The sequence below is a fragment of the Triplophysa rosa genome, linkage group LG16 (genome assembly GCF_024868665.1).
Source record: "Triplophysa rosa linkage group LG16, Trosa_1v2, whole genome shotgun sequence".
NCBI classification, from domain to species: domain Eukaryota; kingdom Metazoa; phylum Chordata; class Actinopteri; order Cypriniformes; family Nemacheilidae; genus Triplophysa; species Triplophysa rosa.
In genome coordinates, this window is record NC_079905.1 from 15,024,170 (window position 1) to 15,129,133 (window position 104,964).

The 104,964-nt window shown below is 39.4% G+C and overlaps 3 protein-coding genes across 5 annotated transcripts in view; 2 read left to right on the forward strand and 1 right to left on the reverse strand.

Annotated features, from left to right (window-relative positions):
• The first annotated feature begins 21,013 nt into the window (after positions 1 to 21,013).
• myclb (MYCL proto-oncogene, bHLH transcription factor b) lies at positions 21,014 to 25,544 on the forward strand. Its single transcript, XM_057354661.1, has 3 exons — positions 21,014 to 21,427; positions 21,855 to 22,440; positions 23,485 to 25,544. Exons 2-3 carry the CDS (start codon positions 21,879 to 21,881, stop codon positions 24,120 to 24,122), a joined length of 1,200 nt encoding a protein of 399 aa, XP_057210644.1. The 5' UTR covers positions 21,014 to 21,427; positions 21,855 to 21,878; the 3' UTR covers positions 24,123 to 25,544.
• Positions 25,545 to 26,487: 943 nt separating this feature from the next.
• On the forward strand, positions 26,488 to 86,027 carry trit1 (tRNA isopentenyltransferase 1). Its single transcript, XM_057354425.1, has 11 exons — positions 26,488 to 26,653; positions 47,643 to 47,783; positions 51,562 to 51,660; positions 51,972 to 52,123; positions 57,997 to 58,139; positions 58,226 to 58,337; positions 61,352 to 61,464; positions 70,036 to 70,113; positions 84,484 to 84,593; positions 84,679 to 84,796; positions 84,882 to 86,027. The coding sequence occupies exons 1-11, from the start codon at positions 26,495 to 26,497 to the stop codon at positions 85,019 to 85,021; spliced, it is 1,365 nt and encodes a 454-aa protein (XP_057210408.1). The 5' UTR covers positions 26,488 to 26,494; the 3' UTR covers positions 85,022 to 86,027.
• A 16,736-nt stretch (positions 86,028 to 102,763) lies between these two features.
• Positions 102,764 to 104,964, reverse strand: part of fam49al (family with sequence similarity 49 member A, like) — a 25,749-nt gene continuing 23,548 nt past the window's right edge. For all 3 annotated transcript variants that reach the window (XM_057354665.1, XM_057354664.1, XM_057354663.1), the window contains 2 exons: positions 104,784 to 104,854; positions 102,764 to 104,544 (listed from right to left, as the gene is read on the reverse strand). In XM_057354665.1, the coding sequence (XP_057210648.1) occupies positions 104,481 to 104,544; positions 104,784 to 104,854 (135 nt within the window). In that variant the 3' untranslated portion in view covers positions 102,764 to 104,480. The remainder of the gene's footprint in view (positions 104,545 to 104,783; positions 104,855 to 104,964) is intronic.

Here is a 104,964-nt window from a genome sequence, read left to right on the forward strand (position 1 = left end):
ACACACAGTCCCATGCCGCCCACTCCAGACCCTTCACACATCTCAGTGTTGGAGAAATCAGAGCTTTGTTGCCGGAGAACGACAGCACAGATGGATCTTACACAACATATCCAAGAAATAAACTTTCAACAGATTTCTGTGTGAAACTCCAAAATCTGAGCTTGTCAGGCTTCTATATTGATTGTATTATACAACATATTCCCAAGAAAGGCTGTATTTTATCAATGTTACATTAATGTTTAATTAAATTTGGGTAAGTGATCATCCTGGACCCCACACAGTCTAAAAGCTTTAGGCTGAACATAAGGAACTCCCTGGGGCTTAAGGCAGAAACAGCAGTTCTTTGAACAAAGCTGATAGACAGATGAGCGAGTCCAGCTGTCCATGTTCCCCCTCAAGACCACCGGTCACCCCCCGCATCAACTTACAACAGCGTAAGTGCCTCCCCAAGAGCTCCCAGCGCAAATGAACCCTTTACCATATGATATGGCATATACTCATGTCAGCCGTCTGTATATGCAGTCACACACATATCTCAGCACAAGCTGTTCTTTTTCCATTGAGGACAACTTTTTTTAACTCGTTTTTTTAGTGTTTCGCGTGGCTGTAAAAGCGTATGCCTTCCTCACACAGCCAAACACACGCATGCATGCTGAAACAGCTGATCGTCTCTTCTCCTCAGGGGTTTCTGTCTGGTGCCAGACCTGAAAGCTCAATGGTGTAATACTGTTATTCTGCAGCACTTAAATGCCTCAGCTGCTGGAAAAATTCAACTCGCCTGCCAAACATTCTGGGCACTGTTACAAACTTCAGGGAAGTTTTGCATGGGTTTGTTCTGCCTTCTGCTGGCAAGTTGTCACCGCTCTCTAGACGTCTGTATTTAAACAAAAGTCTGTTTGTTCTGTTTGTCTGCGTGCGGACCAAACCAAGAACACACACAAAAAAAGTGAATCGTAAACAAGATTAATTGCTTATGATAGATTGCAATGAGAAGGAGAACAATTGAGACATTCACTTTATGGGATATTTCACCCCAAAATTCTGTCATCGTTTACTCAAACCTGTTTGACTTTCCTTCTTCTGCAAAACACAAAAGTAGATATTTTGAAGAATTTTGGTAACCAAACAATGGCGGTACCCATTCACATGTCCATGCAATAGAAGTACCGCCATTGTTCTTCAAAATATCTTCTTTTGTGTTTTGCAGAAGAAAGATACAAGGTTAAAACACGAAACCTTTGAAAACTCCATTAAGGCTCTTGGGCATGAAGAGCAATCGTCGGTCTGTTCGTCAAGCCATTCATTACTCAACATCCTCAGACTCTTAAGGAACTAGGACGTAACATCATAAATGGAAATCATTTGTCATTTGACACACCACTACCGGTGTAGGTACGACCGTTCAAGCTGTAAGAGTTGAGGGTGTGTAGTGACTACTGCAGTTTAATGGTTTTATAACTGGACAGAAGGTTCACTTCCCCATCTCTCAACCCCCCTCCAGCCCACTTCCTGTTCTAGACGAATAATGCTTTGATCAGCTGGAGAGTAATTTAGTCTGTGTTTGTACGTGAGGGGTGGAAAAGCGCAGGGAGATCCATCACGTACATTGACGGTTCTTATCTGAGGGTGAGGGCACGCCCGGGGATTCCCAAGGGTCTCATACAGTGGTCCATCATGCTGTTGGCAGAAGGGCTGATGGGATGCACTGACCATCCCATCTGCTGGGACGTGGACATGACATCAGCACTTTACTGTCCTAGTCACACAAACATTAAAAAAAAATGTCGTCGTCATTTATTCACCCTCATGTCATTTAAAACCTGTATGTGACTCTTTTATTCCGTGGATCACAAAAGAAAATATTTAGTGAAATATCATACAATAGAAGTCAATGGGGGTCAGAGTTGTTTGGTTACCAACATTCTTCAAAATATCTTCTTATGTGATCTGCGGAAGAAAGTCATAAAGGTTTGAAATGACACGAGGGTGAATAAACAATGAAAGAATTTTCATTGCACAATAAGTTTGTCTAGTGCATATACAGTGAGGGAAATAAGTATTTGATCCCCTGCTGATTTTGTAAGTTTGCCTACTTACAAACAAATGAAGGGTCTATAATTTTTATGGTGGGTTTATTTTAACTGATAGACACAGAATATTAAAAAAAATCAGGGGAAAAAATGTTATATAAAGGTTATAAATTGATTTGCATTTCAGTCAGTGAAATAAGTATTTGATCCCCAAGCAAAACATAACTTTGTACTTTGTGGAGAAACCCTTGTTGGCAAGCACAGAGGTCAGACATTTCTGATAGTTGGTCACCAGGTTTGCACATGTGTCAGGATACATTTAGTCCACTCCTCTGTCAATCTTTAAGGTTTCTTGGCTGTCGCTCAGCAAATTGGAGTTTTAGCCTCCTTCACAGAGGTTCTATAGGACTAGGGTCTAGAGACTGGCTAGGACATTTAATGTGCTTCTCCTTAAGCCACTATTTGGTTGTCTTGGCAATATGTTTTGCGTCTTTGTCATGTTAAAGGCTCATCCATGACCCATCTTCAGTGACCTAGTTAAGGGGAGGAGGTTCTCGTCCAAGATTTTACGGTACATGGGCCCGTCCCTCAGCCCCTCAATGAGGTGAAGTCATCCTGTATACCTGTAGCAGAGAAAAAGCCCTAAAGCAGAATGTTTCCAACACTGTGCTTCTCTGTAGACATGATGTTCTTGGTCTCATAGTCAGCATTTCTCTCCCTCCAAACACAGGAGTCCATTTTGGTCTCACAGCAGTGCCAGCACTTTCGCCAAAGCCTTTTCTGAATCATTTTGATGTTCATTGTCAAACTTAAGACGAGCCAGGCGGGCCTTCTTGGGCAGGAGGACCTTGCGGGTGCTTCAGGATTTCAGTCTACTGTGGCATAGCGTGTTACCAATGTGTTACCAATGTTTTGCTTGCTAACTGTGTTCCCAACTGTCTTGAAATCATTAACAGGCTTCTTCCGTGTAGTTCTGGGCTGATCTTTAACATTTCTCATGATCATCTTTACCCCATTGGGGAAATATTGCAGGGAGCTCCAGAACAAGGGCATTTGATAGTTATTTTGTATATCTTCTATTTCCAAATAATCACACCAACAGTTGTCTCCTTCTCACCAAGCTTCTGTCTGTAGCCTATTCAAGGTTTGTGCAGGTCTCCAATCTTGTCGCTGACATCCTTTGAAACCTATTTGGTCTGGACCATGGTGTTGGAGAGGTTGAACTGGAAGATACAGATTCTGTTGGCAGGCATCTTTTATATACATAACAAGCTGATTTAGGAGTACTTTCTTAAAGTGACAGGACTAATCTGTGGTCCATATAGGCACATAACCAATCTGTGGAGCCAGAATTCTTGCTAGTTGGTAGGGGATCAAATACTTATTTCACTGACTGAAATGCAAATCAATTTATAACCTTTATATAACATTTTTTCCCCTGATTTTTTTTAATATTCTGTGTCTATCAGTTAAAATAAACCCACCATAAAAATTATAGACCCTTCATTTGTTTGTAAGTAGGCAAACTTACAAAATCAGCAGGGGATCAAATACTTATTTCCCTCATTGTACGTATCATTTGAATGGAGACTATAACAGTAATGGTGGACCGTGGAGGTGTCTTGAAATACATTATATTTACATATATTTTGTGAAAGCTGTAACATTAAAGGGATAGTCCACCCAAAAATGAAAATTCTGTCATGAATTACTCAAACACAAGTAGTTCCAAACTTGTATAAATTTTGAAGAAAGATATTTAGAAGAATGTTAGCAACTGAGATTTCTGGGGTAGTCAAAAATGGTAGTCAAAGTTGCCCCAGAACCGTTTGTTTTCTTAAATTCTTCAGAAAATGTTCTTTTGTGTTTAAGAGAACAAAAAAATACAATAATATACAATAAAAAATTCTACCAAGCTTGTATCAGTTGCATTCATGCATTCATCCTTTAATATTGTTTCTGGGTGTCTGGGTAAATGTGTAAACACAAACATACACACATTACAATAAAACATACACTGATAACCTTTTTCAAACCAAACTTGATTTCTTCAAATATGAATCAAGTAAGACCAAACCATTACTTTTAAAAGGTTAAAATGTCACAGCATGGGGAGGTTGAACAGAAATGTAAAGGTTAAAAAAGAAAAATGATTTGCATCTAGAGGCAAGCGACTCACCAGAGACCCATTTGTTAGTTTATTTACACAAATCCATTGTTTTAACGTTAAATTAAGGACAATCTTACAAAATGGAAAACATGGAAAGCATTTTCATAATGTATTTTCTTAATTTTAAACAACAATATTTTTGTTACCTTTCAAGATATTTAAGCCTCTCTTGACTATATTACTTGCATTGGTCAGCAAATACCCAAGTAGACATTTCTATAGAGATCAAGATTATGTATGTAAACCTTTATAAAATATGTTTGCCTCTTTTGGCTTAAAGGGAAAGTTCATCTAAAAATGAAAATTCTGCATGACTTTCTTCTGAAGAACACAAAAGAAGATATTTTGAAGAATGGTACCCATTCACTTCTATTGTATGGACACAAAACCAATGCAAGTGAATGGGTGCCGTTGCTGTTTGGTTCCCAACATTTTTCAAAGAAAGAAAGTCATACAGGTTTGAAATGACGAGAGTAAATGATGACAGATTTTTGGGTGACCTATCACTTCTTTAACACCATATCTTTAATTATAAAACTGTCAGTTCTGGTCCTTGATTCTGATTGGCTGAGCGGAGTTCTAAGCCATTATAAAATACTCTAATATATAACGGCTGACTGCACCACATAGCCTAAATATCATTTTATTTACTTTATTTTATGAAACCTTGCTAAGCATATGGAATAACCGTTTTATAAAAGCAATAAGCCCCGCGAAGCAGTGGGTTACAGTGCATTTTATAACAGCTACGGGGTTTTAGGCACTCCGCTTCGCGTCGTGCCACAACGCCCTTAGCTGTTATAAAATGCACTGTAACCCACTGCTTCTTGGGGCTTATTGCTTTATTCTACAGCTATAGAAAGAATGATATACTCTCTTTGTGGTGATGACTATTTCCATACAGGTGCTTGCTCAGCATCTGTTCATTTTTTCCTCATTCAACACTCTGCTGCTGTGTATGGATATTCATTAAAGATCATTGACTGATATCGATACTGGATTAAGTCAGTAAGCCTTCAGGACTGTGATTTATTGGTTCTTATTAGAGTCTATCGATTAGTATTGAGTTGAGATTTGGTGGAGGCATGTAGCTGATTGATCCCAGCAGTCGCTCTCTATAGCGGTCTGGGAATCATTAGCAGTGCAGTAATAATTCGCATTTAATGAACCTCTGTCTGAATCACGGTCTTTTCGTGTCAAAGACGGTCTTGTGTAAAACTCTTTCTTTGTGCTCTGATTCATGAACACACAGTTTGATGAATTGCGTTATAGAGTTTTTCCATATCTTTACTAACAGACATGTAACTGAACATAATATTTTCACATTTTCTGACGATAAGTGGTCAATGGTGCTTGCTTGGGCATGACAAAATTGAAGGCACGATGCATGGGTATTGTAATGTGCTTCACTGTAAAAAAAACTGCGGCGCCATAAACCATTAAATATTTTTTTACTGTTAAATGACATTTTCTCGGTTTTTATTGTAAATTTGTGGCCTTTCTCTGTAATTTTAAGTTTTTAAAAAAATTCAATCCTGTAAAAAAATTCTGTAAAAAACTGTAAAATAACAGTTGTTTTACATGTTTTCCTCATTTTTTCTGTAAATTTGCGGTCTTTTCTATCACTTTAAATTTTCACCTTATTTCAAAAATACACAAAAATCTGTAAAAACAATTAAATTCCGTACAATTACAGTTTTTTACATTATACGTGGATAATCTGTAAAAAATAAAAATTCTCTAAAATTACAGGGTTTTTTACAGTGTTGCAATGTTTACCAAGTGCCCTCACCCTCATGTCATTGAAAACCTATATGACTCTTTCTTCTGTGGCGCACAAAAGAAGATATTTTGAGAAATGTATCAGTGGTTTTGTGTCTATTCAAAGGACGTCAAAGTGGGCACTTCATTGTAAGTGATTGTGGGTATACCATAAAGATGAGAAAGTAAAAAAGGATGACCTGCTACCATCCAGCAAACGTTTTCACAAAGTCCAACTCAGTACACTAATTCCAAACTCTACTGGAGTAACCTGAGGTTGAAGGGCCATACTCACTTATTCACTCACTCAAGTGCTGACAGAGAGATCATGCCTTCAACATCTTTCTAGTTCCTGGGTCGGCGCTATTTGAGGTCATATCACCAGCATTTAAACCCTAGATCAGCTAACGCTTTAGAAGGTTTTCATCCATCTGCTTTTTTACAACCCCTTGTGCATTTCCTGAATTATCAGGCTATTACAGAGTGATTGATTGGTGTCCCACAAGATGAATGACATCATTCCCCTTGCATCATTGGCGTGAGTTTTGGAGGTAGAGCAGGCCTGAGTGCTTTACTGTGGGTCAAGAGGCTATTGGCTATTGCAATGGCTGAGATCGATAGATCAATGCAGGGAATTGTCTGAATGTCTTGAATTCCTCTAGAGTGGTCTTCTCTGGAGCCCCACCCTCTTTTGCTGCTTTTTTAGCGATGGCCCAATTCTCTAGGGTGACTGGCTGCTAATGTGCCTTGCTTGACTTCTCTCTAAAGCCAACATTGCCCTCTGCTCCTCACTGTTTTGCAAACATATGCTAGCGAGACAATGGAGAGGGTGTGTGTCGATGTTTGGGAGGAGGAGGAGGAGTCGAGGTATCCCCAGCTTTAGTTAACCTGGAGGGCTCTTGGGTGGGAAAGATGGTGTCGTCAGTGTTAACCATTGTTGTGACGAAAACGTGGATGTTGGGACACAATCACGAGGGTTCTGAAAGAGAGGCGGGCTATGGGAGGAGAAGAGGATGGTTCTATGGTTGTGCAAGAGGCCAAAGGGCCTGTCATTCTCTCGGGCTGTAATGAATATCACATAAGCGCAACAGATTGCGGTGTGTCCCAAATCAGTGAGATGGTCACAGAAGAGAACAATAGACATTGCGGAAAGCTTCAGTGATTCTGACACGCTCAGAAGATTTGAAGTGCCATTCTACTAAGAGTTTTATTCATTGCCTTTGGAGAACCTCACGCTGCAAAACATCTATCTATCTATCTATCTATCTATCTATCTATCTATCTATCTATCTATCTATCTATCTATCTATCTATCTATCTATCTATCTATCTATCTATCTATCTATCTATCTATCTATCTATCTATCTATCTATCTATCTATCTATCTATCTATCTATCTTGCACCAAAATACCCCAAGATCACATGCTTTTCTTAGTAATTTAGAAGATAAGCCATTTTTCTCAATCTGAACTTCCCGTCAGACCTCCTGTGCGGCCGATGCTCTTTTTAGCACAGTAATTTGCAACAATTTTAGTGCAATGTAAATGATTGTCCCGTCTTTGATCCTCCTTGTTGAATTGCAAACACACACACTCACTCACAGAGATTTCCCTGTCTAAACAGTTGTGTCTGGCAGCCAAACAGTTGTTTCTTCCCACTGTGTGCGCAGACAGAGGAAGCAATAGTCTTTTGGCAACACAACAGCTGTTTCCTTTGGCCCAGCTGTGCTTGGATGCTGCATTACAATGAATGAAGGCAAGCCACAAGCTCATTCGCATGACGGGGGTCAATTGGAAAGTTTCTTATTTACATTAGAAAGAACAACCAGAGCAATGCATCAGACTGCAACAGAAACTTGTGAAATCATTTGTAAAAATGTTTATGATTATTATTACTGTAAAGATAGAATGGAATTACTGTAAATATCTTTTCTACCGCACCACTTTCTTTTTATTTTAATTCACAAATGTACAGAATAAGGAGCCTCCTCCTTAGCAAGTTGGTAACAGGTGTAAAGTTTAGAAACTATTGCGTCTTTGTTCACAAACAAAATAGTCAAAATGCTTCATTTTGTCGATATAAATGTGGTTATGATTTTGATGACGATTAAAAATGAGTGCACTTTTATTGCATGGCATATATCAGTTTCAAAGAAATGTTGGTTAAAAAATAAGTTACCTGGTTGCCTTAAATTTTTGAGTTAATTCAAATGAGTTAGTCAACACAACAAGTTTGCATCAAATTCATTGAGGTAAGGGCCTGATGTGTAATTTTTTTGGAGGATCTTGTGAAAGAAATGCAATATAATATGTGACCCTGCATCACAAAACCAGTCTTAAGTAGCATGGGAACATTTGTAGTAAAAGCCAAAAATACATTGTATGGGTCAAATGATAGATTTTTCTTTTATGCCAAAAATCATAGGATATTAAGTAAAGATCATGTTCCATGAAGATATTTTGTAAATTTCCTACCCTAAATATATAAAAACTTTATGTTTGTGAGTGGATGGCATGCTACAGTGCCTATGATTAACAACTTCAAAGGATTTTTTGCACCCTCAGATTGCAGAGTTTTAAATGGTTGTATCTCTGCCAGATATTGTCCTATCCTAAACAAACCATACATCAATAGAAAGCTTGTTTATTAGGCTGATGTAAAAATTTCAATTTCGAAAAATTGACCCATAAGACTGGTTTCCCCGGTCACATTACATAACTATGTCTTCATTGGTGTATAAAGATCTTACATAATGAAGCGTTGTGTTTTTATTACCTTTGTAATTGGCCATGTTGTTTCTACAGTAGCCCTAAACGGACAAACTGCTCAGATAAATATGTTATCTCCTCCTGCAAAGAAGCTAGTTAGTCCTTTGTCAGCCTCCGTAGTGTTTCGAAAGGTGGGGGGGGGGTGAGCTCCACTAAGATGCCACTAAATTTCATACACTGGACCTTTAACTAATATTTTTAAGTTAGATAAGCTCAAAATTTGTTGGCAAATTTTTTAAGTTGGACCAACAAAAAGATATCAAATAATTTTTTGCAGTGAACACTTTACCGGGATAATTATTGCAACACTGTAAAATCAAATTTTTATTTTTGCTTTTAACTTTTTCAATTGGCTTGGTTGAGGTTCCAATATGTTTCTGTTATTTTTACAACAGACTTCCTTAAATTTACAGAACGTTGAGTTTTGAGTTTACTGGACTCAAAAGAAACTGTACATATTTCGCTCAACATGACACGTGAAACACACCAAAGTGTCTGAGAAAAAATATCACTGAAAATATAATATCGATTTGAATATCAGTATTTTTTTATTGTCAAATCTTCAAACTGCGGTATGTGCATATGCATCTAAATATTTCTAAAACTGTCGCTTTTATTTTGCAATCAGAGGTCAGATTCCTCTTGCCATTATGTGAAAAATGTTGATATATGGAGGTCCAAATGGGCATCTCTTTCCAGGGGTCATGTCAGGTCATCTGGACCGTCCCGGCTCAACGCCGCTCTTTGTGAAGGCCTGCTTATCTTGATTTTGAGCATATTGCCGGCCAGGATGAGCTGCCTTTTTGTGAAGAGCCGCTACATTCCAACATGTAACCCTGCTAAAAGAGACTGTTTCACTGGTGGAATAGAGACTGTTTATCCAGTCAGCTGTAAAAAGCAGATGAGCTTGAGCAGGGAAAACAGATATATAACTACAGATATACTGTATGAAATTGTGAGGTCATGAGCACCAGTTTTATGTTCTATAATTGTGTCCATGACCTTCACATCATTCTTGACTCATATTACCAATGTAATCTTTTTGCACGCAAAATCTAGGCTCATTCTGACATTTGTGGTTTTGTTTTGCTGCCGTTTTGATTCATTTTGTCAAGTGATGACAAGGACGTCTGCAATCCACGTGATAAACAGACAGTGTGACTGTGTGATCAAGTAAAGATGGCCTGAAATCAATGACGTGATCATGGTTTTTGTGTGGTTGGTGGATTTTCAGGAATGTGGAGGAGGTGACCAGAAGGAGAGAGATCATACTCACATACTCACTATAGAGCCAGAGGACATCATTTAACCCAAACTCTCTCTCTCTCTCTCTCTTTCTCTCAATTTTTCAATTTTCATGACAAAGTGTACATTCGTATTGCCAAAGCATTTGCAGCTGGGCTGCGTACAAATAGTGCAAGTATGTAATACAAACAAAAAGAAAGATAATAATAGTAATAAAATAAAATAAAAAAGTGTGATGTATGTAGTGCACTTAAGGTGGTTTATAATATAATATATGTAAATATAAAAACAGAAATAGAGTATAGTTTAGACAAGATTTACAAAATCAAAATATACATTTAAGTAGCAGAATAAAGGGATATAATAATATAATGTTATGAACATGTATTGGAAACATCAGGTCAGGGCAGACTCATTGTTTTCTCTTGTGTTGTGATAGACAGACATATTGTGCAGCTAACACACAGCAGTTCTTGTGTTCTCCTAACAGACACGCCAGTTTCTCATCGTTTGACAGACTTTCAAGCGTCTAGTGTATGGACTTGATTTCTTGTGTATGTCTAGTGTATGGACTTGATTTCTTGTGTATGTCTAGTGTATGGACTTGATTTCTCTCTCTCTCTCTCTCTCTCTCTGTCTGTCTGTCTTATTCCATATACTTGACCACATATAAAATAAAAAAACTCTCTTACTGTAAATAGATTTATACATATTGATCTTGCAGTTACTGTCTTGTACACATATTTAATTGTGATATTGATAAATTATGTTGTGCTTTACATTTTGGAGTTATCCTCAATTGGATTTTGGTCAGATTTCTATACTTTTATTAAAGATTACATCATGTCCAGCTTTCAATTGTTTTTTGAAAATGCGTCTTTTTCTCTTATGACGTGTCTTTACATTAGGGATATTATTTTATTATTTGCTACTTTTTTAGCTACATTTTAGTCTCCATAAATGTAGTGTAGTGAGGAAGGCGGGACGAGAGCCGTGGGGCAGGAAGGCGGGGCCGGTGGTGTGAGTGATAATGAGTATCAGCTGTGCGCGCACCAGTCCCGCATGCCTCACGGCAAAGCTCGGGAGCATAAGAGGACGAGCGACGGGACTGCCGACGAGGGAGGACCGGGCCCGGAAGGTGTTAAGTTTAGTTTACGGTCGTGTGGCCGGCAGTCGTCCGTGAGGGGCTGCCGGCCTGTTTTAATGCTGTTTATTGTTTATTTATTTTTGATTAAATATGTTTAAATGTTCGCCGCTTCCCGCCTCCTTCCTTACCTTCTATTGAACTGTATTACATGTAGATTTCGTTGAGATAAGCCAGTAGTATTTTTAATTTTAGGGAGAAATTTAACAAAACGTAAAAATACCATGGCCGTTTCTCAATATGTATTCAGAGGTCTTGTGTCCTCGTGTTCTCGCTCTACGTCATCAATAACCGTCAAAGTTTGGCTCCAATACTCAAGAACAGAGAACTCATGAAAGTACACGGATGTGTTCTTGATATCAAGGATGCATTGCATGCAGACTTGCGCGTACCGAACCCGCTTAAGTCCCATAAGTCATTGCAGCGCGTCCATCCGAGTTTGTTTTTCTGAGGCTGCCTCACGAGACCGGTCTCCGCGAGAACACAAGTCCGTTTTTTGTGTTCTTGGAATTGAGAAACGGCCAACGTTAAAAAAACAAGAAAGCTGTAAAAGGTATCTTTATATGTAAACATTTCAATATTTTTATTTAATAATATATTATCTAAAATTATTTAAAATTTTTGATTTTTTTTGGACTGTGTGTGTGTGTAACCCCCTGTACCCCCTGATTGCATCTGTACATCTTTAATATTAATTAAAAAAGCTTTTGTTTAATTTTGAAGACAATCACAAATACTATTTCCGTATTTCGATAATGTTTCAAAGCCTCAGAAAGAAGAAATTCATATAAGTGATTTCCATTTCAGTTGAAATTTGAACTCCAATATCAATTGGTTCCTCATCATACACCAAAAGACCTCAAATATAGCACAGCGGTGTGAACTCCTTCTACTGTGCTTTTATGGCTGTTTTTATAGCAGTGAGTGTGTACGGGTGCTTAATTTGTGCATGTAAATCTGTATGTGTAAGCAGGTGGGTGGGCAGGTGTCTGCCAGAGATTGCAGAGCTATCACAAGCTCATGGAGTTGAGTGGGTGGGAATAAGCAAGAGCCAGGTTGAACCAGGATAAAGCAGAGAGGTTTTGGAATCGCTCCCTACTGTACTATTTCATCTTAACATACAAGCACAATCACTGTGATTTTTTACCTGGCAACCAAAATACAAATAATGTTAACAAGTGATGTACAACCCAACCCAAGTCTCTCGGTCAGTGAAAGTATTCCAAGTGTGGGGTGTGAAAAGTGGATAGTGTTAAAATGCAAAAGCACAGGAGCGTTGCATTTCCTATACAGGTACTAAATATAAATCTATACAAAGATAAAATCTAGTAGGCTATAAGAACTAAATGCATGTTGAAATACAACATAGAATGTGCCCGTTTTGAATCAATGAATCTTTTTTTTCATGTAAAATCAAGGTTAAAGACTATGATATGCAATCTTTTCATAGCCCCGTGAAATCTCATGTAATATACATATGCCATAGGGTGTTTTTACCATGGTATTGCTGTGGTTAATAAGATGTTTTAAGCCGTTTATGGGGATTGCCTTGGGGGTCGCTTAGGTGTGGGTGGTTGGTTACTGGCACGGTGTGAATAAAGCCCACCTTTACGTCTCTAAGTGGCAAAGGTGAAATCAGGTAAAAGTGAAGTAGTTAACACATATATAATGCTCAGTTTCCTCTTTTACACCTTTATACAGTGGAAAAGAGAAGTATAGATCTGAAATAGATATCTGCATGCAAATTCTGCCTTATCTGATGTTTAAAAAAAGACAACAGAGTAAACTGCAACAGGAAGATCTAAATGGCATGTTGAGTTGCATCCTAATGATTTTGCACCGGATTCAGAGCTTGAGTTTAACTGTAGTCGTAGTAATCATTGGATTTCAATGGAAAATGTGTTTAACAAGTAGATTTAAACAGATGAATGCTATTACCTTTTTATAATCTCCACAGGCTTAAACATGCAAATAGTCACACTGAAATAACATTTCAAACGGCGAGGAACTGTCAACCAACTGCTTACTTTGTTTATTCTGAAGCCTTCGCATTTCTCAGATAGTGGTTATGAAATTCACTCTGTGGCTGTTGTTGTGAAACGCACCACCTCTCTCTCCATCTCATCTATCTCTCTCTCTCTCTCATTCGGTCTCTCTCTCACCCCATTTCTGCTGCCAATATGCAGTTTGCAACAAGTACAAGCCGTACCCAGAACCGAGCTGACAGCCGGCTTTCTCCCAGGGCTGAGTCTCATAAGAATGCAGTAAAAAAACACACACCCTTTTCGATTAATGAGCACCTATCAATCACCGGGGCCACGTGACCCTCCCACTTACATTCAGTCGTGCTGGTCAATAGTTGCCGCTTTGAAACCCACTGGACAAAACCTCTATGCCTGGACCTCTTGTTGGTTTGCTTATATATTCATGAGAAGCAGTGTGAAAAAGAGCATCTCTGGATTTCATTCTGTCAATTCAGACCAGAAAAATCACATATTCAAAAGATACCAATGCCAAAATGGACATTTTAAAAGGAGTGGCGTTACAATTGTGATTTACATACAGATGCTACTGCATACATTGTTTTTACAGGGTCACAGCATAAACATGAATGGTGTCTATCATGGTGATAAATGTATTTCTGTGACTATTTCAGAAGTGAATGATCAGTAGATGCTTCATTTGCGAAGATACTTTTATACATACAGGCATTAAAAACATAAAAAAACGAACAATATTTTTTAATATATTTAAACATATTATCACAACTAATTTATACCAAATTATTTTCCAATTTTTCTTTTTTTAAACTTCTGTTTTAAATGTGGCCTTTCATTTAAAAACTAAAAGAAAACTTGAACTACTTTAATTAAAAGACAATTTATTTGCATACTGCACACGACTAATAAGAATCATTACCCATTTCCCCCCAGAGAACTGCTCTCACACAGAGAATTTCAGCTTGTTGGCTCTCTTGCCCTCTTCATCTATCTCACACATACATATCAAAGTGATGTCAACCCACCCACGAACAACCTTCATTTGCATATGCACACAGCAGGCAATGGTTGGGTCAGGATTGGCTTGTGCATCTTTTAAAATCCAGCCAATAGGAAACAACAGAGACACGGGGAGCACTTTATGCCCCCAAATCCCATTTCACGCACTCTCCTGTGGCCTCAGCTGGGGGAGGGATTTAGATGTATACTCCCTGATAGCACACATACATCTGGTTTACGTCTATTTGACGTCTGCATTTACATCTGCAAGACATCTACAATACATCGTTTGCTCATCTGCAATACGTCTCAGAGATGTCTGCTGTCAGACATCATATAGACATCTAGAAGATGTCTGTAAGATGTTTATGATTTAGAATGGATGTACAACAGCTCTTTCTAAGATGTTTAGCAGATGTTTTTAAGCAGCAGATCTCCAGATCTTTAGCAGACGTATTACAGACGTTCAGACATCTCCGAGACGTATTGCAGATGAGCAAACTATGTATTTAAGATGTCTTGCAGATGTAAATGCAGACGTCAAATAGACGTAAACCAGATGGATTGTGCTATCTGGGCTGTCATCCATATGCAATTACTGTCCATCTAGTTATTAACACATGTTCCCTCTAATTTGATAAGTACAGTTTTTACATTTTAGCCAAATAAATCCAATTTATAAATGCTATTAATTTAAATGCATTAATGCATTCACTGAAAAAAATGATACTTTAAACTAATTAAATTATGAACAGAAATATGTTCAAATACTTAATGTATGATGAACTAAACCGAACTGAGTAAACTTAAACAACCATGTCCAAATAATGTCCAAATAACTTGAATCAAATAGGTTCATCCTACTAAAAATACTTAAGTAGATATGTTTCCATTATGTGGAACCACTGTCCATAACTGAATTAACTTAGTTTAAGGTACTAAAACTGTTTTTAGTCTGTTTAACACAATTACGTCTTACATGGTATCATTTGAAAGATTAGAGTCTCTGAGAAGTGCACCTTTTGGCATTTATCGTACATAAAATAACTTATTTAGGCTGAAATTCATATCCCCATGTCATAGCCCCTTTAAAATCATGTATGTTTATACATGCTACAGTATATATCAAATGAAAGCTCTTATTCTACAGAATATAGATCTCCAGTTGGATTTAATTGATATTTTACCACAGATCGAATGCAAGTTGAATTAATTATGATGTATGAAATTGATATTTGTAAACAAACAACACATCCATCGAATATCTAGGCTAATAACTGCATCCCACCATTACACTTAGCCACAAATGCTAAATGCACAAATATTTTATGTTAGGTTGTTTAAGTACATCCCTATCTTTTCGTGGTTTTAAAAGTTAAATATCTGCTTCCAATGTCTCCCATCAACATGCTGCGTCAGCAACGTGACATAAAAGCTTGGATAGTTAAAAAAAACTCAACACCATGTTTCACTTGTTACATGCACTTTCAGCTGTGTTACATGCCATTTTGAGAGGTTTACTGTGAAATTACACAAAAATATTCCATTTTTTATACCACTGTATGTGGTTATGGGGTCTGTTTAAAATTGGGTATGCCACATTCAAGCGGAAAAAAGGACACTTGAGTTGCTTTAGAATAATAATTGAATACCACATGATAGAGAGAAAATTCATTTTTCCTCTATTTGTTGAGACCTGTTGGAATCAAGAAGAATTGTCTGCAGGTTCAGGCTCAAAGTAATACACTTTCAAAAACAGACTTTAGAGAAAAATAAGCACCTTTATTTACGTGTCTTTTTCATAGGACTGACAACACATACAATCATATTTATCACTTTCAGCAGTGTTTTATTACATTTTTATGGGTTTCCTGGAATATGACAGCAAAATTTTGCACGTGCGCACCCGGTGCCAACAAAACACAGACATATGACTCACTTACCGCGTGCGGTTCATGTCCGCCATCTTTCAGTTTCAAACGATCTCCAAATCCAGCGTTATATCCACCGTTTGTATACAAACAAACACACCTCAACTTCTCTAACTATCGCAAGCTGCAGGCCCACATCGCAGCCAATCTTGATGGTAAGCGGGTCTTCTTATCGCTCGTCGGTTGATGTGTGTGCAGGCTATTTCTTTCGCCTTACCGTGGAGCGTGCTTGGGAGGACTCCCCAATAAGGGACTAAGAAAAGTTGTTACGTAACGGTTTTTCATGTTCGAAAAAAACTTGCCGAAACCTAAACGAACCTCGGGGGAGTGTATCTAGCACAGAAATACTGCGTAATACTTCCAACTCATTTTTTGACAAGTTGACCATGTCAAGCATGAGAAGACAGCACGTTTAACATTGTAAGTCAGAATGCATGAAACACGTCGCACATCCTCTTTAAAAATAAGCTTTTAAGTATGAATTACAGATTCTTAGAGTTTGTATTTACAAAGATAATACATGTACTTTAATGACTCAATATGTTACGTATTGTTACAGGATTTTTACAATGTGTTACATCATGTACAAAGTATGAATCACCTTGCATTTAGAAATATATGTCTCCAAAAGTCTCTGTGTGACCTCATAGTCTTGCGTGGCTTTGTTTTAATTCAATATAGATACTCATGTAGCTATGCTTTTTATTTTCGCATGCATTTGATGTTTAATTTTTTGCCGACTGATGCTGCCAGTTCAGATTTAATCTGAGGATTCTGGGAGGTGCAGAGCAGGCAAGATCCTAATAGATCAAAAGGACAGGTCTCAGCCCTGTTTTGTGCGTAATGGTCAACAACATCACAAGACCTTGACCTTTCATTACACATTTAGTGTTTAAACTATTGCGTTTTCCTTTAAAAAGGCATAACTCTAGCTACGGTTATGCCTGGCGTTTACACTACTCCGGAGTTTTCGACCCCCGAAAACGGAGACTTTTGGAAACGCTGCAGACCCCGTTTTAGTTTGAAAACTCCGGGGTTGAGTTTCTGTGTGAACGGACGAAAACGGAGACTTTAGAACAGGGGTCTCCAACCTTTTTGTAAGCGAGGGCTACCTGAAGATATAAAATCATCTAGAGGGCTACTTGTTGATAAAATACTTTCAAACTTGAAACACGTGATGCATTATTTTTAGGCTCACAGGACCAAATTCTGTTTTCTTTCACATATTTTTCCACTTGAATATATTAAAGCTTACAACACGTGCTAATAACATTTCATGATGATGTAGCACTTGGCTGATACGTATAGTCACAGATTCGTCAACTGTCCTGAGCATTATTGTTGAGCCCTGTGTTTGGCGGGCACCTTACAGAGTTTATGCGGGCTACCAGGTGCCCGCGGGCACCACGTTGGAGACCACTGCTTTAGAATATGCAGGCATGCTTGCCCACATTTGCTTACCGATTGGGTCATCTGTATCATTGCGTTTGCTTCCCTGATTCGTTAAACCTCTGTCATCTGAGCCATCACGCTGCCTGAAGGCGACAATGACCAGCCTCGCAAGGACCGTGTGAATAACAGGCTTGTTTAACTTCAAGCTGCCTTAACTGCGCACACGGATCGACACGTGACATTACAGCATCGTGAGAGAGAATCGAGAGCCGTATGGTTATAAATCGTGCTCTCAGTACTGCGATGTCATCCGTCGATCGGTCTGCGTGGCGCCGGATGAAATCAAACAAGCCTAATAACATGGATTACCTCATAATGTTATCCACGAAGACGTCCTTGCTTTTCCTCGCCATCATGTTCATTTTGTACTGGTCAGTCTGTGACTAGTAACCAACTGTCATCAACAACCATCTTATGTGTGCCCATACAACTCTTCTTGACATTTGTGTGCGCATGCCCAGCGTGTCTGAATGGTCATGTGACATGCGTTTTCAGTAGTGTAGTGTAAACGCAGATTTGTTCTAAAATGTGGAAACGGCAGTAAACGAGGATCGTTTTCGTTTTAAAACGTCGTTTTTGTACGACAACGAGCTAATGTAAACCCCACCTTAGTGACAACACTCTGCTCTTGTCCTCTTCTGATTTAAAAGACATCAGGTGGTATTGAATCTGTGTAACCGGTCCCACTTGCACCTGCTCTGCGCGGGCCTCGAACCGGCGACGGTCCGAATGGGAGACGGGCGCTCTAACGAGGAGGCTAAAGACCGCAGTCTCTAGCGTCTGTCGCTAGAGCGTCTCTGTTGGTCGGGGAGTGAGGTTTACACACTGCACAGCTCTTCACTAGCTGGCCTCCGTTACACTCACCCCCCTAAACCTCACTCCCATCGGGGTCACGGCACCAATGTAACCGGTCCCACTTGCACCTGCTCTGCGCGGGCCTCGAACCGGCGACGGTCCGAATGGGAGACGGGCGCTCTAACGAGGAGGCTAAAGACCGCAGTCTCTAGCGTCTGTCGCTAGAGCGTCTCTGTTGGTCGGGGAGTGAGGTTTACACACTGCACAGCTCTTCACTAGCTGGCCTCCGTTACATCTGCTTAGTCAACCTTTTCACTCAGGCATCAAGCTCCTGGGAATTCATGATGCCAGTCAGATGTACCTCAGTAAGCAATGAGAGTTTGAAGAATGTTATGGGAGAAGTTATCATAGGATTACATTTTTGTCACTGTAAAATTTTTTTACAGCTTTCCTCTTAAATTAGATGTTTTTCTTGTAAATTTGCAATCTTTTTTTCTGTAATTTGAAGGTTTTTGACCGTATTTAAAAAATACATGAAATATATTTTAATAAAACAGCTGGGGCACCAGAAAAATGCAGTAAAAATGTTTTTTTTTCTTCGTAAAATTACATGTTCTTCCTGTTTTTCTTGTAAATTTGCATGCAGTCTTTTTCTGTAATTTGACATTTTTGACCGCATTTAAATAATACATGAAATATATTTTAATAAAACAGTAAAATTCTGTAAACCAAGCACATCCTTGCACTTCTCGCACAATGTTTCTATCGCAGCATAATTTCTAATCTCATGTCTTAATTTGGTTTTTCTAACGAGTCGTTCTCTCAGGGATTCCTAACGTGAAATCACCAAAAAAAGACTGGATTTTTCACATCAATCTTGCAAAAGACGTTGATCATGGCTCATAAGTTTTAAACACTAGGGTTGTAATTTTACTGTTTTATTTTACAGAATTTTTATGTAGTTTTGAAAAATGTTAAAAATACATAAAAAGAAGGAAAATTAACATGTTAGTTCATGTTTTACAGTGTTTCTGGATTTATAGAGCCAAATATAAAAGAGCAGGAATGGTCACTGCAACATCCCAGGTTGCTTAGGACCAATCCAGCCAAATGAGCCTTTCAGTCTGCATCTGTGGGATGCTTTTGTGCATTCTATTTTCCACCAGGTGAAAACTTTAAATCTGATTGCTTCGAAAAGTAGCACCCTTATGGGCTTCCTGTAGCAGGAGCATTCGTCATCTTAGAAATTTCTTTCTTTCTTTCTTTCTTTCTTTCTTTCTTTCTTTCTTTCTTTCTTTCTTTCTTTCTTTCTTTCTTTCTCTTTCTTTCTTTCTTTCTTTCTTTCTTTCTTTCTTTCTTTCCAGTGCACAGCTTTATGAACAGAATTCTTAATTAGCACCTCTTGCATATGATAACAGCATGCTAATGTACAACAACCTCCTGCCACTCATTCACACTAACACCACACGTGCATGCGAGCACACACTTCTCTTCAAGTCATTGTCCCCAGAGTGACACATGCACCAGCTCCATCTCACGCATGCTGATCTTTTTCTGCTGTGAAGGAAATAGTGCCAGTTCACAGATTTGCAGTGCGGACATGCATGTACCTGCAGGGGTTCCACTTTGCACCCTACATACATTCCTTTAGAGATTTTCTTTAAATTACTTAAGTCACATGCAAATATTTTTGCAACCAGGGCAGCTTGGTAAAGAAACAAGGTGAAAAAACAGAATTAGTTGATACAATTGTAAACAAACCTATTAAACTCACCCAGCCTGGTGTCATTGATCTACCTCCCACAAACATTTCCAAATGAGGGGGGTACATCTCTCCGGGGACATTTGTCAATCACTGTGGGAAGTGTCTTTGTTCTGCATGTGGTCAAGGTCTTAATTATGATTTAAAGAAAGGAAAGGACAGACACTGAATTGAGAGAGACTATAGTCCACAATTATTTGCTTCCTAATGCATCAGATTTGCCATATGGGACATTGGCAAAAAAAGGACACATGGTCATGAGCATAAAGCAATAAAAACGCATGATTGAGCAGTGCAAGGGATTCATTAAGCTGTCTTGCACTAATTATCATCTTGAGTTAAATTAATTTATACGTGACGCACAAGACTGAGAATTACTCTTTCATTAATAATACAATAATGTACAATGTCATCAAAATCATGTTGCCAAATGTTTCACTTCACTTGATAAAAATCACATGCACATCCATGCAAATATGTACAAAAGGGTTTCATATTTAGTTTTCGCTCAAAACACCAAATAGCAACAAACAAAATCACTTCACTTTTCTAAACACTTGTTTATTTCTATCACCTTTTTAAGATCATTCTGTACAAAACACGGGAATAATATTGAGGTAATTTGATTTACACATTAATTTGCATCGAATTCCTGTAGTTAATAAAAACACTCTCGTTCGCTTCATTACCGTTCTTACTTATCAGGGTCATGGATGACAAAAATGTTAAATGCTTTGAATAAAAAGTGTCTGCTAAATTAATACATGTAAATGTACACGTCCTATTTAAAGACAAAAGAGTTTCTGATGTTATGTTTTGTTTTGTAAGCGCGTAAATTAACCTTTTCAGTAACTTTTAAATAAGTAAAATTATGACAACATCAAACAGTCTCCTCAACCCGACACATCAGACGCTGCGCCTGCAATGCACGTCTAAACAGCAGACTGTCTCTTTAAACGATGGGTGTGGCTAACGGACTACACACGCCTTTTATGCAAATCTACCCACTATTTTGGCTCATAATATAGTGCGGTACTCGTTTCAGGTGTCCATAGTGAGCTGTGGCCTGGGAAGGGATTATACACTTGCTGTAAAGAGTCAAGCGAAGTTCTCATGAAGAACCGGAGAGCAACATCATCAAAAACAACAACAGCCACATTAAAAACAGTCCATCTGGAAAAAACGACAGGATTATTCAGCAAACGGCTGTGGACGCCTTCTTAACTTGTTGACATGAAAGCTTTTATTGTGTAAATACTGAAGTGCGGGACTAATTTCTGTTGCTGTATTTTACCGGTGAACTGCAAGCCTTTATTTTCGCCTTTCAAATGACGTGCACTACACCGCGTCTATTGGCACTACACTACGGTAAGTGTTTTCTAGTTAATATGCTTTCATTTTAGCGGGTTGTGGGTGATAAAATGCGTTTTGCAGAAGTATAAACGAACTATGGAGGAGTAGTGTAGATGGTAACGTTAGTGCATACATAAACTAATGCGTTACACCGTATAGTGTTATGTAATAGAGTTGCGAAACTTCAAGTTTTGTAACATAAAACGTTTCATAGAGACGCAATATTGTAGCATCGCATTGTGTGTGTTCATTGGTGAATAAATGACACAAATCCTTTCGGATTAAACGCAGTGTTTACAAATGACTGCAGAATAACCTCATAACATTTCCTCACCAAATTCGTTAAAAAATAAAAGAGTGCGTTAAATTAACTTCCTGTCGTAGATTAAGAACACCACAGCAGTATGGGATTATTTATTAATGTCTAAATCTCTTTTTGTAGCTCTCGATCTTTGAGAAGACGCAAATGCCAGTAATCAGTACAAACGGATCGCGCAATAAGAAGTGGGAGATGGAGGAATACGACCAATATCAGCATTATTTCTACGACGACCACAATTTGGATGAGGACTTTTTCAAATCGACCGCACCGAGCGAAGACATTTGGAAGAAATTCGAGCTCGTGCCAACCCCGCCCATGTCTCCTGTTAGGATACTGGAAGGCACCGGCCCATCTCCTGGGGACAGACTGGAGTGGGTGTCCCAATTCCTGGGGCAGGACGACGAGCAGGAGGGACAGTGCAGACTCAATGCGGAGGACACTTTCGAGAACTTGAGCTCCATCATTATTCAGGACTGCATGTGGAGCAGCTTCTCTGCCAGTCAGCGGCTGGAGAAAGTTGTCAACGAGAGACTGTCGGCGCAGTCGAAACTCGCCAGCAAGGCGCAGTGCGTCCCCGTGGACGCGCCGGGACTCAACAGCTTGGCGACAGATTGCGTGGATCCAGCAGCTGTCCTTACCTTTCCTATGAGCGGCAGCTGCAAGAAACAGGTGTCGTCCGGGTCAGAATCTCGCACCGACTCATCTGGTAAGCTAAGACCTTGACTTTGAAAGTGAACAAAACGCAATGGGTGACTCCTTGTCTAATGGAGACCGAGGCTTTACCCCTCCCTCTTTTGACGCTGACAGATCTCTCTGATCATCCTGTACAGCTGTTCATGTGTATACTCAGATCTAATTGTATATGAATGATTGGTATTTTAAGCAGATTAAGCTAAAACTTGACACACTTGCATAGAAAGGTTTGTAATGCTTAGGAATTAAGGTCGGCATGTCATGTTGATTATTACTTGACATGTGTGGAATGTAGTAGTGTAGACTTGTTGCAGTGCTTAGCATTCTCTTCAGTTTAACAAAAGGAGAAATTGTTTTATTTGTGGGTGGTGCCTAGTACATGATCAGCAGAAACCATTGATATGGTTGCTTGAATTCTGAAGTATTCCATGCAGTTCATCAGTATCTTATGCTGCTATTTGGGTGTTGAACAATAATTGTTTGTTTTTATTTTTCTACTTTTATTATTGTTATTCTAGGCCTTAAAGAATGGGTTAAATGCCATCATTTATTTACCCCAATGTCGTTCAAAACCTGTATATGACTCTTTCTTCAGTTAAACACAAAAGAAGATATTTTGAGAAATGTCTCGTTGGTTTTGTGTCCGTACAATGGAAGTCAATGGTGTCCAATGTTGTTTGGTTGCCAACATTCTTCAAAATATCTCTTATGATGTTTCTCTTATGAAACAATAATAGTAGTGACTGAAAGTTCTTTTTTTTACAAATGATATTAGTGTATATAGTATCTTTTTAAGTATTTAATTAGCTGAGAATAGGGAACAAATATAATCTTTAATTTCATGTTGATACAGTTTTGAAACGCAGCAAATTAGAGCTTGCATTCCAAATGAAGTTAAAATAAGAATCCATAATAGTCGAATAGCATACATGCTAAAGTTTGGTAAAGTTTAGCTGTGTAGTTAATATTCTGTCCACACTAAATGCTATACAAGATATGCACACGGCATGACACGTGCAGAACTGATGTTTTTCATATCCTTTTGTTGTTTCTGCAGATGATGAAGAGATTGATGTAGTGACCGTGGAACACAAGCAAAACAAGTCACGATTGGTAAATGCCCGTAAACCTGTGACCATCACAGTTCGGGCAGACCCCTATGACCCATGCATGAAGCGTTTCCACATCTCCATCCACCAGCAACAACACAACTACGCCGCTCGCTCGCCAGACAGTTATCCTGAAGAGGAACCTCCCCTCAAAAAGATCCGGCAGGAGATCCAGCCACGGCTGGGGTCCACACCTCAAATCTTCGAATGCAAAAGCCAGTTACCCTCCCCATCCGTTCCAGCCCCGTGTCAGATTGCCTCTCCGACCCATGCGTCTTACCACCCTAGGTCCCAACCATCCAGCCCTCAGAGTTCAGACTGTGAAGACACGGACAAGCGCAAGACGCACAATTTCTTGGAGAGAAAGAGACGTAATGATCTGCGTTCCCGCTTCCTGGCGCTTCGGGATGAGATCCCGGGCCTGGTTGATTGTCCAAAGACGCCTAAAGTAGTGATCCTGACCAAGGCCACAGAATACCTGCGCACGCTGCATGCCAGCGACAAAAAAAAGGCCCAAGAGAAGAAGCAGTTGAGAAGCAGGCAACAGCAGTTACTGCGGAAACTAGCTGAACTGAAACGTGCATAAAATATCGAACCCTTACAGCCAGTCCAGCTATTTTCAATAGGAACTGTGTAGAGCTGCGTGTTTCGTTAAAATATGGATATTTAATGGAACGGACTCTGTTTTGAGTTTAGATCTTCTGTTTTTGTTCTTTGCACATTTGCCTTTTGTAGCTGGAGATACAGTATACTTTAAAAATCAGATATGAAGCCGGTGTACCGGTGTCCAGTAGACCCCACAAAGCTTCAGACATTTTCCCAAAGAGATTCCAAACATCATTCTTTTGAGATTGAAAGATCTAACCGTGAATTAATTGAATGTGCTCTCTAAAATTCTCTTGCAAAAGGTGAAGATATATTATTTCATTAACTTAGCATGCGAAATTAGGCTTTATTTGAAAGGTGGCAATTTATATGCATGTGTAATTGATCTTATAAAAGGTTTTTGCAGCAGAATGTCGAGAAAATTATCTGGTTAAATATATCTAAGGGTATTTTGATCAATCTGTTTTCTCCGTTAATAGTGCTTTGTTACTTTTACACGAAAGGAGAGCTGTGTGCCCCTATTGCCACTTGATGACGGTGTGAGTTTTATCAGGCAGGAAGTTGCATCACTGTTATTTTGTTACATTATGTGTTCCATGTTTTTTTGTTATTCTTAACATTCAGGACAGCATCCAGCACAGCCTTGCAGTGTATATAAACTGTGGCATATTCTTTGGACATATGTATATAATTGTAGTGTTGTACAGATCGTTGTGTAAAAAACATACTTTGTGTTTGAATACGAAAATCAGCACTGTTAATAGACTTTATTTTCTATTTTTCTGTCATTTGTCCTAAAACTTGGTTGGCCTACCTGCCTTCCCTAAGAGTATCTCAAAGTTTCTATTTTTGTTAAAAAAGGTAAAAAAATAAAAAATGTAAATAAAACAACACTATCAACATTTCATTTTTAACACTAGCCACTTTGTTATGCTGTTTTCGGTGCCTATTCCCTTATGTTCTGAAATTTCTTTACTGTAATATCTCTTGTGGTGGGGAAAAACAAATTGCTAAAAGAGTTTTGTACTAATTATATTTTCTTACAGAATTCATTGTATCATTGTTTGATTTCAATTTGAATGTGAAGTTATACTGGTGGCATATGCCCTCCCATAATACTGTCGATACTTAAAATCTTTGCACTATCATTTGCCAAGTCGAAATTTAAGAAACTGTATGTCTTACAAGGTTAAAATGCTGTCAGAATAATGTGACACAATTTGACTTCAGTGTGCATATGCCACCAGTAACCTACAGGTTTTTTTTTTCATTTTGTTCCTTGTCGTCAGGTGTCATACTGGGAGATGAATGGCAGCAGCATTGTCTAAGCACTTTGTGTTCTGTACCTCATATGCGTATATACAAAAACTCGAAATTGGATAAATAAATTCAGTTCAAATCATGTCAGTTTCTATCTCTTTTGTTTGCATTCAGCACAAATGCATATATAAACCAATAATTTCTAAGATCAGCTTAGAAAAGAATTAAAACAGGCCAACTGACAATACTTTCTTTATGATGTTAAAGAAATTGTTGTTTGTTATTAAGGATTTTTGACTGGAGTTGTTATATTTTTGTACCTTTATTCATTCAAAACTGTTAATATCGGCACAGATACTACAGATTATAGGGCGAGATTTTACTCAAAAGTGGCATTTCTCCATCAACACCTATCTGATCGTGTGAACTCGATATGATAGTTTCATTAGGGGGAGCCGTTTTTAGTTGACATCACGTAGAGGCCTTCTTTTCCATGGCAACCATCATCTCTCTTCTCCTTGGCGCAGAACGCTCAGTTGCCATGGAGACGGAAGAGAGCTATTCACACCCGTGTCTTCCGGAAGGTGCACAAGTCAAACTGCTGAAGTCAACCGCGTTGTGAAAACTCAAAGCTAAACGATTAAAACGTGACCGATTGCCACATAATTAAATAAATGAGCGACTAAATCAAACATGCTGTCAATAGTACATTTACCCCAGAAAAAACACGTAAAATACGGCATGATGTTACTAGTATCTAATATAACGATATTGTAGCTAACAGAGTAATAGGAAATATGGATGAAAAAGTGATTTCTGATTGCCTGTATTCTCCATTTTGGTATCATCGCTATTTTGCTACACATTACACGCGCAACACATCAGTTTTCAATACTTTTTGTTCTTGGTTTGTATACATTTTTGTCCTATCTATTAATGGAACGCCCTTGCCTTCCTTACCTGCTAAATTAGAATCCTTTAATTTCGTTTCTATGGAAACAGGTTCAGTTGCTCGGATACAGTTCCCGCCTCCAAGTACTCTGAGACAACGCGCATGCGCAGATCCTTCCATAGTTCTGAGAGGTAGCTGTCATGGCGGCCACCACTTTGAGTGTGCAGCGTGCGATTCGGAAAGGTATCAGCCCGTCTTTGGTGGTGATTTTAGGGGCCTCTGGAACTGGCAAGTCTAAACTGGCTATCGAGATTGGAAAAAGACTTCAGGGGGAAATAATAAGCGCCGATTCCATGCAGGTGAGGAACCCGATCTGTTGTATAGTCGCTGTCAATGAAGAAAGCAGGTGAAAGGACATTGCTACTGATAAATGACAGGTCATTTTTATATAGTCGAGTGACAGAATAGCGTGAAAATGGTTACTGTGACATAAATGAAGTTGTCAAAATCTGATTTCGTTTTGGAATTACGTGCAGTCCGTTTTATTTATGCTGTTTTAAGCCGACATGTAAGTTAACGTTAGGCCAAGCATGAAAATAAGTCAAATTAAAATACATACGTATGCTAATAACACGCTTTTACACCATTTTTGGCGTTTGCACAATGAATATTATACGATGATGATTTGTTTGTTATTTCTTTTTTTACACACTTGTTTTTTCCTCGTGTTCTTCACTGGTCGCCATATTTGATAAAACGTTCCACGCGATCTGATTCACAAATTTGTCATAAAGCCAAGAAAAAAGTCCTGCCCAGTGATCCCTGCCATCATCTCCAGACTGAAGACAAACTCACTGCACGAGTTACTGAATGATTGTTTCATGGTTTTAAATGAACCTGTTTTACCCATCTCAGCTTGTGAGTCTGTCATATGCCTGTCCTGTCCTAGTGAGACCGAATTGAAATCAAAAGACCCAATTTGCACGACCATAGAATGCAATGTTGTAATTCTAAAGTTGAGCATACATCAATTTTTCACATTGGTCATCCCTTGAGTTGTTAAGTTTTACGAGCCTTCCAAAATTACAGTCCACCTGATGGTAGTCCCATTGTTGGACCTGTTTTTGTTCACGTGTGGTAGTCTATGGAGATAAAAATTGATCATTTTTTATATTAAAATAAGTAGTTATAATAAACAGTGTTTTTATACAGAAGTAAAATTAAATAAGTTAAAACCCACATATGGACCAGGAGGAATAACAGCTGCATTGAAAGATCTGCACCATGTCATGTGTTGCAGTGGTGTGACATGATCACAGTAAAAACTGTACACCTCCACTAAATCACTGTAGAATAAATTCTTTTTGGTTTAATTTGACCCGTCTGATTGCCGGTCTCTTGCTCAAGTTCACTGTGTCAGTAGCTGTGTTTACATACAAAGACACATTTTGTTTCAGTTGCTATAAAATCATTCAGGACTCGGAGTACATCAACGCTAAATAAAGTGATCTGGCCGATAAATCTGATCTCTTGACAAGTGAACTTCATGAATAGGCCTATATGGTTTTCTGCATATACTTACCATCCTCTCCTACCACTGCGGCTTTTCTATCTTTTAAAGGGGTCATATGACACTGCTAAAACTAATATTATTGTTTGTTTTAGATGTAATGCAATGTGTATACATGATTTAAGGTTCAAAAACGCTGTATTTTTCAAATACCGTGCATGTTTGTATCTCCTCTTTGCCCCGCCTCTCTGAAACGCGCTGATTTTTTACAAAGCTCATCGCACTGAAAAGCGAGGTGTGCTATGATTGGCCAGTTAACCAGTGCGTAGTGATTGGTCGACTACTGCAAGCGTTTCACGGAAATGTAACGCCTCTTACCATATTCGGAACATCATGTTCCCACGCAATTGTACTGACAGGTGATAAAATGTCATCGGTACTTCCTTATATCACTTCGAGCCCGAATCTGATACGGAAAATGAAGATGATCAATCCGATTCATCAACTTTGCCAGCGCAACTTGAGCAGGATGTAAAGGATTGTATTATACAGTATTGATAAGTACCGGTATCGATAAGCAGTATCGATATCGGTATCGATAAAATCTTAACGATACCCATCCCTAGTCGCGACTCAACAAAGACAATAAACCCAAAATAAATACTAAATATAAAAAGACATTATAAACACGACATTTGTTGCCTCTAGTGGGAACATTATTACTGATTATTAGGACTTATGTTGTCTTTTTTCACGTTTGCGCGTGTCTGCATTTGCAGATCACAAACACACGACAAACTCAACTCGCGTTAGTCCGTAACAAAGTCTTACAATAAAAATATACTTTCAGGTTGTGAATCTGAAGCGCCAGCGAAGTTGTAATGGTTGGAATGGCCCCACTTTTTAACCAAAGCTTTCATGCACAGTCGGCCTTGATCTCTCTCAGGTTCATGAAGCAATCATCTGTGAACTGCGCTGCACAAACTTGAACATTCGGATTGTACTTTTCTGGAACAGTGTTGTAAATAAAATGTAACCATTCGTTTTTAGTTGTCTCATCTTTTGGCATGGCAAACAAAGTGTCGTTCTTTTCACAACGGAACACAAAGCGTCTCCGCGACATGGCTGCGGCGGTGATGATACAATGAGATCGTCACTTGCGGTTAGATTTGGGCGGTCTTAAGTCAAATCATGTTACGAAGTGACGTAGATTCGTCGGGGTGTGGTTACACGAGGCGTTTCAGGCAGGTCTGGGTGAGCATTCACTTTTAGATAGAATGCATCTTTTGTTCCGACACTTAAATTTTTAGCAATTTTACGTGTCTAATACATGCATGGGCAACTTATAACACACCAAAGACACAGAAAAACACGTATTTCCGCCATATGACCCCTTTAAAGAGTGGAGTTGATATTTCCGTCTTCATTTGGAGAAGATGAGCACGTGAAGCTTTGTAATGTGCTGATATCATATCATATCAAGCTGTAATTCCTTCAAAAACAACAGAAGAAGAACGTCTCTTGTTCTACCGTGTGGTTGGTGTCATGATCAGGTGAAATAACTAAACATCTGTTTTAGGGATGCACGATAAATTATCGTCCATATCGGTATCTGCCGATAAATGGTCATTTTGAGTGTTATCGGCCGATAATAAAATTTAGGCCGATAAATTATAGCCGATAAATTTTGAATTATTTTCTCTGGTTAAACCACTTCAGCTGCACGCTGCTCAGAGTTAAAACCCAGTACAATACTGTCGTTCTGTCATGATCGTTCACTTACTCATCAAAAACATTGTTAATGTAGGTACAGTATGTAGATATTTATGAATGTGTAAATTATAGGAACAAAAGCATATTTTTTTAAAGCCGATTGCTGTCCGAATGCTTTCTATCAGAATCAGAATCAGAATCAGAATCAGAAGAGCTTTATTGCCAAGTGTGCTTGCACACACAAGGAATTTTCTTTGGTGTTGGAAGCTTCTAGTACAGACATTTAACACAATGACAATACAATATAATACGATTCTTGACACATGTTAGACATGTGGCTATTAAAAACACTTTTCTGGGTTGCTCTGGAAGAACATCTATTATTTGTTTATTAAATAAACATACCAGAAAAGTTTAGAAGTTAAAGAATCTTTAATTAGTGTAAAGTAGGCTTTGGTAATCATGGTACATGATTTTCCGGGAAAAAGAGAACTAATGGTTACCTTGTTTTCTGCAGTGAATGTTTTCAAATAAAAGCAGCTGTCCACTTTTTGCCTTTTTGTTTGTGTCTCAGAAGATGTAATATTAATATTTAGATACCGTATATCGGCCGATATATCGATTATCGGCTTCCAGTGTTAAATAATTATCGGTTATCATCCAAAAATTACATATCGGTGCATCCCTAATCTGTTTTCATGTCTGTGTGAGTAATAGAAAAGATAAAAGGGCCTTGCCTGGATGGACCACTTTTGTGCTCTGGGGACCCTTGGAAAAGGCCTGGGAACTCGGGGGGTGGGCTTAGTGAAGTTTTGATACTTCATTTGCATATTGTCCTGTTTATTATTCTCTGCAGGAAGGAACTTTTCTCCTCTCTTGTATTTGGGTCAATTAAGTGGTGCATTAAAGCCTCGTTTTGAATGTGAAAATATTGGTGTAGTTGGATTTTGTGAGTTTGAATTTTTTGAAAGTATGGTTAAAAAAGTTGGTCATTAGTTGAATAAGCTAGATGTTGTGTGTACATTCATACATAGTGAATGCCTTGCGTGCGCATATATAACAGGCTATAAAGTGAATTGAGATGTAGCTGCACACACTACTGCTCTTTGTTTGCAAAGTTAGTCACGAGGTGAATGACAGAAATAACTTAACCGAAACACACAACAAAAGAAAGTCTTCAATTTGAGATTTTTGTTTTTTTGGGCGGTTCAGGCTACAAAAAATAAATGTTTTTTAGTGAGATACACAAAATAATTGGATTTTTTGAGAGTCAGTGTCAGGGTTTTTCCTGGCTCAAAATGAGGCGGAGGTGGTGCCATCCTGATCTTGTACACACACACACGTAGGCCTACCGTACCTTTAAGTGGCTTAACCAAAGTGACTTTGACATATTAAAAGTTCTAACAAAATTAGATGAAAATGACAGTTATTAAGTTATATAAAACATTACTTTTATTCAACCAAACAGACTTTTCTTAATCAAATAAAGCTTTTTTATAATTTTCAACTAACGTTTCAGCCCACAATAGCCAACTGAATTAACCAGTCTTTCTAAATGAGCAAAGCTCATTCACATCTTGCATTCTCTGTTGTTCACTTTAAATGATTCAATGATCTCTTATATTCGCTAGTGACTGAAAAGTTAAATAGTTTAAATGAATCGCTTCAAATGAGTCATTTGTATGCGAGTCGTTCTGAACGCAATGTGCGTTCATACTAGCGAACTCGCTGTGTACAGTATACGCTGATTCAACGATCCGACTGCACAGCTAAAGACAGTACAATGACGTACGTCATGTTAATTTAATACATTTCAAGAAATGAATCGTACTTGGATGCAAAACAAACAGCCGTCAAACACAGCTAGCTCTTGTTCTGCAACTCTTTTTAGCGCCTCCGTGTGCTGATAACGAAACAGCGCCTCCACTGTGGCGTAATGCAGCAACTGCAGTTACAAATGACAGTTTGTTAAAGGAGTCATTCGCTGGAAGTACGTGTTTTTCTTTGTCTTTTGTGTGTGCCCATGCATGTATTAGACACGTGAATTTGCAAAAATTTAAGTGTCGGAACAAAAGATGTATTTTATCTAGAAGCGAATGCTCACCCAGACCTGCCTGAAACGCCTCGTGTAACCACACCCCCACAACTTGACGCCAGCTCGTGGAGTGATTTGACTAAAACCGCCCAAATCTACACGCAAGTAATGTGGGCGTACCTGTCAGCACAATTGCTTTGAAACCTTATGTTCCGAATATGGTAAGAGGCGTTACATTTCCGTCACACAATTGCAGTATTCCACCATTCACTACGCAGTAGTGAACTGGCCAATCATAGCACACCTCGCTTTTCAGAGTGATGAGCTTTGTAAAATATCCTCGCGTTTCAGAGAGGCGGGGCTAAGAGGAGATACAAACATGCACGGTATGTGAAAAATACAGCGTTTTTAAACCTTAAATCGTGTATACACATTGTAATACATCTAAAGCAAACAATAATATTCGTTTTAGCCGCGTAAAATGACCCCTTTAAATGCACGCAGCATTTCTTGTGAAGACACCCGACATAATTTTGGCGAGAGTTTGAGGCGGCACGACATTTGACAGAGGCGGCCGCCTCCAATTTCTCTATGCACAGGGCTCTAGACTAACTTTTTGCACTGGTTGCACTGGTGCGCCTAACTTTTTTTCTTAGGTGCACCAAAGTTAAGTGCACCCAAATTTTCGACCGCATCGCATTTAACACCGCAGTTTTACCAGTTCACTTTTTTTTAAATCGCTGTCCATATAGGCAAAATTGACTTGTAAATGATTAACTAACAATCTGTCCTACTGGAGCTGGACCACAGAACCATGTCCGGCCGCAGATTGGTCGATGCAATTTCCAAGGGAAAAGTAAGTCTTTGCTTTAAATCAACTCGCATTTCCCAATCCGCATTCCGCTGTCCATATAGGCAAAATTGACTTGTAAATGATTAACTAACAATCTGGTCAACATAATGTTCTTTATTTGTAAAGGTAATTTGTAAAGGTAACTTACTGAAAAAGTGTTGGTGCTTAAAGTGCTTCACTGAACTGAAACTTAAACTTAAAACATCTCAAGATAAATGGACCAGGGCTTGACATAACCTGGGAGGTTGATGGCTCCGTGTCAGAGCATTGCTTATGATTTTCTGACGGATCAGGCCTTAACTTAACATTATTCACGAAAAAGTTGTCAATCGTTCTTTTCATCTTCTCTCATCATCCGCGCCACATCTACTAGGGATGGGCGATATGGCCCTACAACTCTATCACGATAATTCCTGGTATTTGTTGCGATAACGATAAAAATGACCATATATCCATAAAGCCATCCACTGCTATTTTTTGCGTCAAGTGATAGTAGCTGCATGTAGTCTAGACCCTCAGAAAAACAAAAATGATCAAAAAGTAAAACTTACCCCAAATCAAACCGCTCCTAAAATATACCTACAGTATTTTTGTAAATATAAAATATAATAGTGAGATTCGACTTCAAAAGGTTGTAGTAAAGAAAAGTTAAATGAACTAAAGCTCAATAAACACATCATGTCATACCTAAAACTGTATATATTCTATTGTTGGGTGGAAACGATTGATCGCATCACGCTGTCAATCACTCTCTCTTGAACTGTGTGAACCTTCTCTTCTCAGAGCAACATACACTGAATCTGTCTATGACTCGCGCTACAGAAAGTGAACAGAAAAATGCGGATAAAAGAAATCTCATTAAATAATCCATGCTTTTATACGCTCATAAACGTATTTAAAATAACGTAATACAAACTCACATTTGTACTGTATGTAAATAGGCAGCAGTGCTGTGCATGCTGTGTCGCTATGAAAGCACATGTGGGCGCGAGCTGCACACAGGACGCTCCGTTCATCCTGTATATAACAGGCAAGAAATCATATTAAACAATTTGCGCACGCGCGCATAACATCTAACGAATGTTTAAATAAATACTTTTAGCCAAACTAAATGTTGTTGTGTAACGTATTATGACTATCAACAAATACTTAACAAACGAATCAAATAAAACGAAAGTGAAACTAAACATTAACTCGGATGCATCTACAGTGCCAACCTAAACGAGATTTAGAGCTTTTAGTGCAAACTCTTTCTCAGCTTCACGTCCGCCCTCCGCTATACCCGTTTTCGCTTTACATATGAGCTGTGAATGGGTCTCACAAAGAAATACGTCATCAACTAGAATTTATCGTTTATATCGCGGGAAAACTAATTCCTATCGTGTGGGGAATTTCTACCGGTATATCGCCCATCCCTAACATCCACCCTGTTTAACTGACGGGCCTATAGACTCCTCACCTCTCTGTCTGACTGCAGCACACGCATTTTCACACGTACACACCAGAGGTTGCGCTAGATTTTGATGTTATTTTGACTGACAGGCTCGTAAAAAATCCGTCGTAATCTATTATTACCCGTCACTATGGTGCAAGGTGGCTTTACGTGGTAATTAGTATGTTCGTGACGTCATCACGCTGTACTTGCGTCTCGGAACTTGTTGTATTTTAATACAACTGAATGCCCAATAAAGCCGTTGTTGTTTATATTCATCTATATATTTAATGTTTTAATGTTTATGTACATATGTGATTCGATCTGGGAAAACCCAACACATGGTGCAAATTTATATATTACAGTTTTTGATACCATATTCAAGCCCTTTCACACACGTACAGGAAAATCTGGACCACGGTTTAGACCACGATATGGGCCTAATGCGTGTCTGTTGTTGAATCACAGGGAGACTTTCAGAGTCGCAGAGACTTTTTTTCTCCCTCGAACGGCTGGTCGCACCGGTGCGACCTCAGATTTTTCTTAGTCACACCATTGAGAAATAAGGTCACATGTGCGACCAAATTGGTCGCACTCTAGAGCCCTGATGCAGGAAAAACCCTGTGTGTATGTTTTTGCCAGAGTACACTAGCTGGGATAAATGTGTGTATTGTGTGTATATTGATGAGTATTGCATTTGTTCACAGGTCAAAAGCTATTTGTGTGAGTGTGATTTGTACTATAAGATTGTTAGGTTTTGGTTTGGCCATCCGCAAGTCCCTGCGCTTGCTGAATTGGTGCCTACACGCCTATTGTGCCCTGTAGCTTTCAATGAACTCATCTGGTATTCAGCAGCTATGCGGCTTACACAGGACACTGTTTAGATTTTGAATGGCAGTACTGTACAGCGGGACAGAATAGGAATAAGCAGAGAGAGCAGACAGTTGTGAATGTAGTCAGGTTTCCCAGATTCTTGCCATTGGATCAAGTGGTGACATGACAGGTCAGAGTTCAGTAGACCTTGGGTTGACAGACCGCTCATGGGAACCAGGGCTGGGGTCATGAGGGTTGTAACCGCAGTGAGAGAAAAGGCAGAAGGATTGTAGATGCTTAGAGGACCCCACCTTTCACATGAAGTCTTTAAAATCCCAGCAACCTTTTGAATAGCCCATTCACGACAGCGAAGGTCTGGGAAATGTTAACCAAATGGTTATTGATGGACTTTTGCTTGTGTTTGGGCTCACTGATGCAGAACCAGTTTTAATGCTCTGTGCTGGTGTCAACTTTTGATCAACGTAATAAGCAATCCGAAGGGTTTAAGGCTATCGTAACATGGATTAGCATAACATAGGTAACAAGACACCCCGGAAGAGCAGGCAAACACCCACACAGTAGCAGCTGAGTTACAATGAAGTGCTTAATAAATGTAACCCAATTGTTTTTCATGTCAGCTATTTACAAAGGGCACTCAGTAGGTCTCAGTGCAGCAGTGACGTTATTCAGAGTAAAACAGTTGTCAGCCACAAGTGCTAAACAAATGTCTTCTGAGCCTCTAAATTGGTGTACACAGTACTTTACAGATGGTATAGAAGATAACAGTCTACGAGTTATTTTAGGATTGTAAATAATTTTACAGTGTTAATGACTCACAAATAAAAAAGTATTTAACGTGATTTATAACATTTTGTATGCTTTGCAGTATTGTTGGAGAGCTTTATGCAATAGTATAGTGCTTAAAGTTAAACACATGTTTCCTGCATTAGCTTCACACTGCATAAAATACACGTAACACATTTCGTTATCTTTGCTGTTTTTTTACCTTAGCCGGGGAAATACTTGTATTCTGCAGGTAGCAAAACATATTTATTTCAGTTGCAAGATTGAGCGCTTCACTCGTCTGCTCTGTTGGTGCTTCCGCTTCATCATAGCATTAACCTGCGCATTACTCTTTGGGGGCGGTGGCACTGATAGATAAGCGAATGGTTGATGGAGGGGAGATGACAGTGTGTCTGAATGCGCCGCTTGCGCAATATAACATTACCGCTCATTAAATTTATAATGCACAAAAATTATATATTGATCAGTTTGGCAGTCGCACCGGTGCAATTATTAAGAAAAACTGGTTGCACCGGCAGGAAAAATAGTCGCAAAATAAAGTCTAGAGCCCTGGGGGCGTATTACAGAAAGTTTCTTATCTTAGGTCTTAATTTAAGATATGATACGTTAAATTAGGATTTTTCACAAATTCGAATTACAGAAGCAATTCTTAACTTGATTAGGGATTCCTATCTTACAAAATCGTATCTTTTCTCTAGTCTGGAAATCCTAAATTGCACCATCAAGCTTGGCAATCCATTTTCAGGTCTTTTACCAAGCAACCAACACTGCGCGAGCTGCTGATGAGGTAAACAAAATGGAAAAACAAAACCAGCGAGCTTTTAATTTTAGTGCCACGGAAATAGAAACTTTAATAAGTTTGATAGGAAAGGCAAAGCCGATACTATTTGGTAAGTTTTCACCTTCGCTCGCTCACGAAGACAAAGACAGGGAGTGGGCCGATAATGTGTCTGGAGTGTCCGGTGTTACAGCAAATTCTGTGACCGTCGTATTCTGTGACCCTTGGAGACGCTGTTGTCACTGTGAAAATACGGCTCTCACTAAATCCTTGGTGTGTGGCTTTTTGTTTTAGACTAAATCCTTGCTGTTTAGAGCCACACGCCAAGCATTTAGTGAGAGCCGTATTTGCACAGTGAAAACAGCGCCTCCTAGGGTCACAGAATACGACGGTCACAGAATTTGCTGTAACACCGGCATTAACCGTACAGCTGAGACTGAATAAAAGTTTACCACACTCGCAAGGGAAACAAAAAAGAAAGCGGCCTACAGGCAAGAGAGATTTAATTGTGAGCGTTTTTTTCTGTTAGTTTTTGAAAAATTTTGAAGTTAGGACAGCTGTGGGGTTGTCCTAAAGTTAATACCGTTCATAGGATTATTTGTCAAGTTAAGACGCTGTAATACACCTTTCCTATCTGTAGTTAAAATAAGATTATGCACTTAGGAAGTGCTGTTCTGTAATAGCGTAACTGAAATTACCATGGTTACCAAACAGATAGGATAAGATTTTCAAGTTACAACCTTTCTGTAATACGCCCCCTGATGTATTTATATTAAATTAGATTGATTTATATATATATTAATAATTGAAATTAAATGTAAACATTTATTTATTTTTTAATTTTTCTTAAATATATGCATGTATGTGTATGTGTCTATAAATACGAAGTTAATATGCACAGTACACAGACATATTATATAAACACAACTGACAGTCCTATATTAGAACATTTTTAGAGTAAATTACTAAAAATGTAGAATAGTTGTAAACTAAAACTATAAAGTATCATAAATGGATCTACAGTAATTAAAAGGATCCCTGGGTATAGAGCGATGTATAGCTTAATATATGAACAATGGCATTGACTTTATAAGTGTGAAATAAAAAACAGTGTAACTGTCACAGTATTCATAAACTTTGAAAAAATATTTCTACGCTGAGGCGGCCATTTTTTGCATCAGAATCCGTGATGTCAAATGATTGCGACCTAAACCTGTTCTCTTTCGCAACAGCGAAGCACACACGTTTTCCATATATAACAGTAAAATATGACACGTAAAACATAAGATCAGATATACAAACACACAGGGACAGTAGGTGGTGGTATGTCCTCTTGACACAAGCCAGCCTGCCAGCCATAAAAGAAGAACGCGTTCAGTATTAGACGTCTGTTCAAGGTGAGCGTGCATTAAATCATTGCTTTAAACTACCGCCTTTGAGACATTTAAGACTATTTAAGACATCAGCATCCACCATAATCGTATACTTTATACATTATGAGAATATACTGATAAACACAATAATAATGCTTGCGGTTTGGTTATTTATTCTGTATTAGCGCACACGTGAATATTAGCCCCCGTCAGCTAATGACCGAGGGAGAGAAGACAATAGTGTTACGCTACTGATGTTGATAAATCAACATCAAAAAGTCAAAATCTGGATAAAATGCATTGTATAATGGCTAAAACATCGTGTATATGATAAATTCGAAATGATTTTGGTTATTAATATGCATGTTTGTGTTGTTTCTGAAAAGCAATATTAAAATGTAGGAAAATACACCAAATAGCGTCTTTATTTTCTTCTTTTAGCATTATATAAAAGGAGGAGCGACAACAGTAAAGGACGAGAGAGAACCAGGCCTGGACTTTACGTTATGTTTTATTATGTGTGACCGGCAGTTGACCGTGAGGGAGCTGCCGGCATTTTACTTTCGTTTTGTTGTTTGTTTATTTTATTAAAGTTTTGTTGTTCAACGTTCGCTGGTTCCCTCCTCCTTCCTTGCTGTGAACATTGTTACACATATATAGATATATATATATATATTATCCTACAGAACCTTATATTTACTGGAGAACTGATTAGTGTGTCGGTGTTTAGTTTGGCTGCCTAGCTGTGCGTGCAACCAGTTTACGTCATCGAAAAAGAACATGGCGGCCTCCTTAGGTTAAAATGAGTATTACATTTAGAGTTTTTTTAAGAACTGAAAATATTTCATGTGATTCTAATGACAAATGCTAGTAGTGTAAGGCTATTACAACGCATTAAGCCATACATCTCTCTATACACCGGGTTCCCTTTAAAATGAAATACAGTTAATATAGGCTACTACACAACACTAATGTTTTACATGTTTTTAAGAAGAGTGAATAATCAACATGCAGTCAGAAAGAAAACCTTACAGACGGATCTCTCAGGTTGCAGATTATAAATTTGACAGATGTGCTGTAAAGTGATGATGGAGTCTATCTTCACATGCATTCCCAATAGTAGATGTATTTATTTGCTGTTAAATATTTGATAAATTCTACCTGCACGTTAATAAATATGTTTGCGTGAATTTCCTGCATATTCTATTCGGTTGTAGCGGATGTTCGGTGTAAACATGAAAGAATTGGTCGATGACTGTTATTGCCATACCATTATTCATTGTTATATCTCCTGCATCTGCATACATTTCGAGTATCATAAAAATCTCTTGAGGTTTATGCTTTGTCAGCAGATCAGCTGATACGTGTAACATCTGATGAGGGCCGTGTTCTACTATGTGCACACACAGAAAATAGATAAGAATGCTTTGCATTGTTGAGTGCGTAGCTCGGCATGCTGCCTGTTAACTAACCAACAATCCCTGCCGTATGGAACCAATTCCATCACATAATCTCAGACCAGAGAAAGCTCACTGCACTTCATAGAGTTTAATCTCCACTAGATAAACATTATACAATTTTATGGTAATTTTCTGCATCTCTTCTACTCAGCCACATGATAAATGACATGCCTTGAATTCTAGGTGCTCTCCTGTTTCGGGGAATAATGGTAATTCAAAGCGAATTATTTGTCAGCCTGATTTGACTACTCCGCTGGACACAGGCCTTTAAAGCTCTTGTATGATTTCAGCTCATTTTCAGGGTTCTTTGATAAAGCGTCACCTGTTTGAGCACTTGTTCGTACTAACCTCTCTGTGTGAGGTGGATTAATGGATCAGACCTCAATTTAGACAGGACCTGCTGTCCAAAAACTGCATGCAGAATGCTGGAAACCTGCGGGAGCTGTCCCGTGTAAACCGATCCAGTAATTGTTGTGCTTAATCTTTTTTGCAGTTTAAATCTCTTTTTTTAAACCTTAAGATTTTATAACCAAATTTGTGAAAAAACATGTTAAGGATGTATAAGGTGTTTTTAGCCTGTGGTGACTAAGAACTAGGGCTGCACGATTAATCGAAAAGAAACCGCACGCGATTTGGTGGTTGGCTGTGATGTTTTTTTTTCATGCGCATTTTTTTTCTCAATTTTTTTATGTTTCAGTTTGTGAGTGAAGTATGGTTAAATGCATATGCAGCTGCATCTGAAAGCCAGAAGGCGCTTTCGCACAGAAACGCCAATGCTCCACAGAAGAAGAACCAGAAGAAGAGTTTCAAGCCTCCTCAGCTATTTTCATGACAACAAAGTATATTTATAACGATGATGTTTGACGGGTGTTGCTTTTTTAATAACATAATCGCAGTCTTTTTGCGATTTCACAATCGCGATAGCCACATCGATTTAGTAGCGATTTGAATGGGAATTGCAATTAATCGTGCAGCCCTGCGAAGAACTGTATGATTAAGATCAATATGAAGATTTATGTCATCCTTTTGCATTTCTTGGAAAGCAGCATGTTGGACGCATTGTACGGGTGAACTGTTTATATATAACTATAATAAACATGCCTTTTATGCATTAAAAGGCAGAGTCAATTTGTCTGCGTCTGCTCGGGCACTTAATGCTTTTGGAAGAAACCATTTCCCCATTTTGCCAAACACACCAGCAGCTGAATTCAATTGGACTTGAATGAATGGAAATCCAATTGTGTCAGTCTGTCTGACCGTCTAGAACTGGCGGCCTGCTGTGACGTCTGTATTCATCCCGACGTATAAGCAACCTCGCCAGAGCCTGAGATCTGACTGACATCCAGTTCAACTCTTGAGCTGGTCTCTTGGCGCAATCCGAGGCAAGAAATAGACGCGATGCATCTTAGTTTTTTTCTTCGTTGCCCATCTCTTCTGGCGCCCTGTTCTCCACATAACGTCCCCCTTGATATGCCTTCCTAGAAAAGACTGAAAGGAGTTGCTGAAATGGGTTAAGATGTGGGCGGGGTGTTGAGTATAGCACGGCGCGTTTCAGAAGTCGTAGTGCTAAAGTGGTGGGAAAAATGACATTGTGAATGATTTAATAGGCTAGATTTATAGAGACACTTTTAGTGGAAGAAGTTTAGAAATTGATAGTTTCCACACAGCATTAGTTTTAAGATTTTTCTTCCTGACCTTCCCACAATGCACTTCTTTTCACACTTTTGCTTGCAATTTTTTTGTATTATTGTAAACGTCATCAAGATGTGAGTAAAGGTGGGGCTTGAGTAGGGTTGGGCAGATAGACGATGCCATCGTCCATCGCCGATGGCTGATAGTCATCACGATAAGCTGGCATTGTGATTTCAACAAATGTTTCACTTTCGTCACGTGACTCTCGCTGCTCTGTGCTGCAAATCACTTTGTAAACAAATATGAACAAGGCTATGGGGCATATGAGCTTGCACTGTACAGACTGGCCTGACTTTATAACTGTGAAGCTTGCGCTGTATAAAGAGGATGCATAGTTTGCGCAGACACTGCGCTGCCCACGTTGTATAAAGAAGGCGCGTGCATGCGCAGCCTGCATTGTATAAAGCAATGCAGGCTACCTTACTTCATAACGCCACAGGGCGATGTCATCGTCCATCGCGATGTTTCACTGTAGACATCGTCCGATGCCAATTAGATAGACATAGCCCAACCCTAATCTAGAGAGCACAATGACATTGATGTAGGTGTTTTTTACTTGCACTATTTAGCAACCATCTGGCAACGTTCTGGCAACCATCATTGCATCCTGTTGGCATGTTTAGGTTTCGTTTAGGTTTCATGACATACAAACGTCTGTTGTCCTCTAGTGTTTGACGTGTGTCAGTCTTGCTGTCAGTCGCACTGTTACTTCATTGTAAGTTCTTGGTCCTCACCGGCCCTCCCACCGCACCCCCCTCCCTTCATGAATAGTGGGGAGCAGCTGTCTCGTGCGTGGCCTGAGGTACTGTGTGGATCAACACTAAAGCCATTGTCTGGGTACTCGTCTGAGTGGTACAGGGTGGGTCACTGGATTCGCTACCCTCTCTTCTTTTAATACACCCCCTTTTCCCTTTCATTTTCTCTATTTCATACACGCACACCCGTTCACACACTGTCACACAAAGAGAAATTGTCCCCACCCCGTAGGGGCTGTGGTCGATGAGCGCACAGACTTGTGACCATTGTTTTGTTTTGAAACGTCCAAGCGCTTGGATTCTCATGCCCTGCTTCATCTGTAAATCTAGCCACATGAATGCGTTTGTTGTAAATCGCTTTTATGTTGAAAAATTGGAAATTGTGAATGTTGAAACGTGAGTTGGATATGGCTGCATAGGGTATATGAATCTGTAAACGGCCTCTTAAAGTGGTAGTTCACCCAAAAATTACAATTTTGTCATTGTTTACTCACCCTCTTTTCATTTCAAACCTGTATGGCTTGCTTTCTTCTGCACAACACAAAATAAGGTATTTTGAGTAGGGTTGTGACGAGACACTTATCTCAAGAGATGAGACGAGACTAGGGTTAGGCATCGTTTCAAATTTATCGATTCCGATTCCAAATTCGATTCTGCTTATCGATTCCGATTACTAACGATTCCGATTCCAAAGCGGTGAAAAAGCAATGAAAGTCAAGCAAGATCAAAAATATTTATTTTGTGCCATTACTTACAGCTGAACACACAAAAAAGTGTCCTGTGTGAGCCTTCCTTTCGAAGTGTGTAGCATCATGTGCCGGTGTTCTGTCGAATTGTCCTACCCTGTCAGATTTTCCTACCGCAGGGCAAAACTTAATATAATCTAAAACACATCGACAAAATAAACAGGTAGTATGATTTTACAATGCAAAATACCCTGTCAGATAGTCCTACCAGCATAAAATAGACATGTAGGATTCATTTACTGCACGATACCCTATCATATTGTACTACCAGTATGAAATAAATATGCAGAATGATTTAACAACGGAAATACACTCAGATTCCCGTAGCAGTATAAAATAAAAACAGGAAGGATGATTATTGCGCATGGCTCCGGTGTTGTCCCCGCACTAGTGTCATCAGCGGCTAATGAAGTGTGGGCACTCGGGATGCGCAACGCATCAAACACGGTGCATTCTTGTAATTCGATACGATGAACCCACCGCAGATGCTTTGCCATATTGCTGGTGACACCCGTCTTGCAACATAATATTTTGTCACAATAATTACACTTAGCTTTGTCTTTTTGTGATTTCGCAAAATGCAGCCACACTTTTAGTGCGCCTTCCATGGTCCATCATGTGAACTGACTTTTAGTATTCGAGCGGAAGGTCCTCGCAGATGGCTATGTCAGGTCAGGTGACTCAGGTCTTGACAGATGACGTGAAAATTATGTGACCGTGCGATCCGGAATCGTTAAGTGGAATCGATTTTTTTTTTTTTAAAGGATCCGATTCCTTTCTTATGGATCGGATTCCAGAATTGGAATCGAATTTCGATTCCCATACCTAGACGAGACACGAGACTGGGTTCACGAGAACGAGACGAGACGAGATTTTTGTTTCTTTTATTCACCTTCAAACACAAAATGCAAAAAATGTAGTCTTTATAAAACCAACTTGTACTTTATTAAACAAATTAAACTTCTATTTTAATGAATTATATTATGCAGTAATAAACAATATGTAAATACTGCTAAATGTTTTTCACCAACTCAACTGACAGGCAGTAATTGCACAAAAAATATGCTTTGTTTTCTTAACAGGTGCAGCTTTTAGTAAAGAGCTGTGGCTGTTTTCTCTATATGCTTTTGCATAGTGCTCGACTGCTCGTGTTGGCAGAGGTGGGCATATCACAATGTCAATGTGAACCCCCATAGCCTTCGGAGAAACAGTTGAAACTACATAAACGCATCATGTTTTATGCTAACATTGCAAATATGTAAGAGACAAATGATCCGATTTTGAGGAGGTTTGCCTGTGAATGTATTTAAAATAACGTAATGAGAACTTGCAATTGCTATACTGTACTTGTGGTACAGTCAGCTCAGCTGCTGATCAGCCACGTGCTCCCAAAGCGCTGCTGGCAGCGGGAACTGCTGTAAACGCTCGTGCTTTATGCGCGAGGCACTGCGGACGCTAGAGAACATTGAAACCCGTCTGTCTAGCGTGTGTTTGCATAGAAAAACGGTGGGAAAGTAGCGCTGCGAGATGGAAAATCACGTTGTCGAATGGCCGGGCCGGTCACTGTGGCTCTGCTCACAGTATGCACATTTTGCAGTTATAAGCGTGTGCACCCACACAAATGCTCCCAAATATATTTTGAGGTCACACAGGCTATATTTAGGGAGCAAATGCGATTAAAATGCCTGCAATTTCGAGCCCAACACCCCATCATGCCAATTGCGTGAGGATATTGTGTTCTCGTGAGGATATTGTGTTCTCGTGAGGATATTGTGTTCTCGTGAGGATATTGTTTTCTCGCGAGACCAGTCGGATCTCGTCACACCCCTAATTTTGAGGAATGTTGGAAACTGAACAACGACAGTACCCATTGACTTGCATTGGTTTTGTGTCCTTACAATGGAAGTGAATGGGTTTAAAATGACAAGAGGGTGAGTAAATGATGACAGAATTGGGATTTTCGGTTGAGCTATCACTTTAAGTCTACTGAGTAATCCGAGGGATGCAGTTGGTGTTGAGACTGGAAGAGAGAATGTGAAAGGAAATGCTGGAGAACAGAAGGGACGAGCTGACTGCTATAAGCCTGGAGCTCAGGGTGGCCTCGGTATCGGTGAGAGACTGGTACAGAGCTTAAAGAAAGGGGGTAACAAACGGGTGCAGAGAACAAAACCCGCTAATGCCGGCAGCACTTAAGAAACGTGGCCCCAAATAAGAGCCACATGACCGGGCTGTGCATTCACAGGGCCTTCTGTCAGTATGCGCCACACACATTGACGCTTTTTTCATTCTGTATCATTTTAGCTTTATCCTGAAGGGCTGTTCATAGGGGCCCTATACAACTACTCCGAAGAATACATGGAGGCCTGCACACATAGAGGCAGATTCTTTTTGGGGAAATGGATAGAACCACCCTGCGCCCTGAAGTTCCCTAGCTGCGGATCTTCCAGCACTCAGGGCACAGATGTGATTGCCGTATTGATCTCTGATAATGTAACTGGAGCTTGATCGTATCATCTGTAAAAACCTTAGTGCTCTGTCGCTGCTGTTGTGTGGTGTTCCTGGATGTGTCTTTGAGTTCCAGAGTGGTTCAGATGCCCCGAGAGAGATGTTAGAGGGTCATAGAAGATGCATGTTCTGTGCTGCCAACCCACCATTTCTTTCCGGAACCCAAATCTCTCTTTTAATTGATATCTTTGTTGTTGAGGTTTAAGTAAGGGTATATTGGGGTTGTAGTGTATTGTGGTTGAATCGCTGTGTAATGATGATATCTGAGGATCCCGCAATGGTTCTTTGATATGGGTAGCTGACATGTCCTGTGGTGTGCTGTATTTCATCTAAAACTAAATCATATTTGCTCACTCTTTACAGAATTACTGGACACGTTTATGACCCCTTAAAGGTCCGATGTGTCATTTTTTTTGCAGGTTCTATTGACTGAAGTGCAATATAATATACATAACTAAGTCTTCAGAGGTGTATTAAGACCTTACATAATGGAGCGTTATGTTTTTATTACCTTAAGGCTTGTCCACACCGGGACTTATTACCTTAAGGCTTGTCCACACCGGGACGATACTTGCGCGCATTTATCGCGGATGTTTAACGACTCGTGACTAGGGATGGGTATTGTTAAGATTTTAACGATATTAGTACTCCTATCGATCGGTCCGGTACTTTAACGGTATTCTTATAGGTACTTTTTGACATGAAAAGAAACAAATTAGGAACTGAATTAACATTGCTTTATTTAAATTAACATAATAAACAATAAATAAATAATTCTAAATAAATAAAATAAACGATTGACAACAAAAGAAATAATATTTTTTCACAAATTCTTCCTTAATCCTTGGGGCATCAAGAGATGAACTAGATTGGGCTAAGCAGTAAAAAACAGTACATATCTCTGTCTGTACATGATGCACTTTTGACAGGTGCTTTGACAGATTTTCTTGTGTTTCCACACTTACAAGCAAAGGTTTTGTTGCACTAGTGGCAACGAGCATTGTCACTGTTAGCATCAACTTTGGTGAAGTGTAACTAGGGTTGTTCCGATAGACGATACTATCGTGTATCGACGATCCTCAGACCTATCGGCAATAGCTGACTCCCTAGACGATAGTTGGCTGTTTGCCAATATATGTTGCAAATCAATATTACAAAAGCGCATTGCGCATTTCTTCATGCGAGAGAGCTTGCAATGCACACGGCTTAGGCTTTTCCTCGCACCATAGAGAGTTTATAATGTGCAGACTTTGAGTTTTCAGTGCACGAGAGAGCTTGTGATGCGCGCGGCTCGGACTTTTCCTCGCAGGAGTTATGCGCGTGAGGGTTTAAAACCACCGCACAAGTTGTTCCCGTTTGGCAATCAAGTAATGACAGCGCACGCCGGCATCAATGACGCATTTGGGTGAATGATATTGACTTATAGCAATAGTTTACTTTCTCTGGTTTAAAAGGTTGCGGTGGTAAGTAACAATGTTGCCAACTGCACTGAACTTAAACTCTGATAGAATGCTAATTTCAGTCACACATGAGCATTTTCTAGACACGTAAGCCTCTGTTTTTGTCCACAAATCCAGCTTGTCATAGATAAATGCGTAATTGACCCGCCCCTCGATACTATCATGTATCGGCGATCCACAGGCTGGCGATAGAACGATCTGATTATAGAGAATAGTCCCCCCCATAGTCACGATTTAAGAGCGTCTTTCCTCTGTGCGGATGTTTGTGTGTGTGCGTGCTGTGTAGACACAAACTATAAGTTCCACAATAATTAATGTTTATGTGGCTGTTAAAAACTCTTCCTCCTTCTCCAGTTTATGGAAGACTTAAAAGGGATAGTTCATCCAAAATTGAAAAATCTGTCATCATTTACTCACCCTCAGGTTGTTTCAAACCTGTATAAATGTCTTTGTGCCAATGAACACAGAGAAAGATATTTGGAAGAATGTTAGCAATTTTCAGTTCTGGGACATCATCCATTACCATTACCATTATTTTTGTTCTGTTGAACACATAATGAGATATTTTGAAGAATTGAGGCAAACAAAGAGATCTCGGGCACCTTTGACTACCATTTAATTCTTCCTACTATGGTAGTCAATGATGTCCCGGAACTGAAAATTACTAACATTCTTCCAAATATCTTTCTTTGTGTTCATTGGAACAAAGTAATTTATACAGGTATGAAATAACATGAGTGTAAGTAAATGATGACAGAATTTTCATTTTTGCATAAACTATCCCTTTAAAAACCCTTAACATTTATAGCATTTAGTTGTATTTCAGGATCGAAAAAAAGCTGTTATAGATTCCAGGCTTTGAAACATTTAAAAACTATAAAGTCAAGATAGTATGCTGAAAAGACAAGGCTTTAAAAAGCAAACGTTTTACTCGTGCAGTTAGAAAAACAGAGCAGCGTTTGCCAAGTGCTGAGGCGATTGTTGAGGTCCTCAGCATGTTTTTATCGCACATTATTATTAGTGTTTACTGTTGTGTTCTGAAGAGAATGGGGTAAGTGCCTGTCTCTGCACGTGTGCACTCCCTCTTCACCGCACTGAGATTTTGCTGGCAGGGATGTCCTGTAGAGAACTCGGGGAGAGGATCTTAATAATTCAGCAGAGTTTCTTCCTAACTTGCCGAACTTGGCACGCGAGGGCAGAGGACTTTCGGTAAGCTGCTCTGAATTTAGCAGTAGCCAGACATGCATGTGCTTGAAGGTGAAATTTCTCAGACGCTGTGAGAAGTGCGTTGAATGGCCACATTGTAGACATTTATAAATGATGTGACGTAGGATTTATGTATTGATCAGGTCATAACCTTCTATCTGCTTTGTTGTTTCATGTAATATCTTATTGGCTCTGGTTGGTCTCTCACCGCAGGTATACAAAGGCCTGAATATCATCACCAATAAGGTTACAGAAGAGGAACAAGCGCAGTGTCCCCATCACATGATCAGCTTTGTGGATCCGTTGGTCAGTGGATACACGGTGGTGGACTTCAGAAACAAAGCTCTCTCTCTCATATCCTTCCTGTTGCGTCAGTGCTGCACTTCAAAGTTCAGTTCCAGACTGGTGTACGTCGAAGGAAATTATTCAAGGCATTTTTTGCTGTTGTCTCATTAAAGATGTCCCTGTGTGCCTTGTGTGAGTCAGCAGCTCGGTCTTAAAGCCACACTTGCATTCAGGGTTTTAAGTATCTGTCCAAACCACATGCATTTTGAGGTAGTTTTCCACCACACAAGAATGTTTTGTGGTGTCATTCTCCAGATGTGAGAGGACATGCTTTTAAAACCGACTAGTTGTTGGTTTTCTGAATGGCTAGTGGGTCTTAAGGCAGTCTTTCATAGTCAAGTCCACTTGACACAGTGTACCCCAAAATAACAATTCTGTAAATTTGTCGCCCACGTGTCATTTAAAACCTGTAAATGACTCATTCTTCTGTGGAACACTAAAGAAGATATTTTGAGAAATGTCTCTGTGGTTTTGTGTCCATACAATGGAAATGAATGAGGGTCAATGTTGTTTGGTTACCAACATTCTTCAGAATATCTTCTTTTGTGTTCTGCTTAAAAAAGAAAGTCATAGGTTTGGAATGACATGAGGATGAGCAAGTACATTTTTTTTAGGTGAACTATTCCTTTTAAAGGCTATTACATGTTGTGTGTTGTCATAAACGGCTATACAGAAAGCAACATAGTGAAAAAGAGTAGTACACTATTTTTGTAGGCTTGTTTAACTTCAAGCTGCGCTGCGCAGACGGATCGACACGGTGACATTACAGCATCGCGAGAGAGAATCGAGAGCCGTTTGCTTTTTAATAGCTCACTCAGTACTGCGATGTCATCCGTCGATTGGTCTGCGTTGCGCCGGATGAAATCAAACAAGCCTAATAACATGGATTACCTCATCTCACGTTATCCACAAAGACGTCCTTGGTTTTCCCCGCCATCATGTTCATTTTGTACTGTCAGTGACTAGTAACCAACTGTCATCAACAACCATCTTATGTGTGCCCATACAACTGTTTACATTTATGTGCGCATGCCCAGCGTGTCTGAATGGTCATGTGACATGCGTTTTCAGTAGTGTAGTGTAAACGCAGATTTGTTCTAAAACGTATGTGGAAAAGGCAGTTTGAATGAGGATCGTTTTCGTCTTAAAACGCCTTTTTCGTACGACAACGGGCTAATGTAAACCCCACCCTAGACTGCAAGCATGTTAAATCACAGCATGCTAAAACCACTGCAGTGTTGACACGGCTCCAGATTCATTCCCTTTAAAGCACCGCCGCTTAAAATACTCAATAGTCCATCCTACTCTCTAGTCGACCTTATTAACCCGACCCATCTCCGCTTCCCATAATTCACAGCGCTGGGGAATCCATCAAGTTTATGGGATGGCTCCCTCTAAATAGTTTCATTTCGACATCTTTTTTCTTTGTATAGATGAAATGAATGGGCATTAGTCAGCCTTTTAAGATCACAATCTTCTTAATGAACACTCAGAGTAATTGTTCTTCTAAAATGACATCGGCTCCCTGACATCGGTGACACGGCTTTTGTGTGACTACGTACGAATGCAAATCCCAATATTTTAATTTCTCGGCTTTCGTGGAATTTGCCATTTCCCGCCGCGCCACATGAACGGCTGTGGCATTTTATGAGTGGGCGCTGGGTTGTACTCTCTCCAGACGCTTGCGGCACGCTCTTTCTCTAAATTTAAGGGCATAACTGGAAATGCGCGCTTGAAAGAGAGTGAGAGAGCCGTCACTGTCCTCGATTTCCCCGCCCGTCTGCAGCAGATGTTTGCGAGAGATGAGGAGGATATTAATAGCTGAGGGAGATGCTGTGTGTGTGTGTGTGTGTGTGTGTGTGTGTGTGAGGTGGGGCATTGTGTCTGCAGCACCACTCCTCCAGACATCAGTGCACTCGCTCACCTCAGACTCTCGAGCTGATGAGAAACGATGAGGGCGGAGTGATGTGTTCTAGTCAGCATCACTTCCATCCTGCAGAGCGGTGATATCTGCTGCGAAAGACGGTACGGGCTGCTCTGTTAATGGATAAAAATGGATTAGATTTTCTGTGAGGAATTTGTATGCATTTACATTTTACTTATGATAAATTGTATTTTTAATGAAAATGAAGTTTTATTTCTATTACTAGTGGCACAAAACTGGACACTTGGATTGCCAGTTTTGTTGCGTAATGGAATTTGAACATTCCACTACTGTAGCAATTTCCACTTTCGGTGTTTAAAAATTTGTGGTAATAAATATGCATTAATCCTGCACAAAAGTAATGTTTTAACAATATTTAAAATTTTAATTTCAGTAACATCATCAAGAGAAATAATCAGCCAATATAATTTCTACAGCCCTACACCAGAACATCAGTTTTCACATGACTGTCATGGGTCAAAGATGCTCAGCTGTTTTTCTGTGTCTTTATCTTTCTCAGAATCTTGTCCACACCCCTCATGTCTTCCTCTCCCTGCATCTCTTTTTTCCTTTACTATCTCGGTCTGTATCTGACTCGCTCTCCTCTTCTCATTGGTTTCTCCACCTCAATCCTCTGGGAGAACACAGAGTGATGTGGGTGTGGTCAGCGTGTGGCCGGACTGTGTGGATGAATATCATGAAATTTCCAGATTAGATTTTCCCCAAAATCAAAAGAGAAACAATTTATTTTATATTCGTTTTTTTATTGGGCTTTATGATTATTTTGTTATTATTTATTGACTGCACACCTTCCCTGCCTTCTCGATATCATATATATTTAAAATATAAAATATATTTTAATTGTGAAGTGTGTACATTGTGGTATAATAATTATAGTTTTTTAATATAATTGAACATTACCATCACGAAGTAATGAAAATCACAATTGAAAGGGATTTATCAAACATGATAAAACATCACACTGCATCACTTTAGTGTAGTATGTGCTCTACTGTCATGATAATGCGTGATATCTAAAAATAATTATTTCTTGCTTATCAGATGTTTGTCGTTTTGATTTTGGGGTGAAACTTGACCTGGGCGTGTTCATCTTGAGTCAAAGCCAGCGCTGATACACCTTGTATTGAAGCAGTTATATAATTCCTCCAGGGAAGGAGCATCTAATGCTGTTTATTAGACTTTTTTACATCCCAGCAGAACAAGATGTCCTCTCATGGCACCAGGTCTGGATTTATGACATCACATTACAGTCTGCATTAGTGCTAATGTAGACTCTAATGTCTACGTCTATACGTCTGAGAATATGATATGGGGTTTATTTGAGCGCTATGGCAGCAGTGCACGCTTCTGCAGTCTGACCTATCTAAACTAATGTGTTTGCACATGTATGTATTATCATACATAATTTAGCACTGATTATAACTGAGGTCATTAAATGCTTGTTTTGAAACATTCATTCAGTCGGAGTGTTTTAAAGCCAGCGTGAAATGGATGTTGCAATAGTATTTTTCCCGTATTGTGTGGCGTATATCTAAGTGAAATGGCTCCGGGAGTGAGGGAAAAAATGGCGGGACTTTTTGTTCTTCAGGAATTGATTTAATCATTGGAAGTCTGGCCATAGAACAGATCAATATAGTCCCACTCCTCTGCCAAAGCATGCATAATACAGAAAGGAGATGTTGTTTGAAGAGATATTTTGAGTTGGAAAAGGTAAGTGTTTTCCATAAAAGATAGTGAGGGCATATAAAAAATTATAAATCATTTACATTAACCATTGCAATATTCCATAAAAATAATTGTCAGGTTTGATTTCACGGTGACTTACGTTCCTTAATGTGAAACATAGAGGACATGCATCGTCGGAAAAAACTTCCCATCATCGTCGGAGGCACGAACTACTACATTGAGTCGATTTTATGGAAAATACTCATTGACTCTGGGGTAAATATGAACTATCCATCTTCTTTATTTGGGAATGACATCTTTAGCATTATTTGGACACATCCAGTTTTCTCAACCATGTATGAGTTATGATCATTAACAGAAGACGAAAAGCTCTTTAATTATAGTAATCAAGTTTGCAGACATTCCTGTGTAATAAGTTTCACAGAGTAAAAGTAAAAATCAGATTTCCTTCATGGGTACTTCTTCAAATAAGTCTTTGGTGTAATATAACCCATTATTAGTGTCTTTCTCTAAGTCTGTTGGCAGAGATGATCTAAACGAGTTCACCTCTGTCTGGCCTTCCGCAGGGGAGTGACACAGAGTCAGAAAGGGGTGTGGCTTCCGAATCAAGGGAGGATCTTGAGAAATTAGGAGGTCCTGAACTTCACAGACGGCTGAAGGAAGTGGACCCCGACATGGCAGCCTTATTACACCCTCATGATGCCCGCAAGATTGCGAGGTAGATACTGCTATGATACCAAAGAGCATGAGGAAGATGATTGAATACACTTGCAAAAGAGATGAAATTGTAATAAACATACAGAAAATGTTTAATAAATTGACTTTCAAAGGACAGTATGATTTAATACCAGCAGGTCTGGGTCTTGGATTCTTATATAGTGTTCACACCAGACGTGACTTGCGCGAATGAATCGCACTATTCGAGCGTAGTTGGACGCTTGAACATTTTGAGTTTACTCGCTTCATTCGCGCATGAAATTCACTTCACAACAGATGCGAATTCGTGTCATGGGAGGGGCTTCTGCCAGGTGGCTCCAGTCGCATATATATATATATATATATAGAGCTCAAATTGAGTAAAGAGCGTTTTTACAACTTACCAGATTGTCCGACCTCCTCACTCTTTCTTCCAAGCAAGATCCTTTTTATTCCTGTTTCGATAAAAGTAAGATGTATCTTACAACTCCGGGTATCCACATACAGCGACGATGATTTTGTCCTCCATTGTTATTTCGGATTTCTGCCTCCGCTCGCTACATCGTAATCACGTCCCTACTAGAGCAAGCTCCTGATTGGTTAACGCGGCGCGAATATTCGCCAAAGTTCAGATTTTTCAACTTGCGCATTTCGTGTGTCAAACGCCCGAAATGCTCAATTTGCGCGAATCGCGTCATTCGCGCCGCGCCGCAGGATGTCCTATCGTGTCTTTAGATTGACTTAACATGTAAATCACTCGCGCTTAGCGCTTCATTCACGTCTGGTGGGAACGCAGCATTAGCGTCTCTGGTGGTCTTAACTTTGGCTTTTGTTGCTGCATCTGTTTCGTCGCCTGTCTTGTTGAATTTCTACCTTCTGCAGCCTTCAAACCTGTTTTCAGTGTTTGTGCAGTATCAAGGGGCCGATTAGCACCTTTTCTGAGTTTTAGGAGCAATGCACTTGGTTAATTGAACGCCACTGTGTCTGCGATATCGCTGCTTGTGTTTACTGTGGTGAAATAACTATTATAGTTCACATTTTTAATAAGCTTTGTGCTATAAATTCGTGGCAGTCATGGCCTAATGGTTAGAGAGTCAGACACGTGACCAGAAGGTTGTCGGTTTGAATCTTAGGGCTGTCGGGTAACGACTGAGGTGCCCTTGAGCAAGGCACCTTACCCCTACTTGCTCCCCGGGCGCTGCAGTGATAGCTGCCCACTGCTCCGGGTGTACGTGTGTTCACCACTTGCTGTGTGTGTGTTCACTACTCTCTGGATGGGTTAAATGCAGAGGTCACATTTCGGGTAGGGGTCACCATATCTGAGAAATAGGTCACTTTCACTTCACTTTATCCAAAGTGACTTGTAGTACATTTAAAGGTATATTTTATCACTTGTGTTGCTAACGTTGCTTGACATTTGAGCTCCAGAAACTATAAATAGTCGATTTTCATAACTTTTACAAACCACGTCAACTCAACTCAACTCAACTTTATTTATATAGCGCTTTTACAATTTTCATTGTTACAAAGCAGCTGTACATGAGACATATTGACTATAAGCAAAACAATTAAAGTTGTACCTGTAAAAACAAGAAAAAGGTGAAAACAAAGAAGACAGACATACCCACATACAAAACACTCCACACACACAATATGCACACGTACTAACACACATAGACATAGAGACACACACACACACACGTACGTACACAGACAAGTACGCACACACACACACACACACACACACACACACACACACACGCTCAGTGAGAGCACACATTTAGGATAAAGGAGAGAGAAGCACAGGTCAAATATAACAGACTATAAATTCCTATATGCAATATTAATAAAGTAAAACTTTAAGATTCTAAAGCAGCCCCCCCGGTCAGGCAGATGCAAAAACAGTATGCAAACGGTGGCGAGGAACCCAAAACTCTAATCGAGAAAAAAAATCTCAGGAGAACCCAGGCCCAACCAGGGGATTCCAGTTCCCCTCTGGCAAAAGCTGCTGCCTCTGCACAAGCTCCAGAGAGCTTGCACAACAAGGCTAAATAAAATAAATAAACTTAATAATAAAATAAATTATAGTTTAAGATTATCATTAATAATCTAATAGCATTTGAAATTTTGTGGTGAAGACATGTCAAGAGACCGCGTCCTTCTTTATCCAGCTCTATCATCTCAGCTCTTGTCAGGTCCCCACTTCCCATTCTCCGCTCTACCATCAGGTCAGGCCATGAACTGCATCCTGCTCGCTGTGGTAACCTTGGAACAATGAGACAAGACTGGCTGAGAGTAGAGTACTGTTCTGTACTCTTTGATGCAACAAGTACATCAGTTGTGTTTTTGGTTCCGGTTGATCTAACTAATGCAGCCTAAACCCTCTGAAGATTTATATTATGGAAGAGTAGTGTATGCAAGATTAAAAAGATGCGTCTTTAGTCTAGATTTAAACTGACAGAGTGTGTCTGCCTCCCGGACAGTGCAGGGAAGACTATTCCAAAGTTTAGGCGCTAGATAGGAAAAGGATCTACCACCTGCACTTGATTTTGAAATTCTAGGTATTACCAACTGACAGGACGCCTGAGAGCGTAATGCACGTGAAGGACTGTAATACAAAAGGAGTTCATTCAAGTACTGAGGAGCTAAACCATGTAAGGCTTTATAGGTAATAAGCAAGATTTTAAAGTTAACGCGATGCTTTATAGGTAACCAGTGCAAGGTTGACAGAACCGGGCTAATATGTTCATACTTTTTTGTACGTGTAAGAACTCGAGCTGCCGCGTTTTGGACCAATTGGAGTTTTTGTAATAAGCCTGCAGGGCAACCACCTAACAGTGCATTACAGTAGTCTAGTCTTGATGTCATGAATGCATGAATTAACTTCTCTGCATCTGACATTGACAGCATATGACGTAGTTTAGATATATTCTTAAGATGGAAAAACGCAATTTTACAGGTGTTGGCGACGTGGCTCTCAAATGACAGATTACTATCGAATAGAACGCCAAGATTCTTTGCTGACGACGAGGGTTTTATGGAACATCCGTCAATAGTTAAACAGTATTCTTGGTTGTTACTTATAGCAGTTTTCGGTCCAATAAGTAACACTTCCGTTTTGTCCGAGTTCAGTAATAAAAAGTTGTTACTCATCCAGTTTTTTATATCGACTATGCATTCCATTATTCGATGGAACTGCTGTGTTTCATGAGGCTTCGAGGAAATATAAAGTTGAGTATCATCAGCATAACAGTGAAAGCTAACTCCGTGTCGCTTTATTATATCTCCTAGAGGTAGCATGTATAATGCGAAGAGCAGAGGCCCTAAGACTGAGCCCTGTGGTACACCGTACTGGACTTGCGATTTGCGTGACACCTCATTGTTTATTGCTACAAATTGAAAACGGTCGGATAAATAAGATTTAAACCATTTCAAAGCTATTCCCTTAATGCCGACATAATTTTCGAGTCTATGTAGGAGTGTGCTGTGGTCAATGGTATCGAATGCAGCACTAAGGTCTAGCAGCACCAATAACGAGATACAACCTCGGTCAGACGCCAATAGCAGATCATTTGTAACTCTGATCAAAGCAGTCTCTGTACTGTGACATGCTCTAAATCCAGACTGGAATTCTTCATTGATGTCATTCCTTTGGAGGAAGGAGCATAATTGAGTTGAAACTACTTTTTCCAGAACTTTAGATATGAAAGGTAGATTCGATATAGGCCTGTAGTTCCTTAGTTCTCTAGGGTCGAGTTGGGGTTTTTTGACAAGGGGCCTTATAACAGCCACCTTATATGCTTTAGGCACATGTCCTAATGTCAGAGATGAGTTAATAATACCAAGAAGAGGATCTATAATTTCTGGGAGCATCTCTTTCAGTAGATTTGTAGGTATAGGGTCTAGTATGCATGTTGTTGATTTAGATGATCTAATAATTTTAGACAGCTCATCTTGATCTACGGTATAAAATAATTGCATTTTCTCCTTAAGGGCGCTGTAGTTAGTTTGTTCAGCGGGTTTCACTTCTGATTGCATTGTTATAATTTTTTCTCTAATATCTTGGATTTTATATGTGAAGTAGTTCATAAATTCATCACTGCTATGCTGATATACAGGATCAGAAGTCACTGACGATTTATTTTTTGTTAATTTAGCCACCGTGTTAAATAAAAACCTAGGGTTGTGCTGGTTTTCTTCTATTAGTGATGAAAAGTAGGCGGATCTAGAAGTTTTTAGGGCTTTCCTGTATTTTTGAATACTATCCTTCCATGCTGTACGAAATACCTCTAATTTAGTTTTCTTAAAGTTGCGCTCCATTTTTCGGGCCGCTTTCTTTAGAGTTGTACACGTTGCATTTTTGAGTGCTTTAAATGGCGGGAAATCTTTACACAATCTTTGTTGCCAGTGTTTTCACCTGATTTGAACTCCTTTAACTCTAAGCAACTGACAGAAAACAGGTTTTGGTTTTCTACACCGCATTCCTTTCTGGTATGTGGCTTCTTACCGCTGGCTTTTCTGTTTTATTGCAACATAATTTGTCAGGTGTCCCTGAATCTGAAGTATGCATTGTTATGTGAACTGCCTCGAGTCATAGAGCTGCACGATTCTGGATAAATTGAGAATCACGATTCTTTTGTTTCAAATGGAGATCACGATTCTCTTACGATTCTGAATGACAACTAAAAAGTAATACATCATATTCTATAGAGATTCGAAAAAATTGTATAAAAAAAGTTTATTAAGGTTAGGTAATATTTAGGACTTTGCTTCAAAATGATTACATATTTCATGGTTAACCTTAAGTTACTATAGTGAGAATTTTTTTACAACAATTAGCATAGGTAAATTCAGTGTTTCCTACAGGATTTTGAGAGACTTGTGGCGCTCATGATGTCACGCCCTAATTAGCATATCTGTGACACCATCACGTCATGTTTGCGTTTGTACTAGTCTTGGCACTTGAAATCTGCTTCGCTTCTACTCTTTGCTCTGACACAATATACTGTATTTTAATACAACTGATTGCTATTCTCACATATTATCTGTTCTGTTGTCAGGCATGAAACGAATATAAAATAGTGACTAAACATGACCCAATAACACCTCATATTTAATACAACCGGCTGTCACTTTAACTGCAGCTAAAATCCTGATTTATAAAAATTACATCGTCTTGACAAAATCACCATACATCTACATTAAAGAGCGTCTATATGCTGTGAGTTTGGCTATATTACTTATTTGCCTCATGCTGTTGTTGCTCCTCTCATCAATGTGTTGCTGTAATATGAGATGTATTTCATTTTAAATACGAGTGATAGTTTTATTGTAGATCGCGTATTTGAATTCAGAAAAATGGGAAAATACACTGTTACACGGAGTTACATCTACACACCGCACAAAACTCGCTGGTAGAGGGCAAGAAGAGCTCGCACACAGACACACCAAGCACATAGAGAAAGGGTTTGTGGGAGAGAAACACTGCTAACCTTTCGTCAAGTCCTGATTAGCTCGGTCAGCCGTTTACGTGGAAAGGCAAGTACAAGGAGGAACGCATATTGAAAACACCGCCACATTTTAATTCGTTCATTGTCATGTGAGAGAATGGCGCTTTGCGTCGAGTGCGGAGCTGCACACAACATAAGAGAGAGAGGCGCTGAGCGTCAACGCTACTCGCAACTGCAGCATGGTTCAATTGTTTAAAATAGTAAAGTAAAAATTTTAAGGAGAATCATGAAAAATCTATTCGTGGCAGCCAGTGTTTATTGTGTGGCGGGTCGCCACGAATAAATCAATGTATGGGAAACACTGAAATTATAGTGGTTACTTTTTTAAATTAGGGTTAGGATTTGTATTTACTGTGAAAGTGATTATTCGCTGTTTGATTGACAGGAGTCTGCAGGTCTACATGAAGAGTGGAGTTCCACACAGTCAGATTTTGGAGGAGCAGCGAGGGCAGGATGGCGGGGATTGTCTCGGGGGTCCGCTGCGGTTTCGTGAGCCCTGCATCTTCTGGTTGCATTCAAACATGGATGGTATGAAAATCCACCAGTCGTCACAGATTGAACATGACTTTGGTATAATTCAGATTTTCATTTCCTCATTCTTCTCTCTTCTGCAGCTCTGGATGAGAGACTGGACAAGCGTGTGGATGAGATGCTGTCTCTTGGGCTGATTGATGAGCTCAGAGATTTTCACCAGCGCTTCAATGAGAAGAAGATTCAAGACAACAGGTAGATCTTAGTTGTGTGAAACTTGGAATAAGGGCGTAAGCTAAATGATTTCAAATTAGAAATGGCCAAGTTTTGTTCTTTTTTGAGAGTCCTTCATTTGGTGTATGGAACTGGGTCATATGTTCCACAATGACTTTAATTCAGGGCGTCTTGATAATCCTTGCACTGTATTACCTCTGAATGAACTGTGAAATTTAATTCACCCAGGCCATCTGACACAATAACAACACAGCTGTTTTTTTTTAACTGTCAGAGAAATACAAGAAAGCGAAGTTTTGCAGGCTGAACCTGTTCCACACACCAGACTTTCTTTAGTCGACATGTTACAGCAGGTTCATTGCCTAGCCGTCTTTTCATTGATGGTGGGGGAAGATTGTCATTTTATAGAGGTTTTAGCAGGTCTGACTTTGAAGGTTTTAAAAGGGAGTCAACCTTGACTGCTGGTGATTCTTGAAACCACAAACAACGGCTCCATATTTAGCTTTGATGACTCTATCTGTAATGTAATGATGGGAATCCAGGATTTTGATATCCTGAAACGACTCCGATAACAGACGTACATGACAGCTGGATTAGTCGGAGTGACTGAACAAGTTGAATGAGTCATGAATGTTTTAATTAACATCAGATTGCATTCAGTTACATTTGCACGAGGTTTGTTTTGAATTTGCAGGAGATTGATGGGAAGTTGGGCCATTAACATTTAATGTGACTGGGACTACTTGCATGTTAGGCCAGTGTTTCCCAACCCTGGTCCTCGGGGCACACCTTCCAGAATGTTTTAGTTCTCTCCCTATATGAAACACCTGATTGATGAGTTGATTCAGTTGTTTTATATCTGGAGAGATCTAAAACATTCTGGAAGGTGTGCCCCGAGGACCAGGGTTGGTAAGCACTGTGTTAGGTTAAGTTTTGTGCTTTGTCTCCCAACTTAAAAAAACACTAATGTCAAAAAATATCTCGTAACTCATTTTGAAATGATCTAAAATATGAAGTTAATGCTGTTTTATCTTTTGAACAAATCTACGTAATATTAAGAAAGGTGTGCCACACTCTTCCGTTGTAGTTGACCGATAAGGGGTTTTATTGGGCAATGCCGATAATAAGAAAGCACTATACCCATATATTCCTTTTTCGGTTGATAATATTAAGAAAGCACGATAAGAGGCAGATATAAAACAAATGCAATTGAATTGGTAAATAAGAGACATCCAGAAAATTGGCGAAACTAAATAAACAATTGTTGTGTTTTACATGGCTATTTTGTAGCATGTAGGTTAGCATTAAAACAGACTTCAACACGTGAAAAGGTGCGTACATGACATTGCATTAATCATGGGCAGCTAAACATGGCTTAATATTAATAAAATATATAGAAATTGAAACATATTAATACAATTACAATACAGTATTTCTATCTTGTCCACATGAGCCATTTTACTTGGTCAAAGGTCGTGAGTGTGAATTTTAGTGGTGAGATTGCGAATTGCAACCAACGGCTCACTCCACCGCTCTCCCCCTGCTTTCAAAACACAGATGCCATCACGTTTTCCCGAAGGAGATAACGTATTTACGAAACACACTCTGTAGAGCAGTTTATCCGTTTAGGGCTACTGCAGAAACAACATGGTGAATTCTATGTAAAGCGGCGGGTATACTTGACTTTCCGCGTCCGTGTCTGTCTCGCACACAAATGTGTCCGCACAGCTTCTTGAGCATACTCAATCGCGGATAAGCGTGGATAGACGAGTTCGACACATGCACAGTACGTCACCGAGTGGACTCGGCTGATTAAAAATTTTTTGCGTTGCGTCCCGTCCGTGCGGTCTCAAAAAATGGGATGCAACAGACGGGGTGTGCGTTCTAAGATGATAAAAACATAACGCTTGATTATGTAAGGCCTTTATACACCTCTGAAGACATAGTTATGTATATTATATTGCATTTCTGTCAATAGATTCGCCATAATTTCTCACATTGCACCTTTAAATGCCGGCTTTACATCCGAGTGGAGTGGCCTTTTTATGAACTAAATACTAACACTTGCGGCTGGACTGAAAAATGATCGTCCAATTGTGAAAATGTGTTATATTCAGATCTGATCATGTGATGCTGTTTTGCTCTGTCCTGTATTTACCAGTACACTTACAATATTTGTTTGATCGTATGATTAATTATTGATTGTCAGTGCTGTCACATGCTCAGTTGTGGATATTGGCGGTTGAGCTGCACTGCGTCTGTGTGTGTGTGGATGTTGATGACACAGCAGTGTCTAGGGTGTGGCTTCTGCTTGATTGATGAACCAGTGGCCGACTGCCCAGCTCTCTGTCCCTCCGATTGCACCCCCACGTCCCGCTCAGACAGTCTTCCTCTGCAAACTCGCCACCCAAGCACTTTTCTCCCTTCACGTCATCCTTTTTCCCTCCTTTTTGTCTGCATCTGCCGCCCTTCCGCTCAGCTTCTCACCTTACACAAGGAGCTGTCGCAAGGCAGCAAGGTCAGACTCTGCCTGTCTCTCCTTTCCGCTCTCTGTCTTGCTCTCGCGCTCTCTCTCTTGCCTGTCAATAGACCCTCCCTTTGTCCCGTCTGTGTCCCTGTGACCGCTTGATCTCTTTCTGTTCATCTGAGCTGCATTACGACTCTCTTTTTGCCCCAGGGCTGGTGTACTGATGCACCCGGTGACCCCATTTCCATACAAATATTGTATCCGGAGAAACGTTGGATATTCAGTTTTACCTTTCGAGTTTACGAAACATTTGGTCATGATATAGTAATGTTCTTTTTTAATTCTATTTTAGCAAAAAATAAATGAATGAGTAACTCATAATACTGCTCAATGTTGCACAGTGACTAGACTAGACACACAGAAAGCGAGCCGATTTTTAGGTCACACAAAAATCACACACAGCAAATCAGATTTTGTATGTTTTTTTTTTACTATTAATTAACGTTATTAATGTAAAGTTTGTTTTGTGAAAATAAGGATTATAGTTTGTCTGGTTTGTGTGTTGGAGCCAGGACTATCAGCATGGCATATTCCAGTCGATCGGCTTTAAAGAGTTTCACGAGTATCTGACAGCGAGTAAAGACATCAGTCAGGAAGAACATGAAAAACTAAAGATCAAGGGTAAGGATCCAGCAAACCTTTCATTTAGCTGCAGCTATATGCTCGTTTTGTTGTTTTCAGTATAGTCCTTCTGAATGAAAAGTGTTTGAGTGCTCTTGAAATTGCTTTGCGTGAGAACTGTTATGAAACCCTTTTTAAAAGAGAAAATCTCAGTCACGCAGTCTCTAAACACTCTCACAATGTCATGTCTAACAGTGCTTTTTTCCAGGGTCAGTGTTTTTATTAGATTTTTTGTGACAGACAGAGAAACCAGCGCTTTCTGTTTTCAAACTGATGTATTTTACACATTTAATATTTATGTGTTCGGATGCACCCTTATGGAATTTCTTGGCCAACAGAAGAGTCAAAAGCTTCTTGTGGATGATGCTTATTGTTTGGGCAATTTGTGTCCCTTTGATTAGTGTTTTGTGTGATTATTAAATATGATTATTACCCAAACAGGAATAGATAGAAGGTTAGTATAACAAAATGGGTGGGTCTAGGTGGGCTTTCCCCCCAGATCTTCCTTTGGCCTCTCCGAAAATGTCTAGCTGACGATAAAAAACACTTCCATTTTAAATAATTCTTATTTGTATGAACTATTCAATAATGATCTGTCATTTTAATCGCAGAAAAATGTGAAAATTATGCCCGCTATGAACGTATTACTAGAAAAATTGTTGCCCAATCAGAATAGCTGATTGCTCCCAAGTCTGCCAGCTCAGTACCAGGCCTGGCTAATACAAGAATATTTCTGACTTGTAAATTATAGTAATTATTTCTAAAAAGTCTGCAGTTTCACATGTAAGAGTGTTTACTCCAGTTTTTTTCACATGTTGCTTTTCTTATAAACAGCATTTAAAATGGCATGCCATTACTTACAGCTGCATGCATGCCAATTCAAACAAGATCAAACATAAAGTAATAGTGCGTAGATCTTGATAAAAATCCTCCCAGGGCAATATGACTTGCTGACTTGGCTAAACGCATCTTTCTGGGTCATGTTTACACACCATTAGGTCTTATATCAATTGCGCCATCCGATATGCTGTTATGCATCTATATTTGTAGTAACAGATTCCCTTAATAGGACTAGGTGTTATAATCCCACTATTTCAGCACAGTTTAATTGTCCAATAGGACATTTCTCACGCCTTATGCATGACAGGGGGAGCAGTCAAGAATATGAATAGAGGAAAGGAGGTCAGATGTTTCACTGGGTTCATCGGGTAGGTATCCTCTGTGTTTGGGGATATATGATATGATATAGAAATACATATAGATATGTAATATGATATAGAAATACATAGCATATTTATACTTACCTTTCCTTGCTATTATCAGAGAGACATCTCATGAGTTATGTGTCCGATCCCACTTTCATCACATCCATTATCCTGGGTGAAAGATGCCTTTTGGTGAGGTGCTGCTGACAAATGTCCTTTCCATGGTTCCCAACAATGCGACACATCATCAGTTGTGCACTTCACCCTCATTGGGTGTTTCGGCCCTTTATCACAAGACACCCTCAACCAAGGGAGGCCCACCACAGGTTGATCAGTCCTGGGTGTGTGTCGCATTGTTACATGGTCATTTGGCAGCCCGTGCTGTGTCCGTCCACCTCAACCACAGCCAGTGGCTTCTTCTTTCCGCACCACTGGCCAGTTCTTGATTATCCTCCACTGGACCTGTCCTCTGAACCCCACTTCCCGAGTCAATAAGCTCATCCAGATTAGTGGCTGCAGCCTCAACAACACTTGCTTTGCTGGTAGCTCTGTGGCATCACACCTCAACGCAAACATACGCGCCAACTCATTGGCTAAGGCTGTTCTAGCCCCACTGGCACCGTTAAAACATGCTCAGTGCCCCCTGTTCCATATGCCGTAACATAACACACAACACCATTTTATTACGTGGTCATTTGGCAGCCCATATTGTGTCCTTCCGTTTCAACCACAGCCAGTGGCTGCTTCTCTCAGCAACAGTGGCAAGTTCTTTGACTATCCTCCATTGGGCCTGTCCTCTGATCCCTACTTTCTTAAGCAGCCTTGTAGTGGAATTGGAAACAAAGCCCTTGCAGCCCACTTCCACAGCGAACACTTTTGCTGTCCAGCCCCGATCTTCAGCCTCTTCTGCCAAGTTGGCATACCGGAGATTCTTTCTTTCAAATGCTTCATTAATGGCCTCTTCCCAAGGTACAGTCAACTCAACTATGATGACTGTCCTACTGGAGTTGGACCACAGAACCATGTCCGGCCGCAGATTGGTCGATGCGATATCCAAGGGGAAAGTAAGTCTTTGCTTTAAATCAACTCGCATTTCCCAATCCCTGGCTATACTCAGCAGACCTAAATCTGGGGTTAAGGCTTTGGCCCGTTTTTTCTGACCCTCTCGAATAAAGGGTTGCCTTTTTAGCAAGTTAGCCTGGGCATTTTGGTGGATGGCATTTGCTGCCACTCTCTTGGTCTCTAATGCTTTAGCCAAGCACTTTAGTACTAGATTGTGGCGCCATGTGTATCTTCCCTGTGTCAAGCTCTTCTTACAATCTACAAGAATATGTTTAAGATTTGCTGGAGCTGCACATAGCTGCACAACAAATACAACCATCACCTGCTGTTTGTTGATCATTTTGCCATTGGCTGATGATCTGTGTATTGTACACTGAAGTTGTTGTTAATACTGTTGTTGTTTTGGAGCAAACATGGATCTACTACCATGAATCTTGGTTTTACGAAAACTATGTCATATCAAAGTGGCATAATAATAATTTCACTTGGAGCCATAAGTAAACATACTTTACTGGGTTCTTATTGTCGCGATGCGGAAAACGCGGATGGAAGCATGGAGGGCAGGCATAAAACGAAAAAAGTAGATAATGTTCTAAAGCTTCATACAGTTATGTTAACAATTACTTAATAATAAATATCAATATTTTATTTAAAATTCAATGCATGAAAGACGGATTGACGTTATTTGATGGCAGAATGAGCTGTAAATGCGGTGAATGCATCTTGAGCACACAGAAAAAAACTGAGATGAGAATGTCTCGGCTTCTAGATTCACAGAACTTTGAAATTTCTTTGATTATAATGTTTATCACAAAAAAGTGGTTGAATAAATGTGATCGCTTGGCACTGTTACATGTGTGCCCTTTCAGAGTTTGCACAGATTCCTCAGACGGAGTTATTGTTCACAAACATTGAAGCCCCACAGTAGGGATGGGCGATATGGCCCTAAAACTTTATCACGATAATTCCTGGTATTTCTTGCGATAACGATAAAAATGACGATATATCCATAATGTCATCCACCGCTGTTTTTTGCGTCAAGTGATAGTAGCTGCATGTAGTCTAGACCCTCAGAAAAACAAATATTATCAAAAAGTAAAACTTACCCCAAATCAAACAGCTCCTAAAATATACCTACAGTGTTTTTGTAAATATAAAATGTAATAGTGAGATTCGACTTCAAAAGGTTGTAGTAAAGAAAAGTTAAATGAACTAAAGCTCAATAAACACATCATGTCATACCTAAAACTGTATATATTCTATTGTTGGGTGGAAACAATCGATCGCATCACGCTGTCAATCACTCTCTCTTGAACTGTGTGAACCTTCTCTTCTCACAGCAACATACACTGAATCTGTCTATGACTCGCGCTACAGAAAGAGAACAGAAAAATGCGGGTAAAAGAAATCTAATTAAATAATCCATGCTTTTATACGCTCATAAACGTATTTAAAATAACGTAATACAAACTCGCATGTGTACCGTATGTAAACAGGCAGCAGTGCTGTGCAAAGTTGAAGTCTATAAAAATATTGTACAAAACCGTTTGAATAAAACGAAAGTAAGGAAAATGGTGTGGGCACACTTAAAGAACGAGAGCTCTGCCATTATCACTACACAAGGAAACTAGCAAACATTACGGACAACAACTAATAAGCAGTGAAGCAAGTTTTACGTTGTTTATCATGTGCTTAGTGTTTGGACTTTTGATCATCCCTTGTATGTTTTGCGATCGGATAACTCCCGGTGCTGCAGACGGGGAGCTCTGTCATCTCATGAAAACATTGTATAAAAAACTTTGCATGCCGTAGTTTACACAGGACTGGCAGGACATGTGCATTGATACTCCTTCATTCTTCATGTTATGTGGTTTACTTTGATAGGTGAACTGTCTTTCCTGCGTCCCAGCGCGACATCTGACTGGTTTTCCCAGGTCACATCACATATGCCTAGTCGGTAACAATGACAGGTGAAAACACGCAAGTCCCTTCGCGAGCATATCACGCTCTAATGAAGGGAAACGAGGAGTTACAAATTGCCCTCATTGTAATCCGTCAAAATGACAGACGGACGGACGGCATTCAGATTTTTCTGTCACTGGTAAAAAAAATCTGTCAATGACAGAGAATTTTTGATTAACGCGACCTCTGGTACACACATGTACAGGAAAATCTGGACCACGGCCAATCAGAGGGGGGTCCGCCCTTCACTCTCTCTGATTGGTTTAGACCATGATTTGGGCCTAATGTGTGTCTGTTGTTGAATCACAGGAAGACTTTCAGAGTCGCGGAGACTTTTTTTCTCCCTCGAACTGCTGGTCGCACCGGTGCGACCTAGATTTTTTTTAGTCGCACCATTGAGAAATAAGGTCGCACTCTAGAGCCCTGCCCCAGGTATACTTGACTTTCTGCATCCGTGCACAAACATGTCCGCACAGCTTCTTGAGCATACTCATCACAGATTAAGGGCAGACGTCCGAGTTCGACACATGCGCAGTACAAATGAGTATGTGTGCTCTACCAGATCGTTAGAGTGCAGCTCTTGAGTCGCGTCATTCACAGACCCACTGCAAATTAGTGATAGAGGAATTCATTTGCCATTGCAAACAATCTGAGCAAACAGCAAGACAACAAGAACAACCTCCAAACTGTATGGAGAAGGATATGCTTCTCAGCTTGCTGTTCTTGGTTTCTGCGTGTTGGTTTTGTATCGTTCTTCTTCGACAACGGCACCCTGCACACTTTCTATGTGTGTATTGACCCCTAGTGCACTTTTCTCCCGCATGTGCTGTTGTACGCGTCACGTCCGCGCAGTCTCAAAAAATGGGCTGCACGCGGACAGTGTGTGCGGACGAACGCGGACCCTTCTGTTGACGAAAATTACGTCATGCGGACAGACAGACCATACCTGCTCCTTGAGACGACTTTCATACGAGCATAATGCTTGCATTTCCTCAACAAGAAAGTGTAAAATAATATTAACTTCATAATCACATGCGGACTCGAGTGTTTTGCCTATGTGTGTTCTATAAATTCCCTTATATGGGCAGTGTGTTTGATTAGTGGCTTTTTCATTCACTTAGCGCGAGATCAAATGCGTTCTGTTGCTTGTTCTGTACTTTTTGTCCATTGCATTCTATTCGCTTTTTTTGTTTGCACACATTGCTTTGCTTTATCAATTAAAAAAAAACAATATAATTTATGCTATCTTGTTTGTTGATAGGCTATACGCCTACCCTAATTAACTTGTTCTTAAACAATTAAAGAAAAAAGTCAGAGTTTAGGAGAAAATTAAATGGATTTCATAAGGTCGTATAAGCTAGATAATTTAAGTCCAGGCACAGACCCGCCAAAGCAAACAAATTCTGCTAAAACGATCCAGTCAGGGATGGTGCATCAGCAAATACAGAAGTATTAATGATCTTAACGTAAGGAAAGTGGAACACATATGCTACATTTTTTTAGCTATATTAAATATTGAATTTGACAGTTTGACTAATACATTCTTTAGTCTTTGAAATGTATTACATACTGTATAGGCCCTACACAAAGTTTTTGGATCGCCTTATGGGCCATTCTTAGTTTTATCCTCTATAATAATCCTTTCAGCAGTCCTGACTGAGTCCCGATGTAGTCTCTTAATGTCTGATTTAGTAGCTGAACCAAACCAGACAGTTATAAATGAGCACAGGACAGACTCGATGATGGCTGAGTAGAACTGTGTGAGCAGCTCCTGTGGCATGTTGTATTTCCTCAGCTGACAAAAGAAGTACAACCTCTGCTGGGCTTTTTTAGCGATGGAGTCTATGTGAGTGTCCCACTTCAGGTCCTGAGAGATGGTAGTGCCCAGGAACCTGATGACTCTACTGCAGAGTGTTGTTCATGTTGGTGAGTGGGGGGAGTGCAGGGGGGGTTCTCCTGAAGTCCACGATCATCTCTGTTTTGAGCGTGTTGAGCTCCAGGTAGGGATGGGCGATATGGCCCTAAAACTCTTATCACGATAATTCCTGGTATTTGTTGCGATAACGATAAAAATGACGATATATCCATAATGCCATCCACCGCTGTATTTTGCGTCAAGTGATAGTAGCTGCATTTAGTCTAGACCCTCAGAAAAACAAATATTATCAAAAAGTAAAACTCACCCCAAAACTAACAGCTCCTAAAATATACCTACAGTATTTTTGTAAATATAAAATGTAATAGTGAGATTCGACTTCAAAAGGTTGTGGTAAATAAAAGTTAAATGAACTAAAGCTCAATAAACACATCATGTCATACCTAAAACTGTATATATTCTATTGTTGGGCGGAAACGATCGATCGCATCACGCTGTCAATCACTCTCTCTTGAACTGTGTGAACCTTCTCTTCTCACAGCAACATACACTGAATCTGTCTATGACTCGCGCTACAGAAAGAGAACAGAAAAATGCGGATAAAAGAAATCTAATGAAATAATCCATGCTTTTATACGCTCATAAACGTATTTAAAATAACGTAATACAAACTCGCATTTGTACTGTATGTAAACAGGCAGCAGTGCTGTGCGCGCTGTGTCGCTATGAAAGCACATGTGGGCGCGAGCTGCGCACGGGACGCTCCGTTCATCCTGTATATAACAGGCAAGAAATCATACTAAACTATTTGTGCACGCACGCATAACATCTAACGAATGTTTAAATAAATACTTTTAGCCAAACTAAATGTTGTGGTGTAACGCATTATGACTATCAACGAATACTTGACAAATGAATTAAATAAAACGAAAATGAAACTAAACATTAACTCGGATGCATCTACAGTGCCAACCTAAACGAGATTTAGAGCTCGTCTTTTAGTGCAAACTCTTTCTCAGCTTCACGTCCGCCCTCCGCTATACCCGTTTTCGCTTCACATATGAGCTGTGAATGGGTCTCACAAAGAAATACGTCATCAACTAGAATTTATCGTTTATATCGCGGGAAGACTAATTCCTTTCGTGTGGGGAATTTCTACCGGTATATCGCAAACGATATAATATCGCCCATCCCTAGCTCCAGGTTGTTGTGATTGCACCAGACAGCCAGATCTGCAACTTCCTGTCTGTAAGCAGACTCGTCTCCATTGTGGATGAGGCCAATGAGGGTAGTGTCATCTGCAAATTTCAGGAGCTTGACAGAGGAGTCTTTTGCAGTGCAATCGTTTGTATACAGGGAGAAGAGCAGTGGGGAGAGCACGCGTCCCTGAGGGGCACCAGTGCTGATTGTGAGAGTCCTGGATGTGAGTTTACCCAGATTTACTAGTTGCTGCCTGTCTGTTAGGAAGTTAGTGATCCATTGGCAGATTGGGGTGGGCACGGAGAGCTGGGTCAGTTTGTCTGAGAGAAGGTCAGGCATGATGGTATTAAAGGCCGAACTGAAGTCCACAAATAAGATCCTTGCGTAATTCCCAGGTCTGTCAAGGTGTTGTAGAATATAATGCAGCCCCATGTTGACTGCATCATCAACAGACCAGTTTGCTCTGGAGGCAACTGATGAGGATCCAGCAAGGGTCCAGTGATGTTCTTCAGGTAGGCCAGGACCATTCTCTCAAACGACTTCATAACCACAGACGTGAGAGCGACAGGTCTGTAGGTCCATCCAGTGATTTTGGATTTTTTGGGGGAACGGAATGATAGTAGAGTGTTTGAAGCAGTGGGGAACTTCACACAGCTCCAGAGATCTGTTGAAGATCTGTTTGAAGATGGGGGCCAGTTGGTCAGTGCAGACTTTTGAACAGAAAGGTGAAAGACCATCTGGGCCTGGAGCTTTCTTGGTCTTCTGCTTCTTGAAGACCCGGTTCACATCCTCTACACATACCTTAAGTGCATGTAGAATGGTGGGGGAGGCAGGAGGTTGGGTTGCGTGGGGGGTGGGTGAATGTGTGAAGTGCAGATCAGAGCAGGTGTAGAGTGTGAGTCTGGTGTTTTCAAATCGGCAGTAAAACGCATTCAGATCGTCAGCCAGTTGTTGATTCTCCACAGACTGTGGGGGTGGTGTCTTGTACTTCGTGATGTAGCGCACATCCCTAACAATGAGGGAGGTGGGGGGACTGAACCCCTCTGCTTGGTTTAGACACTAAGCACTTTTGTGCCATTATACCCATAATGCATCATTTGCCTTCATCCAATGTAAGAACACCTGCCTACTACTTTGACTATCTTACATTTTAGTTTATACATTTAATGTTGAAACTGTGATGCTGGCATTTATGGGAACATGTTCTAACAGATTATCTACAGACACCTCACATATTAATATCTTCATCTCTTTCTTCCCCTGCAGGGATCGAATGTCTCAAGCAGGTGACCCGACGCTACATCCGGAAGCAGAACAAATGGGTGCGCAACCGGTTTCTTAAGAGTAAGTCTCCCTGTCTCACTGAAAGTTTCCTATATATTATAAGTTTCCTAAATATTTTGAGAAATTAAAATATGAATTGCTCTCTCTCACAAACCTGAAGTGTAGGCAAGCTGTGATGGACAAACTTGTCCAGTGTAATGAGTTTTTACTCTTTCCTGTCCTCTGGGTTGTGTTTGAGTTTTTAATGATCTGTGAGGGCACCAGTCGGGTGCTCTAAAACACCACAGCTGTGGTAGTTCAGAGTGTCAGGTCGCCACTGGCTTTGGTTTATACTTGCTCTAAAGCAGAGGTGGACAGTAACGAATTAAATTTACCTGAGTACTGTACTTAAGTACACTTTTTGAGTATCTGTACTTTACTTGAGAATTATTTTTTCTGAGTACTTGTACTTTAACTTCACTACATTTGAAAGACAAATATCATACTTTTTACTCCACTACATTTATAAAAAGGTCCAAAAGTAGAAAATGGTTTCTATGCAGCGGGATTTCCTGTGTGCGCAATTTATCTGGCTTGCGATCTGCCAGGACCTTTTACTGTTGCCAAGTATTTCAGTTTTTCTATGCTCGCGGTTTTCCGGCAAGCTTTGAATGGCCATTTGGCAGATTTTTTTAACGCAAATCTGGCAACTCTGGGATCTTCCCCGCTAAACTAATGTAAACGTAGGCGCTGATACACCATTGATAGCGCTCTTAAAAGGCAAATAGAAGAATAAAAGAGGAAAAAGGCACATGTTAAAGTGTGGTGTAATCATCTGTGGGTTGCGATCAGTCAAAGATCGTAGAAACATTGTCATGAAAATGATCGGCATAACAGCTAAACGGTAAATAAGCATCACATACACCTTGAGCTACACGTGCGTGTTAACTTCTGATCTGCTGCTATATCATTTAAAGCGATTTGGAAAATTAATGATGTTTTTACTGAAGTAACTGTAGTTGAAGTATTCCTGTTGAAATAAAAACAACAGAACCCTGCCCAAAATACAACATAAAATGTAATGGATTTAATGGTTATAATGGGAATTGTACTATACTTGTTGTCTACTTGTATGGGGTGGATTCTATTGGTGGGATGGTAAATCCTATTGGAATAAAACCCAAACCACACTACAAAGAGGAATTTAATTAAAAAATCTCATTCGAATTGAAATATTCATTGTTTTTTTTCAGCAGGGATGGTATTTGCAGTAAAACCACAGTATCCACAAATTTACCATTTTCTATATGTAGGAACCATACTCCAATTAATAATCTTTAGTAAAACCACAGCAACTAAAAATACCATAGTTTCATTATACTAGCTATAGTTTATGTTTGTAGTTAAAATATGGTAATACAAATGGTAATAAATCCAACAAACACATGGCTTCTACACTTTACTATTTACAAGAACCTTACTACTTACTGGTAAATTGCTGCTAAAACTGGTAAAGGGAATATACAAAATAAAAGAACACTGCTCATAAATACATATAGGCCTAGGGGGCTAATGAGGATAATTAGGCTAAATGATCATACAGGATTATATCTAAACTAAACATATTTGTGCTAAACATACAAAGCTCTTAAAGGAGTTGCTCACTGCAAAATTTGCCCCCATTGACTTTCCATAGTAGGAATAAAAACTACTATGGAAAGTCAATGGGGGCAAATTTTGAAGTGAACTACTCCTTTAATACAACTGATACTGTGAGCTACTCAGTGTATTCAGTAGGTTGCTTCAGAGGCACAAGGTATACGACAATAAAACAATGCACAACTGACATAAAGGAAATTTACTTTTAATACTTGAGTACTTTTAAAAGCATGTACTTCTGTACTTTTACTTAAGTAGGAATCTGTCTTTACAACTTTTACTTGTAGTGGAGTAATATTTGACCAGTAGTATCTGTACTTTCACTCAAGTAAGGAAGTTGTGTACTTCGTCCACCTCTGCTCTAAAGTGAGAATCATCTTTTTCTGTTGTTCAGTCAGCTCATCTCTAAACTCATTAGTGCATATCTCACATATTGCCTGCTTATGAGGAGACGCTCATGACTTGGCTTCAGTCGCATCCAGAAGTCTATTTTTTGTTTTCTGTCAGCACGGTCCAGTAGTCATCGCAGCCGGCTTTAACAAGATGGACCTCACACAGACCATTAAACACACAAACAATAGAGGAAAAATGGAGTCCGTGTTTGTTCGAAGGCCTCCCTCACAGACAGCCTCAGAATTCCAAGCCTCAGTATTTATCGGCCTTGGGTTGATAAAAGATCAAACGGTTGTAACGCATGGGTTTGTCAATACACGGTCAGTCTGAACAATTTGTTCTTACTCCCTGACCGACAACAGCCAAATCTGTGAGCCATTCAGTGGCTAAACAGCTGTGAGTGTACGTGACATCAAAATGTGATGTTTAACCACAGAAAGAAGTTGAAGGATGCTTCGGAAGAATTGAAGCACACAAAATGGTTATGAAGTTGGACAAGTGGGTTATTTGTCTAATCATCGTTGTCCGAGCATTTCCTTTGGATTCTGGTCCTGCTTGTAAAGATCCTGGTCTGGATTACCCCCCCCCACTCCCCATCCCTACACAAGCTACCAGCAATCCTGTTAAACCTAATGAGATTAGCCGGAGACTGTGGCTAGCCATCATTAAGTGTAGTTCTGTCTCCCTGTCTCTCTATACGCATCTGGTCCTTATGCTTGGGAGGATGGCGTTAGGTGGGATACGCAATTGAAGCCATTATTTATGGCTTCTTATTGTGGAAAAAGCAAGTAGCTGGCCCATTTTCCATATTAGAATCAATCAAAAAACTGTCATTTATTCATCCTTTTGTCAAACCCATATTTAACTTTTTATTCTCTGATACACAAAAGATATTTGAAAAAATGTCTCGGGGTTTTGTGTCCATACAATGGAAGTCAATGGCGGCCAATGTTGAAGGGTGAACTATCCCTTTAAGCGCGCTGTTAGCTTACTAAGTACCACTTGAACTTGTACACTTGTAAAACTGGTAACCCATTACCTTACAGGTTCATTAGGCCAGTGATTCTCAAGTCTCAGCTCTAGGTTCTTTCCTGTAGCTCAGTGGTAAGAGCATTGCGTTAGTTGTGGGTTCGATCCCAGGGGATTGCACATACCTATGTGTAAATGTATAGGATAATGCAATGTAAGTCGCTTTGGATAAAAGCGTCTGCCAAATGCATAAATGTAAATGTAAATCTAGGTTGCTTTGTTCTCGTTCAACCGCTTCCATCAATCCCAACATCTCCCACCCTTTATTGGACGCTTGACCTGATTTTAGTCTGGTTAAGCTCATATGGCTGCCTGTCAGTGGACTGATCCGAACCCTCCTGCCACACCCCACGCATTCAGCGCCTCCTGGGGCCCTCAGCTGACCGGCCTAATCCTGCTGGCATTAGCATGCTGCCGGGAATTCAGATAGGTGGCAGGAGGCTGGAGACTTTGGCGGGTGCTTTGTAGGATAAATACTAGGTCATTGAGGGCAAACTTGGACTCATGGTCCTTCTGGCCTCCAGGTAGCGATCAACTGTTCTCCTTTTGGTTTTCTCTGTCGGAACCTGCAGTTGTTTGTGAATCAAGCTGGACTTGGAACCAATATAAATGGAACACAGTATGTAAATCGTGTTGGCCAAGGTTGACCTCAGAACAGCTGTGAAGAGAACATCACCCACAGAAATGCTTTGGAGCCGATGCAAACCCACATGTGCCGTGAAGAACAACAGTTTTTGTTTCACGGTTACATCAGTTCATTCAGTACAGAAGTTTGGAAATTTGGTCAGTGGGTGCCTATATAACTCTTGAATTATGTGCATCTAGTCATTTGTTTTTGTCATTTGGCCATTGTTGCCGCCATTTCGCTGCACTGTTTTAAAGCCCCATGTTGACAGAGCGTCAAAGCTGAATTCAAGATGAAGGTAAACCTGAGCTCTATTTCCTTCTGTGCTTCCCCAGGGAGAGATCGGGCTTGGGGGGGTAACCGTGGCGACAGCTTAGCTGACGATTCGGGGAAGGCCGCATGAGTATTAAATAATAGCCTCCTGCCTTTTGTCAATGATAGGGGAAACCTGAGTGGGATGCGCAACAGGTGCGATCTGGAGAAGTGTCCCCTTACACGCACCACACTTATCTGGATACGCCCCACACTCTACATACTACATTCTTACTAAAAGACTATGGTCGGATGCCTGTGTACAGACCTGTGCATGTGTTTATGTATGTGAACGTGTGTTGAGAACCAAGGATGTATTGTTGAGCCTGTTGGATAGCGTGAGGCTACAGATTGTATTGCGAGGATTGCCGTGTAGTTAATGAATGTGAATGTGATGGAGGGTTGGGTGGAAACAGCTGTTAAAGGGACAGTTCACCCTAAAATGAAAATTCTGTCATCATTTATTCACCCAAATGTGGTTCAAAATCTGTATGTGATTGTTTTGTCTGTGCAACATAAAAAAATTGAGAAATATCTTGGTGGTTTTGAGTCCATACAATAGAAGTCATTGAGGGCCTGTGTTGTTTGGTAATCATGGTTCTTCAACTATTCCTGTGAAGTCATTGAGCAGCTGGGCAGCAACATGTGTTCAACATGTCTAACAATGATTGACAAAATCCTACAGCTGTACAACACCACACCAGGTGCCCTGTGCTGAAATCCATATCCACTCCATCCACCCTTGCCCTCGGCCCTCTTATTGCACAAATAGCGGCAGGTGTGACCGCTCAATGTGTTTTCTGATGTCTGCGGAGACTCTGCAGGGTCCGTCAGTTGGTGAGCGACGGGTCTTTTCAACCCTCAAAGGACGGCAGCTGTACTCTGGAGAGGCGCCACCTCTAAGGCGGATATTTGAGATCTCTGTGGTTTAAATCCCTTGTTCTCTCCTCTTTTGCCCACTCGGGACCGGCAAGATTACTTTACTTGGATTTCACTGAGATTTGAATTTTGGAGGGGTTAAGACCTTCATTCAGCATCTGTTTACCTCCAGATGGCCATCACTGGCCCGTTTCCCCGCAACAGAGAAAGAAGTTAGCTACAATAAAGAAAAGCAAAAGAAAAGTGCTGCTTCATTCCCCACATGGTTCAGGTAGGCCAGGTGTCTCGGCGCAGGCCCACCTGCTCCCTCTTTTTTATTTTTTAAAAGTCACAATAGAGAACATAAAGAGCACAGAATTGTCTTTGATTGGGTGTGATGGCAAGAAAGAGGCAACAAGGTTTCGTGAGGGTAAAGAGATGTTTTTACCAGCCAGGTGGGACTAAAGTCTCTTGTGTAAAGGAGCACCTGTGGATTTGATGCCAATGCGAAACACGTACGGGCATATTTTCACGAATAAAAGGATTTGTACTGAATTTGTCTGGGGCACAGTTATTATTTCAGGGGCTTTGATTATCATTTAATTATTTTGCAGTGCCTCATTGAATATGCAGGAAACATCGTTGTATTTAAGGATTATGTCATTTATATTAGTCTTATCTGGCTTTGCTGTAATTGTAAACAAACAATGGATGATAAGGAAGTAAATGGCGTTTGGCATCGTTCCAGTGGTAAGCTGAGGGACAAAATAGAAACAGTTCCTTTATTGTCTGACACGGGAAACTGTTTGCCAAATAATTTGACACAGTTACGCACAATGTATTTTGTGTGTGTAATTTGCAAGTATTATGCATATTTTTGCATGGTTGACTTTGTTTAAAGTGTAGATGGATTTTTTTATCACAGTGCTAAACTTGCATAATGTACACCTGAGGGGAACAGGTGTTCGATTGATATCAACAGTGTTCTTGGGAATGCTGCTTTCTTTGAATTCTTATTCTTGTGTTGCTGTAACATACGGAGCGATTTTAGTCTCATTAATTATTCATGCGTAAAACAAGATACACACATGCGTAAACAGTTTCACATGAATAAAACCTAATTTACCTGCACGAAGTATAAATATACATTTACAAAAAGCAATTCATGTGCGTAAAACAAAACTATTTTCTCAAAGTACGTTTCGCAAACATACGACTGTGCACAAATATTTCAAAAGTTTAAAATGTACACGTTTATCGTGTTATGTGAATGTGCAAATCGTCACTCACGTGTGAATCGGCTTGGATGTGTGTGTGTGTTTTTTGAGACTCTCCTGGCAATAAAACCCCTCCCATGTGGGTTGTCGTACTCTTTAGCCAATCAGATTCAACCTTACCATTCAACCAATCATAAACGCGGAGAGCACAGGACTCAAGGAAAACGGCTCTGCGCACCTTTTGCGCAGTTTGACTTACTTCCTGTGTTGCCAATTTAGTGATTTTTCAGCCCCCTTTAGCGATATATTTCCCAAAAGGCGGCTAGTTACAAATCTATGCGCCCATACAAAACAATGTTTCCAAGAACTAGTCATTTATTGTCCTTGTTTGCCCTTGTTCATTTAAAACATACATTGTATGGACAATGTAAAACATACATTGTATGGACATTGTATCTCATCTATCAGGCACAGTTTGTTACCCAGACGGATTTTAGCAGTTCAGTGGAAGTGACTGCTGGTTGGGTAGTTTTAAGTGGTCATGTTCACACACTATTTCATACTTTTTTTCTACAAAATAAGTTGATAAAACAGATTTATTGCGTGGCTGTATTATGTTTTAATACAGCATCACAGCTCAGAGAGTAGAGTAGCGAAGCTGTACAAACGAGCCTTTAATGCTAACACTAGTGCTCGTTGAGTTCTGTGCTCTCCACGATTATGATTGGTTGAATGGTAAGGTTGAATCTGATTGGCTAAACAGGATGACAACTCAAATGGGAGTCTCAAAATACACACACACAAATCCAGGGCGATTCACACGTGAGTGACGATTTGCACATTCACATTCAATGATAAACTTGTACATTTGAAACTTTTGAAATACTTGTGCACATTTGTACGTCTGTGAATTGTATTAAGCGTTTGTGAAACATATTTTATGAGAAAATATTTTTTTTTTACGCACGTGATTTGTTTTTTGTGAATGTACATCTATAATTTGTGCACGTAAATTAGGTTTTATGCGTGTGAAACTGGCTACGCAAGTGTACATCGTGTTTTATGTGTGAATAATTAATGAGACTCAAATATCTCCATAGTAACAGACATAGTCCAACATAATATCTTTATAAACATCCAACTCCAAACCTTGTTTTTGTGTTCTATAAAAAAGTTGTGTATAGGAAAATGATCCCTGCTGAAAATAAACTATAGAACCCTGCCCAAAACACAATAGAAAGGTTTATGGATTAAATGGATATAATGGGAATTATATTAGATTTAATGGAAACCGTATATAACTGGGATGCTATCTGGCAGATGAATACTGTTGAAATAATGCCCAAAAAAATACTACAAAAAGGTATTTTGTTGTGATTTTAATGAAAAAAAGCTAATGGTTCATAATGGTATTTTAATGGAAACCATTAGAATTTCTGTAAAGGTTTCTATTGGGTTTCTATAGTTTTTTCAGCAGGGATGAAATCAAAATTTCTGAATGATCACATTTCTGAATCATCTTATTTTTAGTAGACTGAAATTCATTTTGCACATTGTAAGATTTCTTTTACCCTTACACAAATTATCTATGGTTTTACTGCAGTAACAATAGTGTTACCATGGTGTTTTATCCAAAACCCAATCGAAACCATCACAGAAATTATAATGGTTTCCTTTAGAATACCATTACAACCCAATAGCTTTTTCCATTAAAACCATTACAAAATTGTGTAGTAGTAGTAAATTGTGTAGTGTGTTTTGGGCATAGGATTTAACATCCCACCAATAGAATCCATCACATAAAAGTAGACACCATTACAGTTTCCATTAAAACCTATGCAATCCTTTTAAAACCATTACAACTTCTTTAATGGTTTCTATTGTTTTTTGGCAGGGCACAGTTATACAAATGGTAATTAAAATGAATCAGTCATATGTAATACTTAGGAATCTGAATAATTAAGGTATTTCACACACTTTGTCTATTCTACTCACATTTTCATCAAAATATGTAAACAAACGTTTGAAAGTGCCGCATGTCATTTTAACTATTTTGACAGACTGCTCTAATATCTTACTGCATAGATGCTGCTTTGAAAGTGATAATCACAGCAGGGAAATGTCGACTGCTTATGTCTTCGTGGCTTCTTTAAGAGCCACTGCAGTTGATCATAGTGACACATCACTGACCACAATACTTGGACAAAATGAGTTATTAGTAATTGCTGAACAAGTGGTTTTCTCCACTCCAGTGATGAGGAATTCACCATGATAGAAATTGGGGCTGATAAAATTAAGCTCTAATTATGTTATGGCTTGTCACTAGGTTGACCACCCTTCTCGCTTTGCATTGTAGCGCACAGCATTTTCACCCCTTGTCCCGCACGTCGCATATCGAGAAAATGTCCCGCATTTTCCATCAGTCTGTTGGTTTTTAGTCATCACATTAAGAAAACACGTTTTTTTACACGAAAAAGTACATGAGACGCTTGTTTGCGCTATTGTTTATTTAACAATTTAACAGCGCTGTGTCAAAAACAGCAACCCAGTGTCCAACGAGGTCATACAAACGCAACTTTTTAAGCCTGACTTTTATCCGATGGATGAGAAGACGGCAGTGAATTCAGTCATCAAGAGGCTGTGACATCCGCCAATTTAACTGTAGATCGGGTGGCGATCCCTCCCATGTAAACTTGCCGAGTCACTAAAACATTGAAAACTGTCAAAATTTAAAGAGACAGTTAACCTTAAACTGAAATCGCCATTAAATTAGTTTTTTGTTAAATAACATTTTATCTATGCCTTAATTATGTTGTAGTTGGAATGGACTAAATAAATTATTTTTATAGGATGGAAATGTTTTCATTCCGTTATTATACACAGTTTTTTGCTACCTCTCTGTAGTTTCCCACATTGTCCCACACAAACGTATTACCTGCCCTGCATTTGGTTTGTTTTGTGGTGGTCACCCTACTTGTCACTTATAATAATTGTATAAGTAAGGAATAATTGACTCCGGTCCTTTCAAATATCGAAAGTTAATGCACACCCCGAGGTGGTAATGCGGCCACGACGCAAAGCGGATTATACCACGGTCACAACACCACAAGACGTTGTTCAGATACCACAACACGTTGTTCCGATGTTTTATCTCAAGACATTTGTATGGTATTTGTCCCGGAATGCACTTGCTGGTAGGACTAATTTCTTACGCATCTACTCAACTCAACTCAACTTTATTTATATAGCGCTTTTACAATTTTCATTGTTACAAAGCAGCTGTACAGGAGACACATTGACTACAAGCAAAACAATCAAAGTTGTACCTGCAAAAACAAGAAAAGGTTGAAAACACAGAAGACAGACACACCCACACACAAAACACTCCACACACACAACACGCACACACACCAACACACACAGACACACACACACACACACACACACACGTACGTACACAGACAAGTACGCACACACACACACGCTCAGTGAGAGCACACATTTAGGATAAAGGAGAGAGAAGCACAGGTCAAATATAACAGATAATAAATTCCTATATGCAATATTAATTAAGTAAAACTTTAAGATTCTAAAGCAGCCCCCCCGGTCAGGCAGATAGTGCAAAAACAGTATGCAAACGGTGGCGAGGAACCCAAAACTCTAATCGAGAAAAAAAACCTCAGGAGAACCCAGGCCCAACCAGGGGATTCCAGTTCCCCTCTGGCAAAAGCTGCTGCCTCTGCACAAGCTCCAGAGAACTTGCACAACAAGGCTAAATAAAATAAATAAACTTAATAATAAAATAAATTATAGTTTAAGATTATCATTAATAATCTAATAGCATTTGAAATTTTGTGGTGAAGACATGTCAAGAGACCGCGTCCTTCTTTATCCAGCTCTATCATCTCAGCTCTTGTCAGGTCCCCACTTCCCATTCTCCGCTCTACCATCAGGTCAGGCCATGAACTGCATCCTGCTCGCTGTGGTAACCTTGGAACAATGAGACAAGACTGGCTGAGAGTAGAGTACTGTTCTGTACTCTTTGATGCAACAAGTACATCAGTTGTGTTTTTGGTTCCGGTTGATCTAACTAATGCAGCCTAAACCCTCTGAAGATTTATATTATGGAAGAGTAGTGTATGCAAGATTAAAAAGATGCGTCTTTAGTCTAGATTTAAACTGACAGAGTGTGTCTGCCTCCCGGACAGTGCAGGGAAGACTATTCCAAAGTTTAGGCGCTAGATAGGAAAAGGATCTACCACCTGCACTTGATTTTGAAATTCTAGGTATTACCAACTGACAGGACGCCTGAGAGCGTAATGCACGTGAAGGACTGTAATACAAAAGGAGTTCATTCAAGTACTGAGGAGCTAAACCATGTAAGGCTTTATAGGTAATAAGCAAGATTTTAAAGTTAACGCGATGCTTTATAGGTAACCAGTGCAAGGTTGACAGAACCGGGCTAATATGTTCATACTTTTTTGTACGTGTAAGAACTCGAGCTGCCGCGTTTTGGACCAATTGGAGTTTTTGTAATAAGCCTGCAGGGCAACCACCTAACAGTGCATTACAGTAATCTAGTCTTGATGTCATGAATGCATGAATTAACTTCTCTGCATCTGAGATTGACAGCATATGACGTAGTTTAGATATATTCTTAAAATGGAAAAACGCAATTTTACAGGTGTTGGCGACGTGGCTCTCAAATGACAGATTACTATCGAATAGAACGCCAAGATTCTTTGCTGACGACGAGGGTTTTATGGAACATCCGTCAATAGTTAAACAGTATTCTTGGTTGTTACTTATAGCAGTTTTCGGTCCAATAAGTAACACTTCCGTTTTGTCCGAGTTCAGTAATAAAAAGTTGTTACTCATCCAGTTTTTTATATCGACTATGCATTCCATTATTCGATGGAACTGCTGTGTTTCATGAGGCTTCGAGGAAATATAAAGTTGAGTATCATCAGCATAACAGTGAAAGCTAACTCCGTGTCGCTTTATTATATCTCCTAGAGGTAGCATGTATAATGCGAAGAGCAGAGGCCCTAAGACTGAGCCCTGTGGTACACCGTACTGGACTTGCGATTTGCGTGACACCTCATTGTTTATTGCTACAAATTGAAAACGGTCGGATAAATAAGATTTAAACCATTTCAAAGCTATTCCCTTAATGCCGACATAATTTTCGAGTCTATGTAGGAGTGTGCTGTGGTCAATGGTATCGAATGCAGCACTAAGGTCTAGCAGCACCAATAACGAGATACAACCTCGGTCAGACGCCAATAGCAGATCATTTTTAACTCTGATCAAAGCAGTCTCTGTACTGTGACATGCTCTAAATCCAGACTGGAATTCTTCATTGATGTCATTCCTTTGGAGGAAGGAGCATAATAGCATCTCATCTGAAGACGTTGCTTGAGCTGCATCTGCAGTTTTCCGAGAGCGAGAGGAAGACAGACAGTGCACGTGCACACGCGTTTGCTTCACTGAGAGTGAAAGGTCAAGTATCTATATTTGATTTGTTTTCGTCGTATTTAACACCCCTGTCGGATAAGAAAAGTATTAAGAGAAAAAGTGACACGGAGGTTTCTGCGCCAGCTGCGGTTCTCGCAGTGGCATAGAAATCTTCCTGCTGTGTGTTTTAAGTCCCATTTACCCATTCCACAGACGAATTTAAGATGTTATTGTTGTTGTTATTTTTGTGCTTCGTTTTTATCTTTAACCCGCTGATTGTGTCATGTAGTTTGCCGTTACCTTTGATATATGCTTTAGTTTTTCGTCTGAACAGTCCTGTATAGTGCTCTCGTCATTGTTGTTCAAATGTTCATGCTGTCCATAAATATTAATAGTTATTTCTTCTCAGACAATGGAATTTGCCTGTCACTTTGTCTGTTGTTAGATACGTATTCACTGGTGGACAGTAGGCTAAACTTGGCGAAGTGATATGGAACTGTAATGCGGTCAGCAGACCTGGAACACCTTCATAGGTGTGCATTTACCGAAAGTTAATGCATACCCATAGAACATTTGTCAGCCAATCCGATTGAAGCATTCAACAGCCCCGTGGTATAATCACAAATAATATTTATTGTATAGACTGTTTCATTGGACGCACGCGCCAGGACTGCAGTTAACTTCCGGTCTGTGTTTGTTTATCGGTCTGGCTAGTGTCTAATAATATGGCTAGTTTCTAATAATATAACTATTTTATTTAATTTTTGTTCATATTAATTTATATTACTATTTTATTGTATAATAATTTTATTAAAGATCAGGTATCACACGTTGGGTATGGGCAGTAAGACACTCATGTGTGCGTTCGGCCTGCGGGAGAATGGTGGAACTCCCGCAAAATATATTGTATATAAATACAAATAAACTTTTGTTCATCTATTGCAGTGGTTCTCAACCTTTTCATGGCCGCGCCCCCTGTAAACCCATTTAAAAAACTGGCGCCCCCCCAGACTGTACATTGATGATAGATAAGATAATGTGTAAAATATGTTAGATATTGTGTATACATATATAACTATATATAAACTATATATAAAGAAGCAAATAATACCTTTTTTGGGAGAGTTTATTCGCAGTTTATAATACAGACGCGGTGTGGTGTCATTTGCCTGTCGAAAATGGCACTTTACATCTTTAACTCTCTCCCCGCCATTGACAAGTTATCTAGTCATTTAAAAATCAACGGTTCCCTGCCAAAGACGAGTTATTACGGCAATCAATTTTTGTACTGTTGTACAGCAGGTGGCGCTGTTACAAACCTTTGGAAAAGTACAAAATCTCTGAACCTAGAACGTATATATTTTATCAGTTTTTTGGGTAAATATTTCCTAAAATATATCTTGGGAAATATCTAATATATCTGTTTTTAATCATTGTTCTGAGTCTAATCTGGGTGGAGTCTTTGATAAAAATGCTAATTATCAGAAATGTACTGTGAGCCATCAAAGTTTAGTGAAAATTTTAAAAAAATGCTGGCGCTGGCTGGCAACTTGAAAAAAAAAAGGCTGGCGGGGAAAGAGTTAATCACTGTCAACAGCTTTAAACAGCCGTCCAAGTTCAGCTTTAGACGGAACATTGCCCTTCGTCAATGTGCAATCCCATTCCTCCGTGCATTCACGATCAAGTTCCAAAGGTCGGGGTTTCGAGGAACCATCGCGCCCCCCTTGCAGTACCTCTGCGCCCCCCTGGGGGGTCCCTGGTTGAGAACCACTGATCTATTGCACAAGAGCAACAACAACTGAACTAAAAGAAAATTATTTTAAAGCGCTAGGTAGGTGGTAGCTGGGCTATGCAGTAAAAGAGCCGCAGGTGGATCTCTACAGCAGCCTAACGTTCCTTCAGATCTGAAACGTGTGTACAGACCAAACTTCCCTTGCATTGACAACAAGTCACCTGAAAGAGTCATGTGCACTAATAGATGAAACAACAGAAAAATGTGTCGAGTTTGTTTGTGACGGCCTATGACTTTAGAACAACGTCAGTATATTTATTAGCCTAATGCAGCAGACGCTTTATCATAGCGGACTTACAAACGCAGCACCTCAGTGACACAGCAGCCAATATGAGAAACTTCTTATTTATTCTGTTTCTTTCATGTTTTATTAAATGGGGAACAAGTACAAAAATAGCCTTTTAATATCAAAAGATCATAGTAGAAGCTAGCGCACTGAAACGTTGGACTTTACCTGCAAGCTTTTGCAGTGTCAGAACACATCGTGAATGTTGCGGACGAAAACAGGGCACATTGGGAATGATGCGTGGGGAAGCTGGACAAGATGACATATATTATTGCCGGGAGTGTGACAGAATCTCGCTGAAGCGGGTGGGAATGACATCCGTCCCGCGAGCAGGTCTCTCTGATCAGTCAGCGTCTTCTTAAAGCGCGACCCGTGACTAGCTGACATCAAGCTTTAAATGTCGTGTGAGAGCATTAATATCGACTAGTCTGTGGAACCCCTAATCAGAATGCTATTGTAGTTTATCGAGCCGAGTGATTCGGCAGCTTCAAACTGTTGCAGACCCCCTTCTCACACTTCACTCCATACTCATTCACTGCACCATACACTACTGATGCCTGGACCATTAAACCTTTCCTATTCTCTCTCTGTTGCTCTATTGCATGAGATGAACAAGTGGTATGTTGTGTAGGTGTTTTCCCCAGTAAAGTACAGCCGAAAACAATTATTAGCCTTTAGTGAAACATTAACCGCTCTTATTTCGATATTATGAGCACATCAAACTCAGTGTGCTTTGATTCACACACGTTTTATTATGTTGTGCAAATAGTTGAAATACAAACAAATTGACGTTTGTTGATTTTGTGTACTTCTGATTTATCAGGGCCTGCTAGCAACGTGCCACCCGTTTACGGTCTCGATGTGACCGACGTGACCAATTGGGAGACGACTGTGTTGACTCCTGCTTTAGAGATACTCGAATGCCTCCAAAAGGTTTGGCTTTCTCACTTAAGTTTCCCCCTCTCGTCCTTTTTCGTGTATTCTTTACAAGTATAAGCTCATCGCCCCTCTTTTTCAGGGAGAGCAGCCGTCCGTGCAGCCAATCAGAGCAGAGGGGGCGGAGACACGCAACAAGCGTCGTCATCACATGTGTGAACTGTGCGATAAGGTGATCATCGGCGATTTGGAATGGACAGGTGAGTTTCCACATTGGCAGCCTTAAAGAAATAAGACATAATATGTGAAATAAGACAATAATACTTGCCCTCTTTTGACCTCCAGCACATCAGAAGTCCAAGAACCATCTCTACCAAGTCCGCAAGAGGAGAAAAGCGGAGCCGGTCCCAGATCAGCCTCAGGACATTAACACCACTGAACCTGAACCTGTACATGTGAGTGACAGACAGGTCCCAGTGCTCTAGTCTCTACTGTGGCTTATAGGTTCAAGCTCACAGATGGACCGCAGAAATGAAGAGCTCCGGTGTGGATCATGATGTTTTTTTGAGATCAATAATAATCTTTCAAGAAAGTACTTTCTGGCCTCTGTGATGGACCGGAGAGAGCAATAGTGATTCTTCAACTGAACCTGTGGAGTAACCGTTTGGACACCCGGATTTTATGTTTTTCCCATTGATTTTAGACCAAGTTACGGCTAATTTCTGGATTCACATTCTTAAACTGGACACGTGACTTCTCACAGATGTTGAGTGGTGCGTTTTTACACCCAAGCAAGTCAGGTTTCTTTTAATCTTTTTGCCTTTTTCTCACCGGACTGCAGGACACTGTTGTTGGATTATTGGATTACTTATTGTAGACCTAGACTGGAGCATATTTTTATTTTTTTAGATGCAGAACATTTCTCCCCCGTTAGTGCCTTTTTAGTTGGTTCTAGTTTAGTTTTTATTTCAGCTAGACAGAAAAATTGTCACTTACATTCCAAACCTGAATTACTAAATCGTTCAGTTTTTCCTCGTGTGTATGGACAAAAAAGTAATTCAGGTTTAGTGGACGAGTAAATGACATCGTTTCTGTCTGAATGAAACCTGCATTGAATTTTTGGTTTGTGTGTACAGAATGATGTCTATCTTCTAAATTGTGTAATCTAATTAAAGTGATTTTTATGATTTAAAGGTCCAGTGTATGAAATTTAGTGACATCTAGCGGTGAGGTTACGTATTACAACCAATGGCTAACTGCACCCCTCCCATTTTCAAGTACTACGGACAGATGTCGTCACGTTTTCACTTCTTTGCCGAAGGAGATAACGTATTTAGGAAACACGCTCTGTAGAGCAGTTTGTCCGTTTAGGCCTACTGTAGAAACATCATGGCGAGTTCTGTGCAATGGGACCCCCGGTGTATGTAGATAGAAATAGCTCATTCTAAAAAACAACGCTTCGTTATGTAAGGTCTTTAGACACCTCTGAAGACATACAGTATACTGTATATTACACTGCATTTCTGTCAATAGATCCTCCAAAAAATTACACACAGCACCTTTAAATATTATGTCTTTGTGTATAAACTAAAATGGGTTTAAAAGGTTCTTACATGATGTTATCCTGGGCTATAAGTCACCAATACCTTCTCATACCATCCCCCAGTCATTTCTGTCGGTCTTTCTCTCTTCGTGTTGATGTCTGTGCCACAGTGTGGAATTTCAGCAAGATAGCGTACTCTCATTAGCCCCCGTCCAGGCTAAATTTACATCACGCATACAATAGCTGGAAGGGAGTGTGTTTACATAGTGTGCGAGTGACTGGCTGACCCACATTCGCGCTGATTTGGGTCACTGATTTGGACAAGAGCCTGTGCCTGTGATTCCGGTACGAGCGGGGTTGACCGACAGCCTCATCCTTGTGCGAAGCCATTATATTTTTGGCTCGGCGGGAAAGTCTTTGTGGTTCAGCTAAGCTTCCCTTTGACAGATAACGGTTCTTGTAGATCAAACGTTTTCAAGGATGGAAGGAAAGAAAGAAACAAGTCATCTGCCATGTGTTCACCTTGACTGTTTAGGGATGTAGAGGACAACGTGAAGGTTTTATGAAAGCAACCCTTTATATGCTGCCGCAAGTTAAAATTTGCTCAATTGTGTCAGTGTGCTGTGATGTCAGGATCCATTAACCAATGGGAATCCTGATAGACTGGTTCAGTTATGTATTTAGAAATTCGATTTGCAGTGTTTTCAGACTCGCCCGGCTCTTTAAATGCAACTTTACACATTCATACCTGTGAATGGCTCATTCACATCTGAACGTTCTGTAGTCTGAAAGTGCCATTACATGTTTACCTGCTTGGTGTTTTGACCGCTGCCCTTTAAGATCAAATCCATGAAGCTTATTGGGTGTTGACAGGTTTGGACTGAAGAATTCAAGACTTCCCTACAACACTGTCACTCATTGTTGAACGCTTGACTTGCTGTTGTCTACGTGTAATATGAGGCGTGTTTGTGTTGTAAAGGAACGTTTGTTTACCTCATGCTGGGATTATTAGGCGCTTTAATACCACTGTTGGCTCGATGCTTCGCTTTCACCCTCCTGACTGCTGAATCATGCATCAAAACAAAGAGAAACGGCTGATGTAATGTTTGAGTGGCACAAGTTAACCTATGCTGAGAACTGGGTCAAGTTTGTTTGCTTAATATGCCTGTTATGTTCAGTCATGCAGAGAGCTGGGATTGTGCAAGGCTTTTGAGTGTTCTTGTCGACCATTTTCTGTCTACAAATAAAATACAATAATGGGCAAATGTCAACCTTAAAACGTTTTTACCAAAGGTTTTCACCATACTGATAGGTCAGATGTCAATATTTGGTGGTTTAAATACCCCTGTGAAATCTTTCATTAAAATGTTTTAAAGCATAGTTTTCCATAGTCAGGTAAGTGAATGGTCACATGCATAACAGAATTGTCACATGCGTAACAGTCCATATTGCTCATGAATGGGCACATGAAATTACAATTTCTTTTGTGGAGTATAAAGAGAAATCTCTTTTCCATTTGTTGGGTATTATTGCTTCAGGTTTGTGCATTTTAATTCACAGAAATCAAAAGTATGTTGTCTCTCAAACACGTGCGTCCTTTTTGTCACATCCGTAACCCATTAATTTTTCCCTCTTTTAAAATAGAAAACTTTTGCTTAGACTGATATTTTTCATCACGGGTTTGGCAAAATATTAGACAGATGAATCAATATATTGGTAATAAATACATTCTCTGAGAATTTAAATTTCAAGTTTTGACTGACAATGTCACATCCGTAACGCTGGAATTGCACTAATGTCTTCAGTTGTTTGCATGCTATCCACATTACTTTGGGATTTCTTTCTAGGGGTCACAGTCAGTTCCCTCCACTGCCCCCCATCAAGGTCTGGTAACCTCTGAAACCATCATCTCATCTTTCCTTCACTTTCTTTGATATCCCTCAGATTCTCTCTCTTTGTTCCTCTCATCTTACCTTTCCCCTCCATTACCTGAATATCATCTTGAACAGAGAGGTCATTTCTTTCTACTCTCTCTTTCCATCTAAGCTTTTCTCTTTTGCCTCCGCTATCTGTCTCCATCTCTCATTTTCTCTCTGTGTAATGATAGAGTAGAGAATGAATCATGTTGTTCTGGAGTGCTGTGGAACAGTCTGTATGTGCAGTCTTTACCAGAGGTCAGCTTTCTGTCTAAGTAATGGCCGTGCAGCTCACAGTCTTCCCTCGCTGTAGAGAATTAGTGACCCTTGAAGTATAATGCATTGCGTAAACCAGGAACGCTGACAACTGTTTGTGTGCATTGAGGTTTAGTCACATTCAGGAATGTTTACGATTCTGTCAATCTCTACTATGCACTTGTTTCAATGTGTAGTTATGAATGACAGGTGTGTAGAGCTTTCAAAGATTTATTGACTCCATACAAAATGTTAGTACTATATACAGTATAAATGGTTTAAATGCCTCGAAATCAAAGTCTTTTCGTGGTGGCATTGTGGTTGTTTGGTCATCCTGACTAAAGCTGTTTTTATACTTAATGTTCAAATAGTTGTTGTAAAGTACTGAAATATGATTTCAGCGCTGTCCTTCCGAAACCTCGGATGTCCAAATTAGCAGGAAATTGGAGAAATCACTGTTCTTTTTAAATGATTAAATACTGTGTTGTCAAAGTTGATAAGCACTTTTTAATACTTTATTGGTTATATATTTGCAAACCCCAGTGACAAACATTAAGGATGACTAACAACAATGATTTAAAAAAATATGGAGATACAAGGTTTCAGAAGGAAGGCAGCGATGTTCACAGAAGACCACAGTTTTGGACTGAAATTTATAAGGTAGCATTGCGTGCACAGAAAAGACTATCCCAGAATGCATGCAAAAATGTAATGTGGTGGATAAGTTCACAATGCCATAGAAGAGCATTTTGGCTGAATGGTTCCATAAAGAACCTTTAAAGGGATAGTTTACTCAAAAATGAAAATTCTGTCATTAACGCACCTTTACGTTGTTCCAATCCTGTAAAAATGTCTTTTTTCTGTTGAACACAACTGGAGATATTTGGAAGAATGTCACTAACCAAACAGATCTCATCCCCTAATTACTGCCATAGTAGGGAAAATAAATACGTTTTTAAAAAATGTTTTTGGTTATGGTTACTGACATTGTTCCAAATATCTTCCCTTGTGTTTAGCAGAACCGAGAAATTTATACAGGTTTTGAGGGTGAGTGAATGATGACAGAATTTCCTTTATTTTAACATTTGAAAAACCTTTGTTACACAAAAAAGACTACAGAAAGAGAAGTGCACTGATTGATTCCTTGGGGATGTGAAAAAAAAAGAAAACGAACATTGGCATGCTGTGCATTTTTATGTCTATTTTAGAATAGGTTTTCTTGTATGCTTGACATGCAAAAAGCTGTTTGCATGGTCATCAGAGTTGCTGGATGTTTTAAATGTATTTCTTGATGCTTAAAATGCAGCCTATGTTGAGAAGTAAACCGCAAAGCAGCTCATTACATTCAGGAAAAGAGCCTTAGCATCTGTCATTTTGGTCAAGTTCTATGTGCTTAATGTTTGGTCTGAATCTTTGAATACAGAAGCAGCATGATTGCTCTTAAACTCTCATTTCGAGTCTACAAGATAATCTTAATCCCCTTAGACAAAACACCAGGCCATCTGGAGCAAGCTTGACATGCAGCTAATGAACAGCCTTTCACAGCCAGCCAGACACAAACACTGCTACTGTACTAACTAAGCAGCACAACTGCTGTTGACTAACGTTACGGAAACATTTGTTTAATGTATTTTGATTCTAGTTAATTGACTACAACAGCCGTCTATGAAAACACTTACAGTAAATGAAAGTGACGTAATGCTATTGTTTGATAACCAGATGCAGTCCTGACTCCTGACGCTTTGAGCTGTTTGTAAAGGCACCGCCATAAACATCCCTAAAGAGAGAAATCCAGTCAATGTGATTCGATTAAGAGCATCTCCTGTTTCATGTTTACTTAGAAGTGTGAATAATATTTTTCAGCAGTTGGTGTGTGGGTGACAGTAGATGTAGTAATAAATGTTATGAAGAGGTTTTGACACAAACACTGAACGATGTAATCTCGTTTTCACCGTAAACTTGTTTGTGAGGCCGCGATGCGGGATCATGTTGACATTCAAAATATCCATGACTTCAGCATTAGCACTTGTTTTTAACACCACTAACAACAGTGCTGTCAACTGGAAAACACGTTATTTCCTGGCACGTTATCATTTTAGGGCAACCAGCAGCTATCGCAGATTTAGCTCTAACCCAAACACACGGGGCCATAGTTTACCGATGGTCGGGTATGTTATCGGTTCGCATCCAAGGTTATAATTTGTGCCGTTTTTAAATGCACGGTTGAAATTTTTCTCAGCTAAATTCCAAGCATGTTTGATGGGTATTTAGTCTAGAGGAAATGTTTGTTGCGTCGCTGCTTTTGTTGCGGAACAAAGTTTATTTAGCGAGAATCCATAGTTCACCCAAATTCAAATTCATCATGTATTCACCCTCATGTCATTCCAAACTTGTATGACTTTATTTTGCAGAACACAGAAGATATTTTGAAGAATGTTGGTAACCAGACAGCATTGGCCTCCATTGACTCCCATTGTATGGACACAAAGCCACTGAGACATTTCCCAAAATATCTTTGTGTTCACAGAAGAAAGAGTCATACAGGGTGAACTATCCCTTTAAAGCATGAGTGTGGTTGTCTGATAGAGGGAGGCTGGCAGGGTGGTTGGTTGACCCCGTTTCCTTGTTTGCTTTGCCCCGCCAGCCTGTCTGCTCTTCTCTTTGCCCCGTTTGAACTTGATCCATAGATCCTGAAAGTTACCAATGCAACTATGCCTGTATATGTTTGAGCACTTGTCTGCAATTCCCTTAGTGACCTTTGGATCCTGTTATTCCAACCCATAGTTTTATAGGATCATCAGAAAGCCTCGCATCCTAACCAAACGCAATGCGATGAGAGTTTTTCTCTGGCCATGCACCCTCTCACGCTGCAGCTGAAGAGTGCACATTGAGAGATGCTTCCTGTTCTCATGACTTCAGTGATGCCTCACTGGACGCTATGCTATAATTTCAGAATCAAAACGTATGTAATCAAATGTATATAGCCTGTCATCATCCATGTTTGGCTATTAATATTCATGAGGTGCAGAACTTGCATCAATTGAGATCGTTGTGTGAGCGGAGCTGTCAGCCACGACGTCGCAGAAATAGAAACGGACGTTGCTCGTTGCGCAGCCCTGTCGCAGCTGGTTAGGACAAAACCTCTGGTTAACATGGAAAATATAGCTTTTATCGCGTGTCGCAGCGTCGCGTCACGTCGCATTTGGTTAGGACGCGGTGTAAGGGTATTGTTATCTAAACCAAAACACAACATTCAAATTCCAAACATCTCTGCACATGAATGTCATGCAGAAAAACATTTAAAATTCCATAGCACATTCCTGCGGTGAGGGAAAGACCTTGCTTGGTAATGTCTCAAGATCAGTGGATTGGACTCAGTGGTGTGGCCTTACGTGGTGATCCGTATACCACACACACATTCATCTCAAACTCTGAAGGTCTGTTTGATAAAAGGCCATCAGTTCTCAATAACACATTCTTGGTGCAGTATAGTTGGTAAAGGCTATCTTGGCCATCATGTAGGATCATCATTTTCTCTCCTCAACACCCAGTGGTTTCTCTTTGTCTCCCGTCTGGGGCGCCGTTTTTAGTGCGCTGTTGTGGTTTTGTCCGTTTGCTCCTGATAAGTGTATTAGTCTTAAAAAACTGTCACCGGTCTTCCCCTGGGTGTTCAGGAGTCTTCACATTTGCATAACTCTGATTACAGCCATAAAGTAACGGTTGACCGGCTTCCCAGGAACAAACTGCCGTCTGAACGTTTGAGATCATCAGCAGAGGTGAGGTTGAAACTGATATGGTGGGGAGAGGAAGGCTGTACCTGTTGTTGTGAATCTAGGTTTTTGATTTCATTCTGGGTAGGACTGCCTATAGTTTGATGCCATGAAAGTTATTATAGTTAACTATAAAGCTTTTAAGAACTTTTTTGAAAAAAACTTGGAACATGGAAATGTTGCCTCAGCAAGTTGAGACACTAAAATTATTATCTAAAGGAAAATAAAAGCTAAACTTATATAGCAACATAAAAAATAAAATAAAAGCAATTATCAAAATTGCTATGTTAAGCTAAACTGAACAAAAAAAACTAAAACAATAAAAATAAAATCTGATTCAAAATATTAATAAAACTACAATAAAATTGAAAAACAAAATAATAATATCTATGGATGCCACAGACCAAACCAAAACAACACAGCAAACACGATGTGCTTTCAACAGACAACTTCATTTTTAAAAAGGTTCAAAAATCATATTTTGATTGTTTTATCATGTTATTATTGTTTTTTATTAATATTACTTAATAAAAAAAAAACAAATGCAGTTTCATTGATATTATTTGGAATGCACAATAAAAACAAACATGGCTGCATTTTTGAAAATTGAAAACATTGAAAATTGTTTTTGCAAATGAACTCTTCTTTTCCATTTTGATCTAGAACTTGTCAATTGTCACTTTATATTGTAACACCTGGTTAGGATTCTGAGTGAAAAAAAAGAAAATACAGATTGTTTATTTATTCTTAGTGTAGTAAAAATGTTTATATTGTGATTTACCGTTTTTGAGCATACTGTATATCTGTGAGAATTGGTTGCAAGCAGCTTATTTTAGTAAAGGTGGAGAGCACTGTTTAATACTGTAGTCCTTATAATGGCATCATGTCAATTTCTTTAACCGTACTCAATAACACTGTGTTAATGTCACATCTTTTATGGCACAACCTCCCGCCCATGTGTACTTTTCTCAGACCACTGGTCACTGTTTGTGTCTTTGGTCAGTGTGTGTTGTTGAGGAAGCTCTGGGGTTTAATGCAGAATATCTCTGGAGTTCTGTTTGTTGTCAGAAAGCCTCAGAGACTTACAGGAAGCAGCCACCTGTTAAACACGGCTGATTCACTTGGCTTTTATTTGACAGGAAGCTGCACACACATGCGTTCTCTTCCCTCCTTTATTGCCAGCTGGCTGATCGTTACAGATTTCCATCTCATCCACAGATAAAGAAGATTCACTTGAATATGCCTTTAAATTCTTTTCATTTATTTTTTTGACTGGCTGGCTTCCTACATAACAAAATAAATCCTCCTTTCCATTTTTTGCAGGTGTTGATGAGTCGGATAAGCAGTGAACGATGTTAATAGGACTGTTCTAGACCAAGACCGGCCTTGGATGTTTTATTCAGTAAATAAACTTTTTTCTATGTAGACTCACTGTAGCTGCTCGCTGCTTTTTCTTTCTCCAAAGCTCTCTCTCTCTCTCCCCCATTACAGATTTTCATGTCACCCCATGAGTAAGTCACTTTCTCACATAACTCTAATACGTCAGCATTCTTCTCATTCCACATTACTGTAAACTAGGTGAGAGTGACACTGAACTGAGTACAGAAGACGTTTTTCCTCAGAATTGACCTTTTTAAGGGACTCATCGTATGATCACTTTCAACAAGTTGGTATGATTTATTAGGGTCTGGAACATATTTTGCTTGAAAATGCTCAATGGCTGTGTAAACAAAACCCTCTTTGCCTCATCAAAAACAAAGCAACAACAGCAGTTTTGGTGCATGTCTCTTTAAATGATTATGAGTTACAGCGCACCCTACCCCCCTTCCGTCCGGCGTGTCTACACAACACACGTGTAGTACTGCCATGGCAATGGTTTAGCTGAATTATGTTTCCTGAACTCCTCTGTCTCAAATCATTCGTCCGGAGACTAAAAAATCCGTCTCAGCAAACAGCGCTCACGTTGTGCGTGTATGCTCGCCTAAAATCCACAGAATGCGCACCTGCAGATCTCAGCAGAATTACGTGGATTTTAGCGCTTGTCATTGACAAGTTATAACATTACACACACAATGTGAGAGCATAGCTAGTATGCTGTGACAGATTTTTCAGCCTAAGGACGAATGATTTGAGACGTTTAAAACGAAACAAACCGCAGTGTTCCCCAGCAAAACAAACAGCTTGCAGCAGCTGAACATTAACGCACATAATGTATTAACATACATACAGCTAAACTCCAAGTGCCCATTTGCCAAATAACATAAATATAGAGTAAGTTTAACACTGGCTTTGAATGTTCTATTTAGCCCGTGACTGACTTAGCTCCCTTCGCTATCGTATGCTAACGTTATCCTCCTATATATACGGTAAATGTACATCAATTCAGACTGTTGATAAATATTACTTACATCGGCAGTTTTGTCTCGTTCCCTCTTGATCAACTTTGAAGCTAATCCTGCTTGTACTGTCCCAGGTTGATAAAAGCACTCCGGCTTGAAGTGATTCGCACAAACAAGCAGGTTTTTACTTATGGTTTCTGATGGATTTCCACTAAAAATAAAATAAATCCACTCCTGTCTCTTCCTAGGTTTGGACTCTGGCAGCGACTACATTGCATGTTGTCCACGAACTTTAGCCATGGCGTCACGTACACCGCTGTCGCTTGTGAAAACAACAATGGCGGCAGCTCCGTGGTTGGTATTGTGTTAATTAAGGGGCGGTAATAAGATCCTGCTTTTACGTCACAATAGGAGCGCAATCTAAACTGCTCGATTTCTCACATGCTTGCAGGAAAAGGCTCATCAAAACAAAGTTACTGGGATCTTGTTTTTCACGTTTTCTGGGTTGCTAGATGCACCGGGGACCCGATTATAGCACTTAAACACAGAAAAATTTGGATTTTCATCCGATGACTCTTTTAATAATTGTTGGTTGTGTGTTTAACCCCTAAGTAACAATACTGGTACAGGACACTGTGTTATTGGTTTAATTTATATATTACTTTACCATTATATTAAATGAAAATCTTCAAGCAAAGAGTGACCAATCAGAATCAAGCATTCCATAGATAGTTGTTTTAAAGCTCATGTGCATGTTCATTCAATAGACATTATATGGAGTTTTTCCTCGTCACTGAGCTCTTGAAAACATTAAGGAATGATTTTCCGTAAAGCTGCTTTGAAAGTGATGTTGCGAAAAGCGCTATACAAATACAAATGACTTGACTAATGGCTTTTAGTAGCTCAGAGGGAAACAGAGATTCTATGGTGTGAATATCTTAATGTTTTCTGGAGGTGTCAGCACATTAAAGTAGCAGTGAGTCCAAAAATAAACACATTCAGTCGTCATGTACTTAGCCTCATGTTATTTCAAAGCCCTGTGATATACAGAGTACAGAGAAACATACATTAAAGGTCAAAAGTTTAGGATCCCTTGATAAAATTGTTTATGATCTTGGAATTATTTTAATCTGAAGGCGTATGTTTCAATGTTTCGTTAGAAAACTCAATTTTTATTACAAATGTTTTTGAAATGGACTACTTGGACCAAATAATGAAGACTGTTTAAAAAGCCTCCCGTGTTGTGTATGATTTTGCAAATTTTAGAGTTCATTAATGTTGGGTGCTTTTAGTCACAACATATTTCCAATAGTTACCATTGTGTTTTTCCATGGTTTTACTATTATTGTAAAATGTGGAAAACTATACATAAAAGAATAAGTAACTTTTGACCAGGAGTGTACATAAAGGTGGTTTACATGCCCATAGGCGTTTCATATTACAAAATATAAACCGTCATAATATAATACAAAAGCTTTGTGTAAAGAAAGACCAAAATTGAAGTAATTTACAGTACTTAAATTTATGAATACTATTTTTAGAGCTACAACCAAGGGAAAACATTCGAGTACACACATTTTAAATTGGTGTTTTGATTTATGATGATGCACTAGAACTGATGACAGCGGATGTACAGTATACACAAATGTGACTTTGCAGGTACAGTGGAGTATTAAAAAAAGAAAAACTATTTCAATTGTGTTTTGTTCCTCACATAGAGAATATAGCACAGGAGACGTGTGAACTGCATTTTTGATGATTTATATTTTCATATTTTACTCTAATCTTATTTGGAAAAATGTTACCAATTTGCAAAATCTGCATTGGAACGAAAGTCAAGTGAATTTGTTCTAACATAAAACAAAGTAAATTATCTTACTTTTAACGTTATTTATCATTTCGGCCGAACTGGTACTAATCAGGCAGGCAGTTTTCTGATTGGTTGAAGCTGATGTGAAGTGGAATTCTTCATTCTCTGACTTCAGGTCACATTTAGAGGACACTTGCAGTCGATCTGATGTGAGAGGCCTGCAGGGACACATCTGACGTGCCGCTGTGCGTGTGTGCATCTCCTTTTGTGAATGCTAAATGATGTCTGTATTAGGTGGAAGTTGTTGGAAAGCGTGCCGTGTTTTCTGTGCATTTGTATTTGGATCTGTTATTCGGTTTGAACCTAATTGGCTCGTGTTTGTGTGTTTGCGCGCTGTTAAAATGTCTCAGTGGGGGAACAGTGTGTGCTTCAAACTTTTCTGTAAACTAATCTGCATATTAACACACTGTGCATGAGGCGCCGGCGTGTGTCCATGCTGGATTTTGTGTTGAATTTTACAGCTCTGCAGATTTCCTGCCTTATGTAATCCGAGGGCTCTGTTGCTCTCTTTCAGAGCTTCCTGTTTTCTCAGTGGCCCACTGAAGCCGTTCCCAGACACAGGATGAGAGGGGGGCGCTCAGCTGGAAGATACGCCCACCGTGACTCACTGGATGCTGGTTTTCCCCCAATACCCCAGAGTCTTACTCTGCCTTTCTGCACGTATTAAAAATATTCTGTCGTAAATTCTTTGCATACCGTAACCTGCATATGTGTCCTGTGATTTACATCTTTTTCTCTTTTTGCTACGCACTTAAGGGGATAGTTCACCCCAAAATGAAAATTCTTTCACCATTTACGCACCCCCTTGTCAATTCAAATCTGAACGACTTTCTTCTGCAGAACACAACAGAAGATATTTTGAACAATGTTTGCAAGTAAACAACACTGGCCTCCTTTGACTTCCATTGTATACACGCATACTTTTTCTATACGTAAAATGTAAAAAAAGTAATTTATGTATAGATTCTTGGTGATCTGCTGTGTTTTTGAGAAAACATAGATTTATTATTGAAAATAGAGGGGGGAAATCTGTTTTTTACTGTCTATGTTTATCTAGATCAATATCAAGTGAAAGCACTTGGTGCGTGTGTGCGTGCGCGTGCGTGCGTGGCGCAAATAACAGCTCAACATTCTCCTCTTTCCTTTCTCCCCTCAATCTCATTTAAAACAATATTTTATTTCTCCGTCCATTTCGCGCCAAAAGCGGGCGCGGACACAAAAGTGGGTGTTAACATTTCTCTTTGACCCTTAGCTGTCTCTACAGACGTCCACATTCTGTGTGTGTTTTTGAATTCTCTATCGTTTACATGGGTGTGTTTGTACACTATCTCTCTCTTCAATATGTGTATGATCGTGCCTGTGTGTTTCTATATCAAGGCTGAATGTTTTCTGTGGTTGCCTGGGTACGGTGGGGCCGGTTGGCTGCTGGTTGCCGCGGGAGACGGAGATGGGAGTGGCCAGAGCCGGTCTGCTGCACTGTGGCTGCTGTTTAGCGCGCTGGCTTTCCCGCCATCGGAGCCTGCCGCGAGAGAGGAGCTTTGGCACAAAGACGGAGCATGGGAGGCTTTCCCGCCAAATGGCCGGCATGCAAATGAGCCGGGTTGGAGGGGCTGACAAGCGGTTGCAGCACAGTTAACCGTTTCACTGCTGAAGTGAAAGACACACAAGTCCCTTAAGCATAAAGACTGCTTACATAAGCACACAGTCCAGCCTTATGTTTCATGTTATGTAACTCAAACTCGGTACATGTATGTGCCCCCTCTGTCCACTTCTAATTTAAGTCACACAGAGATGTTAGTTACTTGAACATGCCTGAAAATGAGTTTTCGTATGAGTGGCCTCTGTTTATTGGAAAGATGGTCTTTCTTAATAACACATTGGTGTGGAAAGTTTGCACGCCGGCCTGCTAAACAAAGGTTTTAATGAGTGGTTATAAGTTTAGGACTTTAACTAGACAGCTGTGTATTGGTCTGGGACGCTTTTGCTGTCTTTTGAATGGATTTCTCAAGAGTTTCAAGGTTGTTCATTCATGTTGTTTTTCTCAGAGATGCCTCAAACGTTTCTATATTGCCTCATGAAACCCATCTTTATTTCTGTTTGCAGCGTTAGTTTCTGTCCTTTCATTTAAAAATTTGGTATTAGAAAATTATGTATATAATAAATATTTATATAATTACTTTGGAAAAAAACAATAAATACATCCCAGAAATTCTAAAACATTTAATGGTTACTAGGTCTCCTCACTTGTTTTTTGAGTGTAAATTGTTTCACGTAAAATCACCGGGAATAATTGAGTACATTTTAAAGCTGCGAAATCAAGGAAATATACTGTTTAAATTGTGTAAAAATGTAAGTAAATCTAAATAACTCAATATTTTTTGGTGAATTCTAATGGAAATATTTAAGTGTATATTGAAAATATAATTTGTTAAGTAAATGTATTATTACATAATAATATATGTACATTTTAGACAAATTAACTGTTGGAGTTTTAATCATTTTTTATATGTCCCACTGAAAAAACAGTTAAATGATTTTAAGAGATTTTATTAAGTTAATATAACTGTTCATTTTTGTGATATTTACTGAGCCACGTGAATTACTTTTTAGTCTCTTTGGGTCTCTACTGGAATATGTTTTTTTATTTTTATTGATGATATGTTATCTGACGGATGCAATCCTTCTGAAATAAGGCTCCAAACACAGTACATAATGGAGTTTTATAATGGTTTTAATGGTAAACAGCTGGTTCATAATGGTGTTTGTAATTAAAACCATTGCATTGCAATTTGCATTTCATTAAACTAGTAAAATATGGTCATATGTTTGTAATATATTTAAATGGCTTCTTCAAACGTACGCAATGTTTTCAGTGTGTTGTTACAGTTGGTGTGGGTGTGGGCAGGGCAGGTGGAGGTGACGGCGGTTGGGAAATATAACCGCACTTATTCCGTGCCAATTTTTACAATGAACAATAGAAAGAGGATATGCACACAACGACTTCGTCAGTTATTTTAATGTGAATTATAAAGTACACGGACAAAGCAGTCTAACACAACGAGCGCTTAAATGACATCGAAACACGCTTTCCTCGACCCCAGCGCACCCCTGTCATAAAACGCGACCGGTACCCGTCACCGGGCAGGACCTTTCCCTCCGGCTAGACAAACTCACACCTACACTTCCCTCTTTTTTATCTGCCGGGGCGGGACAGGTTTGTTTAGCTTGGGGGTACACATGTCAACCGACGGGTGTAATGCCGAGAAATGCACCCCTGCCAGATTATGCACCCCCTTCAATAACGCGGCTGTCCGATTGGCTAATTCTAACCGGGATCTGCAGTGGTGGTATTTCAGACCACTGCAGATCCCGGTGCGACATGACTCATCGCGATATTTGTTCTGCGTTGCAGCGGGATGATGGATCGCTCTTGTGTTTACTGGGTCAGCACCGGAACAGTCTAGACAAGTCAATGAATTTATGACAGGATAATCAGTCACCGATTAAATATTTATGTTCAGAAGTCTTGTGTAATACTGAAATAAGCGTTCACTTTGTCTATAAAGAAAATTTGAAGTTAACAACATTAATGTAACGTAAAACTAACGCTAAATTACGTTAACGCAGAGTGCATGACCACCAAAGGCGTTGAGGGGAACGTGGGTCTTAATATTTAGATGGTAAAACGATATGTTTTTCTTCAATGGTTAATTTTTAGATTATTAAATGTGCTCTCCTTGTGTTTAACGTGTGGTAAAAGACAATATGAACACAATCACAACTCTATTATCATATTCCATAAATGAATCTGCTCTTTACACAGTCTTGTTCTATTAATACAATCTCAGTTTCATCTCCTTTGTGTTCTCATGCTTCAGTATTAAAACACTCTGCATTAATATCCACCACCCACTCCTACTCATTTTTTGTAAAGATGGTGTAACATTTATGCAGATATGATATATGTGGGTGTAAATGTTTTAATAAGGACCAAAATGAAGCTATAAAAATTGTAGGCCCCCTGGTATTGTAAAGTTATGAATGGATAAGTGAATTCTCAATGTTAATGCTATGCTGCCCCCTTGTGGTTAGATAGTACACTTTAATGCAACTATTATGCATCTTGGTTTTTTGGGTGTATCTTCAGCTCAAAAGTAGTCTTAAGTGGGTAAGGGTTCAAAAAGTAGAAAAAAATCGTAAAGGAACATTTCATTTTAAGGAAATGTACATGTTTTCCATGTTATTTTACACCGAACATGTACATATAGGCTACAATCTATTTTTTGTCAGAAACACAAATCCTTTTTGAATTAGATTTGAAGTTGATATGTAAAACCAACATTTCAGGTTTGCATTAGCTCTTATATAAATAATTTCATATAATATAAATCTTTTCTGTTATTTTGACCTGTTTCTCAAGTTTCCATTTTCTGCAAATAAATGCAAGTAGAAACAATATTGATAAAATATAGTTTATAGTTCACAGAATGAAACAAAAAAGTTAATTTTACCTAAACTTAGGTAAATACTTAGAAATAGTAAATTTTAAAATCAGACAAACAGCCTCTCAAATGGTCTCTTTTTTGCGGCTGCATACTGTAAATTATGTTCATATAAATTTATGAACATAATAAAACCACACTAAAATACTGTACAAAAACTCAAGTACAAAATGAATATTTTAACCAATCGGTTGTGTTTTTACAGAATAGGATTTTTTATATACATTTTTTATGAAGTATTTATAAATGATATATGTAGCCACGTGTTGCTTATATTACAGGTAGCTGTTTTTTTTGCAGGCATAATGCTTTTCTTGAAAATTCAGTCAAATATCTAGAACATTCATTAATTTTTATCATACAGTGCCCTCCACTATTATTGGCATCCTTGGTAAATATGAGCAAAGAAGGCTATAAAAATAAATCTGCATTGTTTCACGTTTTGATCTTTTATTTAAAAATCCAAAAAATTCCAATATTTCATTCAAGTAAAAAAGTTTGGAGTGGGGGGAATATCACATTGTGAGAAAAAAATGTTTTTTTTCTAATACACCCTGGCCACAATTATTAGAACCCCTAGAAATTCTTATGAGTAAAATATCTCCCAAGTATATTACCATTCATATTTAAATTTTCTGAGCACATCAAGGGTAACTAGAAACATGATGTTGTCCAGTCATGACTTCTTGTTTCACAGGAGAATAATATTAAGTAACACAAAGCCCAAACCCCCTTAATCATTCATCACAATGGGTAAAACAAAAGAATATAGTTCTGATGTGCAGCAAATGATTGTTGAGTTACACAAAATAGAAAGTGGATTTAAGAGGAAATGGTTGAAACAATTAAAATTCCCATTTCCAACATCATGGCAAAAATTAAGAAGTTTGTCTTAATGCACAGCAAAGAGAATATTTTGAGTGGCCAAAAAGTGTTCAAAGATCACAGATGGAGAATTGCAGAAATTAGTTGAATTTTAGTGTCAGAAAAATAAAATAAAAATAAAGGAAAACGGCACTTCCATCACCACAAGTTGTTAGGGACACTGTTCAAGAAACAAATCTTCTGCTCTCATGCAAAAAGAAACTCCACCATATTAATCTGCCATACTGGAACTTCAAACAGGCCATATGAAATCACCACCAGATCTTAATTGTTGTGGACCTACTTTTACACGAGAGGTTCTAGACATCTTGATCAGATACATCATGTTTTATATCAAATACTAACAGATATAAATATCAAAACCTGACTTATAGAAATATTATAATAGGTTGTGGTTAGATCTTCCACAGGCACACTGGTTCAAAACAAACATCCAAATCAACAAAAAATGGGTCACTGAACCCAAAATCAAGATCCAGCCATAACCATCCCAGTTCCCTGATCTGAACCCTATAGAAAATGTGTGGGATGAACTGAAGAAAAGGGAGCACCAACATTTGAAGGATCTGGAGAAATTCTTTATGGAGGAATGGACTCTGATGACTCTCATTTTATTCTCAAATCTCATCAGACTGAAAAGAAAACACTTAGAGCTGTTTTTCTTATCAATTGAGGTTGCGAAGTGTATTAAATTCAAGGGGGGCAACATGTATGGAAGAAAAAAAAATTACAATGTGATATTCCCCCCAATTCAAATTATTCTCATTCAATGAAATGTTGGAATTTTGTAGATTTTTTAAAATAAAAGTTCAAAACGAGACACAATGCAGATTTATTTGTACAGACTTCTTTGTTCATATTTACCAAGGGTGCCAATAATAGTGGAGAGCACTGTATTAACTGTACTCCAAGTCCAAATAGGCAGTGATTGCAGCGCTGTATCGCATTAATACATCTCAGTACCATGGACAGCAACACTGACATCATGAATAGAGTCAGAACATGACGTCCTTTCTAATTCAATCTGATTCAATGCATTCATCACAAAAAGATCGCTGTGATTTATCCGTCAAAAAATCACTTCTGTCTTACCGAACAATTTTGTGACCGAGGTCATAGGGCTAAAAATACATGACAGAACTCAATGTTGAATGTAGTAAATGACAAGTTTATTTCTTGCACAAAATGTACAAAATAACAAGCAAATGGACAGCCCCTATCTCCCACCCTGCCCTCTTTCTCTTTTTTTCTCCCGCTGATATGAAGTTGAAGATCTGGAACATATGTCTACAGCAAGTCCGATGGTCCAAGCCAAAACGCATGGTCTTAGAGACAACACACACCCAATTCAGATTCACTGAACAATTAAAAATGAATAAAAACACCATATTTACAATCTTGTCTGAACTTGTACAGCATGCCATCTATATATTCATACAGAGTTTGCTTTTTCGACAGAACTCCATGTAGAAAACGCATTAGAAGATCAAATCAACTCAGACTAATGAGACATCCAAAATACGGCACTGCTTTTGGAGTCACTCGTTTGTTTTTAAATCCACTTGTTTCCGTACATAATTCTGTATTTCTAACAGAACTATTGATCATTTGTGTAGAAGGCCTTGTAATATTTTTTATTTACACCGAGTGTTACGTTATAGGTTCAAGCCTGATTTTGAGTCGTATGTATTGTTCCATATAAGGGATTGAAAACATCTGATTGAGAAAATAAGCACGCAAACATCACACAGCATCACTTCTGGTTATCTAAAAGGTCTCGTTTGGCAACGATTTGCTCGCGGTCCAACCCAGGATTGTTGTGTTGTCTTTCTCAATGCTAAATCTATTTGAATGGATGTTTTTTTCCTGCAGATGATATTTGCAAAATGGCCCTCCAATCAGATAAATGACGTGCAGTGATATAGGAAGCAGATATGGCACAGGGCAGAACGTGTGTCGCATCTGTAATGTGGTTTCATGGCTTTTACTCGTATCATTTCGCGACTAAAATTTACAAGAGCAAACACAAAACTGAAGCTGTTTAAAGGATCGTCGGTGTCATGATATGTACAGCTGACCGTGACTTTCCACACATGAATTATTAGCAGTTGTCTGGCTTGTGTGAAGGCAGTTCAATTGAATTGCTGTGTTTGTGTTACCTTGGTTGTATTGCTGTACAGCACTAGTGAGCGAGTCAAGCAAAATGCTTCATTTCTTTACAAAACTATCCTGTGCTTTCTGAATATATATACAGCTAAATGAAACGTAAACCTCCGCATATACTGTAGCACGCTTAGGATTTCAAGTGTGATCTTTACATTTATCCTGTAACCTTCAACCAGATGAAACTGCAATGTTATCCGGAAATCCACGACTTCCAGAATGCGTCAGATGAAGCATGAGGCAAAGGCATTAAAATCAGATCGAGTCTAAACGCACGAATATGGAATATACAGTTTCAAGCCATTCTGAAAATCTTTCTAGTGAAATGGGGTTCCTGTTACTTTCAAGTGTGCAAAAATACTGTTAGACGGTACCTTGGAATATGAACCATTGTTTTTGTTGGTTTTAACCCAAATCAAATGTGTTTTGAAAGAGGGTCTTAGGCGGCGGTTTTGTTCAGTGGTTGAATATGAATATACATATATATCTCTATTCTTCCTGTTTTATAAAATGACACACGATGATGAACCATCAACAATCTCTATATATATTTATTTTCATATTCCTTTTTCTTTTCTAGAATATCTTATTTAATTTGAGATCAAGTTGCATTGCGCTCTTGTAAACAGCTTTCGGAGGTTCGCTCACGGCTTGGTTTGTTCTCTGACAGTCTGTGTCGTCAGCATCCCGACCTCCATCTTTCATTGAAGCAGGGCTCGTATTTGTTTAGAGGTGCTGTCATCATTTAAATGTCTTGTCGTGTACCTGTATAGAAGGAAGAAGGGTTCACACATGTAGTGCGAATACATCTTATAGAAAAATCTCTCTTGGCGCAGTCATGGTATCGGATATACTGTAGTATAGTAGTACCATATTCATTTACAATGCTACTGTACTTCAAAGAATACTATTGTTTCATTATAGTACCCGGTAATATCATGGTACTCTTCCTGAAGGTACAGTAAGAAGCACAACATGGTTGGCTATGTGCCATCCACACTCACCTCAATGCATTCAACAGGCCCTCCACGCTGTTTGAAGGCTGCTCTTTCAACACCTTGATACAGCCCTTCATCTGCACAACACACACACACACACACACACACACACACACACACACACACACACACACACACACACACACACACACACACACACACACACACACACACACACACACACACA

Excerpts from the sequence above, each read along its gene's own strand:
- myclb (XM_057354661.1), top strand. The coding sequence starts at position 21,879 with ATGCCAGTAATCAGTACAAACGGATCGCGCAATAAGAAGTGGGAGATG. Across the intron at positions 22,441-23,484 it reads ATCTCGCACCGACTCATCTG|ATGATGAAGAGATTGATGTA; the intron begins GTAAGCTAAGAC and ends TTGTTTCTGCAG.
- trit1 (XM_057354425.1), top strand. The coding sequence starts at position 26,495 with ATGGCGGCCACCACTTTGAGTGTGCAGCGTGCGATTCGGAAAGGTATC. Across the intron at positions 52,124-57,996 it reads GATGCCCGCAAGATTGCGAG|GAGTCTGCAGGTCTACATGA; the intron begins GTAGATACTGCT and ends TTTGATTGACAG. Across the intron at positions 84,594-84,678 it reads TACTCGAATGCCTCCAAAAG|GGAGAGCAGCCGTCCGTGCA; the intron begins GTTTGGCTTTCT and ends CCTCTTTTTCAG.